Raw genomic sequence first — 144,179 nt, forward strand, 5'->3', positions numbered from 1 at the left:
ACGGGTAGAAGGCTCTTTTGGGTCTGGTCCATGGAAGGCCTCAAGTTCAAGGCAAACACTGAATTGCCATAGAAAGAATGTCCCTAGTAGAGAAGACTGCATATGTAAGGGCCTTGATGTCAGAAAGAGCTTGCTATAATTGAGGACCTGAAAGAAAGTGGCTGTGGCTGGGAGATGGTGATCAAGGGGAAAAGAACGCATGAAATGAGAACAGAGCAGGTCTTGCAAGATGTTGCAGACTGTGGGAGGCCGTTTGCATTTTAACCCAAGGGCAATGGGATGCCATAGGAGGCTTTAAAGTGGATGAGCAACGTGATGTAATTCACATATCAGAAAGATGACTTTCAATTCTGTGTAGAGAGAAGGTAGAGGGGCAGGGGTGCAGAAGGGAGATGCGGAGAGGTAATTGCAATAATTTAGTTAAGTGAGGTGGTGACTTGGATGAGAGCTACACAGTGGAAATGAAAAGGAGGGGGTAGATGCAAGACATAATTTAGAGGTTGTGTTGACAGGATTTATTGATTATTAGCATGTGTCTGGTAAGTGACAGGAAAAGAGAAATCAAGGTCAAAGATGATCTGAGTATCTAAGCAGACGGTAGAGCCATTTACCTGGGAAGGCTGGAGAGAAAAGAGGATTTGGGTAGGGACAAAAATCAATAGTTCTGTTTGGCCTTGTCAACTGAGTTGCCTCTTAGACATCTACAGGGACATACCAAGCCAATAGTTGGTTACATGAGTCTGGATATGAGAGGAATGGTGTGGGCAGAAGACGTACACATTTTCGGAATGTTAAAATATAGCTTATAGCCAAGGTTATGAGGATACCTAGAGAGTGAGTGAAAATTGGCAAGAATGCCTGGGATTGTGACATAAGTGGAGGAGTCTGCTGCAGAGGCTGGGAAGGAATGACCAGTGAGGTAGATGGACTAAACGTCTCATAAGCAAGAAGACAATGTTTCAAGGAGGGAAGAGTCAGCTGTGTTGAAAACTACTGAGAAGTTGAATAAAATGTAGATTGAAAAGCGTCATTAGGTTTGGAAACAGAGATAGTTGATGACTTTTACAAGAGAAGATTTTTTAAATAGTGGTGAAATGAAAACTACATTAGAATGATATGAAAAATAATTGAGAGATGGATATGTGGGATAAACGCATAGAAATTTTTAAAGAAGTTTTGCTGTGAAGATCAACAGAGCATTAATATAGTAGTTAGAAAGATTTGGAGAATCAAGAGAAGAAAATTCTTTTTGTTGTTTTCGCATATCACTTTTTTAATATTTTATTGAAGTATAGTAGATTTACAACATTGTGTTAATTTCTGCTATACAGACAAGTGACTCAGTTATACATATATATTCTTTTTCATATTCTTTTCCATCATGGTTTATCACAGGATATTAAATATAGTTAGTTTCCTGTGCTCTACAGTAGGACCTTGTTGTTTATCCATCCTATATATAATAGTTTGCATCTGCTAATCCCAAACTCCCAATCCATCCCTCCTCCACCCTCCTCCCCTTTGGCAACCACAGATCTGTTCTCTATGTCTGTGAGTCTGTTTCTCTCTCATAGACAGGTTCATTTGTGTCATATTTTAGCTTCCACATATAAGTGATATCATATGGCATTTGTCTTTCTCTTTCTGACTTACTTAGCTTAGTATGAGAATCTCTAGTTGCATCCATGTTGTTGTAAATGGCATTATTTCATTCTTTTTTATGGTTGAGTAGTATTCCATTGTATATATGTACCACATCTTTTTATCCATTTATCTGTTGATGGACATTTAGGTTGTTTCCATGTCTTGGCTATTGTAAATAGTGCTGCTGTGAACATAGGGGTACATGTATCTTTTCAAATTATAGTTTTGTCTGGGTATACGCCCAGGAGTGGGATTGCTGGATCATATGCTAACTCTATCTTTAGTTTTTTGAGGAAATTCCATGCTGTTCTCCATAGTGGCTGCACCAATTTACATTCCCACCAACAGTGTCAGAGGGTTCCCTTTAAGAGAAGATAATTTTTTTTAAAAAAGATATAAGACAGTAGAGTGTATAAAATAACCACTTGTCAATAGCCTGTTAGGTAATGAGAGATAAATAATGTAGAGCAGTGAATGGCAAACTATGACCCATGGGCCAAATCTGGCCAGTTGCCTATTTTGGTAGACACCTTGATGACCCATGAGCTAAAAATAGTTTTTACATTTGTAAATAGTTAAAAAAAAAATGTAGTGATGTGGAAATTATACAAATTCAAATTTTAGTGTCCATGAATAAAGTTTTATTAGAACACAGCTACACCTACTATTTTATGTATTGTCTGTAGCTGCTTTTGTGATGGGAAGGAAGAGTTTGAGGTCACAACTGAGAATGCATTGTCCAAAAAGTCTAAAGTATTTACTATCTGGGCCTTTAGAAAAAAGTTTGTTGATCCCTGATGTAGAAGAAAAATGAATTTACTTGGCGAGAAGACCTTGCAAAGGGACTGTGAATGAGTCCCAGAGCATGAGGGGCTGGTCTCTCCTAGGGTCAGGGCACTTAATCAGTAGAGCTGGAAGTTAAACATGAGTGTGGATGCACCAAGTGTCCTGAGTTTGGTGACCATGGGACAATATCATTCTTTGATGCCCCTGTTTTCTCAATGACAAGGAGGTGATCTAATATAGGCATGGAGTTACCCTGGAAGTTTGAGGAAAGCCTTCTTTTCCTCAAGAAGAAAATGTCACAGTGGAACAAAACTCCAGGTATAAAATTCATGACTTGCAAGTTTCAAAAGTGAAGTACAATGGAATATCCTTAAACTTGGAACAATTCTCTGAGCTGGAGAAGGAAAGAGAGACTTTGAGAAGAAACACATTAGTTTGATGCCAATGCTTATCAGAGGGGCTCTACTCCTTCCCTTCTCTTGGGATTAGTCATAAGCCCCCAAGAGGGAGGAGATTTATCTCCACCCTCCATGTAATATGGGGGCATCTTCAAATAAAGGGGACAATGCCTGGATTTGGCCCTTTGAACCCTGGGAACCAGCAGCCTTGCAGATATTTTTCCAAGTGATTATGACACAGAAGCAGTTGAGGACAAGTGCCTTCATGGGGAGTGGGGCAGAGAGAGATGAGATAGTCTTACTCAATTGTCTGTAGTTACAAAATATTGTGGTAGAAAATCCAGCTGTGGCATGTGGTCATGCAGCCATAGCAGCGGTGGATGGAAACGTGGAAGTGCATGCAAGAAGTGGCTGGAAGACATGGATGAGACATAAGTGACAGCAAAGGGGACCACAGACATCCAAGGAAGTCTAAGGAAAACCCTGGCTCAAACAGGGCTTTGTAAACCTCAGTGAAAGTCAGCAGGGGCAGCTAGTGACCAAGAACCAGTTTTCTTACTCTGGATACTAAATCGCCTTTGATTCTTGGAGGTCACCGTAATGTGGGGCAGGTGTGGAACCATACGTTGAGTTTACTTAGAATTGACTGAGAAAACCCTTAAGTGACTGAATTTCCCTAGAAATTGCAAAATCCAATCTGCTGTAGGTGCCATAAGAGTTTTGAACAGAAACTAGGAAAAATACTTACATTTTTTGCATACTTGAGTTTTGTGGTTTGAAAATTTTAACAATATTAACAGGAGTTGAAAGAGAGAGGGAAGAGTTTTAAATTGTCAGTTATTCTCTCTAGAAAGGGAAAAATATTTTTCCCATGTAAATGATTTCTTCTTCTGGACACTGTTTCCTTCTTTAATCATAGCTGTCATCATAATTATTGTGTACAGGGCTTATTATGTGTGGAACATAATATAAAAGACTTTATGTTCATATTTCATTCAATTCCCACATTATTCTATGAGCTATAGGGAATTATGATCATTTTATAGATGAAAAAATAAAGGTCTAGATAATAATTTAAGTAATGTTAAATAATTTGCCAAATGTCACAAAGCAGAATCCACTTGATTCTAAAGTCTTTCTTTCTAATCTCTCTTTCTAGTTTCCATTTCACTCAGTCAGTAACTCTAATGGTAATAACTTTCATTTAGTGAGACTGCTTTTGACAGGTACTGAGCTAGTTGATTTAAATATTTCCTTTACCCCTTACAAAAAGTTCATACCTTATTATAATTTCCATTTTATAGATGAACAAACTGAAGCTCATGGATGTTAAGTAATTTATTCTAAATCACCCAAGACAGTAAGCACCAGAGCCAGGATTTAAACTTAAGTCTGACTCCAAAGTCCATGTTCTTAATTACACTATCACCCTTTGCCACTCAGACACCTGAGAAGCTATTGCTCTTAGGTAAACTTTTTAAAAAAAATTGCAAGAGTGGTAAAGAATCCTTTTCTTTGTCTGTTAACTTAAAGGTACTGGCCATCCTCAAAATCCATGCACCCTTCTTGGACACTTAGCCTCCTTTGCAGTTGGGTGTGGCAAAGTATAATGTGAGTGGAAATGTTAGCTTCCATTTCCAGGATTGGTCCATTAATCCTTCTATACTGCCCACCATGCCCTTTCACCTTGATCTGTCTGGCTTCAGATATGGAGTGGACCCTAGGCGATAGCAGAGCCACAGATGGAAGCAACCGGGGTCCCTGAATAACAGCTTGGAGCAGAATCATCTTCAGAGAACTGATACCTACTCAGGACTGTTTGGGGATGGTGGAGGAAGAGCTTTTATTGTATTGAACTATTATTTTTTTATTAAAAAAATTTTTTTTTTTTGCCTTACGCAGGCCTCTCACTGTTGTGGCCTCTCCCGTTGCGGAACACGGGCTCCGGACGCGCAGGCTCAGCGGCCATGGCTCACGGGCCCAGCCGCTCCGCGGCATGTGAGATCTTCCCGGACCGGGGCACGAACCCGTGTCCCTTGCATCGGCAGGCGGACTCTCAACCACTGCGCCACCAGGGAAGCCCTGAACTATTATATTTTGGTCTACTTAATATTTGCTACAGTATCTTAGCTTGTTCTATAAAGTTCAAATGGAAAAGGATATAGTGGGAGAAAAGGTAACCAAAAGCAAGTAGAGGAGCTATTTTAAAATCAGACTAAAAGCATTACAGAGAGATTACAATGGGCACCCTGCAACTATTTACAGTTTAGAGAGACCATTTTGGCTATAATGTGGTCTGGATGGGAACAAGCCCAGAACAACATTGGGAATAGGAAGACCAGTTCAGATGCTATAGTAGCAGCCCAGGAAATAAATGATGGTGGACTGACCTGGAGTGGTAGAAGAGGGGTGAACAGATTTAAGCTAATTTAAGATTGTAAAGTGAGCAGGTCTTGTGGTTGATTGTACACGGACTGAGAAAAGGGGAGGACTCAAGGATGCTACCTATGTTTCTGGCTGGATGATGGTGGTACCATTCACAGATGTATGTGACACAGGAGAAAGGGCAGGTTGGTGAGGTGGAGTAGAGATGATGAGTTTGGCTTTTGATGTGTTGCCAAGAGGAGCTTGGGTTGAACACACAGAGATGGAGCTCGGGAGAGAGAAACAGATGGCAGGTCTCGCTACGGAACATGTTTAACCGGTGATTAATACCAAGGGAGTAGCTGAGATTTCCCCATATTTTGCATAATGAATAAAATGTAATTGCCCCCTCCCCTCCCCCCCACTCTCCCCCACCCTACAAAAGCACACACTCTTGCTATGGATTCACCAAAAAATAAAATGAAACCATCTTCCTCTCTATCATTTCTTCCAGGAAAATTCAGCTGGTCTGAATGCTCCTATTCTCAAGGGCCATTGAATTCTGTGTGTGTGTGTGTGTGTGTGCACGCGCACTCACCGAGGCATGCGTGCAAACCTGGGCTTGTGCATGCCCAGAGTTTTCAATACGATGTGGCTGCGTTGTCTGAGACGAAATGGGGATGCCGGCTGTGGTTTTCCTGGGTTGAAATAGAGTCTGGTCGAAGCCAGGCCAGTAGTTTCATCAGACGGCAAAGGTGGACAAAGGGTAAAGGATTTGGAGTATTCCTGCCCATAATAATGCAATGAAGGTAGGAAGATCTTTGATGGGGGGAGGGGATTTTGCTGGTGCCAGGAGAGACTAGGCACCAAGCTGCAGGCCCTTGGGAACCTAGGTGAAGATCTCTGTATCTGAAGGCGCCCTGAAGCACATGGCACTGCCCACAAAGTTATGTATGTTTGAATGGATGACAGTCTTGGGAAAGAAGCAGTTACGGGGGTTACCACTTTGGGCTGAAGACCAAAGGCTTCTGTTACATTCATCTTGTACTTCATAAGTCTGGGTTCTACTGCTGACAAAGAGCGGGGTAGAGAAATTCCAAAAGTGATACTGAAGTTTTGCTAATCTTAGTTAAGTGGCTACTCAAATTGGATTTAATTTGACTTAGGGGGGGAAAACACAGCGACATTTCTTCCATCTATATTTTTAATAGAACAAACGTTTTATATAGATAAGGAATCTAGGCACCGAGAGATTTCATATATTTTCCAATATCATACAAGCCATGCTTCTCTTTTCTAAACCCAAGTTCTTTTCACAAAGACAGGTTGAAAGAAAATTCAGAGCTTCTAATCCCTGGTACCTTTCTCCCTCACCTGCTCTGCACATCTTTCTCACAAAAGTGAGTTACCTTTGACTTGAACAGGTGTGATCACTGGAGGGTTTAGAAGAATTGTGCACAAAGATGACATTTCCATGGCCAGAAGAAGTTCTCATGAGGATTCATATTGAATGAAATGTGATTCCTTTCTCTAGGGTTGTATTCCTGATCCACAATACTGATGTTTGCCAAAATTGGCTTCCTCTCCCTCTTGTTACGTTTAATGCCTCGTGTATTTCAGCTCAACACCCAGTCTCTGTACCAATCTGAGTGATTCACGAAGCTGAAAGCGTAGCTGTATCCGGAGGTGGCCTGGGTGACCTGCATTTCATGGGCTGCTACATCAGAGCCGAGCACGGTTCCCTGGGTTTCTGTGATGCTCTCAAAATCTGCCAGAGACGGATCGGAATGTGCAGTCGCTCACGGTGGAAGGGGAAACGTGTTTCTCATTCAGCAAGAATGCAGTTCCATCCACAGAGTTTACAGTCAGGTTATATTTGAAGTTCAACCCTAGAACTTTGTGGCAGTAAAAATGGTTGTGATTTATAGGAAAATGTCATTCAGCTGTCTCCTCTATAAAAGACTTTTACAACTCTCATTGAATATAAATCAAATGTATGCAGCCAACAAAATGATGGTTTTGGCATAACGTTTCCAAGACGAAAAGAAATGGACTAGAATTGTCTTGGCTTTCTACTAAGGACAGATATTACAGGAATTTATTGCTGATCCAAAATCAATATTCTTGTCTTTAAAAATAGGTAGGAGGAAATTTACGTCTTGGTGAAATTCCAAGTTAATTAAAGCTGTCATTCTAGAGTTTACCCACAGATACTGAGGGTGCCATGCTTTTGTAGTTTAAAATTAAGCTTAGAGTGTTTCTCTTTTCATTTTTGTCTTGCTAAACCACATTCTTAGATACATAACTCAAGCGTTAAGCTGTATTTCATTCTAAAGGGGAGAAAAATGGTAGGTCTCCCAAGGATTAATTTGCTAAATTCATTTTGGAGATACATAAGAGGCCGTGCATTATACTCTTCTCCAAGGGTCAAAAAAGATGTTAAACATGAAAGAGCAAACAGTTAAAATCTGTGCTTGAATGGCAGTTCCCATTTCCTCATGTGCTTTTGCATCTTAGAACATTTGAAGTGGCGATCAGAGGAAAGAATTGGGGGAGTGAGGGAGCCTGTGACCCTGTAAGAATCTGGAAAGAACATCCAACTCCATGACAGAGGAGAGGGAGGGGGTAAAATGTCTTCATGTGACTGTTTTGGGGGTGGAAAAAGAATGTGGAGAATTCATCTGGAGGGATGATACTATGAAATGCCATCAGAAGGTTCTGAGAAAGCAAGTCAGGCAAAGGGTGGAAAAAATTTGGTTTCTCTTTATGGCAATTACCCTTACCCTCCCCTTCCCAACACCTACCTTGGCCAGACCCCACCTGAAATATTGCCTTCTGATTGACACGTACTATTGGAGAGGGCAATCAATAAAAGGGGTTAATAATATATATTATTTTAGCGCTTTTTGAAGGAATAAGAAAAGCTCATCCTGGGCAAAGGAAGTCCTCAGAGAACATGGTACCTGTTTTGTGGAAGAGGAAATATACCTGTTGTGTAAAGTCTCAGTGGTTTGATGTAATATTAACAGGAAGAGCTTACATTCATTCACTCTGCAAAATGTTTATTACATGTTATGTGGTAGGTAGAGTTTTAGGCACTGGAAATGCAGTGAGATAGAGTTTTGCTTTAATAAAAAGAATACCATTCTTCCTCTTCCATAATCAACATTATTGATTCTAAATAGAACTCTTAAAAATCATTTCATACATGGCTCCACTGCTCCTGTCGTTGGTCCCCGTTCTCTCTTAGTCTTCGTTCATATGGACATGTAATCTCTGTGGTGGTTGTGAGGACGAGACACAGTTCTATATTTTACTTTCTGAGTTTAACAATAAACCAATAGCTTTCTAAGAGTATGAGGTTTGAGCTTTTCAGTGATGGGCTGGGCTGACTTAACATCTGTGAGTTTCCTACCGTGAGGTCTTTTAAGCAGAATCTAGATGATTACTTGGAAGCGTTACAGTGGAAGTTATTCTAACATTTATGACAGAGGTGGGGCTTATTTTGAGATGATATAAAAAGAAGCATAGTGTTGTGAAAAGAGGCCTAGTGACTCAGAGGTCTGGTATTTATGTTTATACAGAGGTTGAATATTAAAGCAGTCTTAGAAGCAAACTCACAGAAGCTCATCTTTCTCTCTTCTCTCACTACCTAATACTGTTTTCTAGTCCGTGTATTATAATGTGTTTGAATAGTAGTCTTTTCTATTTTTCCTAGTTATTTTCTTAACAATACTATGGCCTTTTTTCTAATATCCTTCTGATATAAGGAACAACTTCTTAGAGTACAGAATACAGAAAATTCAGTTAACTTGGGATCTTCCAAACTTACTACCAGACTTATGGTATTCAACAAGAGTCTCTAAGGAAGAGATAAAATTCCTGGATAAGATAGTGCTTTTGTTAAGTGAATAATCATGGTAGACAAGAAGGAAAAATTGAGCATAGAATCAGCGATATATGATACTAACAAGACATATAAAATCTTTGTAAAAATTTTTCTCTCTGAGTTGTGCTTGAGCCCTGTGACCTTTATGACATGGTTGAAGCCATGAGTCTAAAAATAATATTGCATATGACTTGAAAAATTCTACTAGTTATATAATCTTTGACCCTTTTACATTACCCCAGGATTACAAGTGTTATGACATAGGTCCTGGTACCACAATATTATCAAATGGGACATATTATTGTACAAGTTATGTTAAACTTTTCAAACGGGTGAAAAATGTAGGTAAGGCAACATAGGCTTAAATACATCAGAAAAAATCAGTTTGAATAACAAGGCAATGGCAACCTCTGTATGATTTGAGTTTGATATAATGCCATGAAAGGCTAAAGTCATCTTAGTTTGCTTTATTAAAGGACCAATTTTCAGAAAAGTACCAATGAATATTGCCCAGTTAAGAACACATCTGGAGCATAGGTTTCCCTTCTGCACACCACACGTTTACGAGGAACATTGGCCAATGGAATGGACCCAGAAGTGGTTCCCTGTACGACACACCATCTGGAAATGATTGAAAGAACTGAGTACATTTAGTATGACTTAGGGAGTGACATGAGAGCTGTCATCAAATCATTGAAGAACAGACAGATGGAAGAATACCACCTATGCTGTTCCAGATGCTGGAGCCAATCTAGGACCAGAAGTATAATTTAGTCTCAGTATAAGGAGATATTTTCTAATGGTTCATATTATTCAAAGATAGAATTTCCTTCTGTAATGTTCTTGCCACTGGATATGTTCAAGAGGATGAGCAACAATTTAATTAGGACTACTGGAGAAAGTATTCTTGGCATTGTTAGCAGAGCAACCTATATATTTCTTTTTCTTCAAATCTACTATTATTGTTATATCAGGTGTTCTATAGGTAAGCTTGGTGGCCAGAAATCCTTACGGTGTTCAGATGTTTATAGGGAGAAGAATATGATGCTCTAAGGCAATCTGGCAGAAAGAGTGATTTGGGTGACCCTTTGCAAAGGGGCTGTAACTTATGCGATAGAAGTACCATTGATGGTAGGTAGCACAACACTTGACTAAACTCCAGATTTCCTAAACCATGGATCCCCAACTTCTTATCTCAAAAGTTTCTTTTAATTTCTTTATGGTTCTCTGGGAGTAAAAGGACATAGGAGAGCAGAAGGTTACATCAACAGGAATACTGGGTGTGTGGGAAAGGAATTTGCTACCATTTGCCAATCACAACCATGTGTCAGAAGCTATTGAAAGGGTATTGAAAGCTATGATGTCACTAACTTTCTAGGCATTTCCTTTACTAACACACCGCTGATAGGCTGAGAAAACTGACGTCAGGACAAATAGAATTTAGCTGATTAAATATAATTCAGGTGTGTAATGTCCTTGACTTTTATATAAACTAACTCATTCCCTCTTCCATATCCTTGGAATGTACAGTGACCTCCTTACAATCACATGGACATCTCTGCTTCTAATTTCCAGTGCTTTCTGAACCCTATGTCTTATTCATCTCTCACCAGCCTTTTCTGATACAGATGTGGAATAGCCTCTCGTTTTCTTTTCAGATACCTCTCATACAAGTGTTGTGAGCAGAGTGCGGAGTAGATAATTACCGGAAGATAAAGGATGCTTTCGTAGAGTTACACAGTGAATCACTTGAACACTGAACTTAGGCAGATCCCTGTTACGAAAAATCTTCTGGACAGTTTGCCACTGGCGATTTCTCACGGACAGCATTTCTTGATAGGCTATGGACACTGCAGAGTGGTCCAGCTCCCTCTCTCTTCTGTGTTCCTCTCCTTCCATTGCCATTATTTATTCCAGATCCAAGTGACTGTGTCCTTCTTAACAGCTGTTAAGCTTCTCTTCTTTTACTCAAATCGTCACATTCTCACTTTGCCTAGCTGAAGTCACCAGTTGTAGTAACTTTCTAATGAAGAAAATTCTTTCCCCAAGTATTCAAAGTGCCAATTTACAGGATTCTTTTTTTCTACCTATTTCCCTTTTTGGTTATCTGATGGGACCTCTGACTGCTATATCATTGAACCTGGACCGCTGATCATTGAGGGTAGAGAGTTCAATGGAAGGAAAGTGAGATTTGAAGGGAAAAAGAAACCCCATTTTAGATACCAGTTTTGCCATTTAATGGCTGTGTGACCTTGGACAGTAGACACAGCCTCTCTGAGCCTCTTTTGTCCTAACAAAATGGGGATGACTTCCACCTTAGAGCATAATTATGAGGATTGTCTGGGCAGATGCAGACAAATCATCCGATTAAGTACTTGCATGTGCTAATCTCTCAATAAATGTTTATTTCTATTATCTGGGACTCCATTTCTGTTCTTTCTGGCTTTTTCTCAATATCGTATAGCCACGGTCTGATCTATAGCTTGGAATCTTGAGGAATATTTGTGCTATTGAACAAGCATAGTTTATAATGCAAGTATAAATATATACTTATAGTTTATAAACAAATTCTAGCCTTTTCTTTATACATTGTAAAACCAAACTCTCACATTATTATATACCCAAACAATGGAATTGAGGAACTAGATTCCAACAAAGCAGAAAGCAGGATAACCATTGGCAGAGAATTTACTTGGGAGGACCCCAAATCTTTTAAATGATGTGATTGTGTGGAACACTCCATACACTGTTATTAACATGTTTCCTTCATTGGTGGCAGTTGATGACATTTTTTTCTTTTTGGGGAGGGGTGGGGTGGGCAGAGCATATACTCCGAGAATGATGTCAAGCAGGGTGAAAGTTTGGAATCTAGACTGGATACAGGCTGGTCCTTCAGCAGCTCTTTGGAAATTCTAATGACAATCTGATAATGGAAAAAGAGTGCTGTTTACAGCTAAATCTCAAAAATTATGTCTGTTTCCCCTTTGGCAATTTTTACACATAACAGATCTTTTCTGTCTCCTACTCATGGAGTGGCTGGATATCAACATCAAATCAGTTTGGATTTTCATGCAAATAAAATACACTAACTTAAGGGGATGTGAAAGAGCTGGCTTCAGAATAAATCTTTGTTGAAAGGCACTTGAATTACACTTGAAATGGGAATGAAACAAAGTTGAATCTTATGGCATTGGTTTACAGACACTGTCTTACACTGTTTACGGATTGACCCACATAAGGTGGAGATCAGAGACAACCAATCCCACCAAGTACATTTCAACTATTTGATAGCATAGGTTGATTCCTCTTTTTAATATATGTGTTTTCATTTTTATTTGTTTATTTTAATTTATTTTTCCAATAAGATTTTTTTTTTCCCTCAAAATACTAAGTTAGCATTTAAATACAGAACTATGAGTTTCAGTATAGAACTGTGTTGGAATAGATACAATATAAAATGTCCTAATCATTACTATCCTGTTTCATTTAATTTGTAGAGTTCCTTTCAGTTTTCAAATCTGTCTTCTAAAATCTCATTTGCTTCAATTGTCGGTCTCATATTGATAAGGTTATTATCCCTAAACTACAGTTGAAGATACTGTAGCTCAAGGAGGTGAAGAGATTCACCTAATCTATCTGTTTGAAAGCAACATCACTGCTTTCTTCTAGATCTAATTTCCTGGTCCACGAAGTTTTGGTGGTAGTAGGTAAACACATGTAGTTTTGATATTGAGCATAGATTTTAATCTACAGTGAGCTATTTTCTCTCCCCAAGACTCCAACCTCGCTATAATTTCCATGCTGTCCTCAGAGGTCACCCTAATGAGTGACATTTCCACTTGCTTCTTACAATAGCCCCCCAGCCTTCATATTTTTATGTTGACTATTGGTGATGAAGTTATGAAGACTTTTATCTCATTTTGTTTAGACTAGATTTGCAAGAGGTCTCATTTATGAAGGGGAGATTGTGCTTTCTCCCCACTAACAGACACATGCAGAAAATTAATGCCTATAGGGTTCCAATTCTTATGACTATACAAAACTGTCAAGACATAAGTGTCATAGAATAGGACACAGTCCCAGGGACTACCATGCTCTTTTAACTTTTAACAAAGCAGTTGCATTCTCCTTTCTTCTTTCTTTCGTCCTCATGGGAATATGGGCTGGAGGGACCTCGTTTAGCTTTTTTTTTTTTTTTTGCGGTTCGCTGGTCTCTCACTGTTGTGGCCTCTCCCGTTGTGGAGCACAGGCTCTGGACGCGCAGGCTCAGCGGCCATGGCTCACGGGCCTAACCGCTCCGCGGGATCTTCCCGGACCGGGGCACAAACCCGTGTCCCCTGCATCGGCAGGCAGACTCTCAACCACTGTGCCACCAGGGAAACCCTCGTTTAACTTTTGAAGGAGTTTTTGGAGGGTAGGAGAAGGATTTCTCTGTCACCAAAGATAGCTACTCTGGTATAGTATGTAGCTGCAACAATTATACAGAACCCTCAGCAACCATCTTTCAAAGAGATGTTGTGTTTGGGGAAGTTTTGAATATGTAGAAAGTACAAAGTATCTAAGGTATGAATTGTCTGACTGTGTAACAAACAATTTTAAAATTAGTAATTTTCATATTCATGAGTCTGCAGATTGACTAAGCTTTGCTGATTCAGAGAAGTGCTAAGGAAACTCAGGAAAGAAAGACAAGAATCTAAGTGCAGAATGCTACCTGGTATCTGCCCCCTGGACTCAAGGACTATGGAGTTACTAATAGAGGGCATAGCACCTCCTGAGATAGATGTATGTCTTTTCCAAACAGAATCTTGGACCTAATGGGTGTTGCTTGTCTCTCTTTGGACACCACAGTACTGATTCTAAATATCAGGGAAGTTTCAGATTGTATCCATAGCAATACCCCAAATTGTTTCTAGCTAAGGATTCTATAAAGATGACATACATATTTGTTGACATGCTTCACCCAACACTCAATTAAGAGAGCAGTATGCTGTTTACACACATATACATAAACTATAAAGGACATACAATAAGTAATACATTCAGTCTCACATTCCTCTTCATTTAGAAGCTAAGGCACACAGGGACCAGTATGTGATCACCTCCAGAAATAACCAATAACCTTGGAGTCAAGTTGTGAGGTTTATTAATCTACCAAGGGAATGTTTCCTGTTCTGGTCTGCACTCTTTAACATTCATATACTGAGGCTTCTCCGGTGGATCCCACACCACTGGGAGGAGGTGATTTTTTGTTGGGTGAACATACAAGTGAATTTCACTGATGTTAATATTCATCGCATGTAGTTTTATTTCAGTCCCAGTCTCATTTCCTTTTATCCTCAAGCTAACGGAAGCTGCATGCCTGGTTTTGAGCGCAGTGAAATAGAATCGGCAAATCACACTTACTTTTCATCCTTTCCCAGTATTTTTCTGTTTGTTTTTGTAGCAGCTGTGTACACTCTGAATATAGCTTTTTTGCTGAAAAGTGTTGTATGGTGAATACGTTTTTCTATACGGATTATAAAAACAAACAAACCAAAAAAATCCTCCAGAGCTTTATAGAGCTAGAAAGAGCTCTATAAAGGTGAGCTCTGTTTGTAATTTTATTCGACATCCTCTGCAGCAGTGTCTTACTGCTTAATCGCCTCAACACCAAGAGTCTATGGTCTCTGAGTGTGTGTGCACACACACAAACACAGAAAACACACAGCAGGGAATCATGGAACCTCCATGTTAGAAAGGACTCTTAAAGAGACTTGTCGTCCAGAAAGCCTCCCCCTGTGATAGATTCCCTTCGTACCATTTCTAAGCCTATTTGATTCTACCGGAAAGGTGCACAAGAATAGGAACCTAACTAAATCCTGTGGTTGCCAATTTCACTGTTGTCCCTTCCAGTTGTTAAGGATACTTTGTTTTTATCATACTGAGTAGAATTCCATCTTCCCATGAGCACCTCTCTGGGGTCCTAATTAAACCCTATTGGATTAAAATCATCTATAAAAACTCAGTTTTTGCACACCACACTGTGGATTCTTGAGACGGAATGTTTGCTCAGGGACTCCATAATTTTTCTTAGCAGTCTATCCTTTTAGTTCTCTCCTTAACTCAACTGGAAACACCAATAGGCCTCCGGGGTAGAATATGGAGTCCCAGACAATTAACAGGTGCTGAGGGTTACAGGAACACGGAGAATTGCTGTGATTGGTGTCTGGGGAGTCACAGCCAGGGCTTGCAGCCCGGAGACAGACGATTTTGATTTTCCACCTTCTCTTTGATGTCCTTGTTGACAGATGATGGGAAACTAGCTCCCCTGAGCCTACTTTGTCTGAATTTACTGGATTTGCAGGTGTTTGGCTTCATCCCATTAATGGAAAATGATACAAATGGTCTCTCAAGGCTTACACAGTGCAGAAGGATCTCATTTATCATAGAAAACCAGAATATTAGAGCACTGACTTTATAGATGATCTAGTCTCCCCCCGATTTTATCTACATTTTTATTTAAATTATTTTCTTCCCTCTAGACCTCATGGGTAAAGCACTGAGTTAATCGTATTTCCCAAATAGTTCAATGTTGACATTAGTTGCAATGCTTTGCTCTTATTTTATTTCTTTTTAATCTTTTCTGCTTTATCACCCTTCTTTCCATTCTCATCTTCCCAGTATGGGCATTCACTCTAATGCCCTTAAAGATGTATGGTTCTTTGAAAAATGAATGCTGTTTTATGTTTATATGTGTTTCAAGTTTGCATAAATACAAGGTACATCATATTGGGTGGGCCAAAACGTTGGTTCATTTTTTTCCATAAGCTGGTTCTAGTAGCACATAGTTGTCTTTAACTTCATTTGAAACAATTTTGTTAGATGGTATGTGACAGCTGTCATATCAGCGTGCATTTAATAAAAGGCTTATCAAAATTGGTGAATTTTTGTGTAGCCATTTTAATATTGAAGATGGAAGAAACAAAGCAATATTTTCAGCATATTATGCTTTATTATTTCAAGAAAGGTAAAAACACAACTGAAACACACAAAAAGATTTGTGCAGTGTATGGAGAAGGTGCTGTGACTGATTGAATGTGTCAAAAGTGGTTTGCGAAGTTTCGTGCTGGAGATTTCTCACTGGACGATGCTCCTCGGTTGGGCAGACCAGTTGAAGTTGATAGCGATCAAATTAAAACAATAACTGAGAACAATCAATGTCATACCATGCGGGAGATAGCCAACATACTCAAGATATCCAAGTCAAGTGTTGAAAATCATTTGCACCATCTTGGTTATGTTCATTGCTTTGATGTTTGGGTTCCACATAAGTTAAGCGAGAAAAACCTTCTTGACCATATTTCCATATGTGATTCCCTACTGAAACATAATGAAAACTTTCTGTTTTTAAAACAAATTGTGACGGGTGATGAAAAGTGGATACTGTACAATAATGTGGAATGGAAGAGATCATGGGGCAAGCGAAATGAACCACCACCAACCACGCCAAAGTCCGGTCTTCATCCAAAGAAGGTGATGTTGTGTATATGGTGGGATTGAAAGGGAGTCCTCTGTTATGAGCTCCTTCCAGAAAACCAAATGATTAATTCCAACAAGTACTGCTCCCAGTTAGACCAACTGAAAGCAGCACTCGATGAAAGGCGTCCAGAATTAGTCAACAGAAAACACATAATCTTGCATCAAGATAACGCAAAACTGCATGTTCCTTTGATGACAAGGCAAAAACTGTTACAGCATGGCTGGGAAGTTCTGATTCATCCACCATATTTACCAGACATTGCACCTTTGGATTTCCATTTATTTCGGTCTTTACAAAATTCTCTTAATGGAAAAAATTTCAATTCCCTGGAAGACTGTAAAAGGCACCTGGAACAGTTCTTTGATCAAAAAGATAAAAAGTTTTGGGAAGATGGAATTATGAAGGTGCCTGAAAAATGGCAGAAGGCAGTGGAACAAAAGGGTGAATACAGTGTTCAATAAAGTTCTTGGTGAAAATGAAAAATGTGTCTTTTATTTTTACTTAAAAAACTGAAGGCACTTTTTGGCCTACCCAATATCTTACGGTTCTTTTTATTGTATGTTTATAGGAATTCTTTGAATATTCTAGATATTAACCTTATGCTACTTGTTCACATTGTAGGTATCTATTCCAATAAGGCGGCATAGGGTAATTTTGTCAATGATGTCTTTTATTTAATAGACATTCTTAATTCCTGTATAATTTTTTCACCTTATGGTTTGTGTTTTTGGGACTTAAGAAGTTCTTCTCATTTCAAAATCATAAAAATGTTCCCATACATTTTCTTCTGTTAGCTTTATAGTTTTCCCTTTCAGGATTGGGCTAAATCCCTATGTGCTTTTATATATGGTGTGAGGTAGAAATCCAGTCCAACTGTTTTCAAATAATGAGCCATTTTATCCAATCCTATATATTCAACAATTCAACTTTTCCCATCAGCTAGTGAGCACCACCTCAATGATAAATCAGTTTCCCATATTTACATAGATCTGTTTTGGACCCTCTATTATGTTTTATTGGTTTATTTATTTGTTCTTATGTACTACACCCTAACCATTTCTATGGGTTTATTATAAGTCTGCATGTCTGGCCAAGTAAGCTTCTCTCTTTCCTGTTCATTTTAAAAACAAAGAACTATTCATGCATCTTTATATTTTCATCCAAGTTTTGGAATAAGTTTGTTTGGAATTTTGGTTGGAATAGCATTAGATTTATAAATTAATTTGGGGGAAAAGTAACATGTTGGTTATGCTAACTAGTCACACTCATTACTGTGGTATATTGCTACACTTTGTAAATTTTCTTTTACATATTTTAATAGAGTTTAAAATATTTCTTGAAGTCTTTATCAATTTTTATAAAGTTGTTGATAAGATTTGTTGCTATTTATGGAGTATTTTAATTTCTATTGTATTTTTAAATTGGTTATTACTGATAGAGGAAACACTACTGAATTTTTGGTATTAAATTTGTTGATTTCTTTGGATATAGTTGATATCTCTAAATACTAATTCTGAGCCTAAGACACATCTCGATTTATTCCAATCTTTATGACTTTAATAAAGTTTAAAATTTTTTTCCATATAAACCATGCATAGTTTTGCTCAATTAGTGCCTAGATATTGTACAGGTTTTTAAAAAATATGCTCTTATAAATCATTTCATCATAGAGGAATACAACTGGTTTCATAAGTTGGTCTCAAATCTAGCAACCATGCTTAACTCTGATTTTTCTAACATTTTTTTCTGTTGATTTTTTTGGTTTTCTAAGTTAATTATATTATCTGCCAATAATGGCAGTTTCATCTCATTCTCTTATATATTTATTCCTCTTTTTTCTTTTTAAAATTATATTCAAACACTTCTCATCTCAAAACCCTACAATGGCTGCCCATCTTACTCAGACCAAAGTCAACATCCCGCCAATGCTTAGGAGGTTTTACGGTGGCATCCTTACACCTCCTACCTCAGTGAGCTGCTCTCCACGTTGGTCTCCTCTCACCGGGCGCACTGAGCACCTTTCTATTCCTGAAACTTGCCAGATACAGTTTGCCTGAGGGCCTTTCCAGGATCAACGGTATTTGCTTGAGCTGAGAACGAGTGCTTCCTTAAATTTTGCAAACTAGGCGCCTCACTTGCCTCACTCTAGTCCAAGTTCTGCTTCACATTTAATTTTATATCTGCCTGGAAAAGTCTTATCACAATATCTGCCTTACTCCTTCACTTCTTTCAAGTCTTTGCTTAGATATTCTCTCCTCAGGATATTTAAAATGGACAGGACATAGCTATGCAAGCACTTTTTATACAACTTTCTTGCTTTATTTTTTTCTACGTTTAAAACGTTTATAACTACTTGTTAATTAACTATAACGCTAGTTATAGCGGTTATAGCTACTTAACACTGTCTGTGACATATATCATTCTTTTTTTTTTTACTTCTGTCTCTCCCCAATATGATGTCTATAAGGGCAGACATTTTTTGTCTATTTTGCTTACTGTTATATCCTCAATGCACATAACTGTGTCTGGCATAAGGAAGAGGCCCTATAACTATTTGTTGAAAGTAAACAAATAAATGAATAAGTGAATGAATACTATTTATGTTCTTGTCTGTTTCTAAATAAAAAATAGAATTCATCTGACATTTGTCCAATTGTAGAAGGTTCACAGTAGGTTTTGACGATTAACCTTTACCAAATTAAAGTTTGATCTGATGTATCCAGTATTATTTCTTAAGGTAAATAATAGAGAATAAATTCAGTTAAAAAAAGCCTCTACAGCATACAAAAAGGAATTAATATCTAAGTAAAAAATGTATCAAGAATATTAGAATGAAGTGAAAAGTAACAACAGTGACTATCTCTGGATTGTGGTATTATAATTTTATTATATTTACAATTTTTCTATATTAATAAATGTTATTCAAATAAAAAGAAAAGAACCTTTAATTGCTAGGCAATGAAACTGCTCATGAGTTTCCAAGAATGTTAAGTTCCATTTTATTCTATTTACTTCCATTTACCAATCCTTTATTGAGCAAAACATTGTGCCAGATACTAGGAAAGTTACAAAGATGAATAAAGCACAAGTTGTGTCCTTAAAAGAGTTTATGATCTGATGTGCACCAGTAATGCACGGGAGCAAAGTGCTGAGTGTACACTAACTATGGAACTCCTGACCTCTGGGTTCCAAATTAGAATGCTGGCATTACATTTGAGCCTCTGAAATTTCCATCCCACGAGTATGCTTGACGTTATTCTTCCCTGGACAAAACCAGGGGTACTGTCTTGGAAGAAGACTTAAGAAGGAACCTCAAAAACCAGAAGAGGCATGGAAATGGTTTTTTTGAAATGGGAGAAAAAAAAGAGACTATGGTAGGTTAATTAGAAGGTGACTTGACCAGATGGACTGATTGATGGCAGTGGATGTTAGAGTGATGACGGCAGAGGACAGCATGAACCAGTGATGCTGCCCATACACTTCTACGAGCATGCTGTCCAGGCAGAGGATCGTGAAGGTGAGGATGAGGTGGGAGAGGTGGGGAAACTATTAGGGCTGGGCTAGCTCAGCAATAGAACAGAACAGAAACTCTGCATTAAGAGATTACGAGAGGTCATTTGGTCATTCTTTTGCCTGCAAGCACAGCCACAAACTTTCTTAAAGATGGGAACAATCACAACCAAACTTAGAGTATTCACTGTATGATAGGCACTGATCTAGGTGTTTTAACATTTTATAGAGAAGGAGAGTTAGGTATCAAGAGACTAAGTAACTTGCCCAATGTCACAAACTAGTAAGGATGAGAGATAAGATTAAGCTCAAACAATATGGCTTCTGAGTCCATGCTTTTCACTATGCTCTCCTAAAGATGTCCGACTTATTTAAACATGACAAAAAGAGAACGTCTACAACTCTCTCAACAATAGATAAATTGTTTATTTTCCCTTGGTCAAATTCTTCTTTTTTTTCTTCATTGATACTCATACCATACTTAAAATTGTTAGAAAGACAGCCATGAGCATTCTCATCTGTACATATTGTTATTATCTCAACTTAAAAGTTTAATTATGAGCAGCAGGGGTATGTATAAATGCCAGGTTGACAAGGGATGGACCACGCTCCAAGGGTCTGGTGTTAACTTGGCCTCATGGCCACCTCCCTGTAAGGTGTCCTTTACATTATAGAAGAGAAGGTAGGAACTACAGTTCCCACCTTCCCTTCCTGAACTGATTCCCGGTTAGAGTTTTTCAATGAAAGGCATTCATAGGAGATTTGGAAAGAGAAAGAGAAATAGAGTCTATTATTCTCATGAGGCAGATGCAGAACAAACATGTGATCACAGTGGTCCAGTAGGAGTCATCTTGCCACCAAGCGGTAAGCTGGTCTCCTCAAGGAATAGCGCCACACTGGGGATGCATTTTCAGGCTTTATTTCTAAAGGTCAGAAATACAGAGGCACTGGGAAAGGGGAGTCCATGTATTCGTCTTCATCTCTGCTTCTGTAGCCACTTGATCCGTGGACTCAGCATGCCAGTGCAAGGGTGGCTGATGAAAAATACTGACCGAGGTGAACTGGCTGGGCCAATATTTCTGCTTGGTTATTCAGTGTCTTTTCAATGGTGAATACTTTCTGGAAGAGGTTAACACATGATACAAATATCCTTAGACATGACGCTCACGCTTGTCTATACATTCTTACGCTTCTACACCAAAATTTTTGACTCCAGTCTTCTAGTCTCTTTCTTCAGGCTCCTGATTAGCTTGCCAGGTCATATGCCACTGCCGTTGATTCCATATACATTCTCACCTTAAGCCACTTATCTTTCTGTTAAAAATAAGTAAGCACGGGCTTCCCTGGTGGCGCAGTGGTAGAGAGTCCGCCTGCCGATACAGAAGACGCGGGTTCGTGCCCCGGTCCGGGAAGATCCCACATGCCGCGGAGCGGCTGGCCCCGAGAGCCATGACCGCGGAGCCTGTGCTCCGCAATGGGAAAGGCCACAGCAGTCAGAGGCCCGCCTACCGCAAAAAAAAAAAAAAGTGGATAAGCCAATTATATTATTAAAGATTCTGCCCATTAGGAAGATTTTTCTTCTCCACTGTCTTTCAAGGTCATTTCTGAGTGTGGCTATAATGCAGCCATCATTAATTTGGCTTACACTTAAATACTGAATGAACTTAATAAACTAAGTTTATAATGTTTTTTCCTTATTCTGGTGGTCTTGTAGACACCACCTTCCCATAGGTCCATTAATATGAGCTGATAGGGGGCATGCAACCATGGGGGTCTGGGATGCTTGGTCCTGCAGTTTACTTATGGCCCCTGGTTTTGCTAGTGCTTAATCCTTGATGTATCTACTATGTTTATCTTAGCATGGATTGCTGCTGGGCCTGTGGGATTTTATGACTTGTTGGTACCAATATAACTCAGCTCTTGATCAGAAGTTCTGGAATGTTTACTTAGTGTCTCATGGTCAAGTATTCCATCTCTGCCAGGGCCCAGGAATTCCCTAGGAGCTGTCCTTAAAAGGCAAATAACTCCTGCCTGCATAGGACATGGTCTTGCTGTTAAACTTTAGGAGCCTGCCTTGGAGTACTCCCAGTTGTCCTTGCCATCAACTCCACACTGCATCTTTTCCTGCTACAGACACTTGCAATAACATGGGCTCTGCTAGAATGAACAGCCCAAGTGATAAGGCTGCTTGTCCCACAGCCTGGACTTGCGTCAGAGCTCTTTCACGTTCTAGGTCCCACTAAAAGCTGGCTCCTTTTCACGTCAACCAGTATGTAGGTGAGAGAATTATTCCTAGGTATAGAATGGACTTTTTCCTAGAACCCAAAGAGGTTCCTTTGTTGTAGGAGAAGCACATTGCAATGATTTTTTAAGATAGATCTTTATTGGAGTATAATTGCTTCACAGTACTGTGTTAGTTTCTGTTGTACAACAAAGTGAATCAGCCATAGGCACACATATATCCCCATATCCCCTCCCTTTTGAGCCTCCCTCCCACCCTCCCTATCCCACCCCTCTAGGTGGTCACAAAGCACTGAGCTGATCTCCCTGTGCTATGCAGCTGCTTCCCACTAGCTATCTATTTTACAGTTGGTAGTGCATATATGCCGATGCTACTCTCACTTCCCCCCAGCTTCCCCCTCCACAACCAGTCTCCTCAAGTCCATTCTCATGTCTACGTCTTTTTTCCTGCCCTGTCACTAGGTTCAACACTACCATTTTTTTTTTTTTTTAGATTCCATACATATGCGTTAGCATACGGTATTTGTTTTTCTCTTTCTGACTTACTTCACTCTGTATGACAGACTCTAGGTCCATCCACCTCACTACAAATAACTCAGTTTTGTTTCTTTTTATGTCTGAGTAATATTCCATTGTATATTTCTGCCACATCTTCTTTAGCCATTCATCTGTTGATGAACATTTAGGTTGCTTTCATGTCCTGCCTATTGTAAATAGTGCTGCAATGAACATTGTGGTACATGACTCTTTTTGAATTATGATTTTCTCGGGGTATATGCCCAGTAGTGGGATTGCTGGGTTATATGGTAGTTCTAGTTGTAGTTTTTTAAGCAACCTCCATACTGTTCTCCATACTGGTTGTAACAATTTACATTCCCACCAACACTGCACGAGGGTTTGCTTTTCACCACACCCTTTCTAGCATTTATTGTTTCTAGATTTTTGATGATGGCCATTCTGACTGGTGTGAGGTGATACCTCATTGTAGTTTTGATTTGCATTTCTCTAATGATTCATGGCGCTGAGCACCTTTTTTTTTTTTTTTTTTTTGCGGTATGCGGGGCTCTCACTGTTGTGGCCTCTCCCGTTGCGGAGCACAGGCTCCGGACGCGCAGGCTCAGCGGCCATGGCTCACGGGCCCAGCCGCTCCACGGCATGTGGAATCTTCCCGGACCGGGGCACGAACCCGTGCCCCCTGCATCGGCAGGCGGACTCTCAACCACCGGGCCACCAGGGAAGCCCTATATGTGTATGTCTGAACAAGTAGCTTTGTGTGGTTTAGATATAGTTGGAGGAGGTTAGGATGAGGCTGGAAATGTAGGTTGAGATCAGGTTATGAGTGGCTTTGAATGGCATGTGAATGATTTAGAATTTTTTTTCATAAATTGTGGGGAACTATTAGTGATTTTAAAGAAGGAAATATTAATTAGAATAGCGTTTACGTTGGAAACATGTCTTCTGGCAGCACAGAAAGTAAACCGGAGACAGAAGTACAGGTATCCCTCACTATGTGAATGCTTGCTATTCAAATATTCACTATAAGTACTTGTAAAATATTTACCCCAAACTTACTACTTTAGTTGAAATCCATGCTAATGAAGTTACACACATGGGCTAGCAAAAATTGTTTAGATTGAAGTCTGGACAAGAAGATTGAAATCTGGACAAGAAGATTCGGAGGGAGCTGCTTTCACCTCTTCTCTGTTTTGACAGGATGGTGTCTCAGCGCCTCTTTTCAAACCACTTTCTGTATCCTTGCTATCATCTGCTGACATTATTAAGTAAAAACGTTTTTAAAGAGAATTAGGGAAAAAACTATAAAGAAAGGAGTTATCATACACTTAGAAAGCTCATACAGTTAAAAGAAATGCTGGAGGTGATAAAGCATATAGAGCAAAGTGAATGCATTAAACATATAAAGCTTGGCCATACACAGGTCTGGACCTATTGTGTGTGTGATAACAAAATAAATATTGTGGAAGTGTTGTTGATGCTGGAAAGCTCCATTGTGTTACTTGAGAACAGCATAATATTTTTTAATAACTAGAGAAATACCTTTTGTAATGGCTTGAGAGCTACACTCAGCATGGGATGCCATTTAGCACCATGTTGAGATAGCAGAAGGCACTAGACGTCTCTAAAGATCTGAAGAAGGCAATGGAGAGAGGGAGTGATTAGCTGGGGGAGCTGAGTTTCTAAGCAAGTCAGGAATGGTTTGAGAAATCTGAGAAGCTGTAAGATTTTATACTTGGAGGATTATTGGCAGGCCCTCTCCAAACACTTGCAGAGCCTGGGGTAAAAGAAGATCCAGCCCACAGCTCACCCAAACTTCTCCTGACCAGCTCCATCACATCCTGGAGGGGTCTCATCCACCTGAATATGAACATTCCAGCCCACACTTCAAAGCTCCATCCATTGACTCTCTCCCAAGCCCAGGCTCAACAAAGAGTTATGCATGGCCACTCCTCATGTAGCATCCAACTTTTGTAGCATTGGTCTAGAGAAAGGCCTGTGCAGGCCCTGGAAGTGAGCTTGTGCCCATGTGGGCAGGGAATTCTGGGTTTTTTAGGTACCTTGACTTTGGTCTAAAAGAGGGGCAGAGACACTAGGTGGTTACATCTTCTTGATCTCTAGGTCTACCTGCCCTGTGAGGAGGGGTCTGGAAGAAGGAGGGCCAAAGGTAGGCCCAGGGTAGGTTTGCTGAGGTCTAAAGGCACTATTGATTATGGTGGAAGAAGTTTCCACTAATAGTGAGGGTGAATCAATCCTTCTCAGTGAAATAGAAGGAACCACTGATGAAAAAGAGGAAGAACCATGAATGGTAGATGATAAATCTTTAAAAGAAACTTTAGGTGATGTAGACAAATATTGCTGTTGTTTGTGACTGTGATATTGACCTGAATAGGAATATCAAATTTTAAAAAGTGATGACATGCACCATCTCACACTAAAAGGAGCTGTATAATTGCAACCATAGGACTTCAAAATGGTTGCTAATGAGACTTCCGTCCCAATGCTTTGTCTATGGTTTTAGATGGTCACATATTTTTGAAGTATTGGGTGCCAATAAGTGAAGTCTGTAAACCTCACACATTTATTTTTTCACTTATTTTTCTCACCAGCTCATTCTAGCTAACCTTGGTCACTACCAAAGTTTCCAGTGACTCCATCCCCCGCTTCTTAACCCAAACCTCACTCAAGCAACTCTTTAATCAGTACTAAACAGGTTTCTTCCTAAAATTTTAAAAATGTTATTTGCTTTCTTTATGTACCCTAAACATGTAACCCTATTTCATTGCTTATTTACATTATAGTTATATTCATTGAGGTATAAAAGGAAAACAGTTTGTAAAAATTCTTGTAGCTTCATTGTGTACTGAACATAAGTATATCCGCTGTGCCTGTTAAACGTTAGGTAATTAGATAATTGGTGTTTCGTATGCTTTGTTTCACATAGGAATCCTTGAAGGATCACTGTACAAATATTTACAATAGCGTTTCTAAACTCAGCTGGGGGAATAGGTCCACTTATTTTAAAAATTTCCAATCCCACACAGACAAATATTACCCAAAATATGATAAAAATAAATTATAAACATAACAAATAGGTTAGATTGATTGAATTCAGGGAGCATTGTTTGATGGTTCCCATTGTCATACTTATGCTGCAGAGAAGAGCTATCAGATAGCTCTTCAAGGGAGTGTACTTTGAACTCACTGGAGGAAGGTGGTTAGGTGTTGGGTGAGCAGATTTTACTTGAAAAATCCACCCTAGCATTCCAAAGGCATTCTAAATCTTAGGACTCATTATTCTACACTACGCAAGAAAATTCTGGCATTTAAATTTTACTTAGTGTAGCGCTACCTTTAGGTTGAGGTTTGAGTCAACCAACCAAGTGAAGTGATAAATCCAATCCGTGACCTTTGAAATAGTGCACTGAATTCAGACTCTACTTATCCATATCAGTGAATAATATCAACATACTTCTTTCACTCTGGTTCAACAGCATTAGGTTCGATTCCTATACATATTCCCTTGGTCTGATAATTCCAGTGTTGATACAAATGTGGAATAGTAGAAACTTCATACATTGCTATGATGGACAGTTTTATGTGTCAGCTGGGCTAGGTTATACTCCCTTGTTTTTTATTCAAACACTAACCTAGGGGTTGTTGTGAAGCTACTTTGTAGGTGTGATTAACATTCATAATCATTTGACTTAAAGTAAAGGAGATTATTGTAGATAATCTGGGTGTGCCCGATTCTATCAATTGACAGTCGTTAAGGGCAGAACTAAGGTTTCCCTGGAAAAAGAAGAAATTCTGCCTGTCTACTGCAGGTGTAGCTTGTGTCCAAGAGTTCAGTTCTTCCTTTCTGATGGTCTACTCTATGGATTTTGGATTTACCTAACTAGGCCCTAACAATAGCATAGGCCAATTCCTTTCAACAAATCCCTTAATATATGTCTCCCACTGGGTGTCTCTCTTTTTTTTTTTTTTTTTGGCCATGCGGCTTGCAGGATCTTAGTTCCCTGACCAGGCCCCCCTGCAGTGGAAGTGCGGAGTCCTAACCACTGGACCACCAGGGAATTCCCTGGTTTATGTCTCTTGTTGAACGCTGACTGATACTGCTTAGGATGTAAATTGATATAGAACATCTTTGTAGGCAATTTGGGATATTTACAAACTTGAAAGTGTGCCTATCCTAAATTCCGTTTAGTTTAAACATTTAAACATGTTTAGTTTAAAACACTAGGGAAACTCTCATTTGTGCAAAGAAAATATATATACATATACATATTTAAAATTTTTTATTGCAGTATTGTTTACAATGTGACTATTTGGAAAATAATTGTCACTCAATTGGAGAATAGATAAATAAATACATAAATAAATAAAACATCTCACAAGAACAGAAAGTAACAAACCTGAACTCCCTGTATTAATATGAACAAATTTAATATAATATAATAATATAATATGATATGATATAGTACAATATAAGAAAGGTGGTGGTGTCAGGGGAGTATTTTTTAAAGCTCCTTGAATTAAATGAAAATAAACAAAGCAACCACCAAAAAACCACAGAAAACATCTTCAACCAAATTAGATAACAAAGTATCCTCATGAATTTCAAAATATAAATGGGGCCAAACTAGCAAAACCCAAAATACCTCATGTGATACTAAAAAAGTGGAGAATAAAAAAAAGAAAAAATGGAATATCTGAAACCCCTTGACCTGAAGCACTCAGAAATCACTAACAAGTAGTCATTTCCAGAGACAGGGCCTTCTTGGGAGACCCTGTTAGAAATAAGTGGCTAAAACTGGGAGGAGGCCACATAGACTCCAGTTCATGGGGGAATGAGGACCAAAGAGAGATCAGATGATGCTGGGGCAGCCTGGGTCTTATGAAGTTCTGAAATTGATCAGGATATACCTGCTTCCAGGGCAAAGACCTGCATTGAGTAGAAACCCAAATTAAGCAAGAGAGAGTCATTTGGGACATCATTCCCTGGAGTGATCACCCAGCTAGCTACCTGGTGGCAGGTTAATTACACTAGGCCACTCTCATCATAGAAGGGATAGCTCATTGTTTTTGCTGGAAAAGTCACTCTGGATTTGGATTTGTCTTTTCTGTTTGCAATGTTTCTGCCGAAACTTCCATCCATGGATTTACAGAATACCTTATCCACTGTCGTATTATTCTACACACCCTCTCCCTTGTCACTGCTCTTCAGTACCTCAATGTTCTCTCCCAGACATGCTTTCTCATTTCTTGCTGGTTCAAAGTAGCCAAGTTCTGTAGTCTCTTTTGGTGAATAATCAATCTTTTCCCTACCTTAGCATGGCAGCACAAGTATGCAACGCTGATACTTGAACTTAGTTATTGCCCTAATGGTCAGTAGGGGAGGTGGAGGCAGATCCTGAAAGGTACTGGTTGAGGCCTTTGCATAGCCTTCAGGCAGGAAGGGGAGGGCAGTTGGGGGGCCGATAGGGGAGCTGAGTGCTGTCTTCTAGCAAAAAGAAATAGCCATTGATGCAGACACAGAGGGCTCCAGGGAATATTCTCAAGTACATATACCCTGTTGCCCTATCCTAAATCTTTGGGTCTGACTCTTTTCTAATCAGGCCTCTGACTTTGGTTAGAAGCTTGTCGGGGCTGCTAATTCAGGCTTCTCTGAAGTTCTGCTTCTCTTAAGTGCCATTAAAGAGGCCTTCTGACGTTCACACCATGCTTTAAGTTGTTAACTGGCTGACTTGAGTCAATTATTTTGTTTTTTCTTCCATCAATGGTGCCTAAGAGTATGATATCAATCTAAGCATCAAAGAGGATATCTGCAATTAATGAAAGCACCAAATATGGTACATGAGTTTATAAAGGTATTTAAAAATATATCATTGGTCACTTTTGGAGGGTGCAAGAAAACAAACTCATTATTTTAAAAACTGGTAAAGGAAAAGAATCAAATATACACACGTACATAAAAGATTTTCCAAAATTTAAAATAGGGAAAATGCAATATAAAGTTTAAAAAATGTTGAAAGATACATATGGTATGATGCCTTTTGCACAACATGCAAAATAATAAAGTGTCTTATTTATCGACATCAACGTGTAGCAAAATTTATAAAGCATACAGTGATAAACAACATTTCAGGATAATAATTATCTCGATGGAAAGATGAGAAAAGAATGAAGTCAGGAATTTTACACAGAAAACTTTATTGTATCTATAATGTATTTTTTTGAAAAAATTAGAAAAAAATATCTGAAGAGAATATTGCAAAATATTAATATTTGGCAAATTTGAATGGTGGTTGGTACATAGTGTTTCTTATTCTCTCATTATAAATATGCTTGAAATTTTTCATTATCTATATTTAAGATAAAGAACAAAAAGCAAACTTTGAGACTTCCCTGTTCCTAGTCCGAGTGCCCGGGTGATGGTGATATCATTCAGTGTGACAGAAGGAAAGAAGAACAACCAATTTCTAAGCAAGGATAAGGGATTAAGCTTTGGATGTATTAATTTAGAGAAGCCTGAAGTGTTTTTCCACCCTATACAGAGAAAGCTATCCTCATGTCTTTCTTTTCCTTTCTCTTTATTTTTTAATGAGTTTTCTATACGGGTTAGGCTCATCATGAAAATGAATAGCCTTGACAGAGTATGTCTAGACTTTGATAAGGAAAGTAATGAAGTTTCCCATGTTCCATAAAGACCCAGTGGAGAAAGGTGGACTAAACAGAAGTCCAGTTAGCATTACTCAGGATTTTTCATAGAACTAGTTATATTTTGGCCCTGAATAGATTAGTGGCAAACAGCAACGATGTCTCTAATACTTAAATTGTATTTTGTAAGAGTTTTTATATTACAAGTGGTAAGAATGGGTTAATGAGCTAATCTTTGCAGCAAAAAAAATTGTATCTAACATTTTTTGTATCTAACATTCTGTGTGCTAGGCTGTGTCATAAACACTTTGTGTACGTCATCGCATTTTAATGATCACAACGGCCCTTTGAAATAAGAATTGTTACTATGCCAATTTCACGACTAAGGCAACTCAGACTCAGGTTAAGTAATTTGTCAACGTCATTCAGTAGCTCACACACTTATTTATTTTTACTGCCTTTCCTGAAATTTCCTAGGGGCCACGGGAAGAGGCAGTAAAGCAAGATGGTTATGAATGTGGATCATGGGAGTCAGGCCAGACCTTAGTTTGAGTTTCAGTTTTCCATACACTAACTCTGTAGCCTTGGGAAGTTACTTAATCTTTCTAATTCTCAATTTCCTCATTAAAAATGGCAATAATAATAAGTGCCTGATTTCATAGGGGTTTTGTGAAGAGAAATGAGATGGTGCATGTAAATAAAGCCCTTCTTATATGCGCAAACATGGTTGAATGTCAGCTAGGAGCCACCTTAGGATAACACAAAGGGATGACTAATATGAATGATAACCTCCTGGAAACACGTTTTTGCCCGATACCCTTGGAGTTACATCATCCAGTTGGCTCCTAGGTATGGACTGGATCCAGGTTAATCCACATTATGGATAATATGCATCTAGATCATTTTGGAATGAGCTCTTTTCTGCAATGATGACAAAGCAGAGACTGAGTTCTCGGACTTCGTTCTTTTGTTGAGAATCCAGTAGGCTAGAGTCCAAGCTCTCTTCTACTTCGAGAGACCAGGAAGAGTAGCCCTGTTGATAGGTGAGCTTATCACACATTTTTAAGTTTTGGACAAGCAATGAACTCACAGTGGATGTCCTGTCAATGCTGAGCAGGACACGGCAGAGCTTCAAATGATAACTCGATGATAAATGCTTTTCTCAGTCAAGCTTGCCAAGCTCACTCTGACCCAATAGGACCCGTTAGCCCAGAGCCAAGATGAATAGCTCAAAGCTTTAAAAGGTTTTTAAATATAACTTTTCTTGGCGTAAATGTAAAATAATGCTATTGTAGAAAATTGGGAAATAGAGATCTTCTATGTGTATTATAAAAGTAAGGATATTTTCCAGCAATAGATGGTCTTAGTTACAATCATGTCCTTGTCTAGATTTCCTCTGATGTGTGCAGTGTCGTGAAAAAAACTATGGATTATTTTGAAAGAGAATTTTACAGATATTTTTCATGGATGCTGTGTATTTCAGACTTTCAGTTGAAAAGGCTTCTTTCTGTGTCACGCTGTGAAATTTAAGTCAACATGACTTTTTTTTTTGTCTTAGAAAAGCAGGCTTAAGTCCTTGGATTCAGTAATTGGCTTATTTAAATCTCAGAGAAAGGGTTTATGGTGATCACCTTCCATCTGAGGTTTTATTCCAGGGGGTGGTATTTGACACACTAGCATAAAACATGAGCTGAATGGAACCCCTCACCCCATGCCCGCAAGCAGCACAGCTCTTTGGGGGAATGAGTGCTTTGCTTTGCCTTTTCCTTAGCTTCTTGCATTAAGACAGGAGATCTCCAGGTATAGAGTTCAGGATAATACAAGTATGTATTTTTGATAAGGTTTCAGGGGATTTTCTCAACGTATGTTTAAAAAAACCATATTTTCCAATAATTCTTATTTTGTGGTCACTTAGAAAAATTCTGGGAAGCTAGAAGTTGTAATCTGTGTCTTTCAGATGAAAGGTTTATTTTCCAATTTGGTAAGTGGCTATTTGAACTCTTCCTGAGGCCATGTCCTTCCTTTCTGAATGTATCAGAACAATTGATGCACGTATTCCAGTCACCTGTCGGGTGCCATGGGATAGCAGGGTGTTTTCCGACTTGGTGATGCTGGAGGCATGTGTTTTTGCAAATCCAAGAATATCTATTTTGCCCTCTAGGCAAAACACTCTGAGGCAGATGAGTTAATGTATAAACTACACAGGGAAATGTGAAACTTCTCTTGGAGATTTTTGGGAAACAGAAAGAAAAATTAAATTATTTAATGTAAAAAAAATTCTCCTGCATTTTAAGGGCTCTTTTAAAACCTGGCTTTACCTGGAAATAATTACTCTCAGGTGTCCAGTGGGATCCACCGACTTTTGGGGTCTAAAGAGAAGGTGATAGAGATTGGGGGAAGTTTAGCTGCTGTGAAGGCTATTAGGCCTCTGCCAATGTCTGAGTCCCAGGCTGCTTCTTGAAATGAGTCTCTGAACCCGAGACCATCAATGGAGGAGGATGAAGATGGAGAGTGGTGCCATTCAGAATCTCCCATGGGTTGTTAAAAAGTTATACGTGATCCCAGATCAGAATCTTTGCCTATGCGTTTGTGGAGAGAATTATATGTAATATGGGGAAAATACACTGTTAGACTGCTACAAACTAACTGGCTAGCTGTATCAGATCAAACCTTTCTCTGAGAATAGTTGAATAAAGAAAAGAAAAAAAATATTTGAAGGTATCTGAGTGTTTTTAAGACTGCCAAGATTCGTGGGTCCAAGATGCAAGGGAGGAACATTGGGCACCCCCTTTTTTTTCCAAGGCATTTGTAAATTTGAAAGCGGGAGAGGGGTTGAGGAGGTGAGCAGAGATTTGGGCTAAACATAGGGCTGGCAGGGCAATAATTGGAATTCGGAGCCTTACAAGGCCACACCCTGGATGTGAGGGTCAACTGGAAACAGATCAGTCCTCAAAACACGAAACCCAGCTTCAAATGTATTCAATCTCGAAATGGAAACCAAACAAAACATGATAAAACAAGAACTAGTCCATCACTCTGTTCTCTCAGTAACTGGAGGGAAGTGACCTGTCTCTTACCCAAGGCCAAACCCTCCTCCAGGGCCCTCTATTAGTCAGCCCCCCCTTCCATCTATCTGTGAGTAGAATTGACTCGAACCTCAGCTCGACACAGGGGCTTTCTCTGTGTTTTTTCTTCCCCAGTTGGTTTTCTTAGACGTATTTCAGATATCATGGAGTGATTATTATGCTAATTAAATACATGAACTTTCTTGTCAAGAATCTTGCTCTTTCCTGATTATTCACCAGAGTGCAAACCATATTACATGGCAGACCCTCCTGGATAAGCCCATGAAACACATGGGATAGGGTCCCCAAATACACATTTTGGCTGAATGCTAAGTGACCAAGGGTTAAAATCCATGTTTGGCCAGAACTGAAGCTGAAGACTAATGGACTGAATTTCCAGGACACAAGAATAAATATTAAAATTTCCAAATTTAATTTTATCATTCAAAGTACCAGTAGTCAAATTTTAAAAGTTTGACTTATTTTACATGACAGCAGTTTCTTAGACCTCGCAGCTAAGGTCCATACGTTCAGCCTTTGCAATACTAAATAGATTCTCACTTTCAATTCAGGTCAAAGAAAGAGGAAGCTATTCTCTTTTGAGCTTTGCCATTGTAAGTGCTTCATATGGTGAAATAATTCCCAAGTCATTGAGCTTTCCTTCTGGACAAAATTGCAACATATAAAGCATATAAGGAGATTATTTTTTACTCTAAGTCACATATTTTGTTTGTTTTGTTTTGGGGTTTTTTTGTTTGTTTCTTTTAAATTTCATTTTTATTTTATATTGGAGTACAGTTGATTTACAATGTTGTGTTAGTTTCAGGTTTATAGCAATGTGATTCAGTTAGTCATATACATATATCCATTCTTTTTCAGATTTTTTTCCCATACAGGTTATTACAGAATATTGAGTGGAGTTCCTTGTGCTGTACAGTGGGTCCTTGTTGATTATCTATTTTATACATAGTAGTGTGTATATGTTAATCCCAAACTCCTCATTTACTCCTCCCCACTGTTTCCCCTTTGGTAACCATGAAATTGTTTTCAAAGTTTGTGAATCTGTTACTGTTTTGTAAACAAATTCATTTACATCATTTTTTAAGATTCCATGAATAAGTGATATCATATGATATTTGCCTTTCTTTGTCTGACTTACATCACTTAGTATGATAATCTCTATGTTCATCCATGTTGCTACAAATGGCATTATTTCATTCTTTTTTATGACCGAGTAATATTACATTGTTATACGTACCACATCTTCTTTATCCATTCTTCTGTTGATGGACATTTAGTTACTTCCATGTCCTGGCTATTGTAAATAGTGCTGCAGGGAACACGGGGGTGCACGTATCTTTTTGAATTATGGTTTTCTCTGTATGTATGCCCAGGAATGGGATTGCTGGATCATATGGTAGTTCTGTTCTTAGTTTTTTGAGGAGCCTCCATATTGTTCTCCTTCGTGGTGGTACCAATTTACATTCCCACCAAGAATGTAGGAGGGTTACCTTAGGAACCAAGAAAAGACTGTTAATCTAAGTGAGAAAAGATATATTTTTTTGCCTACAAAAAACAGCCTATAATACAATCTTACTAGGCAAATAGAAGGAGATTTCTGATGGCATCTGCATAAGAGACAAAAGTTCAGTCTCTTCACGTGGATGATTCTCTGTCTACCAGAGCCCCTTCAGTTATTGCTCAAAGTTAAAACTTATCAAAGAGCCTTAGCAATCTAAGCAAGATGGACACTTTCCTTTCAGATTTAGGCCCTGCTATTTGTTTTTACTTGGAATTAAATAAAATTGGATTTTCCTTGTTACACTCTGATATTGGTTGACTATCTACATCAAATGCAGTCTCCAAGGAGGCAGGGCATTGATCATTGTATTCTAGTGCCCAGAAAAATATCAGAAACATAGTAAGAACTTAGGAAGTATTTGTGGAATTGATAAATGGTGCTCACATTCCATAAACGAGTAAGTAGACTCTCAAAACTGAGTTAATTGAAAACTGTGATCAATCCTGCTAAGGAGGAAACACAGAGCAAAGTGAAAACGTATTTAGGGAGATTGGAGGGAGTGACATCTGAAGGAGGCCTGAACCATGTGCTCTGGCAGAGAAAGAGCGTCACAGGCAGGGAACAACCTCTGGAAATCCAGAGGAAAGAAAGGACTTTAGGTGTTTTAGGAATTTAAAAGAGGGGTGGTGTGCTTGGAGCAGAGTGATGAGAAGAAGCCTCAGATGAGTTTAAAGGAGTAGCCATGAATCAGATGGTTTGGGTTCTTGAAGCCTGGGCTAAAGGATTTGGAATTATTCTAGTTGCGATAGAACATCGTTGAGGGATTTTAAGCAGGATGTGCCATGATCTGATTTAGGTTTTTAAATGTTTATTCTGACTGGTATATAAAGAAAACATTAGAGGTGGTTAAGAATACTGGGGTGTCAGATGAGAGATGATTATCACTTAGATTAGGGTGGTGGCACTTGAAACGGAGGAAAGTGGGTGGCTTTGCAATGCACTTTGGAGGGAAAAGGGAACGAATTTGTTTATGAGTTGGAATCAAGGGAGGGTAAATGAAGGAAAAGAGAACAACGAGGAATGACTTCTCTTCCTTCAGCTTCAACAGCTAGTGGTGCCTTCTTTAAATAATTTATTTTTGGATGTGGGAAATGAAGAGCTTTGTTTGAAAAATCTATTAGGTGGAGATGGTGAGTTGAAGATCAGTAGGGCATGAGTCCGGGGTGCAATTTGGGAATGAGCATATGGATGGTATTTTAAACCACAGTCCTGGATGAGATAACTGAAGGATAGACGTATACAGGGAAGACAAACTAAGCTAGGAATGAGTCCTGAGTCATTCTCTCTAGGAACGCATCTTGTGAGAAGTCTGGGCCACACCACGTGCAGAGGTAAATCAACTAGTCTAGCCAGGAGACAGAAACCACACCAGTTATTTGAACAGGGAAGAGTATGATACCAATTATTAAAGTAGAAGAAATGAGGGAAATAGAAAAATTATCTTTAGACGACAATAGCAATAATTTTACAGATAAGAACCCTTGATAAATGCTAAAATTAGTAGGCAAATGTATATAATAAAAAAGATATTTGTATGAAAAGATACTCCACAGCATATGTAATCAGGAAAATGTATATTAAAATAACAGTGAGATATCTCTGCATATCTATTAAAATGCCCCAAATCTGGAACACTAACAACACCAAATGATGGTGATGATGTTGAGCAACAGAAACTCTCATTCACTGCTGGTAGGAATGCAAAATGGTAGAGCCATCTTGGAAGACAGTCCTGAAGTTTCTTACAAAACTAAACATATTATTACCCTATGATCCAGTAACCACCCTCCTTGGTATTTACCCAAAGAAGTTGAAAACTCATGTCCACACAAAACCCTACACGCTAATGTTTATAGCAGCTTTATTAACAATTGCCAAAACTTGGAAACAACCAAGATGTCCTTCAGTAGGTGACTAGATAAATAATCTGTGGTATATCAAGACAATGTAATATTATTCAGTACTAAGAAGAAATGAGCTATCAAGCCATGAAAAGACAAGGAGGAACATTAACTGCATATTAGTAAGTGAAAGAAGCCAGTCTGAAAAGGTTACACACTACATGATTCCAACTATATTCTGCGAAAGGCAAGACTACGGAGACAGTAAAAAGATCGGTGGTTGTCAGGGGGTAGGTGGAGGAAGGATGAATCGGTGGAGCATGCTGGAAGTTTAGGGCAGTGAACATAGTCTGTGTAATACTACAATGTTAGACACATGTCATTATATGTTCGTCCAAACCCATTGAATGTACAACACCAAGAGTGAACCCTAATGGATATTGGGTGATTAAGATGTGTCAGTGTAGGTTCATTGACTGTAACAAAAGTCCCACTCTAGTGGAGATGTTGACAGTGGGAGAGACTATGCATGTGTGTGTGTGGCGGGGGGCGGGGGTAGATGGGAAATCTCTGTTTTGCTGTGAGCCTAAAGCAGCTCTAAAAATGCAAAGTTGTTTTTTTTTTTTAAAGAAAAGGATATTTGCGTTATCTCACAGTCTTTCTTCATAATCGATTCATTAATTACAGTGGGGAAAAGAGTAACTTTACAGACCTGAAAGACACCATGGTAACCAATTCATCAAAGTTTATATATCACCAGTAGTCAGACATATCAATATAATGTACCCCATCTGACGCATTGAGAAGGACACAGCATCACTTCTGTGACATCCTTGCCCAAAATGAATACTCTCTATCTTTCATGTCTAACATGGGGAAATATTAGACAAACTCAAATTGAAGGGTATTCTAGAAAATAAGTGACCAGTACTCTTTGAAGGTGACAAGGTAATGAAAGGAAAGAAAGACTGTCATAGATTAGAGAAGGAGATTGACAGTGAATTTCAATATGAGATCCTAAATTGGATCCTACAGCAGAAAAAGGACACTGTGGGAAAACCAAGGACATTTAAATAAAGTCTGTAGGTTAGTTAATAGTATGGTAGCAGTGTTAATTTCCTGGTTTCAATAATTGTACTATAGTTATGAAAGATATTAGCATTAGAAGAAGCTGGGTGACAGGTATATGAGAATTTGCTCTACTATTTTTGTAACTATTCTGTACATCTAAAATTGTTTCAAAAGAGAAAGAAAAAGATACCTGCTTAGTAAGTCTTTTTAATTAGACCGATGAATAAGATCTTTTGCCTAACATCTTTAAATACCTATAATCTCTTTCAGATTCTCTACATCAGCATTTTTCCCTTTTCTAGCCTAGAATTTCCACTTACATGCACTCATCTGTGTTTTCTAACTTCCACCCATGCTTCCTCCTCTGATGTACAGCTTCTCACGTTTCAGTTGCCCTCTAGTTTATACTCTACAGTGAGACCCTTTTGATTTATACACAACAAATTTCCTGCTACACGGAGACACAAAGCCTGTCATTATCCTTGCTCATGATACACCCAAGTGCTTATGGGTGAAATCACCAAAGCCTCAGACGGTTATTTCTCTATCTTTAGCCTTGTATGAGAGGTTTTTTAAAAATAATCATGTCAGATTCTTAATCTCAAAATTTGAATCCCAAGAACAAAACAAACCCAGGCTGGTATCTTGAGCTTTGATATAGCACTTTCACCAAGGAATGCAAAGCATTTTATGGCATTGAATTCTTGTAATTAGGCCTGGCGTGTTGGGCAAGTATTGTAAGGCTTATTTTTATGAAGGGATAAAATACTGAGCCCAGATCTAGAGTGTTTCATCCGACACTTACAACAAACTGGCAGCCGGAGAGGTGGTGTAGTCTGTCCTCTGACCTTCATTTTCCTGCCGTCATTAAGAGTTCCACCCACTCTCCCTTTTTTGAGATTTCTTATCTGCAGGTTGATAAACCAGAGACTCATGATTCTGAGTAGTCAGCAGAGACGTCTTGTTCCACCTTGTCTCCCAGCTGCCGTTGAATGAGGGACGGAGATAGGTTATGGATTTGCTGGTCACTTGCTCTGTACAGCTCAGTACCTCTACTCAGAAAGTAGGCTTTCCATTCGTGTTTGAAGCTGTTTGTTCTTGTTCTCAAGGAGACAAGCTATTTTTCTTTCCTTTGGTGAAGTGCGCTATATTATAGGCACTATTTCAAAGAGAATAGTTGGATCAGGCTACACTGAGAAAGCCCTAGTAACCTGCCATAAACTTAAAACTTTTTAGTACAGCCAATATTTTTCAAATGCCATAGATAGGAAATATGGCGATTTAAAAAAATTCAGCTAGTGTATTCCCCAAGGAGAACCCTTACCTTCTTCCCACTCTTAGCTGCTGACTTATTCTAAGGACTCTTTCTTATCTTAAAATATGTTGACCTTAGGAGTAAGCCAGTAGGACCTAGCTCCAGATTGAAGAGATGAATATTCAGAGTGGGAACCCTAGGATATGTATCTGAATAGACCTACCTTTGTTCATTTTATGTCAATTGGGTACACCAAACTCTTCTAAGAAAACTACATTAGTGTACCAAGGACTCTGAGACTACAGAGGTTGCAACCTAATAACTTTAAGGCAAATTCCTTCTAATTTTCAAATTAAAGGTTAAAATTTCCTTCCATCAAAACAAAGAGCTTAGGAATGAATAAAATCTATGAGATGCTCATTGCAGAGATGTAGTTTCTTAAATCCAGACCAACTGGACTAAGGTTGCATAAGAATCACCCAGCAATCTTGCTAAAAATACAGATCCTTTAGCCCCAATATTTGATACCCCAATTCAGTGATGCATAGCCAGGCTAGGAAAGCATTGCCTTGAAGGATACAAAGACAGAATCATACTAGAGGTTTATAAGTTTGGAAAATATCTTTTATTTATTCATCTTTTCATTTATCTATCCACCCATCTGTCCATTCAATGTATGTTTATTAAATCTCCCTATATAAACATCTACTGTATGTTAGCAATAGAACTATGTGCCAGGTGTATAATTACAGTAATATATAATCACGGTCTAAAAGGGCATCCAGTTAGAGAAGATGTAGAAGAAAATAGGCGATTTTGCTGTAGTCTATTACGTTTTAATGTTAGGGGCATGCACATGGTGAAATGGAACCCATAAAAAGCAGTACTGAATCCAGCCTTGAGGAGTTGGGGAAAATTGCTCAGGGGAAGCAAATTCTGGCTTGGGTTTTAAACGACAGTAGCAATTAAATGGGTGAAGAAAAATTGGTAAAGAGGGGTGAGATGATGAAAAAGTGTATGCCAAGACCCCAGAAGTAAAAAGAACATGATGGAGAGATTTCCAGTAGCTTAATACAGCAGGAATACAAGAAGGCCATGAGGAAATTGGTGAAGGGTAAGACTGGAGAGTTAAGAATAAGTCATGGGGCTTCCCTGGTGGCGCAGTGGTTGAGCGTCCGCCTGCCGATGCAGGGGACGCGGGTTCGTGTCCCGGTCCGGGAATATCCCACATGCCGTGGAGCGGCTGGGCCCGTGAGCCATGGCCGCTGAGCCTGCGCGTCCGGAGCCTGTGCTCCGCAACAGGAGAAGCCGCAACAGTGAGAGGCCCACGTACCGCAAAAAAAAAAAAAAAAAAAAAAAAGAATATGTCATGAAAAGCTCTATAGTGGAGTGACTCGATGTGACAATTCACCTGGGGCAAACCTGGCTCACGCCTGTTGCCCCAGATGAATTTTAATAGACTCTCCTTTCACTCTCAAAAATGATATATGTTATGGTTGGGTAATACATTGTATGATTGGCCCACTTCTAGCTAATGTCAAGAAGTCTGCCCTTTTGGTCAGTGAAAGACACGTTGTCCTTAAAGGGTTTCAGAAGAACAGTGAAGTGATCTGATTTCTGGTTTGACAATTTCACTCTGGCTGCAGAATAGAGAACAGATTGAAGAGCGACAGGACTGGAGTCAGGAATACTGTTTAGTGAAAAGTTGTAGAAATCCTGGCAAGAGCTGATCGTGAGTTGAACAAGATGATGGCGGTGGGAGTGAGCAGGAAGTAATGGATTCCTCAAATACTAAGACTTAGACTGGACTTACCACTTCACATGTGATCTTGAACAAGTTCACCCAGCACTCATCCTGTGAGGCCCTCAATAAATGATTTCCCTTTCCCTGGTAACCAATCCCTTCATCTCCAGAGCACACTGCCCAGGTCCACCTCCTATGGTCAGCTCTCCATTTTTCCAAATTAGGTGGTTCTAATCCTATTCCCAGTTTGCTGGTGCCTCTACCCCCACTTTGCATTCCTTTAATGCCGAGATACACACAAGTAGATGTCTCCAAGAACAGCCTGATTTACTGGAAAATATGTTTAAGATTTATAGTTGCTTGAAGAATGCATGTATCGATTAGAACAATGACAACAACAAAAACTCCACCAGGCTCTAACCTAAAATCATATGCCTTGAAGGCTACACACTTAAGAAGTGTGACCTATGAACATGGTAGCTGTGTACTCAGGGTTTCCTAAAACAGTTCAGTCACCTGTCCCCGTGTTTTTGGTTTTGGTTTAGAACAGTTCAGTCACCTGTCCATGGTGTCTTGGAAGAAAGATGGCGGTTTCTAAAAATCAGCTTCACCCTCCATCATAAACCTGCCTTCCTTTTCCCTTCTCCTTTTTTCCACCCCTTCTCTCTTTCCTTCATTCCTTGTCAATGGCTTTTCCTTTTTCTCGCTTTCCCCTTCCTTTTCTGTATACACGTTTTCCTCTAAGCTCACCCCTTGGGAACCTTGACCTCTGTCGTTTGGCTTCAGTGTCCTTTATAACCCAGTTCCTCTCCACCAAGGTGGACTTTTGTCCAAGTCAGTTCCTTTCCTGAAGCATGGCACAATTTCCCCTTGTCACTGTGTTTTATGCTGAGACTTTACCCATCAAAGTTTTGCGTCTGAGTTGATTCTACTGAGCGAATATCCTCCTTCTCCATGAAGTGCTTTCATTTTCTACTCTAGTCTGGAGTTGGCACCCTTCTTTCTCACCTCCTCCCAATTCCTTTAACACCGATGATCTGACTCTTTCTACAGTATACAATTATGCTCTGTAGTGTTATAAAATTTTTTATGCATGCCTGTCTGCCTGATCTTACCAACTAGGCTGACAGCTCCTGGTCAGGAAATTTTTGTCTTACATGCTCTTATATCACCCACCAAAGCTGGCATAAACTTTACACACAGTAAGTTATAGATTTTTTTTTTTTTTTTTTTTTTTTGCGGTATGCGGGCCTCTCACTGTTGCGGCCTCTCCCGTTGCGGAGCACAGGTTTCCGGACGCGCAGGCTCAGCGGCCTTGGCCCACGGGCCAGCCGTTCCGCGGCATGTGGGATCTTCCTGGACCGGGGCACGAACCCGCGTCCCCTGCATCGGTAGGCGGACTCTCAACCACTGCGCCACCAGGGAAGCCCTAGATTTTTAATTAATATATGAGAAATAGAAAGAATAGCTCCTTATTATCTCTTTCTTTTAGGCTTTTCTTTTCATTTGGCTTCCAGATATCATTAGTGTTCTGGTCTCTTAGTAGGAACCTTGTTGTAAGTCATCAGGATTCCCGGCTTGGGACCCTAGGAGAGGTTAGTTTCTCCTATGGAAAATGGGCATACGAAATACTATTACATTTGTCCTTCGAGTTATCACAAAGTCAAATGAAACAATGTATTGTGGTTTAGGCTGAATTTATTTTGTGAGTGCACATAGATGGAAAAGTCAGTTAATATGTTTTAAAAATGATTGACCTCATCATGGACAATATCCAGCATGATACCTTTCCTGTTTTCCATTGCTACTGAGTCACTGCTCCTCTGGGCCACTGTTATTTGTCCTCAAACCTAGGGGTAAACTTACAACTGGTTCATCCCTAAGTGAAAGTCCAGGGGGAAAATCACAGAACTCATTCTAGTAGACTAGAACTCTAGATATTTGATTTTTCCTAATTTGTAGAGGTAATTGGACAGTACGTGGTCATTGTTGGAAGAATTCACTATGATGTTTTAATCTTTTTAGATTAGGCTGTGAGACAAGAGATCATGGTACATGCTGCGTTTCTTAATGGAACTTAATGGAAGCTAAACAGGTAAAGAAAAGTCTTCTTCCTTCTAACCTATCTATGTTAGCTAATGTTTAAGTACAGTAACCCTTCCCCTCTACAAACAATTCTTTAGGTGAATGGGAAATGTTTTTGGAGAAAGATGGAAAAGAGGCATATTTGTTCAGTTTCATCCTTCATTCCTTTACCCTGCCACAAATATTTACTGTTTGTACATTACGTGGCAGGCACTATTCAAGGCTTTGGAGATACAGAAGTGAACAAAAAGAAAATTATGTCTGCATTTTAGGTGTTTATATTCTAACAGTAGAGACAGTAAAACAAATAAATAAATAAGGTACGTATAATCGTTATAACAGCTACATAGAATGTTAACAGGATGATATAAGAGAGAATGATGGGGTATGGGCTATGTGAGATGGGATGAGCAGAGGTCATTCTGAGAATAGCATATGGACAAATTTGCAAAGAGACATGGAAAAAGTCTTTTGGGCAGCAGGAATGGCTAATGCAAAGCTCTGAGGTATGAAAGAGCTTGACAAGTTCAAGATACAGAAAGGGGGATGATATATAGCTAAATAGGACTAAAAATCAGAGAGTGGCATGGAGTAAAGTTGGAGAAGCAAGTGGCCAAAACCAGGAGTGACAATAGAAATGAGCAGGCAACTGAATGGGAGGGGTGAAGTCCCTTTTCTTCAGTTACTATTGATGTCTTTAAGTAACCCATGTCCTTTTCTCCTAAACCTGAAACTGCCTTATAACCTTTGGCTCACCCCATCTGAGCAGTGGTATATGAGTTGTCTTCTCTAATTCAGACCTTCCTCTGTTGATTTTACTCAGGAAAACTCCTGTTTGGGAGGCCGTGGGGAGACACTTTCCATATGCAATTAAGATAATTATTCAATAAAAATGTCCTAATGTAGTGTAGACAAACAAGTTACATTTTATCCATCTTCCCATGGGGTTTCTTAGAAATCAAAATGTTTCTCTTTGGTTTATAAACTCATATGGAGTTGAAGGCAAATTTAATCTGGAAGGTTCTGATTCATTTACATTTAGCATAGCATTCTTTTACAGTGGTTTGAAGTTTAAGAAACCTCTTGAGACATGTAGTTTGAAAAACAATTACTTAACTTTTAAAAGCCCTTTTAGCTCTCTTTGTTCTTAAGAACAGGAAATTATGATTTTTATAAACAAACAGAAAAGCCTGTTGCTAGAGTTCAGTTTGCAACATAAAAAGTGATGGTGCTTGTGTAAGTTTCAAATTAGGCAAATAGATTCACACATTCATGGTTTAATGAGAAAATCAGACTTTGGTAAAATGAGCAATGGTGTCTTTTATGTAGAGTAGAAAACTATAACATGTTATCGAGATGCAAGAGTTTCACTCTGCATATTTCTCACTTTACCTCAGTTCAGTGGGTTATTGAATTTCAGAGATTCCAGAAATACCAGACCTTTAGAAAAAAATTATCAAATCATAAACGGACAGTGTTTGGAGAGACTTTGTAAAAGGTCATTTTATTGGTTAAGGCATTCTACATTGCAAGTGACAGATAATCCACCCAGACTGGGCTTAAACAGAAGAAGAAATTAATTACCTTATACAACTGAAAAAGTCAGAGGTAAAGGGGGTTTCAGGCAGGGGAGAATTTAGAGACAAGCAATGTCATCAGAACTCTGTGTCCTTCCACCTCTAAGCTTCGGCTTCCTCTCTTGGTTTCTTGTGATATCGAGCTGGCTTTAAGTAGCTTGAAGCCACGTGTTCCTAGGTTCCACTGATGTCCAATGGGGGATTAAAGAGACACACACATGCCCCTTTCTCAGTTATATTGGGTTGGCCAAAAAATTCTTTTGGGGGCTTCCCTGGTGGCGCAGTGATTGAGAGTCCTCCTGCCAATGCAGGGGACACGGGTTCATGCCCCGGTCCGGAAAGATCCCACATGCTGCGGAGCGGCTGGGCCCGTGAGCCATGGCCGCTGAGCCTGCGCTTCCGGAGCGTGTGCTCCGCAATGGGAGAGGCCACAACAGTGAGAGGCCCGTGTACGGCAAAAAAAAAAAAAAAATTCGTTTGGGTTTTTCAGTAACACCTTATGGAAAAACCCTAACGAACTTTTTAGCAATAGTTTCCAGACTCCCCAGATCTCTGATTGGGTCAGGAGTTCATTTCTGAGCCAGTCACTGCTCTTGAAGGGTGTGATTCTCTGATTGGCCTGGCTCCAGTTATGTGGAACTAGGGATTTGAGTGAATTTTGCTTGAACCACAGAGATAGAGATGGGGAGGTGATATTCCAGAGGAAAATTGGATAGTAAAACAAATACTCCAACAAACAAAGCCAAACAAAAATGTTCACCCTAGAACCTTCTGCACCCATTCATCTGATGTTTGAATCCCTTGAACTGGAAAAGTGGAATAGCAGCCTGGATCGAAGTCCTAGCTTTGCCATAAATTACCTTGCTGATGGCGCCAAGTCCCTTCACTTCTCTGCACCTCGGTATCCTCGTTTCTAAAAGGAAGGGATTGAACTTTATGTTCTCTCTGAGTTTTCTTCCAACTCTGAAATGGTAATGATCCCAAGCTTGCCAAATGAGAATGGGAAGATTCTTCTGGACTAAGATTTCATGGAAAAGAAAACGGAAGCAGGCCCAGGTGCAGGGCAGAAAAAAGCCAGCAGACCCTGGGCCATAGAATGAATGAAGCAAAGAGAATGCCCGGGGGAGCAGGGTCAACTGTGGGACAGGACATCTCTCTGCAAGCTGAGGGGCACCCTCCAGTCGCTGCTGAGTACTCTGGGGGTGAGTGCACTGGAGCAGCGGTGATAGTTGCCATAGAAAGGGATAAATAGACTGTTGTTTGGTGCAATAACTCGGTTTCCGCCAGAAAGTTTCACACTCAGAATAAATATTATATATGGCTCCCATCAGCAGTTTCTAATCCGGAAAGGGAAAAAAATGTATATTTTTGGAAGTGTTTTAATAAAGTGCTATGATTCTAGATGTTCACAATTTCTCATATAAAATCCTTGAAGTCATATGTGTTTTGGAATCCAATTTTTTTTTTGAAAAACAATTACAGAACATGTACCATATATTACCAAAAGAGGGATATAGTGTAGCTGTAATCAATCATCTATATCAATATTTCTGCAGTAAAACACATCAATGTTCACATTGAGAGATAAATAAAGCCTAAAAATAGTCTCTTAATAGGTCAGGTCAGATTTTTGAAAAAAGAAACAAAACCTGTTTTCAGAGTTTTTTGGATTTTGGAGTTATGGCTAACTATGGACCTATAAGTACTGGAGTTGACTGAGATCATTTTGGAAAAGATAAAGAAAAGAGATGGAATCTGGAGTATTAGTGAGTAAATTGAATTGTTTTCCCTTATTAAAATCAAGGGACATAGAATTTACATCCTTGTCTTTTTCATCTGTGCCTAGTCTCTTGTAGGTGTTCAGTAACTCTTTGTGAAATGGATACTTTCCATTCACTGGCTGTGTTCTTACCATTACGTCAACTTCTCCGCTGAATGGACCACATCAGATTCATGCCCTTACAGCATTTGACAAGCTGATCACTTTTCCTGGCTCTGTCTTCCACTGACTTGTGTCAAGCCACACTGTATCTAAATCTCTGGTTCATCCTCCTTGATTTCTTTCTTGGGCTATTTTTCTTCCACCCACCCTTACATACTGGTGTTTCTCTTTCTTTTTCTTCGCGAATTTCTCAACGGTGTGCTAATAGATCACCTACCCAAGGCATCGCCCACCACTTGGATGCTCACATCTCCAAAGCTGTGTCTCTAGTTCCTGTGGTTCTTCTGAGATCAGAACCAGTAGTTGAGAAGGCATTTCCAAATTCAAATGTGCAGATGAATTTCAGCAGGAACCTTGCCTCCCCTTATCCTCCATGCACGCAACTTGCTTTATGAAGGTACCACCATCCATTCAGGTACTTGAGACAGAATCCTGAGAGCTATTAAGTTATCAAGTGTACCTAGTTCATATCTTCCCTATATATTTCTTTTTCTCCGTCATTTACTCTGCCACTGTCTTAATTCTGAACTTCATCATCTCCTGCCTAGATGACTCAGGGGTCTCTTAACTCACTTCCCTGTTTCCAGTTACCACTTCCATCAGTATGAGAGAAATCCTTTTCAAGCAAAAATCTTATCAAGCCACGACTCTTGTTTCAAATCATGTGGCTTTCCTCACCCTCAAGATCAAGCCCAAACTTCTTTATATGGAAAATACTCCAAATGAACTAGCCTCTAATATCTAGACTCACTTCTGTTTCCTACATTTTGCCCCAATCCTAGGAACTGTTTATAATTCTTCCAACATGCTCAAGCCATCTTGCCTTGTTCCTTTGTCCAGGATATCCTCACTTTCTAAGTGGCTCATCCCCTCAAATGCCTGATTAACTTACATTTGTGATTCAGACTCAGTTCAGACAGCTGCTCCTCCAGGAAGCTGTTCTGATCATGCCCAGCTGGGATCAGGGTCCTCCTCTGCACACCTATAGTGTTCTGTTTATGACCTTATTACAACATACTTTATAATGTCTATAGTTTTTCACGGGATTGTTAGCTTTTTGTGAGCAGCGGCTAAGAAGTTCATATCCTATTACGTAGAAAAATGCCTGACCCATAATATCCCTCAATAAATTTTTGTTGAATGAAGGAATGAATGAACACATACACACACATATACACACACACACTCACACCCCACATATTAAGGCTCCTATAAGGCATTCAATATGTCCTTTTGCTTTCCTAAAATGTAAAATATTGGCCCATTAAATCTAGGAAATTTTTTTTGATTTTTCATGACTCAAATGACTAGTATATCGTTCAGGGTAGGTGCGTTATTCTGCAGTAAAAAGCAAATAAGAGTTCAGAAATCCATAGATATCAAGAAATTTTGAAAACCCAAACTACTACACTGCTTGTGAATCAGTTATACTTAATATAATTATAATCACAGTATATGTGTAATTTTCAATTTTACTTTTTCACTTAATGTTAACACTTGAGTTTTTATGACTCAGCATTCTTCTGTGTATTGTCTGAGAAGGGTTTCTATTTTTTGTCTAACATTTCAGAAGCTACAGTTAAGCATACAGACTGCTGTACCTCTGAATAAGTTTTGCTTTGATTCATAACACTTTTGCATAGGGCTTTAAAAAATGGAATATAATTTACTTACAAAAATTACAGGTCAATGACAGTTGTATACCCCATTTTGCAAGTTGTATAATTGCATTAGCCCACTACACAAAACAAGAAATAGAACATTTACATTACCTACATTACCCCAAAAAGTTCTCTCATGTCTCTTTCAAGACAGTTTCTTACCCCCAGGAGGCACCTACTGTTCTGATCTGTCATCATATCACTAGATTTACTTGTTTTCAAATTAAATATAATCAGTGAAATCATAAAAAAAAAAAAAGTAGTCTGGAATCTTTGAGGCCACCTGGGTCTTAAGCAGCACAAGCCCACCATGTGCCCAAATCGTGAAACATCTCGAGTATGTGGACCAGCAGAATTTTAGATATGAAGACGTTTAGTTTGTTTTTCCACACTTAGAACTTCAGATTTATGAGGAAAAGCACACAGTTTAATATCGCATGTTGATTTTTTTAAAAAAAGCAACTTCTAGATCAATATAAATTTATTTTATTCGACTTCTTCTACATCAGCATCAGAAGCCCTGATTCTCTCAGCTTTTACATCTTTTTGTTTTGTTTTGTTTTTGTATCTTAATTTTTATTTTATATTGGAGTAGAGTTGATTAACAATGTTGTGTTAGTTTCGGGTATACAGCAAAGTGATTCAGTTATACATATACATATATCTCTTCTTTTTCAAATTCTTTTCCCATTTAGGTTATTACAGAATATTGAGCAGAGTTCCCTGTGCTATGCAGTAGGTCCCTGTTGGTTATCTATATATAGCAGTGTGTACATGTCGATCCCAAACTCCCAATCTATCCCTTCCAGGACCACCACATACCCCATCATCTGAATCCTTCCTTCCTCCCTCTCCCTGCTCCTATCACCCTAACCATCACCTCTGCGGGTCTGGATTACAGCACTAGCTTGCTGGCTATCCCGTGTCTCCTCCTTCAATCCATCTCTACACATTACAGCTAGAATAATCCTGCGTGTCAGTGTTTCTCCAGAGTTTACAGAATAAAATATTAAAGCTGTAGCTTAGTATCCAAGACCTGTTATCATTTGTCCCTGACCTCCACTGTGACCTCATTTTCTCATTATCTCCCTGTGAAAGCCTTTGGCTCATGCCCAGGGGTCCTCCTTGAGTCTTCTGTGTCTTATCTGTCCTGGCTTAATAATGATAGTCCTTATCTCTTAGGGTTGTCATTAAGATTTTATGAAACAATATATGAAAAGCCCATAGCACACTGCCCTGACATACAGTTGGGCTCCTGATATTATTGTAGCACGTGGTTAAAAATACATATGACACCTTTATGACACTCTCATTAGCAATCTCTTTTTAATTATCAGTGCCTGTGTAGTGTGCCAGTGGCATCCCTCACTCATTAGGATACCCTGAGCATAAAGAACATTGTAACAAACACACACATGCCCATCAGTCATACTGAAAAACTAAATAGTTCTAACTTAGTTCTTTGTGGTAATAATTCTAGGTCTCATCTTTCAAATGAGGGCGTGCACGATATAGTCCTCAGTCTTGTGGAGGTTCGCTGTGACCGCCAACAGTTAAGCAGCCACTCAAAGTTACTATTATTTTGAAGATCAAAGAATTTGCCTTTTTTAGGTACCAGGGATGGAGTGTTATAAATCCACTATGCTGTGTAGTATTTTTTTTTTTTTTTTTTTGGTACGCGGGCCTCTCACTGTTGTGGCCTCTCCCGTTGCGGAGCACAGGCTCCGGACGCGCAGGCTCAGCGGCCATGGCTCACGGGCCCAGCCGCTCCGCGGCATGTGGGATCTTCCCAGACCGGGGCACGAACCCGTGTGCCCTGCATTGGCAGGCGGACTCCCAACCACTGCGCCACCAGGGAAGCCCCTAGTATTTTTTTTTAATAGGAGTATAGCTGATTTACAATGTTTCAGGTGTACAGAAAAGTGATTCAGTTATACATACATATATGTATACATACACATATATATTCTTTTTTAGATTCTTATCCATTATAAGTTATTACAAGATATTGAACATAGTCACCCCCTGTGCTATACCGTAGGACCTTGTTGTTTATCTGTTTTATATATAGGGTATTTATCTGTTAATACAAAACTCCTAGTTTATCCCTACCCCCCTTCCCACTTTAGTAGCCATAAGTTTGTTTGCTATGTCTGTAAGTCTATTTCTGTTCTGTAAATTAGTTCATTTGTATCATTTTATTAGACTCCACATATAAGTGATATCATATGATATTTGTCTTTGTCTGACTTACTTCACTTAGGATGGTCATCTCTAGGTCCATCCATGTTGCCGCAAATGGCAATATTTCATTCTTTTTTATGGCTGAGTGATATTCCATTGTGTGTATATATATATATATATATATAAAACCACATATTCTATTTTTTTTGGTGGATGGCTAACATTTATTTCATATCTGCAGCTGTACATTTTTAAAAGTTTTTATTGGAGTAGAGTTGATTTACAATGTTATGTTAGTTTCAGGTGTACGGCAAAGTGAATCAGTTATACATATACGTATACATATACATATATCCACTCCTTTTTAGATTCTTTTCCTATATACACCATTACAGAGTATTGAGTAGAGTTCCCCGTGGTATACAGTAGGTCCTTATTAGTGATCTATTTTATATATAGTAGTATGTATATGTCAATCCCAATCTCCCAATTTATCCCCCCCTTACCCCTTGGTAACCATAAGTTTGTTTTCTACATCTGTAACTCTATTTCTTTTTGTAGATAAGTTCATTTGTGCCCTTTTTTTAGATTCCACATATAAGCGATATCATAATTTTTTTTTCTTGCCTCTCGGCATGCAGATCTTAGTTTCCTGACCAGGGATCAAACCCATGGTCCCTGTAGTGGAAGCTCGGAGTCTTAACCACTGGACCGCCAGGGAAGTTATACCACATCTTCTTTATTCATTCATCTGTCGATGCACATTTAGGTTGCTTCCATGTCTTGGCTATTGTACATATTGCTGCTATGAACATGTATCTTTGCAAGTTAGAGTTTTTGTCTTTTCCAGATATATGCCCAGGAGTGGGATTGCTGGATATGCTGTGTAGTATTAAGGTGATCAAGGATGTCACACTGGTGCACTTGCTGAGAACAGGGGTGGGACGCTTGTTCATTGGTTATAAATGTACCTTTATTTAAATTGCCTGAAATCAGGCTATAAAAACAATGCTGTACTGAAGCAAGACTACTGGACTAGGAATCTGAAAATCTGTCTTCTGAGACCTATTTAGAGCTAATGGTGTGATCCATTAGCAACCGTTTATTTCCTGGTAGAATGTGAATAATACCTGTCTTCTTAGAAGACTATTGTAAATAAATAACACTTGTGAAAATGTCTTGTTTAAATTGATAGTTTGGTTTCTGTCTGCAATTTGCACATATAAAACATAGTGTAATATGCAAAGCATGTTAGAAAGATTTTCTTTATATTTGTGGTATTTGCTGAAAGCATTGTTTCTTCAAGACCAAATGAGGGTCCTTTCTAAGATGTAAGTAACCATTACACTCAGAGTCAACTGCAAGTAAGTATGGAGAAGGTTTTTCATTATTATTCCTTGTTGCTTTTGCTGTTGGTATTCCTGAAGGGAAGGAAGGCACACGGAAGAAAGGGATTTTATAGAGAAGAGGTAATTTGAGAAATATGACTATTTTGGGGTGCATGAAAACAAATTTGAATTTTTCTCCTTTATATTGAAAACTGACTTGTTTGATTAAAAACCAGATTTATTTGGGCTAATGTCTGTGCTACTAGAACAATGCAAAGGCTGCACTACACCTTGGAGGGACGTCGCAGGTCTTTACCCAGCTAGTCTGGTCAAATAACAGTGGCAAAAACAGCAGCCCCTGCTTCAATTCTTACTGCTCAATAAAATCAGAGCACTGCTCATCTTCCAGACTGCAGACAAACCTGACCCAGAAATGACGAGACTGGCCCCAAATCTCACGACTGAGCCAAAATATGAAACAAGTTCTACCTGGCTCCCAGCTCTGTGTTCCTTCCATGGCACCACCCAACCAAGCTGGTTGTGGAAATAACTGTGACTTCAATCCAGAGGACAAAGACAGAAGTAGAAGGTTACTACAAGATGCAACACTTTTCCTTTTTACTTTGCTTATTACATAACATGCGTGCTGGCCTCAAATGTGTTACTAATAATCCAACCACCGCTAAGGCTGTAAGTGAAGGCTGACAGAGCAATGCCCATCCTCAGTAGGAGGAATGACCAAGATTTGCAAACGGGGAGCCCAGGGACTATGTTCCCAAATCGTATTTTGATTAACCGCGAAAAATATTGAAAGGTGTTGAAAAAGATGATTTGTAATTGTAATATACTGAGTGTCTCAAGGACATGAAAGGCACTGATGTTTTTAGCGTCTCCCCTCACACCCCTACCCCCAACAAGTGGAAACGGGCATTATGATGACATTTATTGCCATCTATGTTTTTAATGATTAAGTTTTAGCTTAATGACTTAAAAGGAGCCGTTAACTCTCAGCCCTTACTTAGAACAGTATGTGACATATGGCCTGAAACTGTGAGTTTACACGTTACCTTGAGGCAAGGGACTCAAGAGTATGTCATATTAAAATGGAAAATGTTCCTGAAGTTTCCCACCCTTAAGCAGCTGCCTATTGTCTCTAAAATGTACTCGGACTGCCCTCTGCTGGTTGGATGGGAGAACAGCGAAAAGAAAAGTGATGAATATTGGTTTCAGCCTTGAATGCTCTTTGATTAATCTGAATTTAATAGAAATGGAAACTACCAAGTGGTCAAGAGAGAAAAACAATGGGACAGAAAAAGAATTCTCACTTGTCACTTTGCAGTGTAAATATAAACCCAGACTCAACAAATTGCATGAAAAAGCATCCCAATGTTGGACTGAAGTCTTGCTTTAGGGTCATTTGATCAGTAATGTTGTCCCACAGCTATCGACTGTGAGTGACCAGAGTTCATCTGAGTTCTGAGTAGATTTGTCTCAGGTCCCCTAAACTGTAGGACAGGATGCAATGGAGCCTCGGGACAATGTTGCATTTGCTTTCATTCATTTGTTCACTTAATAGCCTGGTGCCCTTTGTTGAACCCTGGTGGCAGATGAAAAGATTGGTATCGGGCTGGAGTGCAAAAACAGAGGTAGCTGAAGATCCATGGAAAATGTTATGTGTTTCACTTTAAAATGCTCTCGCATTTCTCCAGTGTTTATCTACCAAATTCATGGCCATGATAAAATCTAAAAAGTATAAATTTACTCAACTCATTGCACTAGATTCAGAATTGTAAACTGTCTTAGGTACCAGTACTTCCTGGCTTCTTAGACCATATCGCTTGGGTTGGAGGTGTGGCTGTGCTCCTAACTGCATGCCTTTACACAAGTCCCCAAGTTTCAGCGAACTCAGTTTCCACATCTGGAAAATGGTGATCGTAAGGGTATGTCTTGGGTTATTTGGAGGGTTAAGTATGGTACATCCAATATTCTTGGATCAGTGATTAGCACATAGTAAATGTTCAATAAATGCTAGCTGCTAATATTATTCTACAGTCAAAAGAGAGGGAAATTCTGCTAAAACCTTCATTCACAGAGGAGCCATAAAATCATTCCCTGACATTAACATGTCTAATATTCAGAGAGCAAAAAAAAAGAAAAATGCACATTCAAATTGGTACAGCCACTATGAAGAACAGTATGGAGGTTCCTTAAAAAACTAAAAATAGAATTACCATATGACCCAGCAATCCCACTACTGGGCATATATCCGGAGAAAAACATGGTCCAAAAGGATACATGCACCCCAATGTTCATTGCAGCACTGTTTACAATAGCCAAGACATGGAAACAATCTAAACGTTCATCAACATAGGAATGGATAAAGAAGATGTGGTATGTATGTATGTATTATATACACACACACACACACACACACACACACACAATGGAATATTACTCAGCCATTAAAAAGAATGAAATAATGCCATTTGCAGCAACATGGATGGACCTAGAGATTGTCATACTGAGTGAAGTAAGTCAGACAAAGAGAAATATTGTATGATACCCCTTATATGCAGAAGCTAAAAAGAAATGATACAAATGAACTTATTTACAAAACAGAAACAGACTCACAGACTTAGAGAACAAACTTATGGTTACCAGAGGGGAAGGGTGGGGGGAAGGGATAGTTAGGGAGTTAGGAATCGACATGTACACACTGCTATGTTAAAAAGGGACAACCGACAAGGACCTACTGTAGAGCACAGGGAACTCTGTTCAATGTTATGTGGCAGCCTGGATGGGAGCAGAGTTTGGGGGAGAATGGACACATGTATACGTACAGCTGAGTCCCTTTCCTGTGCACCTGAAACTATCACAACATTGTTCATTGGCCATATGCCAATATAAAATAAAACGTTAAAAAAAAAATGGCCAGGCAATGATAAGTACCCCTCGAGGGCTTCACTTATACACATGGACAGGAAGTTGGCCCCATATGTGCTTGCCTATCATCTTAGCATCATTCCAATCGTTTAAACTAAAGAAGACTTGGCACGTGACTATACCACATATCAGATGTGCACATTTGCTCTCGAATCTGTGAGCAAACATTGAAAAGGGAGAGGGATTTCTGGCCATTCTTCATTTCAGAAACAAAAAAAAAGGATAGTTGTGTGCTAGGTGAGGTTGCCATGTTAGAATACCAGGACACCGGACAGCTGACAGCTGATCAGGGGATTAGGAGAGTGAGTTAGTAGAAAGAGAAAGGAAGATGGACTTCAAAAATAGGACCTGCTATCTCTGATTGCCAGAGGATGCACTGCTGTATGTTCCCGAAATGAAGCCCTAAAATTCTCAGACTAACGTGTTACAGCCAAGACTTTTGGACAAACGTCCAGGGCAACCGGGGAAATCTCAACACTCGCTTGAGGCAGAAGAAAGTTCTATGTGTGAAGAAAGAGAATTTTATGACAAGTTAGCTGGGCAGGTGCAATTTGGTTTAGAGTGGGCTTAAGTCTCTTGGGGCAAAGCCCAAACTCCTTAGCATGACACGGCAGGACCTTCATAATGGGAGCCTGCTAACAGCTCCAGCATCATCCTTGCATCCGTCACTATCTCACATTCCAAGCTGCCTCCACACCGAACCACTTTGCTTCCGGAACACAGCATCTCTTTTTCTGTTGGACCTCTACGCAAGTGAGTCTGATACCAAGCAGGACCCTGTGGGGCTCCAGGGCACAAAAGCCTTTCTCCATCCCCCATTTCTTGATTACAGGAAATAGGCTTCATTCAGCCTCCATGACCTTCCATGAGTTCCAAGGGCAGGTTCAAACAGACACTAACTAGGGAAGGGAGAAGACGCAGAGAAAAGGGGAGGAACAGTCAAAAGAAACAATAGTGCAGCCTTGGGTCAGGGTCCTGGTTCCCCCTCAAGGGATATACATAGCGATATCTTTGAGCTGTTTTGCAGGTACTGAAACCTCCACCAGGTGGGAGAAATTAAGGGTACGGTGCTCACCAGCATGTAGACCCCAGACCTGGTGGAACCAGAAGGTTGATGCTGCTGACTCCCACTTACCTCACCATCAGCCAATCAGAAGACTGTCCACAAGCTGATCACACCCTCTTTGAACCCTTACTATAAAACTCACTACGCCCTCCAGGTTGGGACACACAGTTTTTGAGGGCATTAGCCTGCTGGGGCCCCCTTTGCCTGGCAAAGCAATTAAAGCTATTCTTTTCTACTTCACCCAAAACTCTTGTCTCCAAGATTTAATTCGGTTTCAGGGTACAGAAGCTATATTTGGCTTCAGGTCCTTCTGCCTGGAATGCCCCTCTCCTTATTCTCTTGATACTTTCTCGACTAACTCAATTCATTCTTCAGACACGTTGCATATCACTTCCACCAAGAAGCATTCTAACACCTCTCCCCTCTACAACCAGGTTAGTTAGCCTTCTCTCGTGCTTCCATAGCATCCTGTGCTTATCTCTAAAATTAGCTTTTTCTATCTTTATTGCACATTTATTTATAGACTCTCCTCCTTATGGACAGTTGCTGGGTCTTATTCATCATCATAGTTTCATCTCTTGTACAATGCCTGTCCTAAAATAGGTTCTCAATGTATAGCTTGAATGGTTGAAAAGACTCTCTTACTTTCCTTAGGAATAATCCAGAATTTCTACTTGAGAGGTTCACTTTGTTGTTGATTTTACCTTAGTGGTGAGGTCACCCTTTGGGCATTGCTTAAGGAAATGTCAACACTTTAAAAGCCCTGATGTCAACAACTGCTCTAGAATTCTTCTTCTATTTTTAAGAATCTCCACCAATGTATAATTTATCATTACTTGTATACAACAGCTGCCCTGAAGCAAGCTGACATTTTAGCTTTCAATACAACCAGTGATATACTAAAGCATGTTATACTCTGAAAATACTTGTTCCAACTGGTGATAGCTGCATACAGAGCTATCCACAAAATATGAGGGGCTTTGATTCATTTGCTCGGTGGTACTTGAAACGTCTTAGAGGGCTTCACATTCACTGTCCTATTAGACTCTCACAATAGCCCTTTACAGGCAGGGATTGTATTTTCCAGTCTTATAGAGGAGGAAATTAGGATTGCTTTATAGTTTTCCCAGACTTATTCTGTAAACGAGTGGGTGCCAGAGTTGACAACCCTTTACCATTTCTAACTTGGATCATGCATCTGAACTCCAGATGTGTATATCCAACTACTTCTCAGCATGGATACCTAAGGAATCTCAAACTTAAAAACAAACTTGACATGTCTGTATGGGTTAAATTGTGTCCCCTCCCCGCTGAAAAAAATTATGCTGAAGTTGTAACCTCCAGTATACCTGTGAATGTGACCTTATTTGGAAACAGAGTCTTTGCAGATGCAATCAAGTGAAGCGAGGCCATTAAAGTGGGTCCTAATCCAATGTGACTGTGTCTTTTTTTTTTAACATCTTATTTGAGTATAATTGCTTTACAATGTTGTGTTGGTTTCTGCTGTATAACAAAGTGAATCAGCTATACGTATACATATATCCCCATATCCCCTCCCTCTTGCGTCTCCCTCCCACCCTCCCTATCCCACCCCTCTAGGTGGTCACAAAGCACAGAGCTGATCTCCCTGTGCTATGCGGCTGTTTCCCACTAGCTATCTATTTTACATTTGGTCGTGTATGTATGTGACTGTGTCTTTTTAAGAAGAAGAAACAAACATACAGAGAGAATGCCTTGAGATGACAGAGATAGAGATTGGAGTGATGCAATTGCAAGCCAAGGAACCTCAAGATTGCCAGTCACCACCAGAAGCTAGGAAGAGGCAAGAAAGAACTCTATCAGAGTCTGAGAGAGGGCAGGGTCCTGCCAACGCCTTGATTTCAAGCTTCTAGCCTCCAGAATGTGAGTGAATACATTTCTGCTGTCTTAAGCCACCCGTCTGTGGCACTCTAATACAGCAGTCTTAGAAAACTAATACCGTGGCCCAAACCTCACATTTCATTCTCTTCCAAACCACTTGCTCCCATAGTCTCTTGTAAAGCAGAAGATGGCCACTTCATCCTTGATCTCAGTTTTGTTTCCTCTCTTGCTCACACTCCAAACCCAATCCATCAACACACTCTGCTGTCTTTCCCTTCACAGCCTGGAGTCCAACCACTTATCACCACCTCCACTGCTGCCGCTCTGGTCTGACCGTCAGCATCTCTCTCACCTGGTTTATTGCAATAGTCCCTTAAGGAGTGTCCCTGCTTCCACCCTTGTTCCTGTAGAGCCCATTCTCAGCCCAGCAGCCAATGTGATCCTGTTAAAACTTCAGTCAGATCATGCCACCCTTCTGCTCATGACCTTTCAATGGCTTCGCGACCAACACAGAAAAAGGTAGAGTCCTTTCATTTGAACACGAGACCCTATATAAGCTGCATCCTCTAGCACTGCTTCCTGCCTCATCTCACCGCACTCCTCCTGTTCACTTCTCTCTGGACCCACTACCCTCCTTGCTGAGTCTGGATCACACCAGACATGCCCTGAACTCAGTCCTTTGGAGGGACTGTTCAAATCTCTAAGGCCTTTTCCCTTAGACACCTGCTTGTATCCCTCCCCTAGCTTCAGGATTCTGCTCATTGCCTCTAAGCTAGGCTTTCCCTACCCAACTTATTGATTAAAATGATAACTCTGCTTCCTCTGACCCTCCTATACTCTTTACCTCGTTTTGTTTATCTCCGTAGCACTCATGAATATCTTAACATTTCATATATGTTCTTTGCATTTGTTTATTGTCTCTCTCCTCACATTAAAATGTGCTGTATAAAAAAATAAATAAAATTAAATTAAAAAGTTTTTTAAAAAGAAAGTAAATAAATAAATAAATAAAATGTAAACCCTATGAGGACAGGGACATTGCTTTCTCCCCTGTCTCTGTAGCATCTAGAACCATAGCTGACACGTAAAGGAATTCAATAAACATGTGTTGAATAAGTGGATGAATGAATAGTCTCTTAAATCAGTCTGCTACTTTTCCCATTGACACAAATGACAAAAAAGAAATCCAGTGTCAATGACATAAATGACCAAACTAGGTTAGCTTTTAAAAAGCTACTGAATGCATTCAATATACTAACAATTTATTTGCATTCCCCTGAATTAGCCACCATAAAATATTTAAACAATTTAAATACCCTTGTCAGACTTACCTGAAATAACCAATAGATTCAAAAGTGGAAGAGGAGAAAGAAAAGAGAGAAGAAAGAGGCAGGAGGAGACCTTTTATAATTTATCAAGATGAGAGTGTTCACTATCAAAACAAAATGAACAAATACCATAAGTAGATTTAAAAGTGAATGGTTTCAGGTGACATAGAATTGTCTGAAAGAGATTTATGCTAATTTGGGGAAGCCCTTACATCTTTCCTCAACTTTGTTTTAGCGATTCATCTGGATTTCTTTTCTATGCTTGGAAACCAAATCTACTCAAATCTCTGGACTAAAAACATGTTATGTTTAGTTATTGGAATTTTAGCAAATTTAGCAATGATACCCTAGAGTGAAATAGTGCTTTTTTGGATTAGTAGCAAGCACAATTATACATTTATATTCAATTCTGTAAGAATAGTCAGTGGTGCTGATAAAATAAAAATCACAAATATCTTATTGGGTAAATACAATCTCCCTAACATAGGAGAATGTCCCAATGGAGAGGAATACTCTGGGCGATATGATAATTCAGGCCTTTGAAAACACAGAGGAAATAACACATGGAATGAAACAATGGGAGAAAAACGCAGCTAAAAGCACACACTCAAGATCTGACAGGTTTACTGAACTTCAAAGGAGGCTCCACTAGGGCAAATCTATAACACTAAGGTCAGCATCCTGGTGAGGAAAGCCTGGGACACTGAAACATGGGATGGGCATGTTTGAACAGATACTGTCAAAGTCTGTGGTCCTCTGGAATTCCCTGAAATACTTGGAGCTGCAGAGGTGACTCCTCCCTCCTTATTTAGAGTTAGTACTTTCCCCTGCAGAGACCTCTGGCCGAGGACGTGTCCCCACCTTTCTCCTGGACATCTCCCTCAGGGTAGCCCAGCTGAATTCATGTTGGGTCTGATAAAGAATAAAGAGATTTTACCCCAAAGCAGTTGCAAACTTAACTAGCATGTGTTAGCAGGAGCCAGTGTACCAATGGCACTGGATTTGAAGGATGCTTGATCAAGAAAAGAACATAAGACTGGATAAGAAAGAATCCCTTAACCCCAGGGGATGGTGCAGACCCCTCAGGGATGAGGATTTGGGTCCCAATACTGGAGAGATGACCAAGACCTGGAGAGGAAGGTGATAGCTGCTGGGGGAATTCAAGGTGGATAATCACAGAGAGATTACGAGCATCGGTTATGGTCCCAAGACCACCTGCAGTGCTGGGGTTAGTAGTTTGTCTGACTTCCTTGTTCTAATTCTTCCCTTAGGACAAGAGGCCCACAGGAACCCTGGAGAAGTGGCTCCTGTGACATGCAGGGAGAGGTGGATTTATTTGGCACAAGGAGTGGAAAGTGGCAGTCACCAAGGGTGCTGTTCAGAATTCCAACAAAGAGCCATCCACAGGGAGTGCAGGTATCTGACAGCCTCCAGCTGCAGGTGCCTTCAATCTTCCTTTAGCTTTCAAGGCAGCGATCTGAGGTCCTACTCTTTCTGGGCAATCCACAGCCCATGCCTGGAGTAGGTACAAGGGCTCATCTCTTCTAGCTAGTGTGGGATTCCTCTATGGGCAACCTTGGTGCTGGAGCTCCGTAGTGCGTTTGGTTGAGACTTTCTCAGAGCTGGAACCCCGTCTGGAACTCCTCCTGCCTACTATTACTTCCTTTTCCCTTTCCTCTTTATATTTCATAGGCATTACTTCCAAAAAATTGCTTGTACTTTTGACTCTGTCCTGGGTTCTTCTTCCCAAAGGACCTACCGCCACAGGTCTGTAAATATGCTCCCCATTGATCGATGAGAATGTAGGCTTAGATAAATGGACTCACCTCAAACCATACAGCTCTTAATGGAATATTTTTTCCTATTTGTTTATTTAGTTTCATGCTGAATAATATCCATGAAACTATGCCTTTGATGTGCCAATTATACTTTCCTAATGAACACTGAAAGCATAACTATAAAAAAAACTGTCTGCGGCAACTCATACTCAACTAGCATTGGGAGAGAACGTAGCATATCCATGTGCCGAGAATTTATTTGCCCCATAAAACTTTACTTTTAGACATAAAATATATTTAGACAACTTTTCCACTCAGAAGAAATGGAGTAGCTATTATCTCACCAGGAAACCAAAGCGAAGATATTGATAAAAGTCAATGCCTATGACTGCCAGACCCTAAAATACACACCTTCTCTCTCTTATCTAAATAAGTGTCTAAATAAGACATTTATTTAACACGTCTGTCAAACTAGGAAAGGAGATAAATCCACTTTCCTGACCTCCAAATCAATGATCCATTTCTGTGGCCTCTAAAATGAGCGTATGCACCTTAAGAAATATTGAAGATAACATCTTACACAGAATGAGGGAAGAAAATATTTTGACTCTGTTTTAAAATTAAAATGCTTTACTAATATTTAATATAGGGTGACACTAGTTCATACATTTCATACACATAAATAGGGTATTATGTTCAAAAACTGAGACAACTGTTAAAATAAATTGCCTAAAAGTAACAAATCTTTATTCATCCACTGTTAAATACTTTATATGCTTATGTATATAAATAAATGAATTTACTCACACTTCAAAACATTTCCACACAGAAGTTTTAATGTATTCAGCAAGATGGCATATTTAACGATCAATAACGTGCATAATTTCATGAAAAAGCAATGCGGCCCAGTATACGGATGCATCAGAATGTCATTGCTTCAGCTAAACTGTACCTTGACTCAGGACATCAGGGCTATTTAGAATGGCACATTAAACTATATACAGGGAATTCAACAATGGCCTTCATCTAGAATATCTCCCATACATACAGATCCAAGGATAAAGCTTGGGGTTGGGAGACATGAAAAATCAAAATGCTACATTATACAGATACCTCCACCTCTTGTTAGGTTTACAACAGTAACTATCATAATTTCTGGCCCAAACTACTAGCCACAGCCCTCCACCCCCACCATAATTATAGGAAAATGACAGTCTTTGATAATTAGTCCTTCGTTCTGATGATGCTTTCAGGACTATCTAAGTCAGTTGAGTGCACAGTGACATCTTGGAAAATGTTTGAATAAAGACCTAATGAGTTTACATGGAATGTTTAATTTTTATACGTTATTATTTTCTCTGCTATAGAAGACTGATTATATAACATTTTTGTAATATATTGATACATATATTTAATCAGTAGACAACCTATGAGGTTAAGATTCACTTGAAATAGATTCAGAGCTAGGTGAAAAACACCTAGCCATTTTATACCAGAACTTTTCAAGTGCTGATAAGATCAATTTTTATAGAATATATTGATTGGAACACAAGAGTAAGGTATTGTCATTAATATTCATTCATTCTCTGATTCAATATATGATTACTGAGTACCTGCTATTTGCCATGCTCTGTTCGAGGCACTGAGGATAAAGCTGTAAACGAAACAAATAATTCCTTTCTATAAGTCTTACACTCCAGTGGAGAAGAGGACAAACAAAATAAACAAAATATATATGCTATATATGCTATATTGAAAATATATAAGTGCCATGGAGAGAGTGCAGAAAATAAGAACAGGGAGTGCTGGTGTGAGATTCAAGTTTAAACTCAGTTCTCAGGGAGGGCCTCCCTGCAACGGTGACAACTGACTTGAGACCCAAACAGGGTGGGGAAGCAAGCCATGAAAAACTCGAGAAAACAGGGCTCTGGAGAGAGGAACTTGTATTGACCTATTGCCCGGGGCACAGCTTAATACATGCTCACTCTAAAAAGCTGAGCTTTCAAAACATTAAAATACACACACACACACACACACACACACACACATGTGCACACACACACACACGTATGTTCTAAAGATGATCACCTCTCCAAAACCCTGGACCCCTCCCCCATGAATACATTAAGTTGCCACCTAAGACACTGGTTCACTTAGTCACAAACTTGAAACATGATGTTGAGGATAGAACCTTTGTGATTATGACCCAGAATTCCAGATTCTGACATATGAAGAGGTGTAAATTCATACTCTATGTGTAAAGGTCTAATGGTATATCTCAGACTAGAGAACCCTTCTGATGTCAGTTCCGGGGGGTGATCAGAAAGCCAAGCCCATTCAGGAAAGGACTGACTTGATGCAAGGCAATGGAGCAGACTGAAGCCACATAGTCCATAACCAGAATTAATGGACCAGAGAAATAATTCAGGCAGCTAAGCGCTCTGGAGAACTTTGCAGACCAAAGCGGCCTAACTTTTTCCCTATCACGCAGGTTTCGCCTAAGTTCTTACAGCTAAACTCATGAGCCCTTGGTTATGACAAAAAAGAAGTTCTAAAAGATGACATCTGTCATAACAGTTTCGTGTATTCAACATTCTTCTAAAAACTTCTTTGGGAGAAAAGGGTCATATTTTTGCATATATAAAATATGTAAAATCCGGGAGAACTGAGTGATACACAACCATGAAGAGCCTGGACTTTGCAGCCAGACGCTGAGGTCTAAATCCCAGCTTTCCTACTTGCTAGGTACATGACCCTGGGTGTTCTTAAGGTCTCTGTTTTGGTTCCCTCGTCTTTAAAATGCAACAATAATATCTATTCCATAGAGTTGTCACGATGACGATTAAATGAGTTAATATTTGAAAAAATGCTTAGAACGCTGCCTGGCATATATTATACCTATATAAATGCTTTATAAATAAAATAGAGTAAATTTAAACTTCCTTTATAATATCACCTCCAAAGATTCACCTCCTGAACCTTCACCAAAGAAAAAAGATTTACTGGCATTTCCTGAGAGACTGTCTTTTACATAGAAATGTTTAAAGCCGAACTCTTATATATTATGAGTCTAGAAGCTCCAAATCTGTCAAGTTTATATCAAACCTTTAACTGAATTTCAAAGTAAATTGTATAAAAAATAGATGACCCCAAAAGATTATCAAATGAATACTTTATTAGAGTCATAACACTTATAAAATAAATTTCTTTTCATCATGGAGTTAACCAGATTTTAAAACCAACCAACGCTTCCTCATTTTTACAGCTAAGATATATAAAGAAATTCTCAAATGCCATAATTTTTGTTCAAGTGCTTTGTCAGTCAACTCACAAATCTAGATCGTGATTAATTTACAATTCTAAGTATTCACAGTTAGATGAGTTTTAGGCTTGGTTCTTAATGTTCTAGAAGCAATCCATTTACAAAAGTGTCACCAAAGCAGTTTCATGAAATCATTTAATTTAATGCCACCAAGCATGGACCTGTTATACCTTGGAAACAAAAATACAATCTCACAACTAAATCTAGCAGACTAACTTTTAACAATTCTAGCCGGAATGGACAATATATCCTTATGGCACATATATGACTCTGTAATATACAATTCATAATTCAAGGGTTAAGAGTGTGGCATGGAGCTAGAAAAACCAGGGCAGTTGGATATTATAGAAAAGCTATGACATCAGTATAAAGTCACAAGACTGATATCCTCTTGCCGCATAGTAAATATACCTTTTATCTCTGTAGTTACATCACAAACCAAACCCTAATCAGATTCTTCTTTCTAAGGGATTATCACATAAACAGGATTTGATCATTGAGCATTGATTATGCTACTCATTCAGGATTGTCCTATGTTCCATGAAATCTAACAGCCCAGCTTATACATGGCACTTGTAGTGGATGATTTAGCCAAAAAGCAAAGGGTTGAAAGTATAAAATATTCAAAAGCCCTCTTTTCCCAGAGGTAGCCCTCTTGAGGCAAGAGATAAGTATCTTGTCTGGACGGGTGGTGTGAGCTGGGGGCCTAACTCTAACTTGTTCTCCCCTTCAAGCCATTTTTGGCATGTTACCACGACCAGGGTCTCTGAGGAGGGTTCAAATACTTTTCTGTGCTACTCATATTCAATAGATGTCAGGACTGTTCTCTAAACACGTGAGGATCTACAACTTTAAGTTATATTTCGTACTCTATTCAAATTTAACTCAGAGTCATGTAAAAGAATTAGAAGTAAAAAGTTCACCCTTTGGAGAGCTCTACTGGATAAAGCCTCACATATCCACACATTAATATCTGTATATTCATGCACAGGGTAAACAGCTGCATTTGAAGCATAAATAAACCCACAGTAAGACATCAGGAGCTAGATACCAGTTCCAGGAGTGGTTAGTGGTCTCTGGGGCTCTCATTTTAAGGACACCAGATGAGCATTTTGCTCAGTTGTTAGGAAACACTTAGATGGATTAAGCAACTAGGGTTCACCTCATAAATTACTTTTTCCTGTACCCAAGACTCTGCTTGAATTAGCTTGAGAAACTATAGCCCCTTCAAGGGTAAGTATTTGACCATTAACCTACAGGCAATGTAATTACTGCATGAGACTAAATACTATGTGACTTCTCTAATTCGCTTTATACCTTTCAGGATCAGTTCCATAAAATACAGAACCCATAACCAAGGTTTTACACCAGAGGTCCGCAAACGATAGCCTGCAGTCCACAGGCCAAATCCAGCCTGCTGCCGGTTTTTGTAAATAAAAATTTATTGGAACACAGCTACACTCACTCATTTACTTACTGTCTACGGCTGCTTTCACGTAGTAACAGCAGAGGTGAGTAGCTGTGACAGAGACTGAATGGCCCACAAAGCCTAAAATATTTACCATCTGGACCTTTAAAGAGTGTCGATCTCTGTTTTACACTAACACACAGAGTTCAGTGGGAAGTTTATTTGAAATGTGTTTTTCTTCAGGAGTTTTAGTTACCTATTAAAATTAAGGTTCAGGTGACTCAGTAACTAAACACAAGAGATACCCCTTTTTTTCATGAACAATATCTGTGTATTTTATGGATGTAAAGGGAAATTTTCTTTAAAATAAGAAAAAGAAAGAGACAGATGTAAAACTAAAGGCTATTTCTCTGTTTAACATCATACTGAAATTAAAATTCCATCCATGAAATGAACCAAAACTTATACTTAAGATTCTCTCCATATACTAAACAAATTACTTTGGGGATGTTGTTATATCTGGACAAAATGGTATCCAAATTGATGAGACATAAAAAGTACACAAATGAAACTAACACACAGGCAGCGAGTTTGTAAGGGGTGTTACGGTCGCCATCGTCGTAAGGCCAGACCCAAACTGCAACCGTAACAAGCTGTCGTCACAAAGGCAAAAATCTAAGAAAAAAGAAACAACAATTCACATCAGATTCATAACCCTGACTTTAAGAAAACATTCGTCCAAAGGAGCAACTGTCTGAAGACTGACCAGCCTACTTAAAGATACTTCAACGCTAATGAGAATCGTTTATATTCCTCTCTTTTCTTGATGAGTTTATCCCCTCACACCATTAACCTTTCTTTCCAAAGTCCTGGCCCCTGATAATTTTCTCATTTGTGGACAGCCTTAGGGTGAGCCTTTTTTCACGTACTGGACTCACTTGGTAAGCAGTGGTGAGACCCCTAACATGGTACATATTCACGAGGAGATGTCTATTTGCACAGTGATCTCACAGCCAAGCAAAGGGCAGCTATCAGGACTTGAGGATGTAGCAAATCATTTCTGTGACAATGGAAAGTGACCTTAGAGCTGAAGAGAGAAAACCCACAGAAATGAATCATCAGTTTGGCGTGGGAGATAGTCCTCAAGTCTGTACTTAGCTCTGAATCACTGTTCTTTGCATTCAACAAGGATTTCTTTAGCACCAACTATGTATCCATCAGTACATTTGGTACATATAAACAGATAATAGGTATTGTCCTCACCCTTTTGGGGTTTATGATTCATAGAAAACTACCAAAGCAGTTAAATATGTTAAAACATTATATGTAGTACAGGAATCCTTTACAAGGAAACCAGAGCTCTGAGAAGGAATATCAGACCCACCTACAGAACATTTTTACAGCATAATTACCATTCTGCTATTATCCCCACCCTTCTTCTGCTGGTTGTCTCTCTGATACATCTCTGATCTAGGCATTTTCTGTTGAATGAGAATGACCACTTTATTTTAAAGTACAAATGTGAATGTTTAATTAGAACAAGAAATCACAACAACCATGGATTCTGAAAAGCTGACAAATGTCACAAATATTCCCAAATCTAAAACAACAATATTCTTGTTTTATTACCTGCCTGATACATCTTATTTTTGGAAACCCACTTTCTTTGATATCCTTTTCACAAGACAGTGTGCTCTTCATAAGACAATGGCATTAGAGAGATTTTGTAATCTTGGAGAAAATCTAGTATTTCCTCTTGCATGGTTGATCAAAATTTGTTTTATTTCAATAACTTAGAAAAGTTTATTTCAGTTTTATACCGTATTTGTAATGACATGCAAACAGTGTACGTTTGTCAAATTTGGGAACTGCTCTATCACATTTCATACACGATTTATAAAATTTCAGGACATTTCAAAATTTCTTGAGCAAAGATACTCTTTTTGTTTTTTTTAAAGACACCAATTGTACTTGAACATTTGTTACTTTTTTTTTTTTTTAATTTATTTATTTTTGGCTGTGTTGGGTCTTCGTTTCTGCGCGAGGGCTTTCTCTAGTTGTGGCAAGTGGGGGCCACACTTCATCGCGGCACACGGGCCTCTCACTATCGTGGCCTCTCTTGTTGCGGAGCACAGGCTCCAGACGCGCAGGCTCAGTAGTTGTGGCTCACGGGCCTACTTGCTCCGCGGCATGTGGGATCTTCCCAGACCAGGGCTCGAACCCGTGTCCCCTGCATTAGCAGGCAGATTCTCAACCACTGCACCACCAGGGAAGCCCAGCAATGATACTCTTAAATGATAAATCTCAAAGTGTAAATCTTAACTACACTCTGAGTTGCTCACATGTAGTTACAATTGTCCTCCATGTCCTCTTTGCAGTGGCAGGTTATGAATTTATGTTATCCTCATTGATATCAGAATCCTGGGGGGCTGCATACACGTGGCTCCCCCCGGTTCTGTTTATAGTACTGCTCTTGTTTGTGCCTTATAAGCACAGGAATTCTGATAAATTCTACCTCTAATGACTCCCATCAAAAAAAGAAAAAGAAAGCCTGGTGCATTTTTAATTATATGTTGAGTATACACCTGAAAGGAGAGAGTTTCTGTTTTGACTAGGAATTCGCTTATGCTTTTGTTCATCCGATGATCTGATCAGCGAGGTTGTTCCCCTGTTGTGAGTCAGGCTCAGCTGATTTCACTCACCCACACTGGGCTACCTGGCCCCTGCATGAATGACCACTTTTGATACCTCTTACTAGGGAAAAGGAGTTTTCCTCTCTCTAAGGTATATTGAAATAAAAAGAAAAGTGAGGGACTCAGTGGAATGCCACAAATGAACGGCTCATGCATTTAGCTTCTGTCATTAAAACTCAGAAACTAAAGATTTACGTCTACTGGAGTGTATGGATGAAATGGGGATTAATGTAGAACTTGAAGCATGTAGAGGTTTACTAGGGCAGCTTCACTTAGAGAGAGAAAGGGAAGGACAAATCTCCCTAACCATGTCTGAAGTTACACCAGGTAGAAAGCACAATTAGTTCTTTTCACAAAGTAGACTTTGTGGCGCAAGGTCAACTACTACCGCTGACAGGTATGATCTTACATGAATGTCAGCCTCCTCGTGCTTCAGTTTCTTCATCCACAGCACTGGGGTAACAACTTGGCTCATAAGGCTACTGTACAGATAAACAGCTATTATATGTCTAATGCTGACGGTTATTACTAAAGAAAACTATTGTTGCCGAAGGACTTTCTTGGAGACCTTGACAGGGGAGGGGAAGCGCTGGTAAACTGTATTCATCAAACACTTACTGTGGCTGCCACGTTGATGTTATACTGGTTATCGTTCAAGAGCGGCTGCACAGCCACGGTTCGATTGCAACGTAGATCGTGCAGCGATGTGGCAGCTGCTTCCAGCAAGAAGGCTCCAAAGTAGAAGACGAACACTGTAAAATGGTAAGCGAGATCCTGAAAGAGGGTGGAAAAGGGAGACAGCTACAATGAAAAAGAAGAGATTTTTTCTTCCGTTCCTTATTTCAAATGAAGTTTACGTTCAGGAAAATTAGAACACTGAGACAGTCTTTAACTGCATTTGCCATTTCTTTTGGCTCCCTCAGCAATGTCAAGCTGTTAGAATCCCAGTGAAAATCAACTGACCCGTTGCAATTGGCCCAGTGGCAAACCTTCAGATCCACTGAATTTTAGAATAAAATACATAATTTCAGTTTCGATTAAGGTACCGTAGAATTCCTATCCTTAAAATTCAAGTAAAACAGCATTTAAATTACATCTTGTTAGGGTTATTATATAAATCTATTTTATTATTGTATATTATATAGTTATATAATTATATACACATTCTATAATCATTTTATTTTTGAGCAATTATTATTTTTATCCATTAGATTGTCATCCCATACACTATGGGCCTATGAAATCACTGAATTCAATACCCTATCTCCCGATATTCTAAAAAACAAAACAAATATATACTTCTACAAAAAAGCAGAGGAAATTTTCATACAAAACTCAGTTGTGATTAAGTTATTTATCTCTCGCTGCATTGAAGTCACACGCGACTCTTAAAATTCACATCATCTTAGGTGAGTTAATATACCATCAACACATCGCTGTGTATTTTTGTTAACAGTTCCTACAGCAGGTACTTACCATTTATTATTATACACCTTACAATCACCATTTGTTATTTCCATTTGAAGTTTTCATCTTAAAAGGAACGGGAAACGTTTGGTGACATGGCCTGCGACTCTTGGTACGATATGCTTCCTTCACCAGCCTCATCTGATGCCACCCTCTTTCCTCTTTGAACGTCAGCCACTCTGGTCTCATCTTGGTCCCTAGGAATCACTCTATACATCAGGGTTGATGCTCTTTACGCGTGGTAGCATCTCTGACCGGAAAGAGTCTTCCCACAACCAATTGCTTGCGCCTGTCCCCCAGCCCTCCACACCGTTCCCCCCAATAATACCACCTTTCTACTCCTGCTTAATTTTGCCTCCTTCCTCCTTTACAGGAGTATCATACAGGAGTATCAGAACTGAGTTGTGCTGAAGGCTTTCCCTGTCCAGTCCTGTTTCCTCCCCCTTCAGCTTTCATAGGTGTTACCATCCGATAAACTTCTTACACGCCCAACTCTGTATGGCTTGGGTCATACTATCCAGCTATCCGTACTGGCCTTAGGGTCCTATGCACTCTAGAGTGATGGAGGAAAAGACGTAGTAAGGAACTCATGGCAATGGTGGTGACAAAATCACGACATAGGCTCCTAGGGTTCTAAAGTCAGGCGTGTAAGTTGTACTGGGGAATTACACGTCTTGGAAAAGCAGCTCCCGGTGTCATCCTGGGCCATCGGAGAGAAGAAACACTTGATCTTGAGACACCAAGTGACTAGTATCTGGAACTGCTCATTAAGAATGGAGTTCTATCAAAGCCACCAACTCATAAAGTCATACATAGCACCGCTTCTTTAGATGGGAAGGGCACATCGGCGATCAAGCTGAGCTGGGCTACAGGGCACAAGTCTGCTGCGTGAGCAGGTAGCGCAGGCCCCCATGTCACCCCCCAGGACGGGACTGCCCTCCTTCCTCAGCCCACACCTATCGCCACATGGGGGAGGGGAGCCCTTAGGTCCAGATGAAGGAGAAAGAAAACACCTGTGCTTGTTTCTGATGGCATGCTACGCTGTTGCAAGGTGAAAAGGGACAGCAGCTGCATTACACGTGCATTATAGCCACACTCAGGGCTGGCTTGGAAAGACAGAGGTTAGGGAATATTTTCCGAATGGATGCAACGATGAGTGGTGCCGCATGTCATACACCTTGTTAAGAAAGCAAAGCAGCCCAAGGTAAGAACATACAGAGACTTGAGGTCAGCGGTGAATGGTCTGGCAGGGTAGTCGGGGCCGTAGAGGATAAAAGGCTACAGGTTTAGAGACAAGGAAGTATGGGGCAGGAAGACGGACATATGGGATTAAGCATACAGTGTGAAGTGTGACCTTTCTGTTACGTGGTCACGCCCACCAGAAGCATCCACCATGGGATGGCGTGTATAGAAAATGACCTGGCCAGCTGATGCAACCAGCCTTTGTCACCAGCTGCCCGGTTAGAGGCATTGTGGGTACAAGAACAGAGTCGCCACGGCTGGGAGGAGGAGGCTATGTCAAGGCCCAATAGCATGGACTCCCAACTGCCAAAGCTGACCCAGCTACCGCCTTTTCTTAAGGCGGAACCTGCCAGCAACAGAGACTGACTCTGAGACCCTGATATGGCGCTATTCGCACCTGGTACCAAACTGACGAAACTCAGTTCCTACCTCCCTGGGAGACATATGGTTCATTCTCACAAAACAGACACTCATTCTGAGTATGGATTTGCTTTTCTTCCCTGCAGAACCTCAGCCTCCAAGACTATCCAGGGACTTACAGAATGCCTGATTTATAGGCATCTACTCAACACAGCATCTGACCAAGGGACCAACTTCTCAGCAGAGGAGTGGGAATGGGCCCACGACCATGAGTTGTCTTGTATGCTGCACCATCTAGAACTCGCTGGCCTGAGAGCATGACAGGATGGCTGGCTGAAGGCACACCTGGAGGCACTACCCTGTAAGGGTGTGTGGCCATCTTTCGGGATGCGATAGACACGGTGAAAAGGAGTTTTCAATACGGTGTTGTGTCCTCATTGGAAGAGTGAGAACCAAGGGGGGAAGGAGTTTCTCCTCTTACCATCATCGCTCCCACTTACCTGATGAAAGACTGTGACTGCTGTCCCCACAACTCTGGGCTCTGCGTGATCAGAGGTCCTGGTCCCCAGGGCATGCACTCTGGCTAGAGGACACAGCAAGCATCCCATTGCACTATGAGCTATGGCTGCTGCCTGTGTACTTTGGATTCTTTGTGCTCAGGGATCAAAAGGCAAGAGGAGGAATCACCATCTTGACAAGAGAAGGTAGGGTTGCTGACACACAGGAGGGCAGGAAGGAGTCTATGTGGAACTCGGGTGATTTACTTGGGGCCCTGTTCGAACTCTCTTGCCCAACTGTGACTAAAATGGAGAACTGCAGCAATACTGGCCTGAAAGGATAAAGTTACCAGGGAGGGTTTGCATTCCACCACCAGGTAAACCTCAGAGAGCAGCAGACATGAGTGCTGAACAAGGGGAGTTTAAAATGGTCAGTGGAGGGGGGAGGTGACCAAGACCAGCTGTGGCTCTGAGACCAACTCCAGTCAGAGGGGCTGCAGTTTGTCCCTCTACCCTCTCTCTTTTAAGTTCTGCTTGAGGAAGAGAGGCACACTGGAACCCCGGAGGAGCGGGGCCCCAAACACGGATGGAGAAGTGGAACCACATGGTGCAAGAAAAGGTCTGGAGCACCCACGGCACGCGCTGCACACGTGTCCCTTCCAGAAAGAACCTGACGTTCTGCTGTGAGGAGCATAGTTAGCTGACAGCTTTGGCTTCAGTGGATTTGAGATCTGCTGCTGTGTGTGAACTAAGGTCACATTCTTCCTGGGCCGCCCTCAGGCAATGATGGCCCAGAGCAGATACTGGTGCCTGGCCACCTTCCTCCAACACAAGAGTCTTAAAGGGAAGGCTGTGCTCTGGAGCTTCTCACTAATTTGGCCAAGACTTTATCACTCTCTAAGACTTTTCTGCTTTATCCTACATCTTCCCTCTTTTGAAGGTGTTATCTCCTCCCCTTTCCCTCAAAAAAAAAAAAAAAAAAATCTCTTATACTTCTAAATCCATCTTAGAGTCTGCCTCCCAGTGGCCCAGAGAGGATACGTACACTCTTCTTATTCCCTTCTTGGCCATTAACATAATTGTAATTGCTCTGTCAGTTGTGTAATCGTTTCCTCACTGCCACTGTCTACTCCAACAAACTCTCTGAGAGCCACTACCAGGCCTGTCTTGTACACCATTGTATTTCTAGGTCTTAACATAGGATCAAGCATATACTAGGTGCTCATTAAATATCCCCCACCACTGGAGAGCTACACCCACATTTATATTTGGCCACCCTGGACATCTTATTCTAATTCCTGCTATGTGTGGGATGTGTGCACAAAGGTCTTCCTCACTCACAATTTCACTCATGGTTTTGGACAATACAGATTATTTGCTCTAAGCCAGAGGTTCTCAAAGGTTAGTGTGTATCAGAAGCACCTGAAGAGCTTGTTAAAACACAGACTACTGGGCACCAGCCCCAGAGTTTCTGACTCTGTGTGTCTGGGTGGAATCTGAGAATCTGCATTCTTAACAAGTTCCCAGGCGATGCTGGGGCTGCAGGGCAGGGAACCACCCTTTATGGACCACCTGTCCGAAGCCCTTGGCCCTCCGCCATTAGCAGAGGACCCCATCCCCTTTCTGAGTCTCCGTCACATGCTCTTGCTTTTCTGCCAATCTTCCCAACACTCACGCACCCCAGAGCGCAGCTCACCTGTCGTCACCTCAAGTAAACCCAGCCTCAAGCATGCCTTGAATATTTTCAGGAGCAGGTAACTCTTTCCCACATTCTTGTCTCCAGCCCACGTTCTGCTTCTCAGCTCAAGGTCAAACTTTCACTAACTATTAAAAAAAAAAAAAAAGCCACGCTGTATATAGGGGGATCCTGTTTTACACAATGGCAGCATGAAAAAGGGATAATAGTCAATCTGGGCTGTAGTCTTCTCATTTGTAAAAATGAGGACAGGGCTTCCCTGGTGGCGCAGTGGTTGAGAGTCCGCCTGCCGATGCAGGGGACACGGGTTCGAGCCCTGGTCTGGGAGGATCCCACATGCCGCAGAGCAACTGGGCCCGTGAGCCACAACTACTGAGCCTGCGCGTCTGGAGCCTGTGCTCTGCAACAAGAGAAGCCACGACAGTGAGAGGTCCGCACACCACGATGAAGAGTGGCCCTCGCTTGCCGCAACTAGAGAAAGCCCTCGCACAGAAACAAAGACCCAACACGGCAAAAATAAATAAATTAATTACTAAACTCCTACCCCCAACATCTTCTTAAAAAAAAAGGACAACCATCATTTTCTGTAAGGTCAAATAGGGGAATGAATGTGGGGACAGAAAACATAGCTCAGGACATCTAAAAAATATTAAGTGATTTCCACACTGGGCAGATGGTCACGTGTGCCAGCTACATTTTGGGGGAAGAAACATGTTTAATTGTACAAGGCCTTTTTTTTTTTTTGGTGTCTTTTATTTCTCTAACATATATCTTTCCTTAACACTCCATCTTCCAAAAAGGGAAAAATAAATATGACATCTGTTTAAAGTTAGGTGAAATGGTATTATTGCCAGTCCATATAAAAACAATGAAGAAAAAGCATCTCAAAATTAAAATCTGCTGCTTTCCTCAAATTAGAAGGGGGCAAGTTTTTAGCACTTAATATATGTTATTACATATCATATTTTTATTTCACCATTTACACCCACACTAGAAAGCTTGGGAAAAAATACTGAGGACATCAGCCATGAATATTAATTTAATCTCATGATCAATAAAAACCAGAAGCTATACATACTGTAGGTAATATCTCACAATGAATACTTCTAGAGAATAAATTCTTTATCAACACACATTCTTCCTTCACGCATGGCATACAGGCGACATTAAACTGTTATCACAGGGTGGGTGGAAAGCAATACTTTTTTGAGCAATTAACGTCTAACAATTCCAGAATGCAGCAATTAAAAATTGTTACCATCTGGTGACAACTCCATGATATGCACGGCTCAAAAATTTACCTGGCTGAGAGTATACAAGATAAATTAAAAAATCTATCAAAAGCAGCCATGCGGTCAAAAATGACTAAGTATGTAGAAAATCACAAAGTATGTCCACCATATGACAAGACTGTATACTAACAACCACTGCACTGTGTCCTGTGTGTGGCTGTCCCCATTTTCCCCTCAGTAAGAGTGGCCTACTCCAGCTAGAAAGCCGTAAGATAAACTTTGCAGGTGACCTATGGAACAGATTGGCAGTTTCAATTGTCCCTTCCATAAAGTGGTTCAATTAAAAAAAAAAAAAACAAAAAGACCAACGTTTTATTGTATCTGAACATCAGATACAATGCTACAAATTGGAAAGAAATACAAATTTAGAAAACCTAATTAAACCTAACAAATTTAGGAAACCTAATATTAATGCTTATACTCAATACTGAAGATAAGACTCAATATAAAAGAAAGGAAACAAAAGGGTATGGACGTTATGTCTAATAAAACCAGGAGTGATATTGGAAAAATATGTAAACATTGGTAAGGCGTGTGCATCAACCAGTTAGACAGAACGCTGAGCACTGCAGGATCCTGGAGACTCACTACTTTTCCAGATATTAACTCTTTAGTTGCTGGGCTATTAGGAGGTCCAGGAAAGGGCCAGGGTGAAAGGGAGCACAGCACTTAGGAAGAGGCAGTAGATTGGGGAAATGGCTATGTATTAACCAGTAGCAAAGTACCAGTAGGGCCATACTACTGGTACATACTGGCCAAATACCATCTTCAAGCCTGATATTAAAAGAGCCTGGTGGCACTCACCAACATTAGGGATTGACTGATTCATTCATGAATTATTTTAGGAAAGCCAGGCATTTAGAAAAAGGAGATTAAGCATCTATTTGTAACTTAAATAGGGATTTTTGATCTTCATCACTTGAGTAATTATTAGCAATATTTTCTCATCGTTAATGAGAAATCAAGGCAAAAATGCAGAAATACGTTGTATCAGCAACCTAAGAAATAGGACTTTCAAAGTTTCAAAGTGCACGCCTCAGCGTGTTTAAGGACTTACGGTGATTACTGATCACTTACTATAAATCAGACACAAAGCTGAGCACTGTATACTACATGAGTTCCATTATTCCTTGACAGCATCTGGTGAGGTCGGTATTATTATTAGTGCTTTTACAGAGGAAGAAATGAGGTTCAATATTTTGCCCAAGGCTACATGGTTAGTAAGCAAACCAGACTAATCTCAAAGCCTGTGCATTAATATAACCACCACACTACACTCTCCCTCCTTAGCTTTACACTAACCCGTGCCATCTGCCCCGGGCTGACTGAATGGACAGCCACATTTGCTTAGACTTCACTGCTGATAACATCTGGGATGATGGTTCTCTTTACGGTCTATAAATAAGACAAGAACAAATATTTTCCTTGCTGCTGAATAAAATACTACCACACTGGAAAGGAACATATATAAAGCCCGACTAAAGGTCTGATTTAAGTTCCTAACCACCAAAGCGTGAAGGAAACCTAATGGTGGTTCTTCATGAACTTCATTAAAGCACTGTCCACCATGCATTGGAATTCACGCTCCACTGGGGCCCATTTTGAGACAGTCCCAGAGAATGAATAACCACAAACATGAAAGAGGCTCCCTATATTATATGAGAAAAAGGGAAAGTAAGTTGACCCAATTTAATGGTGTCATAATTTTTAAAATGGTGTCGATGGGAAATTCATTTCTTAAAACGTATCAATTCTTGCTAGTCTAGGACAGGCATTGAAAATAAATATAAAATATCCCCTTTCCTTTTCTAAGTATTTGGAGAGTAACATATAGAGCTACTTGTTTTCTGAAAAGAATATATGTATTTAATATCTGAAGCAGGAATCAATGGAAAATTTTAAGATACATGGCACAGCATCCATCTCTCCAATAGTTCAATAACTGTAACGTGATTCATTCGTTGTATGAAACAAAACAGTCTTTGCGGAAAGGTCATCTAACTCATAAAGGAATAACAGAGAGATGGCTCAGCTCTGTCACCACAGGACCTGAGCAAGCTGGGACCCTGCTGTCCAGCAAGGCCAGCCACACAGCAGCACAGCAGCCTCTGTGCTCTGACCTTTTCTCTCCCACCAGAGGCAACAGATAGAACAGGGCGTCCAGCATTTCAGGACAGGATGAGATATTTATAAGTTTCTCACGTTTTCCTGAAAGAGACTTAAATATCCCTTACCAGGAAGTTCCAATTGGCATTAATCTGAGTCACCACGCCAGAGAGGAACACGCCCAGGAAGAGGAGGGAACAGATGAAAGCCGTCACAGACACGAACATGACCCATCCTTGCAGCAGAGGTAGAGGAACATTGGAGGAGGCGACCAGGATCCACACGAGTCCCCCAAGCACCTAAAGGGAAAACGAAACACGGTAATAGGTTTGGGCCATAGAACTGAACATGCTTGCGTCAGGCTCACCACTGCCTTTGCTCCCCCCCAGACTCCTGCACGTGTTCCTGCAACCCCGCCAGCGACTCATCTCTATCATTACTGGAGAGCTTTCTTCTCTCAGGTGTAGGCCAGCACTTCTACTCTGGGACCTGATCTGACTCCACGCCTATTTCTGCACCTGCCTTCCTGTTGGACCCTCATCCTCAGCCCATGACCAGGCTCAGTATTCTTTCACCATCTAAAAGTATTTTCCTTTAAAAGAACTTGAAGAAGAATAGATACATGTACATGTATAACTGAATCACTTTGCTGTACACCTGAAACTAACACAACATTGTTAATCAACTATGCTCTGATACAAAATAAAAATTAAAATAAATAAATAAATGAAAGTATTTTCCGTTGACCCTGCTGCCTCTCGAACTACTGCCCTCTCTGAGGATTTCCCTTTTCAGTACACCATTTTTACAAATTCATCTTTGCTAGGCCTCCATCTTCTCTCCTTGCTGTTACTCTTCAAACCACTGTCCACTGGCTTCTGCTCTCACCATTTCTGAGAGGCTATTAACAACGATCAGCCATGACTTCCTAACTTGTCACTTCTAATGGCCATGTTTCAGTCCTTATCGTGACCGATTTGTACAGGTGAGATTATTGCCTATATATAGCATAGCAGCTACTGTACATGACAGTAAACAATAAAATCTTCCATCATTTACTGACACTCTTCTATGTGCTGGGCATGAGAATAGATACTTGAGATATTCACAGATCTAATATTCAATAAATACCTACTGTCGGGCGTTGTGCCAGGTGCTAGGAATAAAACGGTAAACAGTGGTCTCAACCATCACATAATTCACAGTCTCTTACAGAAAAGAGAAAATTAAGCAAGTCACTAAGATGCTGCTTCACACAAGTCACAACTGGGCAAACACTGGGCAAAGTCCACACAATGAGGGCTCTAAATCCAGATCTGAAAAGTCAGGAAACACTCCCTAGAAGCAACAACCCAAAGGACAGGGCCAGGGAGAGTAGCAGAGGGCAGAGAAGGCTGTTCCAGGGCGGGGGGGTGAGTTGAGTCTTAAGATGGTTTGGGGAAGCTGAGAAACACCTGGCAGAGCTGAAGGGCAGAGCTCAGGGTGACAGGAGCAGCAGGCACCATGTGCAGAATGGCCAGAGGTGTGCACTGGACACGCAGCTGTGGGGGGTTCTGAAGGTCAGGTCAAGGAGAGGAACTTCACCCAAGGGCAACGGGAAGCCCCAGATCACCTTGAGCGGGAATGAGTGGGCTCAGGTTTGTATTTAGGAGTTTGTCTCTGGCTGGAGTGTGACGATGGGCTGGAGGGGAACAGGCGGAGGACTGGGGGACCACAGCGGAGACCGTTACGGTAACAGAGTGTAAAGTAGACTCAAGGAGCTGAGGACAGACAGAGGTGAGTGGCTCAGAGAGAAACTGTGAAGTAGACGTGAGGGTGGCTGGTGGCTGATCAGATGTGGGACATGACGGCAGAAGAACAGATAAGGAAAATACCCAGATTTCTGGCTGGGACAGCTGGGAGGGAGTGAAAAGACACAGGAGGAGAAGTGGTTAGTGGTGAAGACAGGCAGTTTTACGATCTGACAGCAACAGCCTCGTGCATACTACCACTAGAGAGATAAAGGCTACACACCCCCTGCATAGCATTCCAGGACCTTTATGAGCAGACCTGCCTTTTGCATACTTGTCTCTTGCCACTAAACCCCTCACATCTCACATTATAGAAAAAGAAATGAACAGTCCAGAGACAAAGCTCTTTCACATCTGAGTGGCCTGACATATGCTGGCCCAGAGCGTCATTCCCTCCCCATGTGTATCTGAGAAACTCCCATGCACAGCTCATCCTGAAGAGCACATCAGCCTAAAGGTCCCTCCTGAGTTCCACCCCATGCTCAGGCCCCCCTCTGCCCTCTGGGCAAGCTCCCTACTATGGATTTGTTACGTTGATGGGAAACATTGTAATTGATGCCCCTGGCTTTCAGTCCAACTGTACTGTCAGATCTTCTTGGCAGCATGCTGCCTTATAACGGCTTGCATCCCATATCATTTATTAATCTACATAATAATTCTTTCCAAACTCTCAGTCAGGCACTGTGCTACATTTGGCAACACAAAAACCTAGGCTACGGTACACCTGCCTGGAGACACCGACAGGCTAATGGGAATCAATTCCCCCCGGCCCCCATCCCCCCACACAATATAGGCGATATCATAGAAGCAGGTACGCCTGGCATACGGAAGGCTGTCAGCTATTTGCTGAGCGAACAAACTCCTAGTTCCCATATGAGAACAGTTGGAGCAGCAAATATTAAAAACCAATACTCATGTGACTCTTGCTAGATAATATCCAAACTGTGTAAGTCACTAAAAGTTAAAAATACAAGTATTAACTTGCGTCTTTAAAAAAGGCCCATACAATTCATTAGTACTTTGAAAAACATTTTGGAAAGTCTAATAAATTATCACTTGAGCAATGATAACAGAGGCCCCAATCTAATAAATTGATAATAGTGGTGGTATATCTCAAGTCCTTATTCCAAATCAAATATGAACAATCAACCCAGAAAGTTTTAGGAAGTAAATCTAGGTCATGGGTAATAATGCATATTAAAAAAATGTAACCACAACCTTATTAGTAGGTATGAAAGAAACAGTGTCCCTGGTAAAAGATTCTATACGCTTTCATACTGTTTAATAAATATTTGAAGGTGATAAGATCTTCCATTTTTTCTTTTTTTCTCAGCCTCTTCTTGGTAGACTTTTCTTACTCTCCCATCACAAATAAGCTACATTAAATACTGTTTAAGAAATATATATCATTATTACATATCTATTAATTCAAGAATCATTTATAGAAACTCTAGGTGCCGGTATAAAGAATAATAAAGAACAATTGGCCACTGTTTATTAGGGACAGGCAGACTCAGATAGATAAGCATAATTATATGATATCAAGATTATGATAATTTCACACCTCTGAAGAAGAGGCTATCCGATCCCTTGGAATTAAACATAACATGTAATAAAACTGGACTGGACCTCAAACTGGTCAGCCTCAAATCTGCTGCCAGGCACTGTAGAAGGACACTGAGAAAAAAAAAAAAGGCAAGGTTCAATCTCCAGGAGCTCTAATAAGGGAGAAATAGACACCATCAAATCTGATCCAGGAGCAGGTTGTGGCCAGTGCTATAAAAAGGGCTCAACACTGTGCTCCGAGCGATTGCCAGAGGGAAGAAGAAACAGAATGGGAGGAATCTAGACAGTAGGCAGGGGAGGCAGGTTTTTTTTTTTTTTAAACATCTTTATTGGAGTATAATTGCTTTACAATGGTGTGTTAGTTTCTGCTTTATAACAAAGTGAATCAGTTATACATATACATACGTTCCCGTATCTCTTCCCTCTTGCATCTCCCTCCCTCCCACCCTCCCTATCCCACCCTTCTAGGTGGTCACAGAGCACCGAGCTGATCTCCCTATGCTATGTGGCTACTTCCCACTAGTTATCTATTTTACGTTTGGTAGTGCATATGTGTCCATGCCACTCTCTCACTTTGTCACAGCTTACCCTTCCCCCTCCCCATGTCCTCAAGTCCATTCTCTAGTAGGTCTGTGTCTTTATTCCCGTCTTACCCCTAGGTTCTTCATGACCTGTTTTTTTTTTTTTTTGAAGCGGCCTCTCAAGGCAGACGAGGGCTGTGACAGCGGATGCTAATGTGAAACAGTAGAGATGAACTCTTCTTGTCGGACTCAAAACTACAGCCCTTCCCAAACCTCAAAGGCTTGGAAAGGGAACTAAGTGTGTATATGAAAAGAGAACAGACTTGCCTCCCCATTTGTGGTGTGTGTGTGGCTGGAAAGGGGGCAGGGGAGGCAGGAAGGTGTATGGATGCCTCCCCCGTCCCAAATATACACACACACACTACATTCCTAGATCAGAGATTCCGTGAAATACAGATTTAAGTCATCCTTACCACAGGAGCTTTGGAACATAGAGGATGGCCCAGAGAAGAGAAATAGTCCCACACTGGAGATCCACCTTCCTCGTTGCAAGACTGTCACATTGGTGAATGGGTCCCTAGGGCCTTGACACAGTTATTTCTCCTTACTTCACGATAAGCTACCTTTTCTTTTGGCCAAAAGCTACCTTTTCTCCTGAGCTTCCCAATCTAGCTCCAACTTTAAAAACTGAGCTTTTAATAACATTACCAATGCTTAGTATATTCCGTTCACCTAATTCTGCACATTACAAAGCTCAGAGTATTTACCACTCATGTTAATTATCAGCATCGCTGTTCAGCAGAGGTGGCTCTGGAGGTAGCCTGTTTTTAGAAGTGAAATGCAGAGCACAGAAATGGTTAAAATCTGAGGGAGAATAGTTGATATCGTTTCGTAGCAACTGCAGAGTGCACACACCCTGAAGAAGGCTGGAATTCCTGTTCACCCACGGTGAACTGAATCCACATTCTGACCCCTTGTCTATCACGGCCTTCCACCACTCTCTGGTGTCCTAAAAAGTCTGATAATTATACACAAAACTCCCAAATGCACCACCTTTTGAAAGTTCTGTAAGGAACCAAGTCAGGGCTCATGACTCTGAATCTCAAGCTCTGACAAAAAGACAACCCGACTTCCAGGTAATGCACAGGCAAACACGTCTTCACGTAGATATCGGTCTTCCCCTGCGACCCCTCACCTCCTGAGCTCAAATTTAGGTGAATCTGGCACACACCTCAAGTGCTCAAATATATCCCGAGTTGCCGTGATTAAGTTGCTACCCATTCCAAGACCCGCGGCTCTCCTTTGTGGCTGACTGCAGTGTATGCTCATCCCTTCAGTTTAGCTCCTGCAGGGCAGAAGGGTGTACCTTGGCTGAAGCCTTCCCATAAGAAAGCCATGGAAGTATTATTCATCCACACGTCACACCAAACTGAACCCTCAGAGCTGGAGCTAAAACATGTTTTCACTAGGAACTGTGGACTGGCAAGAATATGTAACCCCGCGGGAAACCATGGTCTTTAGCAAGCAGCGATTCTGGCTGTGTGGATTACAGACTTCCCAGATTGAGTCCTATTTGGACGGTCTTCCTATGTCCCCAAAGGATTCCTTTTGCAAACACCCATTTTCTTTTCAAATGTCACTTATTTCCTAATAGCGTGCTTTTAAAACATGCCCTCCGACATCTTGGCTAATAATTTTCAAACCACTTGGACACCTTCATCTTAGTATACTCTTATTATTCACTAAGTAAACAGGCCAATTCCTACTCTGACCTATTTTCAGTCAGTGTTTGGAATGAAACCAGGGAAAGGTAAGTGAAGCTGAAGGTATAAAGGACTGGTTAGACTGCCCTAAGGAGAAACATTTCAATACTTAGAACTTTCTGTGTATAACATATGACCCTCTCTTTCCAGTTCTCCTACTGCTTACATCCTGGGCTTTTCATCACTTTAAATCAGTGAGGACGAACAAATCAGGAAGACTAGAGGAAAAAATGTCTCCCGACCTGGCTTACGGAGTTAATCTGAGTAAGAGGTCGAAGCTGGTGAGGGTAACAGAAATACGAGCTAGCATTTATCTAGGTCTTGTGTTCAAGCACTATTCTAAGGGTTTTATTTGTACCAATTTAATCCTCTGAGATTAACACTGAGAGATTAAACACTGAGAGCTAAGTACTATTATTATTACCATTTTATAGAGAAGTTAATCAAGGTAGAGAGCCATTAATAAATTGTTCTAAGTTATGCAGTTAATAAATGTTAGACCTGGGATTTGAACCCGGCAACTGGCTACCAGAGCTTATGCTCTTAACGTTATGTTAGGTCGCCCCCATCAAAGTTTCGTGTTTATTCTAGAGCAGGGTTTCTGTACTTTTGCCATGGATTGGTTTGGGGCAGGGGCAGGGTTGATTCTCCAAAATCATATCAAATTGGGTAGATAAGTGCATATACATTTTTCTGAGGGCACAGTCTACACTGTTCACCAGAATCACAAAGTGGTTTGTGGCCCTCCAAAAGTTCAGAATACCTTATCTTCTTGATAACCCCTCCGATTTCAATGGGTGCTACAAATGAAACAATAGGATTAAAGGATGTTAAACATGCTCAGACTATTTATCTTCTAGTGAATAGATTACCTATAACTCCATTTTACACACAACTTGCATTCCAAAGAATGTTTTTAAGTGGGAACATACTTCAGTCAACAGATACAATACCTGATAGCTGTGTTTACAAGGCAGCCCATAAAAGTGTAAAGTCACTCATGATGTGACTGCAGTCCAGTGGTTACAGCACGGGTGAATACTCCTGCCTGCCTCTCCAAGCTCACCCTCTCCCCTGCAATGCTCCTTTCCCTGCCACCCTGTCTCTGCACTGCAGCCTCTGTCCGTCATCCCCTGCACACAAAGCGTCTATTACGCTGGTCCATGCTTCTGCTCAGCATGCTGCCATCAGAATTTTCGCTGGATAACTAAACTCCAGTACTATGTCTTCCAGAAAGACTTCTCTGGCTGGATGCCAACTCTTGGTGCTTCCATGGCTACCAAGCTGATAGTAATCTTAAAATGGAAAGCCCATATTATAGGGGAGAAGTATGCTCTGGCCCTCTTTTATTCTTATTTATAATTTCCCTTGATTTTTAAAATCGTCTTTTCATGTTTATAGGTAACTAGTTATCACCTAGGTTAAAAATGTTCACGCATGCCCATGCTTCAGTATCAACAAGGACTGTACAAGTCATTGCCTCTTTTCTTTCTTTTTACCTTCCTTCTTCTGAAAGCTATTATACGAAAGTTAGGGATGTCATCTATGGTGACTACGAAAGGGCATGGCCCTTTTCATATAAAATATGACAGAGGAAATTCAGGTCAAACTTTAAACTCCTGGAGAGGAGTCATGACATTTTAAAAGTTGGGCAATAATAAATGCTGGAGAGGGTGTGGAGAAAAAGGAACCCTCCTACACTGTTGGTGGGAATGTAAATTGGTATAACCACTATGGAGAACAACATGGAGGTTCTTTAAAAAAATAAATAGAGCTACAATATAATCCAGCAATCCCACTCCTGGGCACATATCCAGAGGAAAGATACATAATACATAATGCATAATTCGAAAAGATATATGCACCCCAATGTTCATACCAGCACTATTTACAATAGCTAAGACATGGAAGCCACCTGTGTCCACTGACAGATGAATGGATAAAGAAGATGTAGTATATACACACATGGAATATTACTCAGCCATAAAAAAGAATGAAATAATGCCATCTGCAGCAACATGGATGGACCCAGAGATTATCATACTAAGTGAGGTTAAGCCAGACTAAGACAAATATTATATGAGACAGCTTATACGTCTAATCTAAAAATGATACAAATGAACTTATTTACAAAACAGAAATAGACTCACAGAAATAGAATATAAACTTATGGTTACCAAAGGGGAAAGGGCAGAGGGATAAATTAGGAGTTTGGGATTAAAATATATACACTACTATATATAAAATAGAGAACCAGCAAGGACCTACTGTATAGCAGAGGGAACTATACTCAGTATCATGTAATAACGTATAATGGAAGAGAGTGTAAAAAAAAAAGAATACATATATATACATATATATGAATAATTGAATCTGCTGTAAATGAATGAACTGTGCTGTACCTGTGAAACTAACACAACATTGCAAATCAACTATATTTCAATAAAAAGTTAAAAAATAAAATAAAATGCTAGAAGAAAAAAAAAAGTTGAGGGCTTCCCTGGTGGCGCAGTGGTTGAGAGTCTGCCTGCTGATGCAGGGGACACGGGTTCGTGCCCCGGTCCGGGAGGATTCCACGTGCCGCGGAGCGGCTGGGCCCCGTGAGCCATGGCCACTGAGCCTGCGCGTCCGGAGCCTGTGGTCCGCAACGGGAGAGGCCACAGCAGTGAGAGGCCCACGTACCGCAAAAAAAAAAAAGTTGGGAAAGACATAAGAGGGCGTACTTCAAAGCTGCTCTTCCCTGCTCCAGTCAGCTTCTCTAGAATATTTTCACACTGTTCAGTTTGTCCTACAGAACAATCACACAGCATTTGTTAAGTACTGAACGTGCGTGGTATTGGCTACACCTGCCTGGTTCCTGTCCCATGTCATTACACAGTCTTTCCTATTCAGCTGTATCTATGCAGATATGCCACACCCATGGCTCCTACCACCGGGTACGAGACGTTTCTATCAGGCAGCACAAGACAAATCTCCTCTCCTTAACCTTTTCCTTTGGAGCTCAAGGTCAAGGTTTTCAGCAACTTGGTTTGAAGTTTTCCATGTTTCAGTTCTTTCTAATTCTTACAGAACTGCCAGCCAGGGAAAACGATTGCTGAAAATAATCTCTGGCAGGGGCACTTTTTTTTCTTATGAAGTTTTAAAGACTTTTTTTCACATGGATGGAGATTTTTAACCCAGATGCAAAGTAAAAATTTTACCTATAGAATTAAAACCCCTTTGAAGCAGGGAAAACACACCCACAGGTAGCCCCTCCTTCACCACTGCAGACACACAATGTCCCTTTGCAACCGAAATCTATTTTCTGGGTGAGAAGAGAGAACTCTATACAGCTGAACATTTATGTGTTAGTCCATCTACAGTCAAAGCTGCAGGTTGAAAATAACCTGAAATCCCTTCCCTAGAATTATCTGCATGACTGCACATGCCTGCTGCACAGCCCCTCCTTCCCCATCATCCTTTCATTAACATTTCATTTTTCTGGCGTAAGTCCTCTGTGTTACATCTTATACTTAAGTTTGGTCTACGATCACTTCAGGCCATGTCAAAACTTTACATGGGGCTTCCCCGGTGGCACAGTGGTTGAGAGTCCACCTGCCGATGCAGCGGACACGGGTTCGTTCCCCGGTCCGGGAAGATCCCACATGCCGTGGAGCGGCTGGTCCCGTGAGCCATGGCCGCTGAGCCTGCGCGTCCAAAGCCTGTGCTCCGCAACGGGAGAGGCCACAGCAGTGAGAGGCCCGCACACCGCAAAAACAAAAAACAAAAAACACTTTACATATGTGGTTGACCTTGTAAATATCAAATCTGTGCCTCTTCTCTGCTTCTTTTCTTTGTCCCACTTCTAGTTCTCATCACCCCTCATCCAAACCACTGCAATAAGCCCTTTAGCTGACCTTCCTGCCTTCAGTCTCTCTGCTTTATAACCAAACTTCATTACTCAAAGATTTCTGCAAGTCTGATCAAGTTATCCCTGTCCTTCAGCAGCTCCCCATCACAGACAAAAACAAATGCTATGCCTTGGCCTATCATTCCTCAGCAAACCACACCTTGAACCCTACCTGCTCTTTTTCCTCCTCCTGCCACCTCCCCATAAGTCATGTAGAAAAACACACACAGAAAAACACCAACCATTGCCAGAACTTCATGCCATGGTCTTTCTTGTCTCTGGGGTTTGCACATGCCCCTGTTTCTACCTGGAATTCTCTTGCCCACTTTTGTCTACTGAACCTCTACTCATCATTTCAGGCTAAATTCAAATGTCACCATCCCATTAAAGCTGCCTGTCCTGGCCTTCCCAGTGGCCAGATGTACTCCACCCTGTTTTTCAATAGTACTTTTCATAAATCAATTTTTTTTTTTTTTTTTTTGCGGTACGCGGGCCTCTCACTGTTGTGGCCTCTCCCGTTGCGGAGCACAGGCTCCGGACACGCAAGCTCAGCGGCCATGGCTCACGGGCCCAGCCGCTCCGCGGCACGTGGGATCCTCCCGGACCGGGGCACGAACCCGTGTCCCCTGCATCGGCAGGCAGACTCTCAACCACTGTGCCACCAGGGAAGCCCATAAACCAATTTTATCACTTCAAATGCAGCACTGTAATTCTTTCTTGGATTTATACTTTACTGTATAGGACTTTCTTTTAAGGGCAGGAGTTATGTTAATTATCCTATTTCCAGGGCATAAGATAAGGCCTGATGCATAGCAGGTTATTAATTATTTGTTGAAAAAATGAAAATTATTATCGCATCCAAAACACTGCAGTTAGAAGCCTGTGAATAAGAGTCCTAGACCATCTCCCATAAAGAGAAATGTTCAGGAATATCATGGGGAATGTAAACAGTTTCCTAAATACTGAAACTGTGAAACACACTGAATTCAATAATGACCTTTATTCTTTTCCATGTTTAATACTGTTACTTCCAATCTTCTTGTGCATAATACTCACTGAGGACAAAGGACCAGAAATAGCTTGTTTAGCCCAATAGTACAGATGTTCCAATGTCATTTTCTTATAATACACCTGCCTGGAAAGTGCTTTAGCTATAGCTCACTTTCCATTGTTGTGTCTTTATTCCCTGAATGGTAGTTGTTTTGGGGGCATATCCTCTCAACTAGGTTATAAGCTCTTTCAAGTGAGGCAGAGTTTAAATATCTTTGTTCCCAGAATAGTGTCTGCCGCACAACAGGTATTCAATAAACACCTGATGAATGATTTACAAAACATTAACTCAGGAAACACTGAATCAAAACATTAGATTTTGAAAATGATAACTTTGGAAGGCAACGTTTTCCATCTTAAACTAAAAGGTTTCACTTTGCAAAACTAACTTAGTATTAAACTCTTCAGAGCAAGCACACATTGGTAAGTATAGCTGAGTGCAAAAACCCAGAGGTAGACAACTTAGGTGTCTAGCAGTACAACATACCTATCTCAAGAAAACCACACCATGCATGTGAAGTTGCAATACCTCCACCTATAAAGCCAGCGCTATAAACTACTTTGCCTGGTGTTTGGAGGCTGGCAATATCTGTATCTTTTGAATTATCTCCCCAACAAATGCCTGACACTTGAGAGATTGTGAATGTGGTACAACAAGGCAAATCGAAATTAAATCATTGAGCAAAGTTACTGGTTAGTGCGAGAAGTGAATTCCAAGATCATGGTTTCATTAGCTTAGTCAACTATAGATAGCCCAGCATCTTTGTCAGATGCAGCTTTCAGGTGTTCAGTTTTAGACAGCAACGGGACATAAAGAAATTGCAAAGACAAATGGATTCGATAGAAAGTCAAAATTAAGGAGTTTGGGCATATTCAGAAACACTGGCAGAGGCTAAAACAAAGGGGTCCCCAGAAAGGACATCACCCAGAGCTTAGAACTGCTTCCGGTGAATTCTCACGTTTAATTTACAGAGAGAAATTTCTGAAGAGGAGCCATGGGAGACTGAACAATTTCAAGGGATCAGAAAATTAGAGGGATATTAAGAAATCCGGGACCAAAGTGCTTCAAAAGTGTCTACTTTGCTTATATCTGTGCATCTCCTCCGGTGTGGATGTTCTAGGTAGAGAGAAGGGACCAAGGTGGCCTCCACGTCTGCTCTCTTAAAGCACATGATCCAATAGCTCTAAGTGGCACGGCAGGACGAGGGCCAAGAAGGAGCTATAGTTGGGCTCTAATGTGGTCTCTTGTTTCTCTGAGGTCACCAGTTTCACCGGAATATTCTGGGCCTTTTATTTTTTGCAGGTTGGGTTGGGGAAGAAGGAGGTTGATATCAAGTAAAAGGTAATGGAGGCCTATGATTTAAACCTATCGAGATATTTGGCCAAAGAAAGTGAAAATTAAACGGAAATGGCTTTCAGAAGTGATGCTGTTCTATCTAGATAAGGATCCTGGAAGCGTTTTGGGGCTAAGAAGCCAGAGGAAATGAAGAGACGAGAGGAAGGGATTGGATACTTCTGTGAGCCTGGGATTTCCCCTGGGATGGGGCGTGGCAGAAGTTCTAGCAGAGGGAGAGGATTCACATTTGCAAGAGAGAGCTGTCTTGTCCACAGAGCCCCGAAAAGGCCTCCCTTGGTGGTTCCCAGACATGACCGTACATTAGAACCTCCCGGGAGCTTTTTAAAAAACCTAATGGACTCGGTAGCTCCCCAGAGAGTCTGATTTAATTAGTCTGGCCTAACGACAGTATTTTAAAAATCTGCCCAAGCAATTAAGTATAGCAGGAGTTGAGAACTAACCAATGGGCTAGATAAATAAAGAGACATGGGGGTGGGAGGGAGGAAATAGAATAAACCACTTTCCACTTTTTTTCTCAGAATTAGGTGGAGTTTCCAAAAGTGTCACATGATCACCGGTGGCTCTTGAGATGGCATTTGATTTGATAGCACATGGCTAGGCCTTCTTTGCATATATATACATATATGTATGTCACAGTTTTTACATATATATGTAAACATATAAGTATCTATTTGAATAAATATTAGAAAAATATGACAGCATATCAAATTTGAGAATTCATGTTTTTATTGCTTAGGATGAGGCTAAGGTAAGGTACTGAAGCTCAGAAACTGAGTGCATTTAAAGTGCACAATCTGTCAATTCTAGAACAGGTGAATATGGCAGGCAAAAGCTTCTAACAGAGGTAGGCAAACAACTGGAGTCTGAGGAACACGGAACTAAAGTAGCCCAGAGCCTATAAAATCTTTCTTCCCAGGCTTCACTGCTCTCAGGCTGTCCCCCTCCCCACAGTGGGGCTGCCCACCCAAGGCCACCCTCTCCCCGCTCTTCTCACCTGGATGCCCGCACCTCATCCCAAGCATTCAGATGCTTCCGAACTGGGCTCAGACTCAAACCAGTTTCTCCTAGCCTCGCAGTCACCATCCGATTACTGATGTCATAGCCGGTAACTCACTTGTCTCCTTTTTCAGATTCAAATCTGAGCTAAACTTAACTTAGGGTGCCTTAGCAAAATAGGGCGGAAAACCAATGCTCACAAGGCGTTCCAGCCCCACAAGCACAAAAGTGAAACCGAAGCGACCCAAATCCAGGTTATGCAAGCTCAAAGGTGTGGGTGTGGGTGAGGGGGACGATATGAAAACCCCAAACCGAGCAAACAAAGCCAGCCGGCAGGAAAGGCACTGACTGGCAAACGTTTCACTCTGTATTTGCCATTCTCAGGGCATGATGCAACCTCAGGTTGCCCAATTTATATTTGCACATTTTCCCCAGCGAGCTTCAAAACCTCCCAACTCCATTAAAGTGCCTTTTTAAAAGTTCACGTCTGCAGCCCAAGAAGCCTGCACGACTGGCCGGGTGACCCGACGGTCACCTAGGCCCAACCAAGTGCGCTGAGAGGGTTTGGAGTTGCAAAGGTAGACTCGGAAGGGAGAAGGCGCAAACGCAGGCGGCGAGGAGCTTGACAGCCACGTTTGTACTTTTACCCTACCATTCTCAGCCCACTTGATTAGCCATTGCCCAGGGCACCGTATGGGCTTCACCTTTTCCCTGCCCTGCCTCCTGAGCCCCGCTCCTCTCCCCAATCCAAAGGGCGCTCATAATGGTAAAAGGAAAAAAAAAAAAAAAGCCCACGTCTTCTAGCCCTCCTCCTCCGCTTCCTGGTACCTCCTGCCCCCTCCTTCCACATCCTGGCGGCCTCCTGGTCACCCGGTCGTTGGCTCCACCTTGCAGCACCCAACAAAATGGCAGGTAGCATCAGGCGAGGCCGAGAGCGCCGGCACCCGCTCCAGCCCAGCGTGGCCCCCGGCCAAACCGCCGGGGGTCTCTGACAGTACCTCAACTCCAAAGAGACTTCTCCTCTCAAAGTCCCCAATCCTCGGCCCGCGGGGCCTCCTGCTCGCTCTCCCGGGACCATTTCTGTCGCCAGCGGAGGAGCAGGTGCCAGCGTAACAGGTGCCAGGCGAGAGGGCCAGGGCGGTGGCGCCGTCGCCCGGGTGCGGGCTGCGCTGGGCATCGGGAGGACCCCGGGAGGGGCGCAGGAGAAGGCCACGCCGGGGGGACGGGAGCTGGGGGCCGCGCAGAAGGACGCAGCCCGGGGGGCAGGATGCCGCTGCCAGTTCTCGCCACCCGGGGCGCGACCCTCGCCCAGGCTGCCCCACTTACAATCTCCAGGCAGACGAAGGCGCCCGAGTAGGTCCGCAGGATGTCGGGGCCGACGGGCAGGGTGACCCGTGGCGCCGGGAAGGACACGGCGGGGTTCGGGGGCGGCGGGACGGGCGCTCCGCCGGCCGACATGCTGCCGCTGTCGCTACTGCGTCTCCGCGCGCCGCCGCCACCTCCCTCCGCCCGCCTCCGCCTGCCTCCGCCTCCCGGGCTCCCGCCGCCGCCGCCGCAGCCGCCGCCGCCGCCCCTGCTCGGGTCCGCGGGCTCCGGGCGCGCCGCCCGGGAGGGGGGCGTGGCAGCGCTGTCTTCGGCCAGGCGGGGCCCCGCCCCGTCACGTGGGCCCAGGTGAGCGCGCCTCCGCCCCGGCGCCCGCGCGGGTCACGTGCACAGGTGCGGCGGCCACCTGGCCCGGTCCTTCCTTCTCTGTTCTTCTGGTGCCCTTTACCGGCCAGCGGCCAGCGCTCCTGGAGCGTCTCGACGCCCGGCTCACCGCTCCGCTCTTTATTTTTTCCTTCTTTCCCTCCCCTGGTTTCCACCTATTCTCTTCCACCTGTCCTCCCCCCCAACTCTCACAGCTCCCCTACCCCACTTCCCTCAATTTAACTGCAAGACTGGTCTTGGAGCTGTGACTCAGAAGGTGAAATCAAGGTCATCAGTCACACCTAAAAAGTGGAGTGGATCAGCTTAAAATGGGACTCTTGTGGGATTTTAAAAACACCACTAGAACAGTGTCGCCTACTGAAGTCAGATGGGTCAGCTCCAACATCTATTGGCAGTATATGCCGGGCAGGTAACCAAACGCTGTGCGCGCCAGTGGTGTGCTCATCTGTGAAATGGGGCTGAGGTTATCTACTCCGTACGGATACCCGAATTACATGATATAACATAAAAAGAGGACACTCATAGGAAGTGCTCCTCAAATGGTAGCTGATATGATGACTACTATTTTTCAGATTTTTACACATGCACACATCACACTGTTGTGTACACATGATGTTGCATAGGTTATATTTTCCACATAAAACTTATTGATTTCACCTGTCTGAAACTTATGAATTGCTGTCGTCTTTTAAACGCTTAAAAGGCAGATTTTTTTTTTTTTAAAGGATTCTGTGTATGGTTTGGATTCCCTGCCCCAGTTCATCCCCATTTTATATTTGGTTTTAACGTCAACATTTAATAAGTGAAATAAAGGAGATGAGATTAATTTTCTCAAAGATCAGCTGAAAATAAGCAAAACTACACACAGCAGCATACACATGTAGAGCAGGTTGGAAAAATATTAGGCAACATCACCAGACATTCTCCAAGTTGAATAATAATCTTGTCTATCAGGTTTAGCCTTTGAGGAACTGTGTTTAGCTGTATGCGTTGGTCATCAGATTTTAGTCATTCTACCTCTTTATTATTTTAATAAGCGAAACTCATAGGTGTGGTGGCAGCATCAGGGTGGATACCACAAAACAGGGTGTGAGTGAAACGTTTTGTGTAAATCTCTGATCTTCCCCACCTCTAAAAATCATTACTTCTTGACATTCAATGTGTGGTATTTATTTAATAGGAAATTTCATTTGTTGATCAGTGAACCCTCTCTGTGTTTAGATCCAGATTGTCAGGGAATGATCTTTCGTGATTGTTTTATATTTTATTTTCTGCCCAACAGCTCTCAATAAACAAAGTACATCCAAAAGGAAGACCTCTTCAAGTTCTTTACCCTGAAAATGCTCAGCTATAGTGATGGACCCCCAGAATTTCAATGAATAAGCCTACAATGACTTTGAAGTTCCCAGAAGTGCTCAGTGACTCAGAAAAGCCTCAACTGTGCTTGTCTTAAAAATTACCACCAAGGGGAAAACTTCACTGTGTCCCTTCCAGCACCCTCCTTGCTGCACCATGCATCCCCCACCATCCCCGACTCTATACCTGCTTTCTACCTGCTTCCACAATGACCAGTGGAATAAAAAAAATATCGTTGAAGCCTCTCCTATTATTGTAACATATTATTTTAAAATGTTACAATAATAAAAATGCATTCCTCTCTAGAATGATTTTCCACTCTCATGACCACTACCAAAACCCGTTTACTCTTTTTTTTTTAATTTATTTTTAGCTGTGTTGGGTCTTCATTTCTGTGCGAGGGCTTTCTCTAGTTGCAGCAAGCAGGGGCCACTGTTCATTGCGGTGCACGGGCCTCTCACTATCGCGGCCTCTCTTGTTGCAGAGCACAAGCTCCAGACGCTCAGGCTCGGTAGTTGTGGCTCATGGGCCCAGTGGCTCCGTGGCGTGTGGGATCTTCCCAGACCAGGGCTCGAACCCGTGTCCCCTGCATTGGCAGGCAGATTCTCAACCACTGTGCCACCAGGGAAGCCCCCAAAACCTGCTTACTCTTGATGATACCAGTTTCCTTCTAATGGAGGGCAACAGCTCTGGAATCAAAGAAAGAAAAGCACTCATCCCATATCTCTCTCTTCCTCCACACAGTCGACTGTGAGCTCTTCACAGCTTCACTTTTCTGCTCTTTCCCCATCCTGTTTCCATGGTTCACTGACTTTCAACATGACATTTATCTTGCTCACAGACTTCCTTTGGACCCCATTTTTTGGAATGTCATCATTCCTATTCATGACACTTTCAACAATTTTGCCTTACAACCACTTGCTACCTTCAATGAGCTGAAATCACATCTGGACCCACCTTATTGCCTGGCACTTCACAAGCACTATTGCCTTGAATGCTGACGTCTTCTGTCCATCTAACTCTTCTTCCTTTCTCAGTCCATTGGCCTCCAGCCTTTCATTCCCTCCTAATTCTCTCATTGGCCCCATTCTGGCTTTTCTGGTTTCTATCCATCCCGTGCTTATGAGAATGCATTTTAGAGATACTTGTAATAGTCCCAGATATTGCCTCCCATTTTATACTTTACTATAAATGTATCCGCACTGCCCCACGTTCTGCAGCATGGATTCAATCCATCGTCTGCATCTGCTCTTCGATTCTACTCTCACACCGCCCAGGGGGGCTGAAAAAATGTCATAATTAAGACCTTTGTTTCCATTATTAATTCATGTTATCTAATCTTGACTTAGGGATTCTGAGGTATCAATTTCCTCCACCACCCCTCCCCGCTATTTTTCCCACTTATTAACCCATACCTTCTTTCACTGTGCCTGTCTTTGTGCTTGGCACAAGTAGACAAGATGTTCAATGTATGAAAACAAATCTAAGCCATTCCAACCTTCCCTACTTTCTCTTACTTTACAAGGCGTTTTAGGATATCTAACAATGATCCTGTTTCATTGAAAACAGGACCATCAATCCAGTTATCCAACACAAACATCTGGGTGTTTCCCTTGATAGTCACATATTTAACCAGTTATAAGGTCTGGCAGTCCTACCATCTTATTCTCCAGGATATATCCATTGGGATCTCTCCACTCCCATGTTCTCACCCTATCTCAGGATGCTATCCCTTCTCACGATGAATACTTTAGCAGTCTTGTTTCCCTCTCTTGTATTTTCTACACTGCTCTCAGAATGATTTCTAAACACAAAGTTGATTGCAGTCACACCTCTACTTAAAACTCCTCTAGGATTCCCTACTGTCTCAGGATCTATTTCAAACACCCTGGAGTGCATTCAAGGTATTTCTGGGGTATAGCTTCTGATGCACTCTCTTACCTCCACCAGACCTATTAATCCACCTACAGTTCCAATAACTCTCCTGCCTCCAGACCGTTACACATTGTCTTCCCTCTAATGGAACATGCTTTCTTCTTACCACCCTACCCCGTATCTATTTTCTGGATAATTCCTTTGGGTCCTAAAGGCAAACTCATTATGGCAGCATTTCTCTGGCTACTGAAGATTATGTAGGGTTCCCTCCCACCCAACGTGTTTCCCTAACCGGATGTGCTCACTCCACGTAGAACACTTGCTTCACTCAATTGATATTATATTTTCACTTGTCTCATACCCCTTAGCTAGATTCTAGGATAAGAATCAACCATGATAAACAGACCAAGAAATGATACACATGATTATATTAGTAGAAAGAACATTACGACGGTTATTATAAATGTATTCCGTATTTTAAAAAATAGAGTGAGATTGAGCATGTCATGTAAAAAGGACCCAAACTGAACTTCTAGATACGGCGACTACAGTGTCTGCAATGAAAAATACTTTGCAGAGGGTCAGCAGCAGTTCAGGCACAGAAGGGAATATCAGTTTATATGAAGACATAGAAATAGAACATAAAATGAAACACACTGAGTAAAAAAAAAGACTAAAAAATGGACAGCATAGTGAGCCGTGGGATATTCTCAAATGTTTTAATATATTTGTAATTAGTTTCAGATCTAATAAATTCAATCTAATAAATTCAGTGAACCCTAGGAATTAGAAACATGAAAAAAATCTACAAAAAAAAATCAAATTTCTTAAAAACAATAATAAAGAGAAAATCTTCAGGGCTTCCCTAGTGGCACAGTGGTTAAGAATCCACCTACCAATGCAGGGGACACAGGTTCGAGCCCTGGTCCGGGAAGATCCCACATGCCGCGGAACAACTAAGCCCATGCACCACAGCTACTGAGCCTGCGCTCTAGAGCCCGAGAGCCACAGCTACTGAGCACGCGTCCCGCAACTACTGAAGTTTGCGTGCCTACAGCCCATGCTTCGCAACAAGAGAAGCCACCGCAATGAGGAGCCTGCGCACTGCAACGAAGAGTATCCCCGTTCGCTGCACCTAGAGAAAGCCCAAGCACAACAATGAAGACCCAACGCAGCCAAAAATAAATAAAATAAAAATAAATTTTTTTAAAAAAGAGAAAATCTTCAAAGTAACCAGCATAAAAGACACATGACATACAGAGAAAGAATGGAAACAGACTTCTCATTGGAAGCAATGCAAGCAAGAAGAGAGTAGAACACCATCCGTAAGCTACTAAAAGAAAAAAAGAGATAGGGAAAAAAAACAACACTGTCAACCTAAAATTCTATTTGCAGTAAAAATGCTTTCCAATAATATTGTATAGTAAGCACACCACAGTAAGAGTAATCAGAAGAAAACCTGAGGGGCTATATTAATATCAGATTTAATAGGTTTCAATGCCAAAAAATTATCAGAACTAAAGAGGGTTATTTCACAATGATAGAAGGGTCGATTTATCATGAGGACTTAAAACTCCTAAATATTTGTGCACCGTATAACAAAGTTTTAAAAATAAGTGATGCAAATTCAGGTAAATGGCAAATTGCTTATAACTCTGTATATTCCAACCTCTGTGCCTTTGTTCACACCTCCAATTGTCCAGTCCCTTGAATAATCCCTCCTACAACCTTTGAATCTATGCTTCAAGCTTCTTCCTGAAAGTCAGCTCTTTCACAATGCCTTCAGTTCTCCTTTTGACCTATCTTTCCAACATCTTTCATGTTCTATCTTATGTAATCGTCATTCATTAGTTCATATACACATACATATGCACACACGCACATTCATAGATGTCTGTGTATGCACACACATTAATTCATTATAAATATATCTTTCCTATCGAGGATCATGTTTGTGATTTTCCTTTGTAATGCCCTACTGTCTCCTACCCTCGCTATCATTTAGGCACAATGCTTTGCACATGTTAATTCACTCTTTCATTCAGCAAATTTATTTTCTATTTACTATGTGGCCAACCCATGCTAGGCACTAGAGATACAGTGGCACATACAATAGATGGAATACAAGTCTTCTTCAAACTTTGAGTTCAGTGGAGGAGGCAGACATCACTGAAATAAGTATTTATTTTAAATCATAAGGCTATAAAGAACAAGAATGTTTTTTCAGGGTCCTAAGTTGCAAGCAACAGAAAATGAACCTGGCTGAGTTAAACAGAAATAGAATTTATTGAAAAGATGTGATAGTTTATAGATCTGGCAGGAAGTTTTGGGAAACCACTCTCAGAAAGTGGATGGGAATAAAGGTGGAGGCATAGCCAAAGCCATGCCCCAAATTAAGCTGCCGACCTAGTCCAGTGAGGGCACTACTTGCGACTCCATTAATCGCTGGAATCCATGACTTGGCACGCCTTACATTGGCAGAACTGGATCAAGGATTCTACCATCAGCACCAATGCTCTTGATGCCTCTGTGATCCCTCAAAACTGGATGTCAGCATAGCCACTCTCGCCACTTTGGAATAAATCCTCTTTTGTTTATGCTTCTTTGGGTTACTAGCTTCTCATTTGAACCTGGAAGCAGGTGTATATAATTTGCTAAACCTAGTCCATTCATCTGCACTCCAGCTGAAAGGAAGTCTAAGAACGTGAGGGTTCCATGGTGGGAGGTGGGCTTCTCTCTCACTATAACTCATACTTCAGGAAATTGACCAAATAGGGAATTGGTTCATCTACAGCACAGCCCAAAAGACCTTGACAAATGTTTTCTTTATGTATTGAGTGTATGCAAGTAAATTACAGAGTCTTCTAATGTGGGAAGTTGGGGAAATCTTTGATGAGTAAGTGACATAATCATAAACCTGAAAGCTGAATAAAAGCTGGCTTGACCTATGGGTGGAGGAGAAAAATGTTGTTAGAAACAAAGGGAAGAGCATATGTGAAGACCCTCCTTCAAGCAGCAGTTGGGGTTCAGAAACTGAGTGAAATCCACGGACTTTGAGATGAAGCCAGGGAGTTAGGGAAAGGTCTGGTTTCTTTCCAGGCCCTTCTAGGCCGTGCTTAAGTCTATGAACTTTATCCTAATAACTCTATAAAGACAGTGCAAGGTTAGAGCACAGGACTAAACTTATGAAGCACAGCTTTAAAGAGATAACTCAGGGCTCTAGGTGAAGAATAAATTGACCCTCAAATGTTGAAAGCATCCAACAATAAATGGGCAAGCAGTGGGGTGAGGACGTAAAATTAGAAAACTTTGGAGTGAAAAGACTTGCTTATCTTGGACAAATCAATTAACTTTCCTGAGGCTCATTCCTCATCCATAAAATGTGGGTGATTTTCCTGTATTTATCTACCTTTGAGGTTACTGTGAGGTAAAATGAAATAGAAGATATGATTTCTAACTGTAGAATGCTTACAAATATGAAGTTCTAATAAATATTTAGTGAGCGAGTGAGCGCTCAATTATTTTGCTAAGCATGGTGGAGGGTATACAAATTTATTAAACTTATAGGAAAATATTCTAATTTTACATTTTACAGAATGTCATTTATTATCATTAGTCCCTGGTCTCTATGTTTTTAACTACACTTCTATAGGGAGGCAGTATTATTCTGCAGATTGACTGATATATGTACAGCATTTATTGTAGTACTTGACACACAGTAAGCCACTATTAAGTACTAAACATCGTTAGTAATAATGTATGCATCATAGAAATTATTCCCGAAATATATATATATATAATGTTGGTTCTTCATTTTGGTAATTGTTTAAATTTCTCCAATAGAAAATGACTTTACAGTCCATAAAGTAGAGAAATGGGTTAATGTTTACAAAGACAAGAGAGAGCAGGGTTGCCAATATTTTAGAGAAAAAAACCCCAATAAACCCATTTTGAACGGCCAGTTTTGCATTGAGCAATTCAGTACACTGGAAGTGGGAAAGGAATCTTTCCCCAGGGAATTTGTACCATCAATGTTCTTCAAATCTTAGACATAATCAGATCTGACCTTACTAAAAAATTATCCAAGGATAGATACAGCCTATTAAGCTAATTTTCCTCTAATTATTGCACATATGAAGGCATAGCCCTTTGAAAGATTATAGTAGAAATCTGTAGCTTGCGGTATTTAAGGAGACAAACAGATGCCTAAAAAACACACTTTTTTGAAGTGAGGAAAAACAATTGACAGAAAAGTTAGGTAACATGACAAATATTTGGCATGTGTTATACTACCTACTACCTGGTGCCCATGACAGACATCAGTGATAAATCAGAAGTTGGCACTTGGGGAAAAAAATCTTTTATTCTTGTTCTAGGTGTTCATAAAAGGGTATTAATTTGCTAATAATCGTTCTGGTAGGAGGATGAGATATTCTAAAATGACTAGGAAATAGACAGCAGAAGACCTTTCTTCTTTAAAAAAAATCCTTGAATTTCCATATAATAGAGGCTAATTAATGTGTTGATGAACTCATCTTTTACATTCCCAGAATCTCTCACATTCCAGGCTATATGGCAACGAGAAATAAGGATAAATGAGTCTAAGAACAGTACTCTACAGACTAGCCTCCCAGGGAAGGAGCTGGCCCCCTGCGAGCTCCATAGTAGCTCGTGACACCTCAGTTCTTAGGGTGAGCAATCCTAGTCAAATGCAAGGCTTGGGCTTCAACCTTTGGTTGAAGGACTGACTGATGCTTTCCCAGGCATAAACCTGATGTTGAAACTCCTGCTGCTAGTTTGGTGTATCATATACCTGGAACTGTAAGGTCTGGACCCCAGCACCCAGAGCAGAGACTGTTTCCCACCCCCCCTAAATACTAAACAGGCAGGATACTGTTGAAGCTAAGTTTCTGCACCACTGCAGCGGGGAAACATACCAGGGAAGAATCAGTGCTTAAAAGTTAAAAATGTGTAAGAGCCAGTGCTATTCATGCAGCTTACAAGTTCACGGCTCAAGGTTTAGGGTTGTCTGAGTCATATCTGGGCTTGTTGGAATGAATAAACAACTGGGAACCTACTTATAGGCCACTAATTCTATATCCAATAGTTTTTCCCAGTGAATGCTTTCTAGCTGACCTGTATGTGGGGTGTGTGTGAGTACAGAGGTGTGTATTCATGAGTGTGTGCGTGTAACATATGCTCTAGTATTAAAGAATGTTAATTACACCTTCATTGTTTTAATCTGGCTTCTTTCTTTTTTAATGTGAGGTCAAACACTGAAGGTTTAAGAGCTTTGAATAGAGAAAGAAGAGAGAATTTCAGAAAAATAGGGTTTTGTTCCAAATGATGTAGGGTAAATGTGGAGATCACTGTTCCCTGCCCTTTAATGCTTCTTCCCTGTCTGTGCCTAGGATCCACCTTATAAAACCTGCTAATCTACTTAGTTCAATCATTTCTCTGTGGTTTCACCACCCACCCAGTTCTTTAGAGCTTCTTGCTTTTTTTGCTTTTCTAAGTTCTCATCTCAACAGCTCCCAGCCAGGATTCCGATTTCTCTCTGCCTAGCTTCCGCAGAATGACAACCTATTTAGATCACATCTGATTTCTTCTGCAGACTCACCTGTTATCACTTTCTTCCTCTCCACACAGCAACCAGAGTGCCACCCCCCAAACGCAGGCTTTTTTCAGCATGACTTAGTTCCCAGAATGGCCTCTAGCCAGTGTGCTGGTAAGTGTTTAACAACCATCCAGGGCAGAGGGGAGCTCTGATTTGTAGCCCATGTTGATTTCCACGGTGCAAATATTTCTGCCGGGGTCAGCTTCAAATTACCAATGTGAAATCACTGAAAGTGGAGTTATAAAGAGGTGTGCAGCACATTGTATATTCCCTGTACAGGTATGATAGGTGGAGATAATCTCAAGAGCATAGATAATACAAAATAGCAAAATAATCAGGAATTGTTGAGTATTTGTTACCTGTATTTCTAGCATAATTTATCTACCTGTAAGTTTATATAAGTTAAATTTTAATTATAGCTATATGTAATAAGCAGCCTGCAAGTTTCTTAAAAAATTGGCAGTCAGCTCTGATGAGCAGGTATAGGCTGGCCCCAGCACACCACTGATTCCAGAACAACACTGCTTCTATCCCACCATTCAGGAAGAGGCAAGAGAAGTGGGTGGTTCAATGTTTTCAATTGCACACAGGTGGCATTTTGATATCCACCAGTGAAAAGAGTTGAAAAATCAGTTTCTATGAAGTTTTGGAGCTAAATTCTCTATATAAGCTGAATATCTGTATCTATATCTAATTAGTTACATAGTTTGTATGCATGTGAAATATAATATTTGAAATGCATGCTATCTGTCATATAGGCTATATATTCTATATTTTGTATGTATATATTATGTATACTAAATGTACATAATGTATATTGTATCTGTCTGTATATATACCTTTAAGGAAATTATATAATACTTCTCTATATATATAAATTCTGCTATGACAATAAATTATGGTAATTAAGGCAGCTACTCAATCAAAATGCCTGGGTTTAAATCGCAGTTCCACTGCTTAGCAGGTGTGTGACTTTGGGCAAGTACCTTTACCTCTTTGCGTCATGTCACAGTTTCTCTTCCTGTTGAAAAGTAACCTTCCTCCTAATGTCAGAATGAGTGTTAACATTTAATCAGGGAGTAGATACCAGTGAGTGCCATGGAATAAAGACTGCATTGCAGGAACTCTCACACACCGTGGGAAGAATCAGGGGAATAAAGGTCAGAAAAGATCAGAAAAAAGTTGTTAACCAGCTTCCCCAGCTTGGGTGAATGAGGAGGAATTTTCCAGAAGCTGGGCACCTCCAGCTGGTAAAAGTCTATGGGAGGTTGTTGGCTCTTTGTGGCTGCTGCCTCTATGAGTTCTAGGAGTGACCCTTGAGGTAGGTCTATGACAGTTTACCAGATAAACTGCAGGATGCCCAGTTAAATTTGAATTTCAGATAGCAACAAATAATTTTTTGGTATAAGTATGTCCCAAATATTGTATGGGACATATCGATACTTAAACCTTTTTAAAAAACGGCTGCTTATATGAAATCCAAATTTAGCTCGACCTCCCTGTATTTTTATTTGCTAAATCTGGCAACCCTAGCCTGTGGTCCCTTTTGGTCAGTAGGGCCAGCAGTTGGGATGGAGAGCTGGCATGGAAGACGAAAAATCAAGAAGAGACTGGAATCCACCAGCACCTCTGCCTCTGCCCCTTATCACCTCTAATCAATGATGACAGAGCACAGTGGCTGCCGCTTCACTTGGACCTCACCAAATCTCACCCAAATCTTTCTTGTGGCCAATCTTGACCTGGAACTCTATAAGTAAAGGACTCTAGGAAATGAAGTTCCAGCTTAGCTAAAATTGACCAGCACAAAATCCCACATTGTGCGGTAAATGAGATAATACATGTGAAGTCTTAGAGCAGCACCTACACATAATACACACAAGGAATACAAGGAATCATTCCCTAGTCTTAGCAATTCTGCCAAATGGAACCTTGGGTTGAGAAGGTCGTGGGATTTGATGAAGAGCTGTGCGTAAGAGGGAGGAGGTGTAGCATAGGGTTAAACCCACAAAAAGTTTCTGTACTGGGACAAAAGTCAACGTTATCTTGTGAGAATAAAAGGGCACTCTCTCGGGGAAGTAAACAGTCTCACCCAGATGCGGGCCGGGGCCTGAGGGACAGGCCAGGAAAGGGTGTGGTACCTCTGATCCTGTCGTAATGATTTCTGGACACTTTAACCTTGGTTTGTGCCTTTTAATCCTTTTAATGCAAACAGAAGTGTTTGAAAACAGGCTGTGAAGAGGTTGTGCAGCACTGTTCTACATGCATCACCCTAGGTACGGGGATCCCGGACAGCTGTGGCAGAGACAGATTCTACCTGAGCACCTTACTACCTAGGTCTTTGCAGGACCGTTCAGCATCCGTTATCCCTCCTCCTGGTACCAGCAGCCTCATTTTGCTTTTAAGGAACTGCCTTTCTCTCATTGATACAAAGGTTAATGTTCCTTGGCTGAGGAGTGACCATGTGATCCACGATTGCCCAATCAGATGTGTGCTCCCTGGCATAGAGACCAAAGCCAGCAACAAAAAGGAGGGTTTGATTTCCATTGTCAGTGAAGCTATGACTAGATCACCATCAGTTTCTGCCACCTAGATCCTTTCTTTAAATTTTACTGAAGTACAGTTGATTTACAATGTTGTGTTAACTTCTGTACAGCAAAGTGACTCAGTTATACATATATACTCTTTTTAAAATTCTTTTCCATTATTGTTTTTCACAGAATATTGAATATAGTTCCCTGTGCTATACAGTAGGACCTTGTTGTTTATCCATCCTATATATAATAGTTTGCCTCTGCTAATCCCAAACTCCCAATCCGTCCCTCCCCTCACCTCCCCCTACCCCTTGGCAACTACAAGTCTGTTCTCTATAACTGTGAGTATGTTTTTGTTTCACAGACATGTTGATTTGTCTTGTATTTCAGATTCCACATATAAAGGATATCATATGGCATTTGTCTTTCTCTTTCTGATTTACTTCACTTAGTATGATAATCTCTAGGTCCATCCATGTTGCTGCAAATGGCATTATTTCATTCTTTTTTATGGCTGAGTAATATTCCATTGTATACATATATACCACATCTTCTTTATCCATTCCTCTGTCAATGGACATTTGGGTTGTTTCCATATCTTGGCTATTGTAAATAGTGCTGTTTGCCACCTAGATCCCTTTAGCATCCCTTTTCCCCCTCTAGTAATAGGCAGTTATATTTCCTTTAATGAGCTATACTTCCCCAATCTCAGTCCATGTAGCTTGGGCAGGGATAGTACCATTCTTGCCTACAAAGGTAAGAACATGGCAGAGGCTTAGCCTATCTTCATATTTCATTCATAATTCAAATCAGTCCTGTGAGGTTCAATCTTGTGGCCCCTATTGGAATGTTTGGGAAAGAGAAATACTGTTTCCACTGGATTATCTCCTCTAAAGATTTTGTGAACCTGGATGTCCCTGGGACCATCTTGTGGCACTAGATAGTGTAAAAGCAATAACAAACAGAGGTAAACAGTCTGAAATGAGGAGAGAGAATGCATCATAATTTAATTTGAACACTTGGATCCAGTTTTCAGTTAAAAGGGTCAATTCATTTCCTCTTCTTTGAGTAGGTTTGGGTGGGGCGCACATATACCACAAGGGAAAGCCAAGGATGGTGACTAACTGATATGACACGTAAAGATACAATAAACCACTCTTAGATTTAGACAGTTTATTACTTACACAGAGAACAGTCAGAAGAGTAAGCCAAAGGTATCAGCTCCCCAGGTCTTTGTCCCACACACCAAAAAGGATGACATCAAAACAAAAGGAGCAGATGAAAGAAACCCACGCTGTGACATACACTGTTGCTGAAGAGCCAGCTCTAGGTGACAGCTAATGAGTTTTCTATTCTGCATCTCAGTTCTGAGGAGGGTGGAGCAAAAGCCCTACACTTCATTAGAAACCCAGGAGGCAAGGAGGGAGATGGGAAGGCAAATGGTCGATGGCCTAGTAGCTGTTTCTTAGAGACCTTTCATCCCCTCGTGTACCTGGGGAATCACATGTTCTTCTGCCAAGACTCAGATAAGCTGTGGTTCAAGCCTTTGCCTCTATAGATGCATGCTAGGTCTCTAGGGCACCATGATGGAGCTGTTCCCTCATAAGTCCTGAGTGATACATCACTGCTGTGGACATTTGTTCTCATTTTTGTCAACAGTACAGAAATCGCCTTCCTAAGTTTCAGGACTTCATACCTCATTGAGAAACAGCCCACCTCCCATTGTATAAGCTAAAAATGCTAGATTCTTTCTTTCTTTCTTTTCTTTTGTTTTTAATTGGGGAATAGTTGCTTTACAATGTTGTGTTAGTTTCTGCTATACAACGAAGTGAATCAGCTATATGTATACATATATCCCCTCCCTCTTGGATCTCCCTCCCCCACACCCCCCATTCCACCCATCAAGGTCACCACAGAGCACCGAGCTGAGCTCCCTGTGCTATACAGCCAGTTCCCACTGGCCACTATGGAGAACAGCATGGAGGTTCCTTAAAAAACCAAAAATAGAACTACCGTAGGACCCAGAAATCCCACTCATATACTTCGAGAAAACCATAATTCAAAAAGACACATGCACCACAATGTTCATTGCAGCACTATTTACAATAGTCAGGACAGGGAAGCAACCAAATGAATGGATAAAGAAGACGTGGTACTTAGATACTTTCTAATCTCCCTTGTAGATGGGATGGAGCAAGTTACATAGGTACCACCTATTACATGCACTCATTTCCAACTTTGACATAGAACTAGTGTTAAAATGAAGCTGAGATCACACAGACTCTATCCTGATGAGAGTGACTGTCTCTGTAGCATAAATACTGAATTTGCAGTGGCTGCAGTGGTAGCTTTCATTATCTGTGAAGCAAAGGGCAGTGAAGCAGCCCAGAGGAGGGAGCAGAGATGTCTTCATCAGGGATTTAGAATGATTTTCGGTGTCATTTTCGGGTGCATCACTTACTACCTTTATTCTTGGGTTCTCCTGGAGATTCAGTGAGCTACTCAGTATCCTTTAAGAAAATAATTTTATGTTTAAAATAGTCAAAGTATGTTTCTCTCAATTGCACACAGGATCCTTAATTGATACATCCTCTAACACAAAATTTCTACAACCAACCTATTACCTACCACTTTCCACTTGCCATTGGTATTAGTCATGCGTCCATCCATCAATCACTAAGCTATCTTTATATGGGAGTTGTTTATCCAATACTTCAAGATCTAAAGAAATGCAATTCTAATGATGGCATCTCAGGTTTCATGATAGAAAATGTGTTTCAGTAAAAATGATACACATAAATGGTTCTGAAGAACCTAGGGGCAGGACAGGAATAAAGACGCAGATGTAGAGAATGGACTTGAGGACACGGGGAGGGGGAAGGGTAAGCTGGGATGAAGTAAGAATGTGGCATGGACATATATACACTACCAAATGTAAAGTAGATAGCTGGTGTGAAGCAGCCACATAGCACAGGGAGATCAGCTCACTGATTTGTGACCACCTACAGGGGTGGAATAGGGAGGGTGGGAAGGAGATGCAAGAGGGAGGAGATATGGGGATGTATGTATACGTATAGCTGATTCACTTTGTTATAAAGCAGAAACTGACACACCATTTTAAAGCAATAATCTCAAATAAAGATGTTAAAAAAAAAAAAAGAAGGGAATGGGGAGTTAGTGTTTAACAAGTACAGATTTTCAGTATGGGATAATGAAAAAGTTCTGGACATGGATGGTGGTGATGGTTGTACAACAATGTGAATACACTTAATGACACTTAACTGTACATTATTTAAAAATTGTTAAAATGGCAAATTTTATGTTGTGTATATTTTGCCAATTAAAGAAACTTATGAAGATTAAAAAAAAAAAGATACACGTTCATTTGCAGGCAATATGGAAAACACATTAGAGAGGGGAAAAAAATCATCCATAATCCTATCAGCCAATGCTTGTATTTTTTCTTCCCAGTCACTTTCCTATGCTTATTTCCACAGTGGTGATAATAGCATCTAAAGAACTTCTTTCTTCTTTTAGAAAATATAAGCATTTCTCATAGTATTTAGAAAACTCATGGGAGGTTACTTTGCCTATTGTGGCTTTGTAGACTGTTTTCAGTATTGCATTCTTGTAAATACTTCATATTTTGAATACCTCTGTTCATTAAATATTTTTATGTGCTTCAGGTGAATTTCTTAGCATATATTCCTAAAAGTGATATTATTAAGTAAAAGGATATGAAAGTGTCTTGATACATAAATCAGGTTGCTTCCCAAAGTGTTATGTACTCTCACCAATCCTGGAGGAGAATGCCAGTTTCACTGCTTGCTAACTAGTATTACATGATGCCATTTTTAAAAATTGCCTGATAGTCAAAATGGTATTTTAAATAGATGAATGGCAAAGGGTAAGAAGAAATGATTCATAAAGTAAGGACGAAAGGTCTAATAAACAGATGAAAAATATTCACCCTTATTAGTAACAAAAATTAAAATTATACTGATTTCTAAACTATTTTGAGGTCAAGGTTTTTAGAAACATTTACTTTTCATGGCTGTATCTGCCTAAGAGAAAGTCTGATACAGTTTTAAGTGATTATTTAAGCTAAAGAAGTGATGTATTTAGGGTTGCACTTATTTGTATTGGGTGCGTCTGGCCCACACATATCTGCTCTTTATTTTTTCTTTTTCCAGTAACCTTGTGAGGTAGTGATGGATTTTCTCCTTGTTAATATCTCAGTGAATACAGTATGCCTGATGTAAGTGGGACAGGATTTTTACAGCAAGAGATTTATTCTTCTAGGTCACATTTTTCTTTGCTGGAGAATGATGTCTCATCCCAAAGTCCTTGTCAATGACAGTAGCCCAAAGTTTTCGTTACTGTTGTTACAAAATGTCTTCCTCTTCTCTTTGCATTTTGCCTGGTATTACTTGATTTTCTTCTTGATGCATATTTGACTGCTTATTTCTTAATGTGTGTACATTTCCCCTTTACACTGTACATTTAAAAATGCCACTTGTAGACATACCGAACTTCTGACCTTATCAAGTTTCATATTTGGTATGAAGCTAAAGAAGAGATGTATTGGATACCTTAGAAGTCAATAGGTCTCTTTATTTATTTATTTTTTAATATTTATTTATTTGGCTGTGCTGGGTCTTAGTTGCAGCACGCGGGATCTTTGTTGCCGTGTGCAGGATCTTTAGTTGCAGCATGGGGATCTTTAGTTGCAGCATGCAAACTCTTAGTTGCAGCATGTGGGATCTAGTTCCCTGACCAGGGATCAAACCTGGGCCCCCTGCATTGGGAACGTGGAGTCTTAGCCACTGGACCACCAGGGAAGTCCCTAGAGGTCTCTTTAAAGCGGAGGTCACACACTAGCTTATCATGAGCCATAACTGGCCAATAGACATGTTTGCCAAATATGTAAACTTTTAAAAGGAAATCACCAATACTTAAAAATTGTGAGATTTTATTTACAAGTTCAGATTTCAGCTTCCCTTTCAAAAAAATGTTTTATGATCTGGGAACACTAAGTGTACATTTTGTAAAGTGTTTAGACTGGTGCCTGCACATAATAGGTGCTTAATAAACATTGGGTGTCATTATTAACTGCCTGGTCATGTAGACAGTTGAGTCTGCAGCCTTGCTTTAGAATCTCTAAATTTGGTTTGAGCATCCTCCATGGATGCTGTGCCTTCAAAACAGATTGAAGATTTCCTTGTGGGAATTGTCACTTTCTTCTCAGTAGAACCTCATTGAGGAGGGTGGTCTTCCCCCACCACATGCAAACAGACAAACACACACACAGACACACACACACACTCACACACACACACACACACCTCCACCACCACCACCACCACACCAGGTGTCAAGATGGATAGTACTGCAATGCTGGAGAGGTTTAGGGATCTCTGAACAGTGTCTTCTCAGCCAGACAGCCCAACTGCTGCCCCTAGATTGTGAGAAACGCAAGGGCAGAGCATTTGTTTTTTATTTCTTCCTTCCTATATCAGTTGAAGACTGGTAATCTCATATGGAAAGATAATCCCTTTTATTTCTCTAGTCCCGTCTCCTCTCACACCTTGCTCAGCCAATTTTTTCCCACACACGTTCTTTTGTATCTTTCTCTTTCTTTCACCTCCTATCATCTCATTCCCTTTAGCACAAACACCTCTAAATGATGTTGTGCTTTTTTTCTCTTTACAGCTGACTTTTTTAAAAAGAGTGATCTATACACATTGTTTACACATTACCACTTTCCTTTTTTTGGCTTTTTCCCAACTCAGATTGAAATTGTTCAAGCCAAGGTCACTAACTACCATCTAGGTATGAAATCTAATGCTAACATTTTTCTTGTTTTTTTTTTCTATTTCAATATAACAGCTTTCTTAATATATAAATCATATATCACACATTTTACCTACTTGAAGTATAAGTGCAATGATTCAGTCATCACCACAATCACTTTTAGACCATTTTCATTGCCTCAAAAAGAATACCCATAAGCCATCATCCTCCACATGCCCCAGGCCTCCCTGCCCAGCCCGAGACAACCACTGATCTATTTTCTTGTCTCTATATATTTACCTAGTCTGGATATTGCAGAAAAATGGAGTCATCAATATGGACTTTGCAACTGACATCTTTAATTTAACATAATATCTTCAAGCTTCAGTCATGTGGTAGCATATATTAGTACTTCGTTTGTTTATATCACTGGATACTATTCCATTGTATGGAAATACACCACATACTGTGTATTTATTCATAAGGTGATAAACATTTGAGTTGTTTCCACTCTTTGTCTATTATGAGTAACATTCCTATGAACATTTGTATACAGGTTTTAACGTGGATATATATTTTTAATTCTCTTGGGTTTTGGTGAATTTTTCATTTGTATCTTTCATCTCTAGAAATTCCATTTAGTTCTTTAATATATTTCCCACTTTTCTTCTTTTACATTGATGTTTTTTCCTTTAGTCTTTGAGCATACTGAACATATCTACAATAGCTCTTGTAATACCCTTCTCTGCTAATTTCATCATCTTTTTCATTTCTGTGTTTGTTTCAGTTGAGAGACACCAGCTTATGGGTTACATTTTTCTGCTTCTTGGTATGGCTAATAATTTTTGCCTGGTTGGTGAACATTGTCAATGTTATATCACCGCCTAGATTTTGTTTTTCTCCTGTGTTTTGCGACAGGTAATTCTGTTAATTGTGGATGGACTTGTTACTTTTCAGGGATATTCATAAGTCTTGCTAGAGTGAGTCTAGAGTAGCCTTTACTCTAGTCCTACTTTTATCTTACAACTCAAATATGACCCTTCTGGAGTCTCCACTGAATGCCCTAGTCATTATCATAGTGTGGTCCCTTGGGCTAGCAACACGGGCATCATCTTACTCGTAATGCAAAATCTTAGGCCCATATATATGTGTTAGCATACGGTATTTGTCTTTCTCTTTCTGACTTATTTCACTCTGTATATATGGAATTTAAGAAAGAAAAAATGTCATGAAGAACCTAGGGGTAAGACAGGAATAAAGACACAGATCTACTAGAGAATGGACTTGAGGATATGGGGAGGGGGAAGGGTAAACTGTGACAAAGCGAGAGAGTGGCATGGACATATATACACTACCAAATGTAAAATAGATAGCTAGTGGGAAGCAGCCGCATAGCACAGGGAGATCAGCTCGGTGCTTTGTGACCACCTAGAGGGGTGGGATAGGGAGGGTGGGAGGGAGGGAGACGCAAGAGGGAGGGGATATGGGAACGTATGTATATGTATAACTGATTCACTTTGTTATAAAGCAGAAACTAACACACCATTGTAAAGCAATTATACTCCAATAAAGATGTAAAAAAAAAAAAAATCTTAGGCCCATACTAGACCTACTGAATCAGAAACTGTGGGACTGAGGCCCAGCGATCTGCGTTTTAACAGGTACTCAGGTACATGCTAATGTCTGAGAACCGTTTTACTACAGCAATCCTTCTCAGTGCATTTTCTGATTCTGTAGTCTGGGTAACGTCTGAGATTCTAAATTTTTGACAAGCTCCTAAGTGCTGGTATTGATGCTGATATTCTGACCTCAGTTTGAATAGCAAGGGCCTAGAAACCTTACTTTCAGTCAAGGAGTCCAATTTCAATGGCATAAGAAGGTTTCCTTTTTAAGTAACTGCATAATGATAAGCAGACCCATTCTGGAATTTCTATATTGAGGCTACAAATAGGAGCCTTACTGGATATACCACCCACAAAAGTATGTATTTTAGGTGTAAATAATATAGGTTTTTTTTTTTAAATTCCTAAATCCAAGTGCAAGTATGAGAAAAACAGAACTAGTAAATAAGGATAAATTGTCATTTGCTGAAAACAAATTTTATATGCTGGACACTGCCTATTTCTTGACATTAACCCTGGGAAGCCAATAGCATTATTTTTACTTTTTTATATTTCATATTTTAATCTCTCCAACAGAAACTCGGATTAAATTACTTGCTTGATGCCATCCAGCTAATAATTGGCAAAACCTTTACCTATATCCAGGTTTGTCCAATTCAAATCCTGATACTACAGTGTTTGTGTTTGTTGTTTTGCTTTAGTATTTTAGTTTCAATGCTATACTAAGGAGAAAAAAACCCAAATGAACTTACTATGTATTGGATTACCATGATTACTATAACAAATCTAAGTTAAACATGGGTTCCAAGTAATGCCACCTGTCAAAGTGCCTGCCCTGCTGTGAGTTCATTACAACCAATTTTAAACAAGAGCCTCTGTACCACACTTCCATTACCTAAAAAACTCCTGTACTAACACAGGTATTGCGTTCTTTTCTTTATATTAACTAGCAAAACAATGCTTTTGTTTTAATTAGAGGGAGGAGGTTAACCTTGGCAAAGCAAAGAAAGACATTGAAAGGACTGGCAAAAAAAATCAGAGCTTTGTATACCGTGGCTAAAGCTATATCACCTCTGTTTCAAAGTCAGGGCATCATGGTTGGGAAATGGGAGTGGCTCAGTGAGGGCTCCAGGGAGGGAAGATGGGTTTACACAGTATGCATTGTGGCTCTCTCTCTGTCTTGTTTAAACACAGGCAAAGGAACTCTGTTCTCTGCAGTAATTATTCTGTAGCCTGAAGCATGAGACTTGATCATTAATATCTTACCTTGGATCAGAAAACACATTATTATTCGTTAAAAAGTTATCCATCTTTGAAAAAAATAGTGAACCAGAACTATGCCCTGTAGTTTTGGCCATTACATACCGAATTTTACACATTGGGTAACTGCCACTGGAAAGACTCTCTCCCTTTATAACAATTACTCAAACCCTGTTTTCTTTGTAGCTAAGACTCTCTTTCTTAAATCTGGCTTCTTAAATCTCAGGTATGAATGGCCTGAGGTGAAGAATGTCCTAAATAGATGATCCCCTGAAGTTTTTTGTAAAACTGTGATTCGTATTCTCTCTCTCCCTCCCTCCCTCCTTCACCCCTCACCCTCCATACACCTTAGCCATGTTCCTACCTGAAGATAAAAAGCAGGCTAAAAGGCCATTCAGAAATCTCTTAGCCTTGTGATTCTGTGTCTATATTCTTGGACCGAATCTACTCATAAACCAGATTTTACTGTCTGTGTATTCAGTTTGTAAGAAGTAACTGGGTCTAATCGAATCCAAAGTCCTTAATCAAAACAAAGAGCATTAGTGTCACATCATGAAACTCTTTATGACTTAATTTGGAAAAATAAGGCAATATCTTTTTACATGCCTGGTGGTGGGAGCTGTAGTAAACAGAGCAGTTTCTGAAGATGTCTCTTGTTAAGGGTATGATAAAAAGGACTGGCAGGCCTTGGATTGGAGAGCCCTACAGGCTCTTGGCAACTGGGAGGAAACTGGGTTCTGCAGGCTGTGGGCGGTGCTTGACAGATTGGGGCTTGGCGGGGACAGAGTGAAGCTGGGACACTGTAGCATGAGCAGCCCAGAGCTGGGCACAGTATGAAGAAGACATGGAACATACCTGGGTGAGCAGTCAGGAATCAGGAGGCTACAGACACCCAAGGGCAGAACCATTTTGCAGAATCAAACAAGGTCTAGCAAAAATATGACTGGTGGGTTTTGAATAATAACAATGGTAAATGTATCACTGTCTTAGTTGCAACTTGAATGTGCTAACTGAGAGCTCAGGGCTTTTGTTATAAGGTTATTGATCTAGTCTTATGAGACTAAAAACATGACTGGTACATTTCTCATTGTAAACATTTGAAGGTGTAAATGCCTATGATGTTTTATTCTGGTGTATTTAGTTGTATTTCTAAACATTAAGAGACCAAGTTTACAAGGCAAATGAATAATGCCAAAGGTAAGGGAATCTGCTGTGTCTCATCTCATGCAAGGTGCTTTACCACAGAGTAATATCTTTTTTATTATTGAGGGAAGCGCTGATGTCCAGACTCTCATTGCAAAAGGCCCACTTGCAATTTCCTTCTTTACCATTCCAGAAATGAGACAGAGGGTGAGGGGGTCTCAGGACCCACGTTTACTGTACATGTAGCACTGTGCAAGTTTAATGGAACTTTCTATTCAATTTTATCAAACGCGGTATTTGTTGAAAGCCACCTATTTACAAGACGCACTGAGAGTCACTGCAAATAACTAGAGCTGTGGATCGCTTGCTATTATTCAACCTCTTCTTCTGGAGCACATCAAAAGTAGAAAGGACTAGCTGTGAACATCTGTACCTGGAGGTTGGGATCGTGAATGGAGCTTAGTCAGAGGTGTGCTTCTCTGGACCTGAGTCCATGCTCAGGAATTCACTCAAATGAGTGAGTGTGGTATAAATTTACTGTGTAACTATTCTGTGCCTATCTCGAGACACAAGTGCTAAATAATTAATTCAGTGGGCATGCAATGTGTATTTATAGAACTCCTGTCATATACCAGGCACTGTCGAGTGCAGGGGATTCAACATACAACAATAGAGTCTGCTTCAAAGAATGCACATGACACCAAGTGCAACAAAGAGGGGACAACAAAATGAAGTCAACAAAGGGGCAGATACCAGACAGCAGAGCCTTGGTCAACTCGGTGTTCAGCACTGGTTATTTTCTCAAGCCCTGTATCTTTGTGCTTTCCCTCACCTTACCGACATCTTATAAAAATGGTTCCTTTCTTCATCTGTTCTCAAATGTTTCCCCGTATGCCAATGACACCCAGATTGCACAGTCCCTAAATTACCAGGTGAAGGTCACCTTCTGCTGACCTACAATAAACCGTTGCTGGGTTAAGCCTCTGAAGTTTGGAGGTTAATTTGCAGCATCGCTGTGCTTAATACAACCACTAACAGGGCTGAAGCAATGTGTGAAGGTCTAAAACACCACCCAGATCTACAGAATTAGAAAAGGTCATCCCAAACGGTGTGGCTTTCTCTAAAATCAAAGAATACATTTTGGATGGGAATGAAGTGTGTAAGTAGGCTGCATGCTTGAAGGATAATCGGAATTTGACATATGTGGTGGCTGAAAAAAGAATTTGTAACAAGATGCCCCCTTCAATAGCTCTTTGAAGAGCTGGGCACAGTAAGGCACTAGACATTTAGATATTTCTTCTTTTGATGCCACCTCGGGGGGTTTCTGCCAGATATGCTGAGGCGCCATGGCCCTGACAGTCTCCCAAATATGAATACAAAATGGGCGGGAAACATTGCTTATCTTCCTTTTCTGTTGTTTTCCTTCAGTGGAGAGTGGAAGCTCACTAGAATATAAAGCAGTTTAATTCAAACAGGGGAGTTAAACTTTTGCCAGAAATTTGGCTTAAGTCACTTCAATCCACACGAATATTTACACAAATCCGCAAACTATTAAAGCAAGACCATCAGGCTTTGAATTACCTTAGGCATGAGCTATTATTTATTTTTTGTTTCGTCTTCAGCACATAGCTCAGACCCTAACATAAAGACTCAGTAAACATTTATTTAATGAATGAGCAAATTCGGGACTAAAAGAATAAGAATACAGGCAAAAGTAAATTCGAGTAACTTTCTTTGTATTTCTGCACGTTTTTATTTTTAAGTAGATGTACAAAAATGTGTCCAGGTAAAAGAGTGTTTTCCCTTAAAGTAACCGTCTTGGGGTCAGGGTGAGTAGTAGGTAAAGACATTTCAACAATGCTACTGCTGTTTGTATACCCCTTTTAGAGTCAACCACACATTCTCTTAGTGGCAAATCTTAATCCTTTGGGAAAGAATTTAAGTGTTTTGAAACTGGTAAATGTTATACAGAGTCACGTTTTGTATGTAAGGTGAATGATCCAAGTAGGTAGTATAATATATATATTTGTATATATTTTATATGTGTATATATGTATGTACTTATAAATATATACACAATATATATGTATAATATATATATAAACAAGGTGTGATTACAAAATAATGAAATAGCTATTTTTTTCCTTTTTCTTAATGACACTCAACTATGCTTAGAAGTCATCAGATTTCAAAGTATGGCAATTCCACAAATATTCTGAGCAATGACAGCTTGAAAAAATGAGCACATAGTTTCCCAAGGTGATTACTCTAAAGAATAACAATCTTTTGAATGTTTAGTTTCTACCCTGTTTATTGAATAAGTGGTACTGTACAGGGCCTGATACTTGGTAAGCATTCAATATAAACTAGTTGAATGAAACGAAAGTATCATTTCTTTATAATTATACCTCAGCTTTCCCTCTCTTCCCCCGCCCCTACTCCCGTCCTTCCTTCCTTCCTTCCTTCCTTCTTTCCCTCCCCCTCTGGATCTCCTGCACAATTCATGGCACCCTCTCATTATTGGTCTATGGGAGATCTTACTTTTTAAAAATATTATTTTAACATTTTCCCATTATTTCTGATCTCCATTACTGTTTCCTTCTCTCCCTGTTTGGCACCTTTTCAAATACATTTGCTTATGTTTTCAGATATATTTGTGTCTATAAAAATGCATAATGTTGTTTGGCGAGATACATCTTTTTCTCTATTTTTCACTCAACATTATGTTTTTAACATATTTTCATGTTGCCAGATATGTCTCCAGGGCATTGTTTTTAACTGTCGCACAGCATACCCTTGCATCTGGTGATGGATACCCAGGTTGCCTTCAACTCCCTGCTACAATTAATATCCTTGTCATGTTCCCTTATGGAACTATGGATGACTTTTGTCTCTGGGGATGGTACCAACAAATGAGACTGCAAATTTAAATCCACTGTGTTGTCAGATTTCTCTTCAAAGAAACTATACTAAAATGTACTCCAACAAATAGTGCCAGGAGTCCCTGTTTCTTTTCTCCAGGTCTATAGCTTCGTTTGGAATTATCAAATTTTTCATTTTCACCAACCCAGTGGATATAAAGTAGTTCCCATTATTATTTTAAGCTGTATTATTCATACTACTAGTGGACTGAAGCATCTCTTCATATGTTTATGGTCCATTTGGGGATCCTCTTCTGAATATTGCTTATTCCTATCTTTGCCTTTTTTTCCTCCTGCTTGGTTCCATGCCTATCATCTTGTTGATTTACCAGAGTTCCATATACATTCTAAGTTATTTTTCTGATAATCTGCATCTACATTTATTCTTTTCTAAGCAATTCATACTCTGTGACCTTCTGTTCTTTTTGAGACTATTAGATTATTTGAGATAAATGATGCTAATTAACAATATATCAGAAAAGTTTTAATGAATCAAGGCCTCTCATCTTTTAAAATATTTGTTACCAATAAGGCTATTCTGTAGGGAACTTGTGCCATTGACACAGACATTTTTCTGATCTAGCCCTCACTGAATTCTGTTTTTCCATTAAGGATCTCATCAAAGCTACTAACAAACTTAGGACTGGCTAGGACATGAATCCTTCAGTCCAAAAACCTGAAGGTTAAAACACTAAATAAATCACAATATCTAAAGCAAACAGTCACAAAGTTTTTTGAGTTTATTCAGTCTGTTCACATACATATTTTTCCCTTAGTACCATATATTAAAACTTTGCATTTTATTTCAAAATATGATTACATCTGAGGAGACTGGTAATACGAAAAGAAATTTCTTCCAAGAGTACATTGTCCTTATCTCCTGGGTAGACAAAGGATTAAAGATTAACCTGATCGCAACAAAAGACCTAGATCATCTTTAGATAAGTAATTATGAGAATACTTCATAAAAAGTGTCAGTGTCGGGCTTCCCTGGTGGCGCAGTGGTTGAGAGTCCGCCTGCCGATGCAGGGGACACGGGTTCGTGCCCCGGTCCGGGAGGATCCCACGTGCCGCGGAGCGGCTGGGCCCGTGAGCCATGGCCGCTGAGCCTGCGCGTCCGGAGCCTGTGCTCCGCAACGGGAGAGGCCGCAGCGGTGAGAGGCCCGCGTACCGCAAAAAAAAAAAAAGTGTCAGAGTAGCAACAGCCGCTTATACTGATCTCCTTTTTATTTATATGTTTTTTAACCAACAGATTGTTCTAAATTCAGTAACCTTATCTGCACATAACAATGCTCATGAAGAATGAACTTATCAATTTAGTTAACATAGAACATATATGGACCCAACAATGGGTTTCTTAGAGTTAAATTCCAGCCCTTATTATCTGGCTTCTAATTCAGTCTTTGGATTTTACCTTTCACAACCTTCTTATACATTCCAAATTGAACTGGACACCTCACAATTTCCTGAACTCTCTAGTACGTTCCCACTTTTATGCTCTTCATCCTGTAACATCCTCTTCTGGCATTTCCACTCCTTCCTGCTGAAATCCCCCCCAACACTTGAGGGCTCAAAAACCTTTCCGGATGCAGTTCTCTGTGATATCATCTTACTACCCCCTAGACGTGACCTTCCTTTTCTGTTAAATCCATGGCATTTAAAACATGCCTCTCGTGTGGGATTTTAAAAACAATCTATTTCCTGGAATTCTGCATATTGGGGTATTTGTATCTCTTCCCAGACTAGAGTTTAAACTCCACAGGGCAGAGCTTGGGTCTTGTTGATCTCTGGCCCCAATAGTGCCTGGCTTAGTGTCTTTCATAAAACAGGTGTTCAAGTAATAATTACTGAACATTAAATGAATGTCCAGTGAACTGTTAAAAATATTGCACAGAGGATGAGGAAAAAATTGCTTCGTATCTACAATGGACCAAGGATGAGTGGCAGTAAAATCAATGAAGCCTGGGAATGCCAAGACATCCCTACTCCACCATTTAGAAGGCTGTGTTCCTCGACCAGATGGTTCAGCCAATTCATTTCCTCATTTGTATAATAGTGATAATAATATCATCCACCAAAATGGTCTCAGGATTAAATAAGTTAATAATTTAAGCATAAAATCAAAGAGTTTCCCCGAATGTCCATACATTCATTATATGTTAGTTAGGTAAATATTATTTTCATTAGGGTCTTCCTGTGGATTTAGACTATAGCTAAAATGATATTGGTTGTAGATGGCATTTTGCCTGACTAAATGATAGTCAGAGATGGGAAATATGTAATAAAAAACATTGGAAGGTAAAATGAAAACTTAGTCAATGTAATCTGAGAAGTTCTTTGTTAAAATAAAATGTACTCAAGTTCAAGAATAAAATTAGGAAGTTGTTCTCAGATCAGAGCCATTTCTTTGCATATTACTGTTTAATTGAGCAATATTTTTCCATCTAAGAGCTCTTTTAATAACCAAATTGACTCTTTAGATTTGGTTGTAATTCTAGGCTTGGAAATTAGGTAGGGAAAAACTTTCTAATTTCATCTCAACTTTCCAGACCATGCCTTTTTACAATTTTATCATAAATTAAATATACACTTAAACAAATATGGAGTGCAGTGTCAAGAGCAAGTTAATTATTTGGTGTCAGTGCTCAGATCAGGGAGCACATCCTAGATTTATTTCCCAGTAGTCTGCCAAATGTGTAAAGGTTAGAGAGGGGAAAGAGAAAGACAAGACTTCAACTTACAGTTTCAGCATAGGAGCATGGAGGAATGGGATATGTATTTGAGCTCCAGGGCCAGGCAGATGGACTCAAATCCGAACTTCAGCAGTTATTCACTCTATGTATCTTTCAGGTTTTCAGATGCTTCCTTCATCTACAACATGGGAGTGATATTAGCTGCTTCATAGATCTGTTGTCTGAGCAGCCTGTGATCTATGTCAAGTACTAACCACACTTGGTACTCACATCACAAAATTATCTTGATAATTCATTTCAAGTTCTGAGCTCAGAAATACATCAAAGTGCATCCAGAATACTGTGCATTTGAGGGAAGGGCTCTATCTTTGCATGTCTGGTGCCAAGCACAATACCTATATGTAGTGAGTGTTAAATGTAATTAGATGAAAAAAGAAGAATTTAAACCATATTCTGTGGATACAGAGTGCATAACCTATCATCTTTCATGTTCTGTATGTATAGACATCTCTTATCAATTCTTATTTGAGATTCAATGGCATTTGACGAGAGCCCAAGATCCGGGAATCCTCCAGGAGCTGGCCTACACCTCCACAGATTCAAGAAAGCATTATGCCAAAGGGATACTCTCGGAGAAAAAAATCATTTTTTAAATTTATTTATTTTTTAAAGACTTTCCATCAAATCCCAATAGAGTCTTCTTATCATACAATGCCATGAGAAAGCCTTTAGCATGGGCTATAGTCAGCAGTTCAGCTGGTCTCTTTGGCCTCATTTCTCTAGGTCTGCACCCTACTCTCAACTTTCCATCTTAATGCTGTGATGATAAGTAAAACAGATCCCAAAGAAAAGAAAGGAGAGCAATTATTTGTTTATACTTCTTATACTAATGATTCAGTAATATGGCCTAGGTTGTTCTCATACTTGATCCCTGTAAAGCAACAGATCTTTTGTGGGATGATGTGTAAAGATGAGCCTTGGACACCAAATGCTACTTCCTTGCAAATATCATGAATTGAATCTGCACCAGTCCCTCTGCATTTTCCCTTTTCTAACTGAGTATATACAGGTCTTCAATTCCAGCTTAGTCTTTACTAGTTTTGTCAGTTTGAAGCAGTTATATTATCCCTGAGTATTAATTTGTTTATCTGGGAATGGAGATGGCTCACTTTAGAGTTGTTTGGGGGAGGAATAAAAGATTATAGAAGATATTTTTGGAGCTTAGCTGGTACTCAGAAAGTGTTAATTCTCCTACAAAACTTTTTCAGATTAATTTCCTTTTCCTATAGTCACCTCGACCTTAAGAAAATTTTGATATAAACAAAAGGCAAGGGTTAATGGGGAATATAGGAAAACCGAAAGATCTCAAGATAATATGCCAAATGGATATCTACCCCAATGAACAGTCATTGCCTTGTCTGTCCAGTCATCCTTCCTTCCTTCTGGAAATTGTTTCTCCTTCCTTATTCCCTCCTGGGAAATGGCATTTATCTCATATTAGCCATCTAGTTTGAATGGGAGCTACCACTCCCAGACACACAGAATGATCGAGGTGCATCAGTAAATTGTAAGTGACATCACACTCTACCTGACCTTAGCTGATTGGTCTGGGAAGGAACCTTTCACTCACCCTGGACAAACTAGAGGTCTTTTTCCTGATTTTTTGATTTGGGCAAAGAGACAGCAGGAGTCATTTTCTGGTGATGGTAATAGAAGATTGAAGATGGAGTTGCTGCCAGATTCCATGTTTCCTGCTGGTGGGAAAATCTTTCCTAAGAAAATGAAGCCAACATGTGAATAAAGGACATGTAGTATGTTCTGGAGATGTTGCAGCTTCTATTCCCAATCGGTCCCTGGGCCATATTTGCTCTTTTAGTAGTTACAAGTCTTCCAATAAATTTCCATCTTTTGGCTCAACTAGTTTCTTGTTGGCTTGCTGTCACTTTCAACGAGAAATAAACCTCACTTAGGAAATTCTTTTTTAAAAAATCAAGACTACATAAACTTTTACTCCAGGGACGATAGGAGGTCTGAGAATTTGCCCAGACAGGAGATCCTGAGGTTGGGGCAGATTGAGGAGTAGATGTAGCTCTTGGCTGGCTCTAAGCAGAACTAAATTGCAAGGGATTCAAGATAGGGGCAAAGGAGAAACTGGGAACTAAGAGACCATCCAAATTAATATTCTAACCCTATGATCCCAACTACAGAGTAAACAAGAAAAATAACAGGGATTTCCCTGGTGGTGCAATGGTTAAGAATCCGCCTGCCAATGCAGGGGACATGGGTTTTATTCCTAGTCTGGGAAGATCCCACATGCCGTGGAGCAACTAAGCCTGTGTGTCACAACTCCTGAGCCTGCGCTCTAGAGCCCACACACCACAACTACTGAAGCCCAGGAGCTCTAGGGCCCACATGCCCCAACCACTGAACCTGTATGCTGCAACTACTGAAGCCCGTGCACCTAGAGCCCGTGCTTTGCAACAAGGGGAAGCCACCGCAATGAGAAGCCCGCGTGCACCACAACGAAGAGTAGCCCCCGCTTGCTGCAACTAGAGAATAGCTCACGCGCAGCAAAGAAGACCCAACGTAGCCCCCCAAAATAAATAAATAAATAACAAGCACACACAACAAACAAAGAGAATCAGAGTCTGTGACTGGACATAACTAAATGGAGATTTGAGATGGGTAATTGAGAGACAATATCTACTATACAGATGCTGATGTTCAGGTACTGATACAAAGAGGCCAGTACTCCAATCAAAGGGTGACCGTGACTCCAGTTGTGAAGGAAAGAGCGTTTGCTGTTAAGTTGATGATATGAACATGGACAGACTGTTATCCACCTAAGATAATAATTTCAGTAAGACAATAGTCAAATGACAGAGTGCTAATCCCTTCATTTTTATTGTCTCTTGGCTCAGTGTAGGTCCTTCTAGGTCACGAGTGAGGCTCTCAGGTCAAGAAAAAAGTCATAATGAAGTTTTATTCCCACTTTGAGAATATTAGGCATGGAAAAATCTAAATTTACAAGACCATCATTTTTCTATACTGAAGGGATTCTTTACTCTGCAAAAGATTTATCACAGCATTTCTTTAATCTAAATAAAAATCTCTTTCCAACATAGTTAAATATGAGTCAGTTTGTATGTAACATCTCAGGATACATCTCTTACATGAAGAAAGGCAAACTTATAAGCACAATAAATTGTCCAGTGTATTTAATCTTGCAAGGTCTAGCCTGTGGTAGATGAAATATGAGAGTTCAAAGGTTGAACAGAGACCCACCTCACTGCAGATGAGATAAACACACTTTACCATTTTAACAGTTCTCAGATTCACTCATACCTACAATCAAGAGGAAAAGGTTGTAATGTCTTTAGATGGGGCTTTAGAGCTCAACATCCAAAGTTGTAGATTCATTAATACTATGGCAAGAACTATTGTATGGAAAATAATAACCACCATTCTTCAATGAGTGTTCTTTATAACAGAAAGCATTTTCCATTTATAACCTTACATGAGCCTTATTGCAATCCTTTGAAGCAGGTATCATAGCCTTTTTAAGCATGATAAAATTGAGACTAGAACATTAAAAGACTTGCCCAAGAATATACGTGAGAGTAGTACATGGGAGGGCCAGGATCCACATCCATTAGTCTTTTTTTTTTTAACTAAAGTATAGCTGACATACAATATTATGTTAGTTTCAGGTGTACGCATAGTGACTTGACATTTAAATGCATTATAAAATGATGCCATGATAAGTCTAGTAACCATCTGTCCCCATACAAAGTTACTACAGTATTATTGACCATATTCTTGATGCTGAATATTAAACCCCGTGAGTTATTTTATAACTGGAAGTTAGTTTGTACCTTGTGATCCCCTTTACTTATTTCCCTCAACCCCCCAAGCCCCTCCCCTCTGTCAACCACCAGTTTGTTTTCTGTATCTAAGAGTCTGTTTTCATTTTGTTTCGTTTGTTCGTTTGTTTTGTTTCTTGTGACTATTTTGCTTTCCAGTACAATACAGCTGCTTCCCAGCAAAATACCTTATCTGTCTTTGAATGAGCTGTCTGACATATCTTACAAGTGACACTAACAACTTCCACTTAAGGTAGCTTCCTGTTTTCCAAGCATGATACTGCATAATTGGCCCAGGACTGAACTTCTTGAAAATTGTTCAGAAATCAAAGGCCAAAATGCATTCAAGCAGTTTCTCTATAACCTGGCACCAAACTTTTCTTGGATCTGATTCTGCTGTCAGATAACTGACAGACATGCCCCAGTTTCTAACTGGTAGATTAACTACTACTATTTGTCTGTGTTAAACAGATGTAGCAAAATATATTTATTCTACAACAGCTCAAGTGTACTAAAGTAGAGTAGAACTTTTGGTTGTTAATTTTGTATAACTAGGTTGAAGAAGAATGTTTAGCAATTTAATTTGTATTTAAATATTTGGATATTTTATTACATTTTAAAGAGGTTTCATTACATTTTAGAGGTCTAAATATTCATCATGAATATATATTTTTGTGAATCTGAGAGATATATAGTCATTATTTTTATAGCAATGTGTTTGTTTTATTGGTCAAATCTCTGGCTAAAAATTCATTAGGGGGAAGGGATAATCACATAGGATATTGAGATTGTTTTATTTTATTTGGGAAAGAACAAAATATTACACCTTTGGTAAAACTAAAGTACTTTTCTGGCTTAATCAAAAGTATTAAGGAAAGTTAAAATGTGCTTATAATTTCAGGCAAGTAAAAAATTGGGAAATAGAAAAATAGTTGGGTTGTTTAATGAACAACTAGAAAAAAATTCTTCTCTAGTCAACCAATTACACCATATCACTTCTTTTCTCCAAATAGGAAGTTTGAATTATGTATTAAAACACTGTCTGTAGCAGGGAATGAATATCATTAGGCTTAACATTTTCTCATTATTGTTTTATATACACATTTACAAGTTGAAAAAATGAAAGGAAGCAGTTAGTCACTTTACACAAGAGAATTTTTGAAGGAGGCAGAGCATTAAGCAGCCATCATCAATCTTTAAAATTTGTATTAACTCAATGTTAATGATGGTGACATTCACAGAATCCCTTAGTGGATATGTTCAATCCTCAGCTAATTTGAATCTGTGAAAAGATAAAGGTTTTTCTGAATAATCCTGTTGCAATAGTTGCTTCCATCTTAAAATCATGATCTGGTAAGGCTGTCTGCTCAGGTCTTTTTCTTCAGCCCAAGAATGTATGCACAAGACATTTGATTTATTACTTCATTTAAATTTGTTATTTACAGGACAAATCTTGCAGTAAGGATTTCATGCTTGGAAAAGTCCTCTTGAAAATAACGGTGTATTTTGCTTAATTTACAGTGTTGCAATATGCAGTCAGTTTTTCAATAAATGCCGTATTAACAGGATAATTATTCACATGTGCACTTCATCTCATAGTAGGAAAATCCAAGCCTTCCATATATTGGATCAAACGCTCTGTGTCACAAAATTAAGTCGATAAAACATCACACCTGTGTATGCTTGACGTATAGGTATTTATAAAAATTTCTTCTCAGACATTCGGCCCATATTCATGGCCTTAGGAAAAGTATCTCTCAAGGGAAACCAACCAGTGTTGGCACTTTATCCTGTTTTGGAGTGTGATATTTGTGGGTTGGATTCCAAATGTTATTGAAGTTGCCTAGCTACCACATCCCAATAGAAGGAGAAACTGTGAGTTTTGACAGCAATTGGCCATGAAGCAAATTACCAGGGCCTTTTTTGACAGCTGGGTGGTAGGGAGTTTTCCGTTTTCACCTACCATATCTCCTTTTAATAAGACTGACTGTGGGCAAATGTTATGGTGAAAGGTCCTCCACTGCTCGTGAATCACATCAAGTTTTAGTAGCTTTCAGGTCTTCATGAACTGGGAGAGAGTTAAAAAGTCGGTGAACAAATATTTTTGAGCCCTGATTATGTACCAGGCTATGATACAGGGGTACATAAGGCCTGATGTGAGGGAGTGGTGATGGTGAAGAAAACTTCCCTGAGGAGGAGATCACTAATCTGGGACAGGAAGAGTGTGTTGGCACAGAAAAGAGCAAGAGCCTGATAGGCAGAACTGCCCATGTGATGACTCAACGAAAAGAGCTTTGTATGTTCAAGGGTCTCAAGAAAGCTTAAGTGGGCTGAAAAGAAGACAATGTATGAGAGGAGCAAGAAGTAAGTCTAGGCCAATTCTTACAAGGTCTTAAAAGAATATTAAGGAGTTTGGGCTTTATCCTAAAGATAATAGAAAGTTAATAAAGGGCCTTAGCAGAGGAACTTCATGAATCATAATTACAGTTTTCAGGAGACCCTACTACTATGAAGATAATAGATCAGTGGTAACATGAGAGAGGCAATATTAGATGCAGGAGACCAATTAGAAGACCATTATGTATTCATTGTATTATTCCAGACAGAGGATGATGGAGACATACACTAGGGTGGTGCCACCAGAGACAGAAGGGAGGCGATGGATTCAGGGGGCTTTAGAGGTAGAATTGGCCAAGATGGATGGCTGGCTGTATGATGTGATAAAGGGAAAGTAGGTGTCAAGGATGAACACATATTCTCATGAATGATCACGAGAAACAAAGGAGGAGCAGGAATTCTTCTCTGGGAAAGTAGGGTTTTGGGTGCTGTAAGAAGTCCAAATGGAAAGCCTGCGTGGGAAGTTGGATCTATGAATCATGGACTCAGGCATAGATTTGGACTGGAGACACACATAGTAATGGAAGCCTCGAACATGTTAGGGCTTGTCTAGGAGGAGAGTGGACAGAGAGTACTGGACAGAACCACGAGGAACTCCAATACCCTATTGCTGCTTGGAGGCGTGTGACCCAATAACGGAAATAGTGTGGTCAGAGAAATAGAAGAAACAAATGAAAAGCAGAGGTATCAGGGAAGCCAAATGAAATGATTGTTTCAAGAAAATCAGAACCAAAAACGTTTCTGTTGAATGAGGCTAAGAAATAAGATGAAATGAGGACTGAATAGTATACTTTAGTAATGTTTACTTTTAAAAGTATACTTTTAGTAATGTTTAAATTATTAGTGACTTGGCAGGAACAATATTAGTGAAATGGTAAAAGAAGAATGCTAAATAGGGAATGAAAAGTGAGAAACCACAGGGAATGAATATAGACAACTCTGTGAAATTTTGTTGTGGAAAGGAAAGAAGTTAAGATAGTAACTAGAAGGGTAGTTAGTCTTAATGGAGGAATATATACATAATACATGCATATGAACACATACATACATGTAAAGAACAGGTGAACATATTTGGCTGATGATGGAGAAATAACTAAACTTGCGAGGGTCCTAAGAAGGTCATTAAAAGGATTAAAAGAGAAAAATTTTGGAGTAGACTTGAGTATTTTTATAGATTTCTAGACTGGAAGTTGAGACAAATTTCATCTGATTGCTTCTATTTTTCTGATAATTTGGAAGATAACTTGAGGTCGTCTGATGAGAGGGAGTGGGGAAGGAGACAAGAAATGCTTGAGAAGAGTAGAAAAAGAATTATTGTAAGGAGGTATGCACAATGACTTTCATAACAGGGTAGTCCTTTCAATCCACACTAACGGCTCAGTTGAGAATGCTGAGCACATATTGATAGTGATGTCAATTTGCCCAACAATGGGACTTTCCCAGCAGTACTCATCAACCTAGGGGTAGTCACAAAAGAGATGAAGAGCTGGATTCTTGGCTACTGGTTGGCTATTTGCCATGGAGGAGCAATGGAAGAACAAAAGAGCAAGGGAGTTTAGAATCTTAGCATGGCATACTATAAAGTCAAAATGAATAGGAATAAAACTAATGAAAGAAGATAACACCAGGAAAGGTGGCATACTTGATTTATTTCCCATCATAAAACACACACACACAGACACACACACACACATCTTTATCTTATTTATTCTCCTTTAATACTTGCCTTCAATATGTACTTCTGTGTGATATGAGACATTGACATAATTTTCAAGTTCCTTTTATTTTTCTTATTCTTCATCCCCCTATTGAAGCATAATATTCTTTATGACAGGGGATTTAAAATGTTTACATACATATGCACTATCATGATCCATTATTTTCCTAGACCATACCAGTCTGTGAGATGCTAATGTGGTCACATTAACTATAAAAAACAACAAATTTGGGGCTTCCCTGGTGGCGCAGTGGTCAAGAGTCTGCCTGCCGATGCAGGCGACGCGGGTTCATGCCCCGGTCCGGGAGGATCCCACATGCCGCAGAGCAGCTAGGCCCGTGAGCCACGGCTGCTGGGCCTGCGCGTCTGGAGCCTGTGCTCCACAATGGGAGAGACCACAGCAGTGAGAGGCCCGCGTGCCGCAAAAAAAAAAAAAAAAAAAAAAAACCAAACCAAAAAAAAAAAAACACAACATTTTCTTTTGTCCCATTCCTTTTTCAGGACCTTGAACTCTCCCATTATTTCTGGGAGTCCCTGAAGGTATTTTGTATATTCTCTTAGTGACTTTGGCTGCAGGTGCCATCCATTAAGGAGAAGGCTACAAATACCAAGTATGCTTTTTCCTGTTTCTTCGAGAATAATGCTACCTCTTTCCTTTGGTCCTCTCTCCTTCAGATTCTGTAGCCATTCTTTTTGAATACAATAATGGTTCCCCTATGGATACTGATGGCAGTAAGGGGATGGAATCCTAAGAGTACCAAAGCTTCATTGGATTTTCTGCAGTCTACAATGGGAAAATTCACTCTATGTTCCATGCTGAGAAAATTTTCTCTCTAGAGATGCACCGAGTAGCATTCTCTGCTTCTCATGTGGGTCAATTCTCCTTTTGTCTTAGCAGATTATTTCCTAGCAGATTGTTCCTTATTATACAAAAATATCTTGTTGGGGATATCAACCATTGTAGACCTATGAATAAACTGGTCCCCATGCTAAAAATTCCATAATCAAAATCTAGGATTTCCCTTCATATCTCTCTTCCAATCTACCTACCAACCAGGAGAATCAGCAATTCCCTTATATGCCCAGTTCTTTCCAGCCAAATCTACTAAAAGTCCCCCTATAAGCAGACACCAATCCCAAACCAATGGGATAGAGGGAGCCATTTTTATGTACTTCTTTCTAAATCTTGAGGGTTTTTTTCTTTTGCCATCTTTCCTCTTCTCCATCCTGAGTGATCTCTGGTTTTCACTGGTTCTCCCTGATCCATGGCTTGAAGCCAGTTGACTCATCTGGATCTCCTGTGGAGCTGTGTTTATGTTCATTGCTGTTCCTGTTTCTTTTTATGGTTAATTTATGGATACGATAATAGGATTTAGGTGGGAAAGAACCTCTCCTTTAGTTCTTTCTCAATAATATTGTCCCCAAATTTCTGTTTTGAGACCATCCAGAAAGGATATGAAGGAGAGAGTGGAAAGTTGTGTGGGTGGGTGAGTGAATCACTTTTGCTGTTTTGGGAAGTTTTAACTTGTGGAGAGTCTACCGATGATTTCTAAAAATCACCTTAAACCCATCACTCTTAAGACTTAAATGTGAAAATGTATGATATTTCAATATAATAGCTCTGTAGGGAATTTTCTAATAACTGACTTTTTCTAGTAGAAAATGCACCATCTCTTGTTACTGAACTTATGATACTGATGATACTGAGCAGGACACTGTGGGGCTCCAGGGCACAAAAGCCTTTCTCTGTTCCCCATTTCTTGATTACAGGAAATAAACTTCATTCAGCCTCCATGACCTTCCCTGAGTTCCAACAGGCAGGTTCAAACAAATGCTAGTTAGGGAACCGGGGGAATGTGGAGACAAGGGAGGAACAGTCAAAAGAGAAAATAGTGCAGCCTTGGGGCAGGGTCCTTGTTCCCCATCAAGTGATTATACATAACAATATCTTTGAGCTGTTTTGCAGATACTGAAACCCCACCAGGTGGGAGAAGTTAAAGGTATGGCGCCCACAAGCATGTAGACCCCAGACCGGCTGGAACCAGAAGGTTGATGCTGCTGACTCCCACTTACCTCATCACCAACCAGTCAGAAGAAAGTCGACAAGCTGATCACACCCTCTTTGAACCATTACTGTAAAACGCCTCACTACACCCTCCAGGTTGGGACACACAGTTTTTGAGGGCATTAGCCTGCTGTGGCCCCCTTTGCCTGGCAAAGCAATAAAGCTATTCTTTTCTACTTCACCCAAAACTCTGTCTCTGAGATTTAATTCAGTGTCAGGGTACAGAGGCTGGATTTGGTTTCATTAATTGCTCTATTGCCTAGACAAGAGTCCTGACCAAAAATGGCAGGGAGGGAAACCAGAAGCACCCATTTTTCCCCCTCTGTTACTCTCAGAATAGTTTTTGTTAAGTCTATTCAAAATTCCTATCTGAGTTTTGGAATCCATGTTATTTAGTAATTTCAATAACTCACAATAAACTGCATATGAAACATATGCAGTATTAAGCCCCCTTTGTAATAGAAGAATTCCAGCTAAGAAATGTAGAAAAAATGGTAAATTAGAGAAATCACAATTTTATAATTCCTAATTAGGTAGAAGAAGGGCCTTTAGGGATTACATTTGATTTTCCCCAGCTCCCACAGAGTCCCAGGGCCACGAATAACCTGGTTAACTGAGCAGACTAATGTGGTTCAATTCTAATGTCACCACTTTCTACCTGTGTGACGACACAGGAAAGCAACACAGCTAGAAAGTTTAAGTTTCAGTTTTCTTATCTGTAAAATGTTGCTACGAATAGTAATTATCTCTCACTATGATGTAATTATATAAGATCTAAAATGTTTTATCTTCATTAACAAAAACTCACTAATTACCTACTCTGCAACAGATGCTCATTTTGTTATAGACCTTGCTCTAGGTGCTAGAAATAGAAAGTGGACAAGACACCCAACCTCTGGCTTCACGGAGCTTACATTTTTGTGGTGGAAAGACACCAAACACAGTTCAGAGGCAAATAAGCAAATGATTACAAGCCATGATAAGTGCCAGAAGGAAAGTAACTATCCCATTCTGAGCACAGTAGTCAAGAGAAACACCTCTGAGGAGGTGACATTTAAACAATGAAAGAAGATGGGGAATCTTTGGTGGAAGAGGGAATATTTGTGTGAGGATCCTAAAACCAGGGAGAGCTTTGTCTTCTTTGTGGAACCTGCTATAGATGGAATATGTCCATCCTCAAATTCATATGTTGACAACTAACCCTTAATGTGATGGTATTTAGAGGCGGGGGCCTTTAGGAGGTGATTAGACCATGAGGATGGAGCCCTCATGAATGGAATTGGGCCCTTGTAAAAGAGACCCCAGAGAGCTTGCCCATCCCTTCTGCCATGTAAGGACATGGTGAAAAGACAGCTGTATTTGAACAAGGAAGTAGACTCTCACCAGACATGGAATCTGCTGGAGCCTTGATCTTGGACTTCATAGCCTCCAGAACTGTGAGAAATAAATTTCTGTTGTTCACATGCTATCCAATTCATGGTGTTTTTGTTACAGCATCCTGAATAGACTAGGACAGAATCCATGGAGATGAAGCCAACAGTGTGTCAATGAGCCGCAGAGAATAAGTCTGAAATGATAGGCAAAGCCAGATTGTTCAGGGTATTACAGGCCAGGGTTAGAAATTTGGATTTTGTTCCAAGCACAACAGAGAGCTATTGCAGGGTTCTGAAATAGATAGGTTAAGTGACCCCAAGGTATGTTTTAAGTATAATTTCAATGTTGAATGGATTTAGAGTTAATAAGAGTGAGAGTGCCTGGTTAGGGGGCTGCTGAGTGATACAGGGAGGAAGCAATGGTGGTCTGGTCTAAGGTAGCTGGAGTGAAGATGGAGGTAAGGACATGGATTCCACATGTACTTCTGACAGAATAAAGAGTACTTGATGACAGTTGGTGTGAGATAATGGAGAGGAGAAAGTGGGACTCATGATTACAACCTAGGATTCTGGCTGGTTCACTGGGTGAGGCGGTCATGCCATTAACACTGCTGAGGAGAGGATAGAAGACAATAGGAGCAGGAAGGGGGACAGAATTGGGAAATAACCAAATCAAGTCAGCAGTTCTTTTTTGTTTTTTTTGGCTGGGCCTGCAGCATGTGAGATACAGGATCTTAATTCCCTGACCAGAGGTCAAACGCCTGCCCCCTTCAGTGGAAATGCTACTGGACCACCAGGGAATTCCCTTCAAGACAGCAGTTCTCTTTAAGACCTGTTAAATTTGAGATGTCTGTGAGACAATCAAGCACAGATACTCTATCCCAGCATGGGAACAAACAAGTGTCATTTTTTATTTTTAATAATAAAATTGAGGACTTCAAACTATACTACAAAGCTACAGTAATCAAGACAGTATGGTACTGCCACAAAAACAGAAATATAGATCAATGGAACAGGATAGAAAGCCCAGAGATAAACCAACACACATATGGTCACCTTATCTTTGATAAAGAAGGCAAGAATATACAATGGAGAAAAGACAGCCTCCTCAATAAGTGGTGCTGGGAAAATTGGACAGCTACATGTAAAAGAATGAAATTAGAAGACTCTCTAACACCATACACAAAAATAAACTCAAAATGGATTAAAGACCTAAATATAAGGCCAGACACTATCAAACTCTTAGAGGAAAACATAGGCAGAACACTCTATGACATAAATCACAGCAAGACCCTTTTTGACCCACTTCCTAGAGAAAAGGAAATAAAAACAAAAAATAAACAAATGGTTCCTAGTGAAGCTTAAAAGCTTTTGCATAGCAAAGGAAACCATAAACAAGACGAAAAGACAACCCTCAGAACGTGAGAAAATATTTGCAAACGAAGCAACTGACAGAGGATTAATCTCCAGAATATACAAGCAGCTCATGCAGCTCAATATCAGAAAAACAAACAACCCAATCCAAAAATGGGCAGAAGACCTAAATAGACATTTCTCCAAAGAAGATATACAGATTGTAAACAAACACATGAAAGGATGCTCAACATCACTAATCATTAGAGAAATGCAAATCAAAACTACAATGAGGTATCACCTCACACCAGTCAGAATAGCCATAATCAAAAAATCTACAAACAATAAATGCTGGAGAAGGTGTGGAGAAAAGGGAGCCCTCTTGCACTGTTAGGACACTATAAGGACATGTACCTTACTGCTTATGTTGGCATTTGAGATCAAAGATAAAAAAACTTCCTCTTTCATCTTACATATTCTGTTATCAGCCATGCTATTGATTCAATGGAGATGCTAACTACACCTATGCACACAGGTAAGGTTTTAGTGTAAATGGGGAAAGGAGCAATGCAGAAATGTTTGTGGGTTATCTTTTCACGGCATTTAAAAGTGGGAATAAATGAAAGCTGTCACAAGAGAGAATTAGATGTGGATGCCAAGTAACGGGTGTGGTGTTCAGTGTCAGCAGGAGGGGAAGCTTCTGGTACTGCTTAGTTTTGTCTGAAGAGCAGTGGAATAAGAAGACAATTTTATCACCATGTCAATTGTGTCCTTTGACAAAATTGAGCACATTGCATAATGATAAATATTCTCAAGTTACTGAAAATAGTTGTGTCAATAACAGGTGTTCGTTTTAGGCAAAAATATACTTGCTAGTAGTTTTTCATGGCTGCCTCTCATCATACATGCATATACACATCTTTTTTGCCCTTTTTATTTAAGAACTCTGCATTTAGAAGAGATGTCTGACTTAAGGTACTCGTATTTGGGAATTTTAGTTAAATTAATATGAGTTTCGGTGGCAATTTGGAATGAGTTTAGAGAGGTTTTGATGTGCTAATGGCCATTAGAATAAGCCAATTCTGAAAATAATAAAAGAAAATGTATTAGTTGCTAATGCCACTGTAACAAATTAAATTCAGTGGCAGGAAGCAACATAAATTTATTATTTTAGAGTTCTGAAAGCCAGAAGTGAAAACATATGTTCATGAAATTTGTAAAAACATGGTCAGAGAAAGCTTTTCATAATAGCCCCAAACTGAAAACACCCCAAATATTTATCAGTAGGTGAATGGATAAGCAAGTTGCGATACTACTCAGTAAAGTAAACTATAGATACACGTAGCTACATCTCCAAAACACTGTGGTATCAAAAGAAGTAGGACAAAAAAGAATACATTCTGTGGGCTTCCATTTATAGAAAGTTCTAGAACAGGCAAAACTAATCCATGGCCATAGAAATCAAAAAGGGGATTTCCACGAGTTGGAGGTATTGATTAGAAAGAAACATAAGAAACATTTCTGGGATGATGGAGCCATCCCATATCTTGTTGGGTACATGGGTATACTTATGTGCCCAAACTCATTGAACTGTGTTTTTAAAATGTGTGAATTTTAGTGTATATTAGTTTTACCTTAATAAGGAAATAAAAATAATAATACAAACTAAATATACAGCCTTGTTTTAATTTTATTTTAAATAATGTGAGCCTGCTTTATGTTTTCCACAGACAAATTACTAGAAGTAAATAAACTGATTTATAAAAAAAGGTTATTGTCAAGTGATAAAGTCATTGATATTTTTGTTTATTTACACTTCCAATATTTTCTACTCTTCATTCATTATAATAAAGTCACTTAATAAATAGTGCAATCACTATTGTAGTCTATGGTATCTGTAATTTTTGATATCCTATTTTATATTTATTTTATTTAGTGTTATTTATTGACAGTACTTATATATTATTATTATTTATTTATATTATATTATATATCTATACTATATTATATTTTTATTTTATTTATTTCATTATATTTATTTATACTTTTTTCTATTTATATATAGTTATGATATATTATTTTACTTTAAAATTTTTATTGTATTTGTTTACTATTTTATTCAAATGATGTTTACTGTAATCTAAGCATAATTTATTAGTATAAAAATTGTTTAATAACTGAGACTAAATATTAAAGAATCTCTTGAAGAAATCAAGCCTTGATCTTGGGAAGCATGGCAGAACTCTTCAAATGCTGGTTATTTCTAGGGTTCCTCTCCTTGATTTCCTATCTTTTTTTCTAATCTATGTATAATTTTGAGGGTTTAATCACATTTAATAACTGCCCTACCCCCAAGCTAACAATTCCCAATATCTTTTTCTCTAGGGTTAATCTCTCTTGAGTTTCACTCCTACGTATTTATCTGCCTTCTGAGTATCTCCAACAGAAGGGCAGTTACCTCAAATACAACACTTTTCTACTGAAAATAATTAACAAACTGCTTTCCTAAATCTTTATGTATTTGGGGGGCACACTTTCTCATCACTTAACCAGGAACCTAAGGATTCTCCTCTTTCCCCCATTACCTTTCCATCTAATGGATGCTAAGTTCTGGCCAAGCAGTCTCCTAAGTAGCTCTTGTGTCTGCCTCTTCCTCTTCAACCCAACGGTCACACACAGCCACAGTCGGGACTCTTACTAGCTCAAGTCTGACCAAGGTCAGTAGTAACCTGCAGACTTATTTCTCTGCTTCCACCTCCACGTTTACAGTAATTGCGCTTGGGCCAGTTGCTGGTGTGCCCTTATCAAATGCAACTTGGCTTCCAAAGAGTCACACAGTGACACTGTGAGCAGTAGAGTCAGCCCGCCTATGTTCAGATGAACTCTACCACTTACTCTGTGTAAACTGGGATAGGTTATTGATTTCTCCTTCCTCATCCTCACAGTGAGGAAGTAATAACACCCTCAAAATTAGGAGCCATACATGAGATAATCCAGTGAAAAGTACTCCATGTGATACCTGGCTTATGTAAAGAGATTAATAAATTATATTTTACATGAACATGAATTTATATTATATATGAACACACATTTAAATATATATGTATAAATTACATTTATTAGCTAAACGTCACTCTCTCCTCAAGGTGGCGTACAAAGCTGTTGCTGACAGACTTACAACATTGACTAAACTTATTTGGCTTATATGTTAGGAGTCTTCAGGACTCAATTTCCATTTTACATCAAGAGAAACTGAGTTTTCACTTCATAAAGGGCAATGGAAATGTCCACCTTGTGTTATCTTTCCCTGTGATACAATCTTTTATTTTCCACCAGTTATTGCTAAATTTATCTTGATTCTGTGGAATTCTTTAGCATATGTGAAATCTTGGAATTACTTAGTGCAATTTGCCATTTTCTGTTTACTCAGTCATTTCTGTCTACTCTGTACAATACAAAAAGCAAGCCTGAAGTGAAAAAGAATCAGTGACCTATGGAATATACTGCAGTGTACATACTGCAGAACCGCACCCAGTTAAACTGCTTTTTCTTCCTGCAACAGGGGACATGACCTAATTTCTAGCTGAGTGGTCTAAATTGATGTGTATTTAACAGGTTCTGATCAAGAACTAATTAATTAATTACCTTTCTTTCTTCTCTCTCTCTTTCTTTCTTTTTATCTTTTCCATAGTATATGAGAAGCTGGCCAAACTGTAAGGGTGACATTGCTTTCCATTTACTTTATAGTGCCTATAGAATTAGGCTGTTTCTTTCTCTGTCAAAAGGGATAAAACTGTATTTAACTACTAGAGCAGTTGTGAGACTTAAATGAATTAATATATGTAAAGCACATAGCTCCTGGCACGTAGTTAAGGACTTGATAAATGTTTACCTATATTTTTTATTATAGCTATTATTATTATTACATTCTAAGCATTCAAACTCTATGACAATCTAGACATGACATCAAAATGGACACATGCACATTCATACTTATATATCAAAATCAGAACCAAACACAACACATACATTAAATATATGAAAGATTTTAGTTAATTTCCTTTGACATAATTTTAATTTCCCTTGCATGTAGAAATGTCTCATTATATTTTCAGTAAATGATTAGAAGAAGTTCTGTATTACTTTATCTGTTCAATTTTGTTCTTTTCAACAGATATGTGTTGGGTTGATCATTATGTGTCATATACTTTTGTGTGGCATTGGACATTAAGTGACAGACAATACTAATGCATCCCTGCTCCTGGGGCGTTTAGAGTCTAGCAGTGAATATACTTATTAAACAAGAGATTGCAAGTTTGATTAACGCTATGTTTGGGGAAATATTATGGGAAGGTACAACTGTCATCCACTGATTTATTAGTTTCCAGGTAATGAATAAAGTAAGTTACTTAATTCATTTTGATAATAGTTTCTCAGACAATATATCTTAAAGAAGTAAACTTTTGTGTATTTTGCCTAAATTATTTTAAAAACAGACCCTTGTGAGCAGTGGACTTATCCTGGCAATCAGACATTCAATAGCTTAGAATAAATGAACAAAGCTTTTGAACCAAGTTATTCACAAAATCAAAGCATACAATGTTAATGAAAGAAATTTAGGCACAAATTTCTCATTAGTAAATGATACTCTGGAATGATCAGTGCACTGAATGAATGAATGTATAAATGAATTTAGTAAACAATAGAAATTTAATTCTGAATGTAAAATTCTGAAATATATTCTTTAATTTCAGATTGACCCGCCCCCATTGACTTTATAAACTTTGGCAAGTCACATTTTATCTCTTTTACAAAGATTTTATCCTTTTAAGACAGAAAATAATTAACAGAAGTAAAATGTGTTCTTCAGAGTTTGCAAACTACATCAACTATTTTGAATGAAAGTAGGTAATAAATATAAAAAAATAATGTTATAAAACCTTATAAATTTCAGCTTTATTTGACATTTAAAAGAGGTATGTTGACAAATATTATAGTAATAAACAAGCCTTCAATATCATAATGTATATTGTATTCTTCAAAGAAACTACAAACCTCTTCCAGGCAGACTGTCTTACTGATCCAATTAACTTAAAGACAATAAATATCTTTGCAAGGAACGAAGGGGTTTTGTTTAGAATTAAATAACCAATGAATGATCGTTTCCCAGTATATTTATCTATATATTCATGCATAGGTATACCTATATAGCCAGGCAGCCAGACATTTGTTTTAAGTTTTTACAAGGGTAACAGTTATTCTTTTGATAAGCTTTTTTTGAGCATCTGCTATGTGCAATGCTAGGCTAGACATTGAGGAGAGACAAAAATGAACAAGCTTGATCCCTGGTTTCAAATAGGTCATGATTATTATCTAAAGATTATTCTGTAAATATCTTTAATTATGTTAGTCATTTGTTTGCTCAAAGGCACTAAATTTTCTTGATTGAAACCATTCGGTTCACATAATTTGGGAATACCATAGAATATAGTGTGAGCTGAATAAATTTCTTGAAATAATTTTCAGTCTTTACACTGAAATTCTTTTATAGTTGAAATGTCTGAATTTGAATTTTAGGACTGCCATCAGCCTAAAATTTCTGTGTCAAAGCCTTGGTCTTGGTTTCTCCCTTACTCTCACTTGGCTACATCTTCAAGTATATTAATATAGTTATAATTTTCTATCATTAACTTACAACCCTTTCCTTCTTTATACTAGATACTTTATGCCTTATTCTCTGTGTGTTTGTATGTGTGTGTGTGTTTGCATACAACACACTCTAGTACACATCAAACATGAGGCTACCTCTGTATGTAGGGCACAGTGAGATACACAAAAATGAATAAGAGTGAATGAGGGAGCGGGGGTGCAGTGGGGAGAAATTCTATTTGCTGAGAATCTAAAAGAGCTGGCAAATAGCACAGCTTAGAAAGCCAATGAAATTTTCTACAGGAGGGTTTTTCATTTGCATTTGTTTTCTCCAGTTTACACACAATTCCTCTTCTCTAGCAAATACGGGCACCAAAATGTAGTGACTAGCCACTGAGATCATAAGCGTGTTCAAGCAATAATAGAAAGAGATAAGTAGTAACTTCCTATTACTTTCAGGAAGAAAGTAATAATAGTAATAATAATAATATTAAAATCTAGACACCAAAATTCTGAAAGCACAGACATCTGGATTAGTGAAAAGCATCAAACACCTTATAAGTCCTCAAAGCATTCTTATTTTACAATACAATACCATAATTCATATTTATAGTAACCACTTCAATTATCAAAAATGTTTTTACATTTCACATGTTCTTTTGAAGAACAAATGCAATTATAAAAATTCTGTGTATAAAGTTTTCCTTCAAAATCGTTAACATTGTTTATGAGTTTGATCACTGAATAGAGAAAGTTCCATCAAGCTAGACACTCTTCTGTGAATAATTTACTTCCCAATAATTGTGTAAATAAGACAGTCACTCACTTTTCCAGGGGTCTCATCCTATGCATTTCTTTCTTTTTGGATCATCTCCATTTAACTGCTTCCCTCTGATAATGAGATTTCCTTCCACAAATGCAATGTTCTAAGTATCAATAAACAAAGATTTGCCTCTATTGTGCAATGGGTATTGCTTCAAGTTTGCCATCCTTTGTCATGACAAAGTTTTCAGAAGTTATTACCATAAATATTGTATTTTCAAAGTTGCTCCACAGTCCAGAGTTTGGGTAGATCCTATGGATTTTCCATTTGCTGTGTGCAATTCTATTTATTCACTGTGGCTTTTTTGTTAATGCATCCAGTTTCCCTGAATGACTATAACATTTCTTGGCTGTTGATACCACCAGTCTTCCTGGAATCATGAAATGTAAAAGCAGAAGGCAATAAATCTTAAACATATATGAAATCTACTATTTCACCTATTTTATTTCTTTAAGCAACCACCAAGTTTAACCACAATTTGGTTTTCAATCCAGATTTGGTGGCTTATAATTTTCTTTTTTCCCTTCTTTTTTGTTTTCTTCCTGGTCATTCACATTCATTCCTCTTTCTTCTGTTAACCCCAATTTTCCTCCCTTACAGAAAGTAGCCTTTGTGGGATATCTATCAGGTTTCCCTGACCTTCCTAAACCAAGAGGTGTCTAAAGCCTTAAAAACTGAAGTCTAAATTAGCATAAATTAGTCATCTAAGAATGCAGGGAGAGTCTAGATTTTATACTTTACATCAGAGAAAGGAATGGTAATATGTGTTTTTTTACATGCTAAATTAGGTGATAATGAGTTATTCCTACTCTCTCCTAGCATAGGTGGCTTCCTCCATTCAAGAAGGAAAGATGTCTGTGACAACTCCAGTTCCCATCACCTTTATTACTTGTAATCCTAGAGGAAGAGAGATACATCATATCTCCCATTATCCATATGTTAAACCTTGACAAAAAGTGATTGGCCTTGTGCTTGAGTCATGTTTTTGAACCAATCACAGTGATTAGGAAAAGAAGTTTATTTGCTTGGCCAGCTTAGAACATGTTCCCATCAGGAGGGAAGAGATAGAGTAACATGTTTAGCAGCTCCATCACAACCACACAGAAGAACAAATATTGAGCAAATAACCAATATCCACTATAGGGAGTATTCCAGGGCACTATTTTCGTATAGACCTGGCTTTATTTATAATATTAAACATATACATTCTACATTAAAGGAGTGCTATCTTGTGTCAGATGTCCATCATTTAGACATGTAACTTTAGAGTAAAAGTCTTTCTTTTCTAAATGATACATGGTAAATTGTTATCCTGAATGTAGATTGACTTTTTTTTTAATGAATGTCTGTTAATAGTGCCTAACAATAAATTACAACACACAAACAAGGAACATGAAAATCTAGATCACATAAGAGCAGAATCGTGTTAACAGCAGTGCAATCTATTTTAAATCTATTAGAAAAGCTTCAGTAGGTACCAGTAATGAGTTTTAAAGCACCCAGTTCAGATACACCAAGCAAGCTGCTAGTTCAGCTCATAGGATTCATTAATCATTGATGTTGCCTGCGAAACTGGTCTGTTAAAATGGACCAAGCACGTGGTGCAGGGGAGGCTGATCTATGAAAATTTCAGGCACGAAGACTGCACAGAAATTAACCATCGTTGACAGCTTTGATAAGAAACTGAAGATTATTGACACTGTAAGATAAGATTAGGAAAAAATGGTTTGATATTATCTAGCTAGACAAATATTTCTCCATTTAAGCTATCAAGTAAAATGACCAGATGCTCAGCATAGAACTTCACTAGAAGCTCTTCTCTGCCTTTCTGATCTGATTTGCTGGTTTCACTGATGTACTTCGTCACTTGGTAAATCACAGTGACCCATTCCACTGGTCACTGAATCCTTGCAGAGAGTGGGCATCTGGGTCATGCCTGCCTGCTTCAACTATCAACCATTGCTATGTGTGCTTACTAAGAGTCAGGTGTGTTTGTTCCCAAACCTGTTTTCCAGTTCACTTATTACTATAATAAAATAATTAAATATTAATGAACAGAGGTAATATTTATAGTAAAAGAGGGTTGTTTCTGTGACTGTTAAGTTAAATCCATTGTAAAAATTTGACTAATATAACCTTCCAGAAAAATGGCTGTATAATTAGGTGAGCTCACCCTTTATGAAAGTGGTTGTGATGACTATCTTGTTTGCCACTTCAGATTCATTCTCCTCAACTTTCCACCTTGTATGTCTTCTGATGCTCCCCTCTAATTCACTCTCTTTCTCCTTTTGTCACCTTCTTTTCTTCTGGAGGCTGAACAGCATCTATCCAGCTTCCACTTGCTTCAGGCCAATGAGAAACACTGGCAGGAGATCCAAGGGAGGGAGGTTTTGAGTGTTTACGGCCCCAGTTCCTTTCCTGTGGGGTCACATTGGATATGCTACATCCTGGACCTAAGTTCTCATTTTCCTTTTTTTTTTATTTAAAATTTTTGCCATATAGTTGATTTACAATGTTGTGTTAGATTCAGGTGTACAGCTAAGTGAATGTGTATATATATACATACATTCATTCTTTTTTAGATTATTTTCTCTTACAGGTTATCACAGAATATTGAGTAGAGTTCCCTGTGCTATACACCATGTCCTTGTTGGTTATCTATCTTATATATAGTAGTGTGTGTATGTTCATTCCAAGTTCCCATAGGTTTTCTCTTTGTATCATCTTTAATTTCTTTCATCAGTGTCTTATAATTTTCTGCATACATTTCTTTGGTCTCCTTAGGTAGGTTTATTCCTAGGTATATTATTCTTTTTGTTGCAATGGTAAATGGGAGTGTTTTCTTAATTACACTTTCAGATTTTTCATCATTAGTGTATAGGATGCAAGAGATTTCTGTGCATTAATTTTGTATCCTGCTACTTTCCCAAATTCATTGATTAGCTCTAGTAGTTTTCTGGTAGCATCTTTAAGATTCTCTATTTATAGTATCATGTCATCTGCAAACAGTGACAGCTTTACTTCTTCTTTTCCGATTTGGATTCCTTTTATTTCTTTTTCTTCTCTGATTGCTATGGCTAAAACTTCCAAAACTATGTTGAATAATAATGGTGAGAGTGGGCAACCTTGTCTTTTTCCTGATCTTAGATGAAATGGTTTCAGTTTTTCACCATTGATGAAGATGTTGGCTGTGGGTTTGTCATATATGGCCTTTATTATGTTGAGGTAAGTTCCCTCTATGCCTACTTTCTGGAGGGTTTTTATCATAAATCGGTGTTGAATTTTGTCAAAACCTTTTTCTGCATCTATTGAGATGATCATATGGTTTTTCTTCTTCAATTTGTTAATATGGCTTATCACATTGATTGATTTGTGAATATTGAAGAATCCTTGCATTCCTGGGATAAACCCCACTTGATCATGGTGTATGATCCTTTTAATGTGCTGTTGGATTCTGTTTGCTAGTATTTTGTTGAGGATTTTTGCATCTATGTTCATCAGTGATATTGATCTGTAGTTTTCCTGTTTTGTGAAATCCTTGATTTTTGTATCAGGGTGATGGTGGCCTCAAACAATGTGTTTGGGAGTGTTCCTCCCTCTGCTATATTTTGGAAGACTCTGAGAAGGATAGGTGTTAGCTCTTCTCTAAATGTTTGAGAGAATTAGCCTGTGAAGCCATCTGGTCCTGGGCTTTTGTTTGTTGGAAGATTTTTAATCACAGTTTCAAATTCAGTGCTTGCGATTGGTCTGTTTATTTTTGCTATTTCTTCCAGGTTCAGACTTGGAAGGTTGTGCTTTTCTAAGAACTTGTCCATTTCTTCCAGGTTGTCCGTTTTATTGGCATATAGTTGCTTGTAGTAATCTCTCATGATCATTTGTATTTCTGCAGTGTCAGTTGTTACTTCTCCTTTTTCATTTCTAATTCTATTGATGTGAGTCTTCTCCCTTTTTTCTTGATAAGTCTGGCTAATGGTTTATCAATTTTGTTTATCTTCTCAAAGAACCAGCTTTTAGTTTTACTGATCTTTCCTATCATTTCCTTCATTTCTTTTTCATTTATTTTGATCTGATCTTTATGATTTCTTTCGTTCTGCTAACTTTGGCGTTTTTTTGTTCTTCTTTTTCTAATTGCTTTAGGTGTAAGGTTAGGTTGTTTATTTGATATGTTTCTTGCTTCTTCAGGTAGGATTGTATTGCTATAAACCTCCCTCTTAGAACTGCTTTTGCTGCATCCCATAGGTTTTGGGTCATCGTGTTTTCATTGTCATTTGATTCTAGGTATTTTTTAATTTCCTCTTTGATATCTTCAGTGATCTCTTGGTTATTAAGTAGTGTATTGTTTAGCCTCCATGTGTTTGTAGTTTTTACAGATTTTTTTCCTGTAATTGATATCTAGTCTCACAGTATTGTGGTCAGAAAAGATATTTGATATGATTTCTATTTTCTTAAATTTACCAAGGCTTGATTTGTGACCCAAGATATGATCTATCCTGGAAAATGTTCCATGGGCACTTGAGAAGAAATTGTATTCTGTTGTTTTGGGATGGAATGTCCTATAAATATCAATTAAGTCCATCTTGTTTAATGTAGCATTTAAAATTTTGTGTTTCCTTATTTATTTTCACTTTGGATGATCTGTCCATTGGTGAAAGTGGGTGTTAAAGTCCCCTACTATGATTGTGTTACTGTCGATTTCCCCTTTTATGGCTGTTAGTATCTGCCTTATGTATTGAGGTGCTCCTCTGTTGGGTGCATAAATATTTAAAATTTTTGTATCTTCTTCTTGGATTGATCCTTTGATCATTATGTAGTGCAATAGTCTTCATTTTAAAGTCTATTTTGTCTGATATGAGCATTGCTACTCCAGCTTTCTTTTGATTTCCATTTGCATGGAATATCTTTATCCATCCCCTCACTTTAAGTCTGTATGTGTCCCTAGGTCTGAAGTGGGTCTCTTGTAGACAGCATTTATACAGGTCTTGTTTTTGTATCCATTCAGCCAGTCTATGTCTTTTGGTTGGAGTATTTAATCAATTTACATTTAAGGTAATTATCGATATATATGTTTCTGTTACCATTTTCTTAATTGTTTTCGGTTTGTTATTGTAGGTCTTTTCCTTCTCTTGTGTTTCCTGCCTAGAGAAGTTCCTTTAGCATTTGTTGTGAAGCTGGTTTGGTGGTGCTGAATTCTCTTAGCTTTTGCTTGTCTGTAAAGGTTTTAATTTCTCCATCAAATGTGAATGAGATCCTTGCTGGGTAGAGTCATCTTGGCTGTAGGTTTTCCCCTTTCATCACTTTAAATATGTCCTGCCACTCCCTTCTGGCTTGCAGAGTTTCTGCTGAAAGATCAGCTGTTAACCTTATGGGGATTCCCTTGTATGTTATTTGTTGTTTTTCCCTTGCTGCTTTTAATATTTTTTCTTTGTATTTAATTTTTGATAGTTTGATTAATATGTGTCTTGGCGTGTTTCTCCTTGGATTTATCCTATATGGGAATCTCTGTGCTTCCTGGACTTGATTAACTATTTCCTTTCCCATTAGGGAAGTTTTCAACTGTAATCACTTCCAATATTTTCTCAGTCCCTTTCTTTTTCTCTTCTTCTTCCTGGACCCCTATAATTCGAATGTTGGTACGTTTAATATTGTCCCAGAGGTCTCTAAGACTGTCCTCAATTCTTTTCATTCTTTTTTCTTTATTCTGCTCTGCAGTAGCTATTTCCACTATTTTATCTTCCAGGTCACTTATCCGTCCTTCTGCCTCAGTTATTCTGCTGTTGATCCCTTCTAGAGAATTTTTAATTTCCTTTATTGTCTTGTTCATGATTGTTTGCTCTTTAGTTCTTCTAAGTCCTTGTTAAACGTTTATTTTATTTTCTCCATTCTATTTCCAAGGTTTTGGGTCATCTTTACTATCATTATTCTGTATTCTTTTCCAGGTAGACTGCCTATTTCTTCTTCATTTGTTAGGTCTGGTGGGTTTTTACCTTGCTCCTTCATCTGCTGTGTGCTTCTCTGTCCTCTCATTTTGCTTAACTTACTGTGTTTGGGGTCTCCTTTTCACAGGCTGCAGGTTTGTAGTTCCCGTTGTTTTTGGTGTGTGTCCCCAGTGGCTAATGTTTGTTCAGTGGGTCGTGTAGGCTTCCTGGTGGAGGAGACAAGTGCCTGTGTTCTGGTGGATGAGGCTGGATCTTGTCTTTCTGGTGGGCAGGTCCACGTCTTGTGGTGTGCTTTGGGGTGTCTGTGACCTTATTATGATTTTAGGCAGCCTCTCTGCTAATGGGTGGGATTGTGTTCCTGTCTTGCTAGTTGTTTGGCATGGGGTGTCCAGCACTGTAGCTTGCTGGTTGTTGAGTGGAGCTGGGTCTTGGCATTGAGGTGGAGATCTTTGGGCGATTTTTGCCGTTTGATATTACCTGGAGCTGGGAGGTCTCTGGTGGACCAATGTCCTGGACTTGGCTCTTCCACCTCAGAGGCACAGCCCTGACACCTGGCTGAAGCACCAAGATCCTGTCCTCCACACGGCTCAGAATAAAAGGGAGAAAAAAAGGGAGAAAGAAAGAAAAAGATGGGGTTCCCTGGTGGCTCAGTGGTTGAGAGTCCGCCTGCTAATGCAGGGGATGAGGGTTCGTACCCCAGTCCAGGAAGATCCCACATGCCGCGGAGCGGCTGGGCCTGTGAGCCATGGCCGCTGAGCCTGTGCGTCCAGAGCCTGTGCTCCGCAACGGGAGAGGCCACAACAGTGAGAGGCCCGCGTACTGAAAAAAAAAAAAAGAAAGAAAAAAAGAAAAAGATAAAATAAAATAAAATAAGAAAGTTATTAAAATAAAAAACAAAAATTATTTTAAAAATTTTTAATTAATTAAAAAAAAGAAATAAAGAAAGAACAACCAAACCAAAAAACAAATCTGCCAATGATAAGAAGCAGAAAACTATACTAAAAAAAAAAAAAAAGAACAGACAGGACCCTAGGACAAATAGTAAAAGCAAGCAAAGCTATACAGACAAAATCACACACAGAAGCATACACATACACACTCACAGAAAGAGAAAAAGGAAAAAATATATATATCTTTGCTCCCAAAGTCCACCTCCTCAATTTTGGGATGATTCGTTGTCTATTCAGATATTCCACAGATGCAGGGTGCATCAAGTTGATTGTGGAGATTTAATCCGCTGCTCCTGAGGCTGCTGGGAGAGATTTCCCTTTCTCTTCTTTGCTCGCACAGCTCCCGGGGTTCAGCTTTGGATTTGGCGCCGCCTCTGCATGTAGGTCGCCTGAGGGCGTCTGTTCACGATCAGACAGGACTGGGTTAAAGGAGCAGCTGATTCGGGGTCTCTGGCTCACTCAGGCCATGGGGAGGGAGGGGTACGGATGCGGGGTGAGCCTGCGGTGTCAGAGGCCCGCGTGACGTTGCACCAGCCTGAGGCGTGCCGTGCGTTCTCCCGGGGAAGTTGTCCCTGGATCACGGGACCCTGGCAGTGGCGGGCTGCACAGGCTCCCTGGAACGGGGGTGTGGATAGTGACCTGTGCTCGCACACAGGCTTCTTGCTGGCGGCAGCAGCAGCCTTAGC

At 39.8% G+C, this 144,179-nt stretch overlaps 1 protein-coding gene and 1 long non-coding RNA gene across 7 annotated transcripts; both read right to left on the bottom strand.

Moving 5' to 3' along the window:
• Positions 1-26,890: 26,890 nt before the first annotated feature.
• On the bottom strand, positions 26,891-90,417 carry MAL2 (mal, T cell differentiation protein 2). Of its 6 annotated transcripts, XM_089898794.1 has the most exons (5): positions 90,176-90,415; positions 76,046-76,216; positions 67,876-68,058; positions 65,977-66,045; positions 60,556-65,239 (listed from the first exon to the last, which is right to left on the bottom strand). In XM_089898794.1, exons 1-5 carry the CDS (start codon positions 90,305-90,307, stop codon positions 65,168-65,170), a joined length of 627 nt encoding a protein of 208 aa, XP_089754920.1. In that variant the 5' UTR covers positions 90,308-90,415; the 3' UTR covers positions 60,556-65,167. The 6 variants fall into 6 exon arrangements, with proteins under 6 accessions (XP_089754922.1, XP_089754918.1, XP_089754919.1 ...); XM_089898796.1 differs by lacking the exons at positions 60,556-65,239; positions 65,977-66,045; positions 90,176-90,415 and adding exons at positions 26,891-34,100; positions 88,848-89,652; XM_089898792.1 differs by lacking the exons at positions 60,556-65,239; positions 65,977-66,045 and adding an exon at positions 32,419-34,100 and having other exon boundaries at positions 90,176-90,417.
• Positions 68,907-76,039, bottom strand: LOC149746917 (uncharacterized). The gene is made up of 3 exons (XR_016388353.1): positions 72,520-76,039; positions 70,827-70,909; positions 68,907-68,921 (listed from the first exon to the last, which is right to left on the bottom strand). It is a non-coding gene; the product is annotated as an uncharacterized LOC149746917 (long non-coding RNA).
• Positions 90,418-144,179: the final 53,762 nt, after the last annotated feature.

Source organism: Delphinapterus leucas, chromosome 17, assembly GCF_059928025.1.
Source record: "Delphinapterus leucas isolate spDelLeu-1000000601 "Yukka" chromosome 17, BTC_Dleu_Yukka2, whole genome shotgun sequence".
Taxonomy (NCBI): domain Eukaryota; kingdom Metazoa; phylum Chordata; class Mammalia; order Artiodactyla; family Monodontidae; genus Delphinapterus; species Delphinapterus leucas.

Bases quoted from the DNA above. Each gene is read 5' to 3' on its own strand.
- MAL2 (XM_089898792.1), bottom strand. From the start codon at position 90,307: ATGTCGGCCGGCGGAGCGCCCGTCCCGCCGCCCCCGAACCCCGCCGTG. The intron at 76,217-90,175 runs GTAAGTGGGGCA...TTTTCCCTTTAG, and splicing joins CCTTCGTCTGCCTGGAGATT to GTGCTTGGGGGACTCGTGTG. The intron at 68,059-76,045 runs GTAAGGGATATT...TTTTCATTGTAG, and splicing joins ATGCCAATTGGAACTTCCTG to CTGTCTCCCTTTTCCACCCT.